The 144,179-nt window shown below is 44.5% G+C and overlaps 3 protein-coding genes across 19 annotated transcripts in view; 1 reads left to right on the top strand and 2 right to left on the bottom strand.

The window, feature by feature from the left end:
- LOC134352587 (uncharacterized) overlaps positions 1 to 23,589 on the bottom strand; it is a 124,802-nt gene extending 101,213 nt beyond the window's left edge. For 4 of the 6 annotated variants that reach the window (XM_063059854.1, XM_063059852.1, XM_063059855.1 and 1 more), the window contains exons 1-5: positions 23,462 to 23,589; positions 21,929 to 22,828; positions 11,730 to 11,973; positions 8,783 to 8,887; positions 1 to 156 (exon numbers count right to left, since the gene is read on the bottom strand). In XM_063059854.1, the coding sequence (XP_062915924.1) occupies positions 1 to 156; positions 8,783 to 8,887; positions 11,730 to 11,973; positions 21,929 to 22,603 (1,180 nt within the window). In that variant the 5' untranslated portion in view covers positions 22,604 to 22,828; positions 23,462 to 23,589. Of the gene's footprint in view, positions 157 to 8,782; positions 8,888 to 11,729; positions 11,974 to 21,928; positions 23,401 to 23,461 lie in introns of those variants that run through there. The other 2 variants (XM_063059857.1, XM_063059853.1) reach the window with 2 other exon arrangements.
- Positions 23,590 to 27,328: 3,739 nt separating this feature from the next.
- On the bottom strand, positions 27,329 to 58,469 carry LOC134352588 (THAP domain-containing protein 5-like). Of its 7 annotated transcripts, none has more exons than XM_063059862.1 (6): positions 58,297 to 58,434; positions 47,138 to 47,330; positions 46,203 to 46,235; positions 41,158 to 41,213; positions 34,757 to 35,851; positions 27,329 to 27,563 (listed from the first exon to the last, which is right to left on the bottom strand). In XM_063059862.1, exons 2-6 carry the CDS (start codon positions 47,208 to 47,210, stop codon positions 27,435 to 27,437), a joined length of 1,386 nt encoding a protein of 461 aa, XP_062915932.1. In that variant the 5' UTR covers positions 47,211 to 47,330; positions 58,297 to 58,434; the 3' UTR covers positions 27,329 to 27,434. The 7 variants fall into 7 exon arrangements, with proteins under 7 accessions (XP_062915932.1, XP_062915933.1, XP_062915934.1 ...); XM_063059863.1 differs by having other exon boundaries at positions 34,757 to 35,848; XM_063059864.1 differs by lacking the exon at positions 46,203 to 46,235.
- A 35,009-nt stretch (positions 58,470 to 93,478) lies between these two features.
- Positions 93,479 to 143,913, top strand: LOC134352586 (galectin-9-like). Of its 6 annotated transcripts, none has more exons than XM_063059848.1 (10): positions 93,479 to 93,806; positions 106,546 to 106,641; positions 112,587 to 112,675; positions 114,457 to 114,649; positions 114,796 to 114,915; positions 115,825 to 115,875; positions 121,163 to 121,195; positions 124,245 to 124,330; positions 124,883 to 125,048; positions 139,126 to 143,913. In XM_063059848.1, exons 4-10 carry the CDS (start codon positions 114,473 to 114,475, stop codon positions 139,270 to 139,272), a joined length of 780 nt encoding a protein of 259 aa, XP_062915918.1. In that variant the 5' UTR covers positions 93,479 to 93,806; positions 106,546 to 106,641; positions 112,587 to 112,675; positions 114,457 to 114,472; the 3' UTR covers positions 139,273 to 143,913. The 6 variants fall into 6 exon arrangements, with proteins under 6 accessions (XP_062915918.1, XP_062915919.1, XP_062915916.1 ...); XM_063059849.1 differs by having other exon boundaries at positions 106,546 to 106,648; XM_063059846.1 differs by having other exon boundaries at positions 93,479 to 93,814.
- The last annotated feature ends 266 nt before the right edge of the window (positions 143,914 to 144,179 follow it).

The raw sequence follows: 144,179 nt of genomic DNA, 5'->3' as shown, positions 1-144,179 counted from the left end.
CTCGAATCGTATGTGTCTCAGATCCAGTAATAGAAGAATAACTCGATTCAACATTCTGCTCGGAACTGGGAACAGAATGCTCATGGGTCAAAGCTGGTCCCAAATGTTTCAAGTTTAACCATTCGGTGGGGTGAAGGCCACTTAGCTTTACGCCAGCTGGAAAAAAAAAGAGCAAACATAAGCACAATTATTTCAAAGATTTGAATTATGGTTATGATTAAAAGACCAGGGATTATTAACATGGAGCATCACTGTGGAAGTACTACACAGTATAAGCAGTGAGCAATATGCACCGACTTTCTGACTCAGGTCACAGCACTAAAGCGAGGAATAAGGAATAACATGAGACAGATTTGCCCACTTTTGAGGCATACTACTGCACACTTTGCCAGAGAGCACAAGTGGTTTAAGCAAATACATAAATTGGGTGGAGTGGTGAAAAGTGCTAAGCTGTTGTTATAAGAACAGTATCATTCTCTAAGTCCCTCATTGTCTCATAACTCACTGTATTTTGTTATATAATCCCAGCCATCGGGCTCTTGAACCAGTGGGGTTAACTTCACTCTTCATCTCATGTTCTCAATAGTTATTGCTTATTTATTTATTATTTCTTTTGTATATGCAGTTTGTTGTCTTTTGCACATTGGTTGTTGGCCCATCCTTTTGGGTCTGGTCAAACATTGATTCTATTGTGTTTCTTTTATTATTGAGTATACCTACAAGAAAATGAATCTCAGGGTTGTATATGGAGACAATAGGCAGGTAGATTGGGAAAATCAGGTTGGTGCAGGATTCCAAGAGAGGGAATTTCAAGAATGTCTACATAATGGCTTTTTAGACTAGCTCGCAGTTGAGCCCACTATGGGATAAGGTGTTCTGGACTGGAGTTGTGCAGTGAAATGGAATTGATAAGAGAGCTTCAGGTTAAAAAAAAAACCTTAATGGAAAGTGATCATATGATCAAATTCACCCTGAAATTTGAGAAGGAGAAGCTCAAGTCAGATGTATCAGTATTACAGTGGAGTAAAATAAATTACAGAGGTATGACACAGGAGATGGCCAGAATGGATTGGAAAAGAACACTGGCAGGGATGACAGCAAAACTGCAATGGCTGCAATTTCTGGAAGCAATTCAGAAAGCACAGGTATTTACATTCCAAAGAGGAAGTAGTATTTTAAAGGCAAGGTGACACAACCATGGCTAACAAGGGAAGTCAAAGCCAACATAAAAGCCAGAGAGAGATGCCATATAATAAGAGCAAAAATTGGTGATAAATTGATTGGGAAATGATGGACAAACTGAATAAGTATTTTGCATCAGTTTTCACTGTGGAAGACACTAGTAGTATGGTCGAAATTCCAGGTGTCGGGGGCATGAAGTGTGTGAAGTTACCATAACTAGGGAGGAGGTTCTTAGGAAACTGAAAGGTCTGAAGGTAGACAAGTCATCTGGACCAGATGGTGTACACGCAGGTTCTGAAAGAGGTGGCTGAAGAGATCATGGAGGCATTAGCCATGATTTTCAAGAATCACTAGATTCAGGAGACCGGAGATTTGCAAATGTCATTCCACTTTTCAAGAAGGGAGGGAGTCAGAAGATAGGAAATTATAGGCCAGTTAGTCTGACCACAGTGGTTGGGAAGATGTTGGAGTCCTTATTTAAGGACGTGGTTTCGGGGTACTTGGGAGGCAAATGATAAAACAGGCCGTATTCAGTGTGGTTTTCTCAAGGAAAATTCTTGCCCGACAAATCTGCTGGAATTCTTTGAAGAAATAGCAAGCAGGATAGACATAGAAGAGTCGGGTGATGTTGTGTACTTGGATTTTCAGAAGGCCCACACACACAGGAGTACTGCGCAGATGCAACAGGAGCATTCCTGCACATGTCCAACAAAGAGTCTCTATAAAAGAGAGTTACCAGCTAGCGAAGCAGTCATCATGGAAGTGGTCATCATTGGAGTAGTCTTGAGTCAGAGTAGTAAGGTTTTGGCTCAAATGGAGCTTCAGCGAGAACAGGCGGAGGTTAGGTAACACACATCAAAGTTGCTGGTGAGCACAGCAGGCCAGGCAGCATCTCTAGGAAGAGGTACAGTCGACGTTTCAGGCCGAGACCCTTCGTCAGGACTAACTGAAGGAAGATGCTGCCTGGCCTGCTGCGCTCACCAGCAACTTTGATGTGTGTTGCTTGAATTTCCAGCATCTGCAAAATTCCTGTTGTTGGAGGTTAGGTAAGTTCTTTCCTTATTTCTTATTCATTTCGAGAGAGAATGGGGGTATGTCTATAGGCACAGTGTTCTGTTCTGATGTGGAATGATGACAGACGTAGGATTTCCAGGAGACTTCCAGCTTCCTCAATGGCCACATTATTCAAGAAAGGGAGTAGGGATAGCCCAGGAAATTTTAAACCAGTGAGTCTTATTTCAGTGGTTGGTAAGTTGATGGAGAAGATCCTGAGGCAGGATTTATGAACATTTGGAGAGGCATAATATGATTAGGAGTAGTCAGCACAGCTTTGTCAAAGGCATGTTGTGCCTTACGAGCCTGATTGAATTTTTTTTTTTGAGGATGTGATTAATCACAGTGACGAAGGTAGAGCCGTAGATGTAGTGTATATGGATTTTAGCAAGGCATTCGATAAGGTATCCCATGCAAGGCTTATTGAGAAAGTAAAGAGGCATGCGATCCAACGGGACATCGCTTTGTGGATATAGAAATGCATACCCACAGAAAGCAAAGAATAGTTGTAGATGGGTTGTATTCTGCATGGAGGCCAGTGACCAGTGGTATGCATCAGGGATGTGTTCTGCGACCCCTACTCTTTGTGATTTTCATAAATGACCTGGATGAGGAAGTGGAGGGATGTGTTAGTAAATTTAATGATGACACAGAGATTGAGGGTGTTGTGGATAGTGTGGATGGCTGTCAGAGGTTACAGCGGAACATTGATAGGATGCAAAACTGGGCTGAGAAGTGGCACGTGGAGTTCAACCCAAATAAGTTTGAGGTGGTTCATTTTGGTAGTTCAAATATGATGACAGAATATAGCATTAATGGTAAGACTCTTGTCAGTGTGGAGGATCAGAGGGATCTTGGGGTCCAAGTCCATGGGACACTCAAAGCTGCTACGGAGGTTGACTCTGTGGTTAAGAAGGCATATGGTGCATTGGCCTTCATTAATCATGGGATTGAGTTTAAGAGCCGAGAGGTAATGTTGCAGCTATATAGGATCCTGGTCAGACCCCACTTGGAGCACTGTGCTCAATTCTGGTCGCCTCACTACAGGAAGGACGTGGAAACCATAGAAAGGGTGCAGAGGAGATTTACAAGTATGTTGCCTGGATTGGGGAGCATGCCTTATGAGGACAGGCTGAATGAACTCGGCCTTTTCTCCTTGGAGTGATGGAGGATGAGAGGTGACCTGATAGAGGTATACAAGATAACGAGAGGCATTGATCATGTGGCTAGTCACAGGCTTTTCCCCTGGGCTGAAATAGCTAGCACGAGAGGGCATAGTTTTAAGGTGCTTGGAAGTAGGTATAGAGGAGATGTCAGGGACAAGTTGTTTTTTAAAAAAAAAACGCACAGTGGTGAATGCATGGTATGGGCTGCCAGCAGCAGAGCCGGAAACAATCGGTTCTTTTAAGCGACTCCTGGATGAATACATGGAGCTTAGAAAAATAGAGGGCTATGGGTAAGCCTAGGTAGTTTTAAGGTAAGGACATGTTTGGCACAGCTTTGTGAGCCAAAGGCCTGTATTATGCTGTAGGTTTTCTATGTTTCTATGTCTATCTGTGCTAGGTGCATCAAGATACAGCTCCTTAGAGACCATGTTAGGGAACCGGAGCTGCAGCTCGATGACCTTTGGCTTGTTAGGGAGAGTGAAGCAGTGATAGACAGGAGCTACAGGGAGGTAGTCACCCCAAGGCTACAGGAGACAGATAAATGGGTGACTGTCAGGTGAGGGAAGGGAGAACTTCAGATAGTGGCAAGCACCACTGTGGCCATCCCCTTCAACAACACCCCATTTTGAGTATAGTTAAGGGGTAAAATGAGCTACCTGGGGGAAGAAACAGCGGCTGTGCGCCTGGCATTGAAACTGCCTGTGGCTCAGAAGGGTAGGGAACTAAACAGGATGGTAGCAGTAATTGGGGACTCTACAGTCAAGGGGACAGACAGGTGATACTATGGATGCAAAATGGCAGGAGATGGGAACGAGTATGATACAGCTGAGGATCAGCCAGGTTTACAAGTAGATGATGGGTGTAACATGAATGTAAGGAAGGACAAGGCAATGATTGGGTACAAATGCAGACAGAGCAAACAGTTAAATTATACCACAAAGGCAAAATTCAAAAGGGCGAAGAATGCAGGACTGAAGGTAATGTATTTAAATGTGCATAGCATTCAGTATAAGGTGGACAAACTCGTGGCACAATTCGAGACTGGTTGATATGACATTGTGAGCATCACCAAGTCTTGAGTCGTGGCTGAAAGAAGTTGAGAGTTGGGAGCTTAACATCAAAAGACGATCCCTTTGTATTGAAGGGACAGGTAGGAAGGCAAAGACGGTGGTGTGGCTCTGTTGGCAGGAGATGGAATCACATCTTTAGAAAGAGGTGACATAGGGTCAGAGAATATTGAATCTTTGTGGGTAGAGTTAAGAAATTGCAAGGGGTTAAAAAAAAACATTATGGGAATCATATATAGGCCTCCAAATAGTCAAGATGTGGGGTTGAGATTGCCGAGGGAACTGGAAAAAGCATGTAATAAGGGTAATTAAACAATTGTAATGGGGGACTTCAATATGCAAGCGGATTAGGAAAATCAGGGTGTTGAGTAATAACCCAGATCTTAGTAGGGAGTTTAATGTAAATGAACCCTTTTAAGGAGGCAGTGATCATAATATGATTGAATTCATACTGCAATTTGGAACGGAGACATTTATCAGTATCGCAATGGAATAAACTGAATTAGAGGCATGAGAGAGGAGCTTACCCAGGTGGATTGGACGAGGATACTGGCAGAGAAAGCAGAGATGACCGAAGTTTCTGGGAACAGTTCACAAGCCACAGGATCAACATTCACCACAGAGGAAGAAGTTCTCAAATGGCAGGGGTAGGCAACTGTGGCTGACAAAGGAAGTTAAGGACTGCATAAAAGCCAAAAAATGGGCATACAAAGCAGCAAAAATGAGTGGGAAGTTGGATGACTGGGAAGCTTTTAAAATCCAACAAAAGGCAACTAAAAAAAGCTATAAGGGGAAAGATAAAATTAGAGGGCAGAGTAACCAATAATATAAAACAGGATACCAAAAGTTTTTTTCAATTATATAAAGGGTAAAAGGGAAGTGAGAGTTGATATTAGACCACTGGAAAATGATACTGGTAAAGCATTAATGGGGGACAAAGATATGGCTTAATGGATACTTTACATCTGTCTTCACTGTGGAAGATACTAGCAGTGTACCAAAGGTCCTTGAGTGTCAGGGAGCAGAAGTGAGAGCCATTGCTATTACAAAGGAAAAGGTGCTTGGCAATCTCAAAGGTCTTAAGGTGGATGAGTCACCTGGGCCAGCTGGACTGCATCAGAGTCCTGAGAGAAATTGCAAAAGAGAAAACGGATGCATTGGTTATGATCTTTCAAGAATCACTTGATTCTGACAAGGTCCCGGAGGACTGGAAGATTGCAAATGTCACTCCAATTTTCAAGAAGGGAGGAAGGCAAAAGAAACAAAATTATAGGCTAGTTAGCCTAACCTCAGTGGAAAGTGTTGCTCGAGTCTATTATTAAGGACGAGGTTTCAAGGTACGAGGAGACTAATGATAAAATAAATCAAAGTCAGTATGGTTTCTGTAAAGGGAAATCTTGCCTGACTAATCTGTTAGAGTTCTTCGAGTAAGTAACAAGCAGGGTGGACAAAGGAGAGGCAGTGGACATCATTTACTTGGATTTTCAGAAGGCGTTTGATCAGGTGCAACACATGAGACTGCTAGACAGATACTGGCATGGATAGAGGAATAGTTGACAGGCAGGAGGCAGCAAGTGGGAATAAAAGGGCCTTTTCTGGTTGGCTGCTTGTGAATAGTGGTGTTCCCTAGAGGGTCAGTATTGCTTGTCAATGATTTAGATCATGTAATTGATGGCTTTGTGGCAAAGTTTGCGGATGACATGAAAATAGATAGGTAGTGCTGAGGAAGTAGTGTGATTGCAGCAGGACTTAAGACAAATTGGAAGAATGGGCAAAAAAGTGACAGACGGAATGGTACTGCATTTTGGTAAAAGGAACAATAGTGCAGATTATTATCTAACTGGGGAGAAGGTTCAAACATCAGAGGTGCAGAGGGACCGAGGATGCCCCGTGCAAGACTCCCAGAAGGTTAATTCACAGGTTGAGTCTGAGGTAAAGGCGGCAAATGCAATGTTGGCATTTATCACAAGGGAAATAGAATATAAATCCAAGGAGATAATGCTGGGGCTTTACAAGACACTGGCCAGGCTGCACTTGGAGTGTTGTCAACAGTTTTGGGCCCCATATCTCAGAAAGGATGTACTGTTATTGGAGAGAGTCCAGAGGAGGTTAACGAGGATGATTCCAGGAATGAAGGGGTTAATATATGAGGAGTGTTTAGCAGCTTTAAGCCTGGACTCACTGGAATTTAGAAGAACTTGGGGGAATCTCAGTGAAACCTTCTGCACATACCAGCTGTGTGGTGAAAAAGGCACAATAGCGCCTCTTTCACCTCAGACAGTTGAAGTAGTTTGGTACGCCCCCCCCCAAATTCTATGAACTTTCTACAGGGGCACTATTGAGAGCACCCTAACTGGCTGCATCACTGCCTGGTATGGGAACTGTACTTCACTCAATCGCAGGACTCTGCAGAGAGTGGTGCGGACAGCCCAGCGCATCTGTAGATGTGAACTTCCCACTATTCAGAACATTTACAAAGACAGGTGTGTAAAAAGGGCCTGAAGGATCACTGGAGTCCCAAGTCACCCCAAACACAAACTGTTCCAGCTGCTACTATCCAGGAAACAGTACCCCAGCATAAAAGCCAGGACCAACAGGCTCTCGGGCAGCTTCTTCCAGCAGGCCATCAGACTGATTAACTCATGCTGACGCACCTGTATTTTTATGTTATATTGACTATCTTGTTGTACATAATATTAGCACATTTGAACATAAAGATTTTTACTTGTGTATATGAAGGATGTAAGTAATAAAGTCAATTCAATATATACACACACACACACTTTGATAATAAATTTACTTTGAAGTATAGAGCCTGATCCTGATTCTTTCAGGTTCTGAATTTTATGCTGAGATGTCACAAATGTGAAATCAGTTCAAAGTTATTTGGGGTTTATGAGACTCCATCATCGGAGTGTCTTGGAACAGCCTCTTAACTCGAGCTGTTACTGAGGCTGTGTTTGTACCTTAGCAACAGACCAGATAATTTTAAACTTACTCTAATTAAATTCTGCGTTCAAAGTAAACTTATCAAACTACATACATGACACCATATACAACCCTGAGATTCATTTTCTTGTGGACATACTCAATAAATCCATAGAAAAATAACGATAAGAGAATCAATGAAAGGCCACGCCAACTGGCCGTTCAACTAGTCTACAAAAGACAAAAAACTGTGCAAATACAAAATAAATAAATATCAGCAGATAAGATGATGAATCCTTGTGAGATGTTAAGAAGTTAGCATCTCATAGGCCTCTTGTGACCCTGGCTATTTTGTAAGGGTCATAAGGGCTAACACTTTGGAAAAAAAAAGCATAGAAGCACAAATATTTTCTTATAAAATAAGCTGAGTGGGTGACATTATCCTTGGTATGCGACCTGTGCTTAACTTCAGTTCTTGCTTCAAGTAACTTGTATCATTGCTTGATTAATTGCTGTAAGAGCCATACCCTGCTTTGTACTCACTAGAGAACCTGCAAGATAAACATTAAAAGGAATGGCTATTTCAAGGATAGGAGGTTTTGAATAAGCCTGTGCCTGTCTGTATCCAGGCATAGTGGCAATTAAAACTGTTACATGAACAATTTATGGCTGATAAGGTTAACAATATTCATCTGTACAGAAACTAAGGGGGTGAACTGTGTACGTGACTGCACGTGTATAAAAAGAGCTGCATTTGCTTCAGAAGCCAGAGACCTCCGAAGCAGCCTCCAAGAGTGTGCTTAAGGAGGGTTCTCTCTGGTAGCTTGCTACTAATAAAGAGTTAAAGTTCCATTCACCTTAGTACGTGGTGTCTTTGCATCGGGTAGATCGAAACAAGGTTATAACACTTGAAAATGAGCCCATAGGTTGTGAGAACAGTTCAGTGATGATGCAAGTGATGTCATCTCCAATTTTCAGATATAACAAGAGCAGCAATGAGGAAATTACAGCTGAAGGAGTACATATATCAAAAGGCTCTTGATTTGGTGTCACATATTAGACTTCTAATCAGCACTGAAGATCATATTCAGAAGGGTCTGTAACAACAGGAAACAACGCCTTCTGCTCCAATTTTCAGTAAAGCATGCCTCGTTTCTCTAGCATCGCATTTCCCCTGCAGCTTTAAATGCCAATCACTCTCTTTACCACACATGCAAATATAAAATGCCGCTCAGCAGCCAGAATCCAGTTAACGTGAAGTTTAAAGTGAATATTCAAGTCTCTCTCTGCATGCCTTTTTGCCCACCTGCAAAAATGAAAAAGGATAAAAGACTAATGGAACTACAAAAGGATTATTGTATGTCAAACAGCAGAAAATGGACTAACATTGCTGTAGCACTGGATGTAGTATTTCGTGCGATCCATTCCATCTCAGCTCTTCCCGTAGTTTCTCTTCAAGCTTTTCAATCTCTCCAGTCTGGTCCTGAGGATCTGTTGGAGAGTTTTTGCAGTTAATCCATCGAGTACTCTTATGTGGATAAAAAATTTCCCAGGAATTACAAGGAAATATTCCTTAATTTACTTTTTCCCAGCCAGCTTTACCCCATGATACAGTAAATGTCCTACCCAGATGCCCCCCTGCTTTGACCACCTCCACTGCCCAACCCACCAGTGCTTCTACTCATTTCCTCCTTACTCTTGTTTGACACTGTCCTACCAAGCAATGCCCTTAACAAGGAGACAACAGTGAAAAGCAGCATTAGGACAGATGTCTTGTACACTGTTCTGTTCTTACTCAATCATTACAACCCAAGGAGTTCAGAGAATTTACTGCTGTCAACTGACTCTGTGGTAACAAATGAAATGGGATTAAATTTCATGGGATGTTCACTAACAGAAAACTTCGTTAGCAACAAAATAACAGCTCCTTATTTCTAGCAGACGAACATATGTGTATAAGAACACAGTACAATAATTACAGATGCACTAGTGCTGGGGCTCTCAACCTTTTATATGTCATGGACCAATAACATTAAGGGATCCATGGTCCCAGGTTGGGAACCCTTTGCTCTAGGCCACATCTGACAGATGCAGCCCTTTTAACAAGATATTCTCGTTGATAAAGTACCCGTAAACGAAGCATTAAGTTGTACAAACTGATTTCTGGCATCAAATTAAATATAAACCCCATTTTATAATTTTAAGCTTACTATATGTGAGCTATTGTTTAGATTCATTATTAATCACATGTACATTGAAACACACAGCGAAATGTGTTGTTTGTATTGACGACACAATCTGACAATGTGCTGGGGGGGGGGGAAAGGCCAAAGAGTTGCCACACATTCTGGCACCAACAATGCATGACCACTATGGTCAGCAGAGCATACAAAGAGAAACAGCAACAAACCAACATCCCATCCAGCACACAGATGATCTTTCAACCCAAAGACAGGCCTCCAACCTCCAGATGGGAACCCAGACTCAGCAACAGTATTAAAATTTTATTATTTTACTTTATTTGGAGATACAGCATGGAATAGGCCCTTCAAGCCATGCCGCCCAGTAACTCTCCTAACAACCACTGACTTAACCCTAACCTAATCTCAGGACAATTTACTATGACCAACAAACCAGTATGTCTTTTGACTGTGGTAGGACACCCACACATTCCATGGAGATGACGTACAACTCCTTACAGAGGACGCCAAGATTGAACTCTCGCACCCCAGGCTGTAATACATCACACTACACTACCATGAAATCTAGGTCTCCAGTCCCTAGACCAGCCAACCCCTGGCCTCCAGCTCCAAGGGCATGCAAACTACGGGGACCACCGGCCCTCGTTCTTGGGGCTCTGTCCTCAGATTGCTGGCTCCTGATCTCAGAGTGCTCCGATCTGAACTCCAACTTCCATGTCCTTCCCTCAACTTCTTTTTTTAAACTGCCCTTAACATCTCACTCCTTAACTTCATACATTGCCCCTAAAAAAACTATCCTTACAAACCTAAAGAACTGTGAGCCACAAACACAATGTACAGACCGATTGAGAAATGTATGATGATGCATTTTGATAAAGGGAACAATAGTGCAGACTATTATCTAAATGGGGAGAAGGTTCAAACATCAGAGGTGCAGAGGGACTTAAGGATCCTTGTGCAAGACTCCCAGAAGGTTAATTCAAAGGTTCAGTCTGTGGTAAAGAAGGCAAATGCAATGTTAGCATTCGTTTCAAGGGGAATAGAGCATAAAAGCAAGGAGATAATGCTGAGGCTTCATAAGACACTAGTAAGGCCACATTGGAGTATTGTCATCAGTTTTGGGCCCTATACCTCAAAAATGTGTTGTCATTGGAGAGAGTCCAGCGGAGGTTCATAAGGATGATTCCAGGAATAAAAGGGTTAACATGAGGAGCGTTTGGTAGCTTTAGGCCTGTACTCACTGGAACTTAAAAGAATGCCGGGGTGGGGGGGGGGTGGAATCTCATTGAAAACTACTGTATGTTGAAAGGACTAGACAGGGTTGATGGAGAGAGCGTTTCCTACAGTGGGGATATCCAGAGCCTCACAACTGAGGGTCAGCCTTTTAGAACAGGAGAAGAAGAAATCTCTTTAGCCAGAGAGTAGTGAATCTGGAATGCTCTGCTACAGACTGCAGCGGAGGCCAAGTCCAAGTGTATACTTAAGGCGGAAGTTGACAGTTTCCTGATCGGTCAGGGCACAAAAGGATGTGGCGAGAAGACAGGTGTATGGGGTTCAGCGGGATCCAGGATCAGCCATGACGGTATGGCAGAGCAGACTTGATGGGCTGAATGGCCCAATTCTGCTCCAATGTCAAATGGACATGGTACATCATAGCTTGGCATCCAATGAAAACCCTAGTAACATTTCATAAAAAAGTAATATTTTTACTTAACTTTGCAAATCACAACTTGAAACTGGAACATTTACAAAATATTACAAAATTTACAAAGAATGGCTTCCACCCAAAGGAAGATGAGTTAAAGAATACTACAGAATTCTGGACTCAATATCTCGTGTTCTACTGGATCTCAGAGAAGTAGTGAAAATGCAGCAAGATCAGATCAGTCTGTTGTACTGGTGCCGCTAATATAATTAGCCTCAGAGCCAATAAATGAGAGGAGCTGAAAAGGTCACTCAAGAAAGGTACAACATGGCATCAAGGACTAGTGAAACCTTGCCCCAATGACGACGAAACTTTAAGAATGAGAAATAAAATTACAATAACCAGATTGGAGAATTAAATCAGCATTCAGGAGCATAACAGGCATGTGTGCATAAGTATTCCATGAATAAAGAAACAAATTACTTACCTTCAAAACTGAATAACTGTTTTATTTGCAAGTCATTTTCTGCACGCATAATTGTTCTCATTTGTTTCAAAGGTTCTTCATTATTTGTAGATTCCTGGATTTTTCCTGCTCCATCCTTTAAGGGAATAATTGCCTTCAGTTTCTGCTGTGACTCTTGATCATTTGTGGTGCCATGTATTTCAACTACATCAAAGAAGGGCTTCTTTTCACATCGCCTCCGAGGTCTTCGGCTATTTGCAACATCCTGTGGACAAGTAAGGGACTGAAGCTCAATGTTTTGTAGGAAGAAACTTCAAACAATTGCACACAAATGTTCAAAGTAAATTTATTATCAAGGTATGTATATGTCACCATATACTACTCTGAGGTTCATTTTCTTGTGCATATTCACAGGATACAATAGAATCAATGAGAAACTAGCTACACATACACACAAAGACTGACAACCAACATGTAAAAGACAAACTCTGCAAATACAAAACTAATTTAAAAAAAGAAATAAGTAAATAATATTGAAAATACAAGTTGTTGAATCCTTGAAAGGGAGTCCTTAGGTTGTGGAATCAGCATTCTGCAACATCCATGTACTTGGTTATCAGCAAAACTTTCCGGACAGGAATTCCCCGATTTTAACCATGGCTTGAAAATTAAAAATTTGGTACTTTCCAAAATAAAACAAAAAAAATCTGTACAAAAGATTACTCTAAAGAAAATTTCCTTTAGGACAGATAAAGGCTTTGTCACAGACCCCATGCAAAACCTCAACAATGACAAATGAACACACACTTCTTTGACTATACCTGTAAAAACGTTATTGCCTTTTCTCTGCCGCATCTGATCCCAGAATGAGGCTATCCTTTCAGGACATCAGAAATGTCCTCATTCTTCAAAGAATGGGGGTTTCCCTTCCTCCACCATTGATGCTACCCTCACCTGCATCTCCTCCATTTCCCAGACATCTGCACTCATCCCATCTTCCTGCCGCCTTAGCAGTGATGAAGTTCCTCTTGTCCTAACCTACCCTCCGCATCCAACATATCCTTCTCCACAGCTTGTCATCTCCAAAGGGATCCTACCACCAAACACCTGTGAATCTTAAGGGGTCATCTACTGCTCCCAATACTGCCAATGCAGCCTCATCATAAAGTGGGGAACCACTTTGTCGAGCAACTCCGCACCACCTGCCAAAAGCCAAATTTCCCACTGGCCAACCATTTCATTCCTACTCTCATTATGATATGTTGGTCCAGAGCCTCCTCGTGCCATGATGAGACCTCTCTCAAGGTGGAGGCGGAACACCTCATATTCCATCTGGGTAACCTCCAACCTGATGGCACAAACATCAATTTCTCCTTCTGGTAAAAAAAAATTCCCTCCAACTTCTCTCTTCTTCTATACCCCAACTCTTACCTCTTCTCTCCTGCCCATCACCTCCCCCTGGTGCCCTTCCATTTCACCCATGGTCCACTCTGCTCTCCTATCAGACTCTTTTTTCTCTAGACCTTTCCCACCTGCCTGGCTTCACTCATCACCTTCCAGCTATCCTCCTCCCCCCCCCCCACCTTTTTATTCACCCCCTTCCTTTCCAGGCCTGAAGAAGGGTCTCAGCCTGAAGCATCAACCATTTATTTCCATAGATGCTGACGACCAGCATTTTGTGTGTGTTGCTCTGGATTTCTACCATCTGCAGAATTTCTTGTGTTAAATGACAAAGCCTGTCTCAAAGCCAATGCTTTCCCCAGCTGACTATTCTTCATCATCCTTCTTGATTAACTTGTAATTCAGTTCTTTTTTTAAACCAAATCTTTCTTCCTTAGTTTCCTCCTTTCCTTTTAAAGGAAAAAAACACAAAGCACAGAAAACCATCTTTTCCTTCAGAACAAATTTATGTCAAACTGTTAATCACTTTCCTCCTAACCTTTCCAATAAAGGAAGTACCTTCCCAACTGGTGTGATAAATACATTACACTGCTCTTAGCCTGGAAGCTTATTTTTGAAGGGAGCCAAGAGGTAGAGAAGATACTCAGGACTTCTGACCAATAATCAGTAACTTCCTGGAAATGCTCTATTGGATATCATGAGATTAGGACTAGCTTCGGGAAATTAGCTACCTTCATCCCATTCTACACCAAATTTATTCTTAATCCAATCTCATAATCAAGTATTACAGCTGTAGCTATTTGAGAACTGCTCCAACATCAAGACTGTTGGAGTAAGTGGTCCTGTAGGAACCTCAATTATTTAGAGTCTGAAGATACAGAAACAGGCCATGGAGCCTCAACTCAGCAACTTTGGCAGTATTCGCTGTGTGTATGTGTGTGTTGGGAGTGGGGAAGTGGAGGATCCATAGGAAACTCCTACATGCAAATTCCACCCAGACAGCACAGATCACAACTGAACACAGATGGAGGCAGCACCTCCACTAATAAGAATGTGTCCCATCAAAATTCCAGCTCCAGAGTTTTTCCCCATTACTCAATTATAAAGTTTAGCTGTTCTGACTGAGTAAACAGATGAGCTAAATCCTCCCTAGAAAGGGTGATAATTAAAGTGAGTCATAAATAAAGTTTTAAGCATTCACATGGCTTTCGTATACCAGCAGAAAATCTGACAAAAATATTTATTCATTTTATACAGTCAGTGATAGAACTACTTCAGGCACAATTTGTGAGATGATTAATTTTAATGGCTGGATTAAATCAGAGCAAACCCCATAGGAAATGTGCTTAGTTTTTTTTAATATACCAAATATTTTATATCTTGGTCTGCATCTAAAACACATCCTAGCTAGCATTATGTAACATTTGGAACAATGTTATGAGACTTCAAAATATATGTTTATTCGGCCTATAGGGTGCCACGTTAGCTAACGGTTAGCACAATGCTATTACAGCTCACAGCATAGGAGTTCAGAGTTCAATTCCAGCATTGTCCGCAAGGAGTTTGTATGTTCTCCCTGGGACTGTGTGGATTTTCTCCAGGTGCTCCAGTTTCCTCCCACAGTCCAAAGGCATACTGGTTAGTAGGTTAATCAGTCACTGTAAGTTATCCTGTGATTAGACCAGGGTTAAATAAGTGGGTTGCTGGGCGACGCGGCTTATTGGGCCAGAAGGGCTTGATCTGCACTCTCTCTAAATTAAATTTTACATCTAAAGATACAAGGAAATCCAGGACATGCACTCTGATATCTGTGAAGATTTCACAATATTGATACTGGGAAGAGTATTAAAGTTATTTGACTCAGGTAAATGATCTAACTGAAAGGCATCATAGTCTTTAACAGATGCATGACCTAATCCTTGGCTAAGAGTACTTACTATAACTACTCAGTCCAACACTCCAAGTATCCTTAACAATGTACTTTTTAACATTGTGCTGAAATCATGGATATTAACAGACTTCCCTTGTCCCAAAGTTGTCACAGGAGGAATAAAAACAAAATGACCTCCCTACAAAGGAAGAGAAATTATTACAGGTGACCAACAGGAGTAAATATCAAGTTATGCAAAAATTGGTAGCGTAAAGGGGTCAATCCAGCCCTCGGGCCTACATGATTGAATAGGTCCCTACATACGATCTAGCTGCCTTGAGATGAAGGCCAACATTCTATGCCACTCTTCTAGAGTAAAAAGTGCTCTTAGGTTTAACTTAAGTGGTTAGCAGAGAGATATTAAAGTTACGAAGGAGTTTAAATACAAGAGCAAGAAATTTAAAATGGAAATGGAGGATTTCAAAACTGGCAAACCATGTAGAACAGTGAGCACTGATGACAGAAGTCAGGGACAATACAAGAATGAATACAGTTTTGGATAAATTTGTAGAAGGGGGAAGTCTAGGATAGCACTGGAACAATGAGGTAGAGAGAGCAATGCAGATTGTTTGAAACAAGGGGACAGATGAGCCTAACATCTGTAAGGGAGATGTTATAGAATCTAAAGTTCTTCTCATTGCCAAACAAGATCCCTGAACTCTGTAGTTCAGTTTAAGACAGTTACCAAGAACTGACTCCCCAAAAGTGGCTGCACAGGTTGATAGTGTGGTTAAGAAGGCATACGGCTGCTTGCCTTTGTTAGTCGAGGCATGATTTCAAAAGTTAGGAAGTTATGTTACAGCTTTCGAAAACTCTAGTTGGTCCACATCTGGAGCATTGCATACAGTACTGGTTACCCCTTTATAGGAAGATATCGAGGCTTTGGAGAGTGCAAAAGTAGTATATCGATTCAAGTGCATGTGATATAATGAAAGAGTGGACAAACCTGTGTTATTTTCTCTGGAGCAGTGGAGGCTGAGCAGATATCCCATAGAGGTTTATAAGATTATGAGAGATATAGATAATGAAGTTTCAAACATCAGAGGTGCAAAGGGACTGAGGAGTCCTCGTGCAAGACTCCCAGAATGTTAATTTACAGGTTGAGTCTGTGGTAAAGAAGGCAAATGCAATGTTGACACTTATTTCAAGCGGAATAGAATATAAAAGCAAAGAGATAATGCTGAGTCTTTACAAGACACTAGTCAGACCATACTTGGGAGTTTAAAAATGCAAACACGAGGAAATCTGCAGATGCTGAAATTTCAAGCAACACACATCAAAGTTGCTGGTGAACGCAGCAGGCCAGGCAGCATCTCTAGGAGGAGGTACAGTTGACGTTTCGGGGGAGACCCTTCGTCAGGACTAACTGAAAGAAGAGCTAGTAAGAGATTTGAAAGTGGGAGGGGGAGATCCAAAATGATAGAAGACAGGAGGGGGAGAGATGGAGACAAGAGCTGGACAGGTGATTGGCAAAAGGGGTATGAGAGGATCATGGGACAGGAGGCCCAGGGAGAAGGAAAAGGGGGAGGGGGGAAAAAAACCAGAGGATGGACAAGGGGTATAGTCAGAGGCACAGAGGAAGAAAAAGGGGAGAAAGAGAGAAAGAATGTGTGTATACAGGTGTCCCCCGCTTTTCGAACGTTCGCTTTATGAAACCTCACTGTTACGAAAGACCTACATTAGTACCCTGTTTTCGCTTTCAGGTGTTTTCACTGTTACGAAGAAAGGCAGCGCGCGATAAAAGGCAAAGCGCACCCCGAGCCGCCGCTCTCCCCTGGATTCGGAACAGCATTGCTTAAACATGTGCATTGAGCAGCTGTTAGGAAGATGAGTTCTAAGGTGTCGGAAAAGCCTGAAACAGCTCGTAAGGGTGTTACACTTAGCGTAAAACTAGACATAATTAAGTGTTTCGATCGTGGTGAATGAAGCAAGGACAAAGTAAGTTTGCTTGTGGAAGCTGACGAAGATGATGTTGAAGAGGTTTTGGCATCCCATGACCAAGAACTGATAGATGAAGAGCTGATGCAATTGGAAGAGGAAAGGATAACAATCGAAACCGAATGCAGTAGTGAAAGTGAAGTCATCCAGGAGCTGAATGTGAAGCAACTACGTGAGATTTTTGCTGCAATGATAAAGTACGACTTTAATTTTGAAAGGGTACGTAGGTTTAGGGGATATTTGCAAGATGGTTTGAATCCTTACAAAGAACTGTGTGATATAAAAATGCTCAAGGCTCAGCAGTCAAGCAAACCTTCCACATCAGCCACAGCAAATGGCGAACCTCGACCTTCAACACCGAGGCAGGCAGTCATAGGAGAAGATGAGCTGCCTGCCCTCATCGACGATGAGATGACACCCCCTTGTCCCATCACCCCAACCCCCGAGCCCCGGACAGATACTGTACCGATTCGCGGAGAATGCAGCGGTAACCAGGAGGCACACAGCACATCCTTAAGAAAAAAGCCGAAATAAACATGCTAATTAATTAGGTGCGGCCTAGCACGTAATTGTCGGCCCAGATCAGTGCCGATACAATCGGCAATCGCCTCTGATCTGCGCCAACATTTACATGCCGGGCAGCACCTAATTAGCATGTTTATTTCAGCTTTTTCCTTAAAGATGTGCTGTGTGCCTCCCGGCTACCCCTGCATGCTTCGCGGCAATGTATCAGTCAGCGGCCTGGAGAGTTGGGGCCACTGCACCACCCAACCTGCGATGACTCAGTCTAACACACCATCATGTGTGTGCTCGATGTCTTCCCAATTCCCGTGATACTACACTGTACAAACATTATTTGTACTTTATATAGGCTGTGTATTTTTACATGTTATTTGGTAGATTTGGCAGCTTCATAGTTTAAAGGTTAGTGGAGAACACGTTTATGCCAACTGCGCTTGCGTGAGATTTTTGCTATGGAGATCTGTGCAGGCCATAGTTGTAGAGAAGTATTTCTACTTTATATAGGCTGTGTATTTATCATATCATTCCTGCTTTTACTATATGTTACTGTTATTTTAGGTTTTGTGTGTTATCTGGCATGATTTGGTAGGTTATTTTTGGGTCAGCGAAAGCTCACATAATTTTCCCATATAAATAAATGGTAATTGCTTCTTCACTTTATGACATTTCGGCTTACGAACCGTTTCAAAGGAACGCTCTACCTTCGGATGGCGGAGGAAACCTGTACAAATAAATAACGGATGGGGTACGAGGGGGTGGTGGGGCATTAATGGAAGTTAGAGAAGTCAGTGTTCATGCTATCAGGTTGGAGGCTACCCAGACAGAATATAAGGTGTTGTTCCTCCAACTTGAATGTGGCTTCATCTTTACAGTAGAGGAGGCCGTGGATAGACATATCAGAATGGGAATGGGATGTGGAATTAAAATGTGTGGCCACTGGGAGATCCTGCTTTCTCTGGCGGACAGAGCGTAGGTGTTCAGTGAAACCATCTCCCAGTCTGCATCAGGTCTCGCCAATATACAGAAGGCCACATCGGGAGCACCGGACGCAGTATATCACACCAGCCGACTCACAGGTGAAGTGTCGCCTCACCTGGAAGGACTGTCTGGGGCCCTGAATGGTGGTAAGGGAGGAAGTGTAAGGGCATGTGTAGCACTTGTTCCGCTTACAAGGATAAGAGCCAGGAAGGAGATCGGTGGGGAGGGATGGGGGGGACGAATGGACAAGGGAGTCGCGTAGGGAGCAATCCCTGCGGAAAGCGGGGGGGGGGGAGGGAAACATGTGCTTAGACCACCCCACCAGCCTCTGGGTCCAACACATAATTCTCCGTAACTTCCGCCACCTCCAACGGGATCCCACCACTAAGCACATCTCCCCCCCCCCCCCCTGCATCTGGTGCTCCCAATGTGGCCTTCTATATATTGGCGAGACCCGACGCAGACTGGGAGACCGTTTCGCTGAACACCTACGCTCTGTCCGCCAGAGAAAGCAGGATCTCCCAGTGGCCACACATTTTAATTCCACGTCCCATTCCCATTCTGATATGTCTATCCACCGCCTCCTCTACTGTAAAGATGAAGCCACACTCAGGTTGGAGGAACAACATCTTATATTCCATCTGGGCAGCCTCCAACCTGATGACATTAACACTGACTTCTCTAACTTCCGTTAATACCCCACCTCCCCCTCGTACCCCATCCGTTATTTATTTATATACATGCATTATTTTTCTTTCTTTCCTTCTTCTCCCTCTGTCCCTCTCACTATCCCTCCTCCTCCTGTCTTCTCCTATCATTTCGGATCTCCCCCTCCCCCTTTCAAATCTCTTACTAGCTCGTCGTTCAGTTAGTCCTGACGAAGGGTCTCGGCCCAAAACGCCGACTGTACCTCTTCCTAGAGATGCTGCCTGACCTGCTGTGTTCACCAGCAACTTTTATGTGCCATACTTGGAGTAGTGTCATCAGTTTTGGGCCCCATATCTCAGAAAAGATGTGTTGTCATTGGAGAGAGTCCAGAGAAGGTTCACAATTGATGATTCTAGGAATGAAAGGGTTAACTAAAGGAATGTTTGGCAGCTTGGGCCTGTACACACTGGAATTTAGAAGGCTGCTGGGGCGGGGGGGAGAAGAGAGGAGATTCTCATTGAAAACTACCAAATGTTGGAAGGACTACATAGGGTGGATGTGGAGAGGATGTTTCCTATGTTGGGGGTAACCAGAACTAGAGGGCACAGCCTCAAAATTGAGGGGGTGGCTCTTTAGAACAGAAGGAAGGAGGGTTTTTATTTTAAAGCCAGAGTAGTAAATCTGTGGAATCAGCCATGATGGATGGCAGAGCAGACGCAGTAGGCTGAATGGCCTAATTCTGCTCCGATATCTCATAGTAGATAGTATCTTTTTCCCCAGGGTTGAAATGTCTACTACCAGAAGGCATGCATTTAAGGTGAGAGGAGGCAAGTTCAAAAGAGATGTGATGGACAGGTTTTGTGTGTTGTTGTTGTGTTTGTTTGTTGTGTGTTTTTTTTACATAGAGTAGGTCTGTGGAAAGCTCTGCCTGGGGTGGTGGTAGAGGCAGATACTTTAGGGATTCTTAAGAGATGTCTAGATAGGCACATGAATGTAAGGAAAAACAGAAAGACATTGTGTACAGTAGGTAGCAGGGATTAGTTCAGTTGACCATCCAATCACCAACTTAACTGGTATGGTACCACATTGTGGGCCAAAGGCCATGTCCCTTTGTTGTACCGTTCTATGTTCTAAGGGGAATGGAATTGACAGCTAGGGGGGAAAAAAATGCAGTGAGGGCCAAGGACAAACAGGCTTAATGTATTCCAAATGCTGAAATGGAAGAATTTCCAGTTTACCCAGCCTAATAGACAGTGGTGGGGCAGAGACCTGATATAGAATAGGAGATTTTCACCAAATGGATAGAAAATATTTGGTCTTCATATATCTTCGCTGTGGGCGAATGAAATGGGAAAAAAATGAATTACAGGGATGTATATGGTGACACACAAGTACTTTGTTAATAAATTTATTTTGAACTTTGAATGCAGAGTTTAATTGGGGTAAATATTACATTATCTGCTTTGTAGCTAAGAATAACAAACACAGCATTACAATGGTCATAGTCATACTTTATTGATCCCGGGGGAAATTGGTGACCTGGCAACTTGGAATTTACCGTCCTGGGTAACAGCACCAGTTAAGAGGCTGTTCCAAGAAACTACCATTGTGCTTCTGGAGTCTCATAAACCCCAAATCACACAAACACTATACTATAGCTTTTCCTTCCTGAAGACAAAGATGGGAATTTATGAAAATCTGGAGGTACCATTACCACCATTTACTATTAAAAAATTACAAAGTTATTTGAATTCCATTTCATCAGCTGCCAACTGTACAATTCTAACTCTTGCCAGCACAAGATTTCAAGCTGCTCACCAAGTAACGTAACCTATTGTTGGAAGTGAATGGAGAAAAATTAAAAATGGTGCCATTGCTTCTATGGGCCTTTGAGGAGACCTGCAGAGCCCCAGAAAGGAGTACAGTAAAAGTACGAGAACCAGAGGTCATGGGTTAAGGGTTAAAGGTGAAATGTTTAAGAGGAACATGAGGAGGAACTTTTTCCACTCAGAGGGCACTGAAGAGGATGGAACCAGCTGCCGGAAGAACTGGTGAATATGGGTTCAATTTCAACATTTAAAGGAAGCTTGACAGGTACATGGATGGGGGGGGGGGCATTGAGGGCTATGGTCCAAGTGTGCTGGATGGAACTAGGCAGAATAATAGTTCGATACCGACTAGAAGGGCCAAAGGGCCTGTTCCTGTGCTGTACTGTTCTATGACTCCAAAGCTCTTAATCCAGCATTGTTGGGACTTGGGAACAAGACTGGCAGGTTTTCAGAATTACTGGATATTAATTCTATTAATTCACCACTTTTAACTCACTTTTCTTAAAAGTACAAATAATGTCTCCAGTAAAGCAAGTGGATTTAAATGGAACACATGAAACAGAGCCCCCCCCCCCACCCCAGGTTTAAAGGGAGTTTGGAAAACAGGACTAGGCAAGCCCAACAGTAGATCCAATTATACACTGACAATTACAAATGACACCATAATACACCAATTTCTTTAAACATTCAGTTACCACTGCATCATCACCATACAAAACAGCCAAAAACACAGAAGTTCTGTGGTGTCTAAATTCTTTAATTTGTGCAATTTCACCTACACCTGTCAGAATTTGCAGTGTAGTTGTCAATTACTGAGGGCAAGTGCCAAGACTTTTAAATATTATTAAAGCTTACAAATGAAAGCCAACTGCTTTCAGATGACTATAAGCTTGACCAAGTTTGTTGGGCTTCCATTAGCAAGGCCACATATTTAACAAAACGTCTCCATCAAAAGTCTACAGCTGATCATTTACCTGTTTGGAGATCTTCATGTCACGAAATGCAGTGCCGTAAGGATTATAGAAGTGTTTTAGCTGCCTGATAAACTTATTCTCATACTTAGTCACAGCAAAAAACTCAGTTTGTTGAAAGACAAACGTGTAGACACGAGGATCATTCAGGTTCAGCTTCTCAATGATTCCATCAGCCACAATAATGTGTAATTGGGGTATATATCGATGCATTGAATGAAGGATTGCACTGCCTTCGGCTGCAGTAGGGCAATTGGTTAATCTGAGTTTGGCAAAAGACAATGGCCTTACCATCCACTCTTTTCCAGAAACACTGCCATTTGGATGGAAATAAAGCCTCCCCATCACATGTGGCGTTGCTTTCCCATTTATCTGCCATTTGCATCCATTGTACCTATAGCGATAGTTGTCCACTGGAGAGATGTCCATTGCCATGATGTAGTTTTTCTCAGGATCCAGCCCAGAGATGGAATATTCACAGTATGGAAACATAAACCTGCCCCTTTTGGACATTCTCATCTCGGTCCCCAAGTTGTAAAATTTGTCCCAGATGCTCCACTTTTTGAGATAGACCTTGACGTTGCCGGACTTGAGGCAGGATGGTGGAGACTTCATCACCTCACTGTCTTCAAGCTGAAGATGACGGGGGGCGACGGCATCAGTTTCTGTTCCGTCCATGGCGGTGAGTGTGTGAGTGTGAGTGTGTGCGCGCGTGTTATTAAACTAGAGAGGTCTGCGCTTGCAATCCGTTGAGTAGCCTGCAGTTCGCAGCGACGCCTCAATCAATGCACGGCCATGGAGCAGAAAGGAGGGCGAGAGCAGCCCGGCAGCTCCTGGCCGCCGTCAGCCATCACCGAGTCGGTGCTTAGGCGTCCTCTCCACACTCGGCTCGGCAAGGACATCCTGGAAGGGAAGCAGCAACAACTCCCATTTATATTAATAAAGCGGCGGAGGAATAAATGGGGGGTTTAATGCGCCGTTTTCGCGGCGGCCAACTTCACATGGACCGATTCTGCAGCGGGATTTTATTTGTGGTGCTTGCCTGATAAAGAGAGAAGGGAGTCGGGATGCGTTCAGGAACGGCTGTCAGGGCAGATCGTTGAAGGCTCGCAGACAATGGGCGCAGCCGGACATGTGATTGCTCTCCATTGTGGGAGGCGGCCGGGCTGGGGCTGGGGCCCTGTTCCTGTTCTCCCCGCCGGACGAGCCAGGCTGGCTCGGGTCCGGTCAAGCCAAGCGCAGCGGCGGTTGTCAGAGGTCCGGCGCCCCTTCTCACCGCTCAGCTCGCCTGTTTCTCTCTCTCAAGTGTCTGGGCAGCCCGTGGGTGGGAGGGAGGGAGCGCGCAGCCGAGGCCAACGCCAACCCCCATGCACAACCGAACAAAAGGCGCCTCGGCCTCAGCCTCAGCCTGGTTTTCTCCGCTAGCGGGTTGGTGTTGGTAGTAGTGGTTACTCCCGCGCCCTCCCCCATCTCCATCCCCATCCCAATCCCACCACTACTTTTTCTCACCGCCGCACACGCCGGCCGATTCGTTACCTCGGACTAGTGGCAGCCTTCAGCGGGCGGCGCTGGCTGTCTGCTTGCCCACCCCCTGGGGGCAGCCGCAGGTGTCCGTTCTCTGGCTGTGGAGGTGCTGGAGCCCGCTGCCAGGCCTCTAAATAACACACGCACCGCCCGCCCGCACCACGTGACTCCCCACCCCCACCCCACGGGCCACGTGGTAGCAAATGGTGGCATCGGTGTTCTGCCCGGCCGAGCTGGCACCGGCCTCCCGCTCGTTCGCCTGACGCCATTTCTAGAGCTGGCCGGGCAGGCATGGCCCCGGGCTGCAACGCCAGCGGGGCTCTGGTGCTATCAACAACCGCTTCCTTAGACAACGAGGTTCCCGCAAGGAATAGTCAACATGTCAGTGTTTTCTTCTCTCTGCTAACGCAGTCGCATGTCCAAATAGTTTTCTCTCTTCCCCCAACCGCCGAACGGAAGCACAGCCAAACTCTATCCATGCAAAGCTGCTAGAAACTTTATCCATGTAACAAAGACTGCCAGCAAACACTTTCGCACCGTGAGAAGATGATGGCCCATACTCAGCCCCCCATTTTCCTGCCTATTAGTTCAGTTCCATACCCCTTCGCTGTAGCACTAGAATAGCAAGAGAGTAAGGATACATTATCTCTTTTTGCAGTTTTCACATAATTGCTATGGCACTGGGTTCAGAGGCTTACTGGGAACAACAATAAAGCAATTTTGAAAATGTTTAACTTTTCCAAAAGGTGAAAATGTGTGTAATTTACTATCTAAACCAGTTTATGCTTCACTTAAAATTAAGTGTAGAGGATATTCAAAAATAGACTGGAATCACTTCTGCATTGATAGCATTCAACTTTGTGTCTCAGAAAAGGGTTACAAGAGGCAATTATAATTATACTTTAACTATAAAACTAATTATCATTGACTTGAAACCCCCCCTTCTCTTTCCACTGCCCCTTTTTAACCTGTCATCTGTCTCCAGTAGTTCAGATTTCCAACATTTTCAATTTTGTTTGAAACATTTCAGTTATGCAACATTTTTATTCTACTGTTGTAATCTGTTAAGATTGCACAATTTCCCAGGGTACCAGCATCGATCAAAATCCCACGTCTTGGAAAAACATTAAAAATTTTGTCACTTTGGCAATTCAGCAATTTTGCTCAATTGGAATTGTAGAATGAAGCAAGCATTTGTCAAAATTCCAGAATACTAATGTAATACAGAAACAAATTCAACAAAGATCAATGTCCTTTAACAGAGCTTAAATATATCTGAAAATATAGATGCAATATTGTTGTGATCCAACACCATTCAGGATGCAGCAAATTACAGATTTTTAAAAATGAGTTTCTGTGCTTTGTAAATCAACAAATTATACAATATTAATGCCCTGGTAGGTGGCAATCCTGCCACAAACTCTGTGCCAGTACTCTCATTAAATCTCCCCCTTTACATATTTTAACTATTTAACACTATAAATTCAAAGAGAATAAGTGGAAACTCAACATAGCATCTTTTTTTTAAAAAAAAAGAATGCAACTTAGCAAAAGAAGCTGAACAAAAATTGACACTTTGTCCAAGCATTCAAGAATTTGACAACCAAACTGTAGGGAGCAAAGCCATCAACAGAAAGATAGAAAAAGCAATACAAAATACATAGCAATATGTTTACTTTTAAAGTACTAGATTACTTTAAATTCTCTATGCTGGCTGAAGAGTGTTTTAGAATATCTGGAAGACTATACAAATATTCTTAACACAGTGTCAGTAGTTCAATAAAGTTCTTTACAACTCAGAATCTTAAGTCCCTTGTTTGGGTTGGAGATCATGTTTACTGAAAACAAACTAATTCCTTATGATGGGTCATTTTCCCCCTTTGAATTTGAAGATAGTGCCCTTGTGGGAAGAGATGAATTATCAAAAAGTTGGATTCAGTTTTTGAATAAAAGAAAGACGTTGGAATCCAAGGATGTCACAATACAAGTTTACACCAATAATTTACAAAGCAGTCATTGCAAAGTGGGAAATGAGGCAGGTAATTCATACGCAGCAAAAAACACACAAAAAGGTGTGAAAATGATCAGTAAAATTTTTAATTAAGTCAAAACTAAACATTGGACAGGACAGCAGCAATAAAACCCCTGCTGCTCTTCAAAGTCATACGGTGGCATTTTTCAACATTCACAATCAGTCAGTCAGCATCCTAGTGCATCAGCGTCTTTGATCTTCAGACTCAGAAGATAATTTGGTCAAGACTTAATGGAAGTATCATTTCTTACTGCACAATTTGGTGAATTCGTTGAATAGCCAAATGCTTAATAAAATACAATGTTTCTAGTTTTCCTTTTACTGGAATGCTTTGCCCAATAGCTTTGAGATATGATTTCCATTATGTTCTCAATTATTTCCTCCGCTACTGTTTCTGATATTGCTTCTGATATTGTGGTTATCTGAACTGTGAAACTGATGATCATATTTCAGCCTGGTAGCTCTATAGTTAAGCTTGTTCCTGCCTTTCTAATGAAAATTAAACTGCAGAATATCATTTAGAATAAATTCCTTTACCCTCTCCCCACCCTATGAATTACTGCAGCAAAATGCCTGAGAAATTTTAACTTTCCTGAGTTAGATAAAAAATCTTGACAGTCTGGACTAAATATAAATGTCTCTCAAATCTGGAATGCCCTTCAGCATTTTACAGTCTATTTAGTTCTTATTTTTAAAAAGTATAATTTGTGTAGTCTAGTTATCTAAAATAATTTGCACATAATGTTCTGTAACCTTAGTCATTTCAGATATTGTCTAGGATGCCAGGAAAAAATCCTCAGCTCTATTTCAAAAAAAAGACGCATTACTTTACCTGCAATAGTGAAACAGCTAACATTACAGCCAAGACACTACCTGCAACAGAACAGCATTGGAATTAAATCTACACTACAATGTTGGAATATCAATATACAGCAGATAGAATGGCGGCCTGAATGCACAGCCTTCTAATCAGGCTGAGAATGCTACCTCTGAGACATAGTCAAAAAAAAGAGCATTGAGAAATCTGTGGAAGAAAAACAACCTTATTTCCAAAAAAGAACACAATTTCCTCTGGCAGCTATATTGCCTACTTCAAACTTTATATACGCTGGGAAATTGTCCCCCATAAGTTCAATATTAGCAGCCATCAGGTTAAAAATACTCTAATGAGAGTGTACAAGAAAGAAATCTAGACCTTTAGCTGCAGAACAAACGAAAACTCAAACCAGCAAAGAAAATAAAACTGCAGAATTTTAAAATAGTATAAACTACCAGTTCAACAAGACATATACACAAAATGTTGGAGGAAGTCAGCAGGCCAGGCAGCATCTATGGAAAAGAGTAAATAGTCACCATCTTGGGCCAACACCCTTCATCAGGACTGTCTGGCTTGCTGAGTTCCTCCAGCATTTTGTGTGTGTGTTGCTTGGATTTCCAGCATCTGCAGATTTTCTCGTTTGTAATTCAACAAGATAAATAGCTTATTATTCATAAGTTTCCAAAGTTAGGTGGTTGGAAAATAATAGCCATTGGAATTGTAAACATGGTTATATTTACCATGTGTGGTGGGCATGTCATATTGGCACTGGTAACATGGCAATACTTGCAAGATGTTCCCACCACAAATTCAGACCGTCTTGCATCAATGATCAACACAACAGATTTCACTGAATGTTTATGTACATGTGCAAAATAAAAAGATAATCTAATCTAATTACAAAAAGGCTGAAGAGAACAATGTCTCACAGGAATCAAAGGTTTCTTCAGCTTATTCAAGCACACCACACTCCATCTAGTTAAGATTATCACTGCAATTGGATTAAGGAAAGCTGATAACAGAGTCATGGTAGAAATAAAACATAATTTAATCTTTTCATTAAAAAATACTTTTATGAACAAACAATAACCGTACAATGAATAATAACCAATTATTCTTAAAGTTGAACATCTCCTTCAAGGGACATGATTAGCATCTTCAATTGGTGACTGTTGAAGTGTGTAAATTAGATTTCCATCATCTTCACAAATGACTGTGAAAGTACCGGAGGGATTCATCGCCTGACCATTTGTCTGTGAGCAAGTCTGAAAATTGCAACAACAAACAACAATTAACCAAAAACTCCACAACTTCCTATGACATTGTACACATTGTCAAATTGTGAAATACAGCTTATAAAATCAGGACTTATTCCCCAAATTTAAAGAGTAAATTTTGTGAAATTCTCCCAGAACTACACAAGTTCCATGCAGTTTGATGAATAGCAGAACAAAGAGCAAAATTCACCAAGTTACTCTTACATGGTACACTAACTGCAGGTTAACAAACCCAACACTTAAAATGATCTTACAATGATGTACCAAAAATCTAGCCACAAACTACCAAAGTGCATGCCCATAATCTCAGTCTTGATTTCTGAAGCAGGGAATGAAGACAAGATACTTCTACTATGTGGGGATTTTAAAAGTCAGAGTGAAAGTATTAAAAATAAATCAAAGTCAGAATTATGTATTCAGCTGTCACTAGTTGCTATTCTGACTCCTTTAACAAAAGTAAGACAGATATATTTGTTCAGTGATTTATAATATTGTAACCTTTTTAAAAAGCTGTATCAGTTTTAATCCCTGACATGCAGACCTTGAGATGATGCAGTGTTAGCAGCCCACAACATTGTGCAGAAACACCCTGAAACAATTCTGTTTCAGTGATGCTGTTTATTATTTCAGAACAGGATTTCATTCTGCTCTGATCCCACTCTATGCTACAAACAAAGGATACACATTTCCCAGCCTATTATTCAATATCCTAACAACTAAGTGCTCCACATAAATTCATAACCTACCTTAAGACACCTACCGCATGACATTTCACGGTAAAGCCTTGATCAAGCTTACAACACACAGGAAATACTGGAGGAACTCAGCAGGTCAGGTTGCATCTATGGAGAGAAATAAACCAACGACATTTCGGACCAAGACTCTTCACTGGGACTGGTAAGAAAGGCGGCAAAAGCCAGAATAAGAAGGTTGGAAAAGGGCGAGTACAGGTGGGCAGGTAATAGATGAGATCAGGTGAGGGAGAAGGTGGGATGATGTGAAAAACTTGAAGTTATAAGTGGAAGCAGTACACAAGGCCCCAAACAGTACTTCCAGGTGAGGTGACACTTCACCTGCAAGTCTGTTGGGGTTATTTATTGTATCTGGTGCAGCGTCCTCGAAATCAGGGTTACTCAACCAAATTGGAAGCCCTGTCTCTCACAACAGCTTGGATCTCCTGGTGGCCACTCATTTCAACTTGAGTTCCCATTCATGGTCTGACATGTCTGTCCTGGGCCTCCACTAATATGTAGACTCTAACCTGATGGCATGAACATTGACTTCTCTAACCTTATCTTTAAACCCCTTCACATACCATTGTTTTTATGTTTTTCCTATTCCCATTCTGACCGCCTTCTCACGCTTCCTCTTCTCCCGGCTTTGTGATCTGCCCATCACCTCTCTCTGTTCCCCACTACCTTCTCTATATTTCATGGTCCACGGTCCTCTCCCATTAGATTCCTTCTTCAGCCTTTTACCTCTCACACCTGTCAGCTTCTAGATTCTCAAATCATTCACCCTCCCCCACTCACCCACCTTCCCCTTCACTGGGTCTCACCAATCACCTGTACTCCTCCCCCTTTCCATCCCTTTTCCTAACTTCTGCCCCCTTCCTTTTCTGTCCTGATAAAGGGTCTCAGCTGAAATGTCAACTGTATTTCCCTCCACAGATGTAGCCTGACCTGCTGAGGTCCTCCAGCATTTTGTGTGCGTGTTGCTCAAGATTTCCAGCATCTCTTGATTGAACAGCATGCGCAGAACTAAAACTGATACAATGACATTGCTCAATTTGTATTGTGGTACTTGCTATCAGAAATAAGTTTTCCTCAACCCCTCAAAATTCTGAGCAAACTTATATTCTCAAAAAAAATTTTCAATTTAAAGTTTCTCTTCTTCGCAAGGTTGTCAAGAATGTTATGTCCTCTGATAACTGGAATCTCTCATATCATTTTGGCACAATTTTAAATTCAAATTCCAGCCTCAATGTTTAATTATGAAATATGGAGCATCACAAACATTTCCCATGAAGTCTCTTCCAATATCTGCAATCTGATTGAGGAGGAACTATTTTAATTATATGCAACAAGAATCTATATTAAGACAGAATATTAAAGTCCCATAGCAAATATCCAAGGCTTCAATGTAACTTTTGAGATCTCTCTATTAGGATGAAAGCAACTATTCTATAAATGTGTCATGATGGGTACAAGCCTTTCCAACATCGAGAACATCTCAGAATCATTATCAGAATCAGATTGTATATCACTGGCATATGTCATGAAATTTGTTGTCCTGTGGCAGCAGTACATTGAAATACATAATAATAAAGAAAATTATATATTATAAGAAATATATAGCTAGTTCTGGTTTATTGGGACATCGGTTAATCAGGACAACCATTTATTTGGGAGAACTCTTAATGAACAAAAACAACTTGAAAACAGTCAGCATTCCTTTCCTTTATTTGGGACACTATACTGCTTAATTGGATAGGAGACTTGCAGAAAAGTTTCTAACTAGCGATAGACTTGTGCACGGTGTGTGTCTGTTAGACACTACACCATGTTTAAAGTGAAGTTTTTAAAATAGTGTCATTTGCATGAGTTTGTGTTCAAACACAGTATTTTTTGTCACTGATAGTTAGTGAGAAATAAGCAGCAAGACAAATGAGAACCATTTTGTTCACTGTGGTTTTAAGCGTTCAGGCTTGGAAATGCCAGAAATGGCCGGGGGTGATAATGAAACAATTTCACTACTTCAAGTTAGGAACTATGAAGAATTAAGGTACTGACAATCATCTTGAAAGTGACAATGAATATGAAGATTTGGAAGATGCAATTGTCAAGAGCATTGTATGAAGGCAGTCCATATCTACACTAGGTGTCTGCGCTGATTCGGCTAACTTACAGTCAAAGAACATGACAGCATATACTGGATGAATTCTTCAATCGAGAACTGTTAGGAACTAATACAGTTTTATAGTACTGTAGCAGTCCTGGTAGTGCTCTAATTTATTCTGCATTTCATTTAAATAAATAATTTATTACTCAGTTTATATTTTTTTTATACCTTTTTAACTATTCCCATGAAAAATCGGCTTATCGGACAGACAGTTAACTGGGCCAAAATGTACTGGTCCTAATTACCCAGAGTCCACTGCATATAAAAAAATAGAATTAAATAAGTAGCGTGAGAGCAAAAGAAAGGGAAAAAGGTAGTGTACATGGGTTCATTGTTCATTAAGAAATCTGATGGCAGAAGGCAAGGAGTTGTTTCTGAAATGTTGGGTGTATGTCTTCCGGCTCCCGTACCTCCTCCTTGATGCTTTTTTGAGGCGTTGCCTTTTGAAGGTGCCCTGGATGCTGGGGAGGCTAGTGCCCATGGTGGAGCTGGCTGAGTTTACAACTTTCTGCAGCTTTTTTCTGGTTGTGTGTAGTGGCCCCTCAATACCAGATGGTGATGCAACCAGTTAGAATGATCTCCACTGTACATCTGTATAAATCTGCAAGTGTCCTTGGTAACATACCAAGTCTCCTCAAGCTCCTAATGGAATGTAGCTGCTGTCGTGTCTTGTTTGTACTGGGCCAGAAAAGATCCTCAGAGATATTGACACCAGGAACTTGAAAATGCTCACTCTTTCCACTGCAGATCTCTCGATGAGGATGTGTATGTTCCCTCAACTTTCCCTTCCTGAAGTTCACAATCCATTCCTGGGTCTTACTGATGTTGAGTGCAAGTTTGTGATCCTGCAAGGTGCAGATGCCTCAAAAAGGCAGCATCCATCATCAAAGACCGCAGCCACTGAGGACATGCCTTCTTCTCATAACTATCAGAGAGGAGGTCGAGGAGCCTGAAGAGACACACTCAACATTCCAGAACAGCTTCTTCCCCTCCATCATCAGATTCCTGAATGGATAATGAACCTGTGAACACTGCCTCACTATTATTTTTCTTTTATTTTAACTCTTTTTGTATTACTTACTTAATTTTTTATATTTTTATTGTAATTTATTGTATTTTATGTATGGCACTGTACTGCTGCTGTAAAACAACAAATTTCACAACAAATATCAATGATAATAACCTGATTCTGATGTTCTTTGAAGTATAATACATTACTCTGAATTATATTATTAAGCAAACTTTTGAAAGAGATTTATATAATCATGGAAGTAATCTTAAAGGGAAATCTAGAAGGAAAACAGAACCAAAAATATTTATTGATGCAATTCTTGAATTTAAGGTTAGGCAGGTAAAGGTGAGGATATTAATCATGAGATGGCATAGATATATAAAAAGCTAGAAGCACTCAATCAGATTCTGCATAAAATAAAAACAGGGTCGTAAAGAGTGGTTTTGCCACATTGGAGATGGGACGTTATGTTGAAGTTGTATAAGACAGTGGTGAGGCCTAACTTTGGTCAGTTTTCGTCACCTAACTACAGGAAATACACAAATAAGGTTGAAAGAGTAGAGAGAAAATTTACAAGGATGTTGCTGGGACTGGAGGACCCGAGTTATAAGGAAACATTGAATAGGTTAGGACTTTATTCCTTAAAACACAGAAGACTGAGTGGAGATTTCATAGGGTATACAAAATTATGAGGGGTATAGATAGGGTAAATGCAAGCAGGATTTTTCCACTGAGGTTGGATGGGACCACAACTAGAGGTCATGGGTTAAGGGTGAAAGGTAAAAAGTTTAAGGGGAACTGAGGGGAAACTTCTTCACTCAGAGAATCTTGAGTATGTGTAACAAGCTGCTAGTGCAAGTGGTGCATGCAAGCCCGATTTCAACAGTTAGGAGCTTAGATAGCGACATGGATGGTAGGGGTCTGGGTGCAGGTCGATGGGACTGGATAGTTTAAATGGTTCATCACATACTAGATGGGCTGAAGGGCATGTGTGTGCTGCACTTTTCTATGACTATGTCTCTAACTTATTTTTCAGTAGTGGAGAAGGTAGGGGTGCGATAGGTAAAACAAAAAAAAAACAGGGAAGTCTCTGGTAGGGTGAACCCAGATGAGCTAATGCAAAAGCAGCTTCCAGGACAAGATAATGCAATTTTGTCTGTGTACAGTGGATATAACAGGAAGATATGTCCTCTGACAACAGTGATAATTCGCTGATAGTATCTCATGTATTGATAACATTTGTGCCTAGCAGGTCAGACTATAAAAGTGGGGAAAAATTGACGACAGGCAGAAATGACCAGTCCTGATATAAACAGAAAGAAAGCCGGAGTAGGCCCTTACTATCTGGATTACAGAGCATGTCTTATGAGGATAGATTGAGCGAGCTAGGGCTTTTCTTTGGAGCGAAGGAGGATGAGAGGTGACTTGATAGAGGTGTACAAGATGGACAGCCAGAGACTTCTCCCCAATACAGAAATGGCTAATGCAAGAGTGTAAGCTTAAGGTGATTGGATGAAAGAATAGGGGGAAATGGCAGAAAGAAGATTTTTAAAAAAACACACATACAGTGGTGCATGCTTGGAATTCCTGCCAGGGGTGGCAGTAGAGGCCAATATTATGTTAGGGGCATTTAAGAAACTCTTAGGTAGGCGTATGGATGATAGAAAAGTGGAAAGGTATGTAGGAGGGAAGGGTTGTATTGATTAGTAGTGTAGCGGTTAGCACTACGCTATTACAGCTCCGAGCGTTCCGGAGTTTAGAATTCAATTCCGGTGCTATCTGTTACATGTTTGTATGTTCTTCCCATGAACCATATGCATTTCCTCCGGATGCTCCAGTTTCCTCCCAAAATACAAAGACATATTGGTTAGCAGGTTGATTGGTCATTGTAAAGTGTTGTGTGATTAGGCTAGTGTTAAATAGGTGCGTTGCTGGACAGTGTAACTCGTTGAGCCAGAAGGGTCTGTTCCATGCTGTGTCTCTTAAATCAAATTAAAACTTAAAGTAGATTAAAATGTCAGTGCAACATCATGGGTTAAAGGGTCTGTACTGTTCTACGTTTCTTTTGCAGTATTTGATGTTGGGTCTGGAAGGCTACAACATGTGGAATTAGATATGAAGTTCTTCAGATACATGCTGGGCTTCTGAGTAATACTGCAACAGGCTACAGTTAGAAAAGGTCAAGTAATGGTTGGCTGCTGAATCAAAGTGGCAGACAAACAGAAGCTCAGTGTCACTCCTGCAGAATATAAACGAACAGTAATGTGATCACCCAATCTGCATTTGGCTTTTCTGATGTAGGGAAGGCTACACCGTGAACACTGAATGCAGTGCTCCTGAATGGAAGAAACGCTGCTTCATCTGGAAAGACTGCTTGTGTCCCCAGATGGAGGAAAAGGAATGAATGAAAGCATAGATATTATATTTATATTATATTTTCCCATGGTTGCAAGGGAAAGTGCCACAAGACAGACAGCATTGAGTGTGGAAGAGCAGGGAGGATGGCTTTTGACAACAGAGGCCTCAGAGTTGCATCCGGGAGCAAGCTACAGAAGTAGGGAGGGAGAGAGGCCATGGAGTGTTTTAAATGCAAAAATGGAATTTAAAATTTGCTTTGTTAGATTTAGAGCAAATAGATGCTGGTGAGAAGAGCTGAAAGGTAAATGAGATTTTGTGTAAGTTACAATAAGGAAGACATACTAACTTTTACAAAGGTAAAGAAGCTAGCCAGGAAAGCAGGTGGTTTAGCCATAGGAGCAAAATTAGGCCCTTTGGCCCACTAAATCTGCTGCGCAATTCCATCATGAGTGAATTATTATCCTGCTCAACCCCATTCTCCTGCCCTCTTCCTGTAACTTTTGATGCCCTGACTAATCAAGAACCTATCAATCTCCACCTTTTGTCTTATCACTATTAGACTTCACAAGTTCGAGAATTTCTATTAACCTTTATGACATTGTATGTTGTTTATTAGGGTAGTGGCTAACATAACACTTTACAGCAAGGGCTTGATTCCCACTGCTTTCTATAAGAAATTTGTACATTCTCCCCTTGACTGTACAGGTTTCCTCCCACATTCCAAAGATGTATAAATTAGGATTAGTGAATTGTGAACATGTTCTGTTGGTGCTGTAAGTGTGGTGACACTTGTGGGCTGCCCCTAGCAAATCACGGACTGCGTTGGTCTTTGATGCAAAACAATGCATTCCACTGTATGTGACAATAAAACTGATAGAATCTCTTGATAAACATAGTTAATTCCACCTACCATCTCCATTATTTTCAATTTCTCCTCTGATATAATATTTTCCTTTCTCAGCTGGTCCACAAGATTTTCCATGGCTTTTAGACGGGCTGAATTCCTCCTCTCTCGTTGCTGTATAACTTTCACTTTTTTCTGCAGCCTAGCAACAATCTCTTCAAGCTGTTCAACGGTGAGGTCATTTTTGTAATATGAATGTTCATCTTGCACTTCCTGTGTATCACGTTGTGTGGTCACAACTGTTTCTACTGCCGCAATAATCGTCTCCGGAGCTATAGCTGAATGGTTTGGGTCAACTGGTAGAGTTGACATAATTGGCATAATGAGTGAAGAGGGCAACGTCAGCACTGTTTCAAAAGCAGACACAGATTTCAGAGGCTCAGTTGCTGCAGTCAGCAAATGTGGTGTCTGAGAAGGTAGGTTTGTGGGTGATAATGCTTGTGAAGTTGACTCTAAAGCTAAAGCATCAACATTCTCAAAAGCAGGCGTTGCAATGGCAGAAAGGACTGGTGTAGGAGGCTCTTGGAAGGATGACAATGTTTCAACATCTTGTTGGTCTTGTGCCGGTAATACAATTTCAATTGATGTAAACGTTGACTTTGGTTCATCACATGGCTGCATTGGTGTAAACTGTAAAGTTTCGACAGATGGCAGCATTGTAGTAGCTCCTACAGCATCAATTGATGCCAACGTTGATGCAAGTTGTACAGTTTCAATAGCTGCCACATTTTCAAATGGTAACACTGCTTGCTCTTCTAGTAAAGTTTGAGATGGTTCCACTTTGGCTATCTGTAGTGAACCAAAGGAATTCACTGCTGTATTTGGTAAAGATGTGGTATTTGTTGTCATTTTTTGGGATATAGAGTCATCACATGGATCAACCTTATCAAATTCAGTTAGTGAATTTGATGTTGTTGCCCCTGTTAAACGAGTTGATTCTGTTGGCATGGTTAGGATGGTAAGAGCGTGTGACTCGGTCAACGCAGGAGACCTATCTGGAACAGCTTCCTCTGGCTGCAAAAGTTCTTCTTTTCTTTGAGCTTCCAACTTCTGTTTTTGACGTTTATTTCCATTTGATCTAGCAATTGCTTTCCTTTTCTGCTGAAAGTTTTTTTTTTGAAGAGTTAGAAACTTTCATTAAAATTTTCCATTTCAAAAGTTTAATTTCAAAGTTACAAACAACACAACCTTCAATGAAATCATGCCAACAGCAGAACCATGACAGTCAATACAACATGCCACAAGCACATGTAGTAATGACTCTTCATTATTGGTCTAATATGATATTCTTCAAAATTGAATGGTTACATGCTTAAAGCTATTTATGACACCTCCCTCTCCCTTCTTGACCCATTTCTGACACTTTCCTCCCCTTTCCCAATCTCTGGACCATCACTGACACGTCCCTCCCCTTTCCCAATCTCTCTGTTTCCATCTCTGGAGACAAACTTTCCAACAACATATTTTATAAACCTACCAATTCCCAATTATCTTGACTTTGCCTCTTCCTACCCTGTCTCCTGTAAAAATGCCATTCCCTCGTCTCCGCCTCATCTGTTCCCAGGATGCAGCATTCCTTTCCTGGATATCAGAGAGGTTCTCCTTCAAAGAACAGGACTTCCTCTTCCTCCACCATTGATGCTGCCCTCACCTGCATCTCTTTCATTCCATCTTCCCACCATCTTAACAGTGTTAAGAGTTCCTATTGTCCTTACCTACCACTCCATGAGTCTCTGCAACTTCCAACACCTCCAAAGGGATTCTACCACTAAACAGATCTTTACTTTCACCTTTCACTGCTTTCTGCAGGGGTTTCTCCCTCTGTGATTCTTGTTCATTTGTCTCTCCCTACTAATCTCCCTCCCAATGCTTATTCCTGCAATTGGCAAAGTGCTACACCTGACCATTCACTTTTTCCCTCACCTCCATTCAGGACTCCAAACAGACCTTCCAGGTGATGCGACACTTCACCTGCGAATATGCTGGGGTTGGCTGTTGTGTCTGGTGCTCCCAATGCGGCCTCCTCTATATTGAGGCCCGTCGTAAATTGGGGGAACCGCTTCGTTGAGCACCTCCGCTCCATCTGCCCAAAGCAGAACTTTCCAGCGTCCAAACATTTTAGTTCAGATTCCCACCCCGTTTTGACATGTTGGTCTTCTTGTGCCCGGAGGCCATCCTCAGGGTGGAGGAGCAACAGCTTATATTCTGTCTGGGTAGCCTCCAACCTGATGGCATGTATATTGATTTCTCCTTCCGGTAAAAATATTTTCCCCTCCTCCTCTTTTTCTATTCTGCATTCTGACTTCTTACCTCTTCTCACCTGTCTACAACTTCCGCCAGGGTACCCTCCTCCTTCCCTTTTTCCTATGGTCCATTCTCCTCTCCTATCAGATTCCTTTCTTCCAGCCCTTTACCTTTCCTACACACCACCTTTGAGCTATCCTCCTTCACCTCCACCCATTTTTAGTGTAGCATCTTCCCCCTTCCTTTCCAGTCCTGAAGAAGAGTGTCAGCCCGAAACATCGACTGTTTATTCATTTCCATTGATGCTGCCAAATCTGCTGAGTTCCTCCCGTAATTTGTGTGTGCTATTTAAAACTATATTTTAAAAGAAAATTATATAAGCTGTCTTCATGCCCTAATTGACATGGGTAAGATGCGGAAAAATATGACACCTTGGACAGAACTTACAAAGTATTATTACCAAATTACATAAAACTTTACAGCACAAGAACAGCTCCTACAGCCCACGATGTCTACAATACCTATCTAAACTAATCCCACCTACCTGCACATGGCCTATATCCTTTTATTCCCTGCCTATTCAAATACATCTTAAATATTACTATTGTACCTGCTTCCACTCCTTCCCCGGCAGAATGTTCACACACCTAGTAAAATAAAACAAATCCCTCAAACCTGCTTTAAACTCTCCCCCCCCCCCTCACTTTATATTCATGTCTTCTGGTAATTGACATTTGCACCTGATTATCTACCCTATATGTACCTCTCAATTTGATTTACTTCTATTTTGTGTTAGGTTATCCAGGTAACAATTAAAGCACTTTACCACTTGACCACATCACTTTAAGGGAGGGAGATGAGAGAATCATTGAATTTCTGTTTATTATCTCGTTTATTTCCCCTACCCCAAAAAAAACTTACTTCACAGCATCTTCTATGACTTCAGAACATAGCTTTACAACTTATTCTTTCCTTTTAAATTGTGGTTACTGTTATATTGTGTATGAAATGGAGGCAAAAAAAAAATCGAGGCTTTCCAATTACAAATTTAATTTGGTGGAAAGTGCTTGTGCTTAGATACGAAAGATTAGAACCAAGTTCAATCACAGTGCCCTTCATGGTGTAATAAATACTACCATCCACTATGTGCCTCACAAATGAAGAATGACTATCCAGGAGAGACCAAAAAATAGAACTCACTCTATTGGAGCTTTCATTCAAACAGCTACAGTATTATAGAATTCTATGACTGAATCATAGCGGAGGCAGAAGCTCTCTGCATATATAGAGACCCTTTCATGTAAAAGTGAAAACAGACCTCTACCAAAGTGATCTAAATTAGTTGCAAATATTAAACACAAAATAATTGATGCACAAGTATTCACCCCCTTTAATATGACAAAATCATCACTGGTGCAGCCAATAGGTTTTACAAGTCATCACATAATTAGTTAAATGGAGATCACCATGTGCAGTCAATGTGTTTCAATTGATTGTAGTGAAAATACAGCTGTATCAGGAAGGTCCAACTGCTGGTGAATCAGTATCCTGGCAAAAACTACACCATGAAGACAAAAGAATACTCCAAGGAACTCCTCAAAAATATTACTGAAAAGCATAAACCAGGAGATGGATGCAAGAAAATTTCCAAGTCACTGAATATCACTTCAGTGAAGTGATATTAAGTGAATCGTCAAATGGAAAGAATATGGCACAGTTGTAAATCTGCATAGAGTAGGCCGTCCTCAAAAACTGAATGATTGTACAAGGGGTCTAGTGAGCCACCAAGAGACCTATGACAACTTTGGAGGAGTTACAAGCTTCAGTGGATGAGATGGGAGAGACTGCACATACAACAACTGTTACCCAGGTGTTTCACCAGTTGCAGCTTTGTGGGAGAGTGGCAAAGAGAAAGCCACTGTTGAAAAAAGAACTCCTATGAAATCTCAGCTAGAGTTTGCCAGAAGGCATAACGGAGACTCTGAAGTCAGCTGGAAGAAGGTTCTATGGTTTGATGAAACCAAAATTGAGTTGCATGGCCATCAAACTAAATGCTATGTTTGGCAAAAGCCAAACACCACACATCATCAAAAACACCCCATCCCTATAATGAAGCATTGTGGTGGCTGCATCATGCTGTGGGGATGTTTCACTGCAGCAGGTCCTAGAAGGCTTGTGAAGGTAGAGGGTAAACGAATGCAGCAAAATACAGGGAACTCCTGGAGGGAAACCTGATACAGTCTGCAAGAGAACTGTGACCTGGAAGAAGATTTGTTTCCCAGCAAGACAATGACCCCAAGCTAAACAATGGCTTAAAAACAAAGTTAATATCCTGGAATGGCCAAGTCAGAGTCCAGACTTCAATCAAATCGAGAATTTGTGGCTGGACTTGAAAAGGGCTGTTCACTCACGATCCCCATGCAATCTAACAGAGTTTGAGCAACACGCACAACACACTGGAGGAACTCGGCAAGTCAGGCAGCATCCGTGGAAACTCGGATCCACGTTTCCACGGATGCTACCTGACCTGCTGAGTTCCTCCAGCATGTTGTGTGTATTGCTTTGACCCCAGTATCTGCAAAGTATTTTGTGTTTAGAGCTTGAGCAGTTTTGTAAAGAAGAAAGGGGAAAAAAAAATGCAGTGTCTAGATGTGCAAAGCCGATAAAGACCTATCCACACAGATTCAAGGCTGTAATTCCTACCAAAGGTGCATCTACTAAATATTGACTTGAAACGGGTAATTATTCACAAACAACAGGAATTCTGCAGATGCTGGAAATTCAAGCAACATACATCAAAGTTGCTGGTGAACGCAGCAGGCCAAGCAGCATCTATAGGAAGAGGCGCAGTCAACGTTTCAGGCCGAGACCCTTAGTCCTGACGAAGGGTCTCGGCCTGAAACGTCAACTGCGCCTCTTCCTATAGATGCTGCTTGGCCTGCTGCGTTCACCAGCAACTTTGATGTATGTTGGTTGAGTAATTATTCAATTACTTTGTGTTTAAAAATTGTAATAATTATAATAAATTTAGACCAATTTGTAGAAATTTGCTTTCACTTTGACACAGGAGTCTTTTCTGTTGATATCAAAAACGCCAAATTAAATCCATTGTGATTCAATGTTGTAAAACATTAAAACATGCAAACTTTTGGGTTGGGGGGGGAAGAGGAGGTGAATACTTTTTATAGGCACTGTACACCTGGTTGGGCACATTTTGCACTAACTACAAGGCTACAGACCACTAACTGGAAGATGGGATTATTTAGTTGATGAGGTGGATATAAAGCACCCATTTGCCTCCTGAAAGTATACTTCTATAATTCTACTCTGCAATGTGTTTTATTTCCTCAGCTTTTCAACTGCAAAATTCAAGCAAATTATCAATTTTTTAAAATTTAAATTTACTAAATTTATTAACAAATTTAAATGTCACCACATACTACCCTGAGATTCATTCTCTTCCATGTATTCACAATTGAACAAAGAAATACAATAAAAATCAGTGAAAAACTACACATGAAGACTGACAATAAATGAGCAAACAGAAGTAAATAAATAATTTTGAGAATGTAAGTTACAATCGTTGAAAGTCCAAAGGTTGTGGTAACTTACAGTGACACTACTGTACAAGACAACTGTTAGCCTGAACACCTTTATTTTTCTAATTATACATGGGATTTGTTTATCCAAACTGGGGGGGGGGGGGGAAATCACATACAAATAACCCTCAGTATTCTGCATCATTATCTGGATTCTGCCCTTAAAGCCACCAGCTGTCTAGGGAGACAAAAGCAGGGCATCCAAACAGAGGTGCCCACAACTCTGCCCAAGAGAGTGAAAGTCAGTGCCTTCAAAAGAAATGTGGAGAAACTATATAATATAAAATTGGAGTTACTGTATTTCAAATACCATTCAAACATAAGAATACCAGCCCTTTATGACCAAAATGAATGGAGGAGAATGTTAGGAGGTTACGTACCCCTGCTTATTCCCCAGCAAGCTTTATTTCATCATTAACAGCTGAGATATGCAATATGACACACTAACTTTGGCATTACAATAAATCAAAAGTGGAACCAGCTCCTTTCAATACACTGCTGAGCTTTAGCTATCAAAAGATTTTTTTTTAAACTAAACATCTGTAAATATTAATTATCACCTACCCAAGAGCTCAGTGAAGGTTGTTGTACTGGGACACAAACCCCTCTTGAAACATCAACTGTTGGCACAGAAAATCCTTTATTATTCAATGTGTTTGATCACAGCTACTTTTCTGACACTTTCAAAACCCCTCACCTTTTAATTTTATAGCTGTGATCACAAAAAATGCTTGATATTGACTCAACTCCGGTACAGTGCGCTAGTTTTCTATTGGATTATTTTCACAAAGCTGAAAATTAAAACTATTGAATGAGGGGTATTCGGCACATATTATAATAATTGATTTACATTTAACTGCTTTCACACCTCTGCCTGTAACTAATTAACCAGTTATAGTCAATAATTAACTAGTACCTGCATAAGTTTCCAATGTACAAATACAAGTTTTGATACCAAGGAACACATTTAGAAAACTGGCATCACTGTCATTATATCAAATCCTGCAAATCCCTCCACAACAGCAGCATTGCAGGCATAACCAGCACCCTCCACAACAGCATTGCAGGTGTACCCAGCGCTCTCCATAACATCATTGTTGGCATACTCAATGCTTCAAGGACTGTAATGTTTTAAAAGGGCAGTTCATCACCACCACCTGCACAAGGACAGTTAATAATGGGTATTTAATTGCTGGCTCAGCCTGCAAAGTCCACTTCCTTTGAATAAATGTTTTAAAAGTCAACACATGGAAGATGTGTATTGGAAATTTGTTGAGATACTATAGATTAAGGAGTTGTCACATTGTATCTGAATATACCAGGGGTGATTGATAAGTTCGTGGCCTAAGGTAGAAGGAGTCAATTTTTTTTTTCAATTTTTGAAAACACTCAGTCCTCCAGCGGTCGTGGAGCATACGGATCCCTTCTTTGTAGAAGTGGTCTACAGCAGGGATGATTGATAAGTTCGTGGCCTAAGGTAGAAGGAGATGAGTTATACCGCTCTCGTTACATGCACGTGCAGTTCAAGTCTGAGTGAAAATGTAGAAAGTTTGAAGTTAATAACTCATCTCCTTCTACCTTAGGCCACGAACTTATGAATCGCCCCTGCTGTGGACCACTTTCTGGAGGTCTAAGACGCCGACTTCTACAAAGAAGGGATCCGTATGCCCCACGACCGCTGGGCTAAGTGTGTAAATGTAGGAAAAATAAATGTGCTAGGTTTTCTAAAATTGACTCCTTCTACCTTAGACCACGAACTTATCAATCACCCCTCGTAATACAACAAGAATGCCACCTTTAGTCAAAGTCATACAGGAAAGAATTGGAGTAAGTTGGATTGGAGTAAGCATCCTAGAGATGCTGCCTGGCCTGCTGCGTTCACCAGCAACTTTGATGTGTGTTGCAGGAAAGAATTGGGCTGTTTGGCCAACCAATGCTCAAAGTAGATTTATTATCGAAGTGCGTATATGTCACCATAAAGTACCATGACATTAATTTTCTTGTAGCCATTCACAGTAGAACAAAGGAATTCAAATGTATCAGTGGAAAAGCTATACAATCAACTAACGTGCAAAAGACAAACCATGCAAAAAAAAACGAGAATGCAAGTTTCCTGTCCATCAAGTACCTATTCCTCATTATATCCATACTAACATCATTTACCAGTAGTTGATCCTTGGCAATTCAAATGCTCTTTTAGATCTTCCGTAAATCTAAAAGAGGTAGAGCAGTGGATGTAGTGTATATGGATTTCAGCAAGGCATTTGATAAGGTACCCCATGCAACGCTTATTGAGAAAGTAAGGAGGCATGGGATCCAAGGGGACCTTGCTTTGTGGATCCAGAAATGACTTGCCCACAGAAGGCAAAGAGTGGTTGTAGACAGGTCATATTCTGCATGGAGGTTGGTGACCAGTGGTGTGCCTCAGGGATCTGTTCTGGAACCCTTTCTCTTCATCATTTTTATAAATAACCTGGATGAGGAACTGGAGGGATGAGTTAGTAAATTTCCTGATGACACAAAGGTTGGGGGTGTTGTGGATAGTGCAGAGGGCTATCAGAGGTTACAGCGGGACATTGATAGGATCCAAAACTGGGCTGAGAAGTGGCACATGGAGTTCAACCCAGATAAGTGTGAGGTGGTTCATTTTGGTAGGGCAAATATGATGGCAGAATATAGTATTAATGGTAAGACTCTTGGCAGTGTGGAGGATCAGAGGGATCTTGGGGTCCAAGTCCATAGGACACTCAAAGCTGCTGCGCAGGTTGACTCTGTGGTTAAGAAGGCATACGGTGCATTAGCCTTCATCAACTGTGGGATGGAGTTTAAGAGCCGAGAGGTAATGTTGCAGCTATATAGGACCATGGTCAGACCCCACTTGGAGTACTGTGCTCAGTTCTGGTCACCTCACTACAGGAAGGATGAGGAAATTATAGAAAGGGTGCAGAGATTTACAAGGATGTTGCCTGGATTGGGGAGCATGCCTTACCAGAATAGGTTCAGTGAACTTGGCCTTTTCTCCTTGGAGCGGCAGAGGATGAGAGGTGACCTGATCGAGGTGTATAAGATGATGACAGGCATTGATTGTGTGGATAGTCAGAGGCTTTTTCCCAGGGCTGAAATGGCTAACACAAGAGGGCACAGTTTTAAGGTGCTTGGAAGTAGGTACAGAGGAGATGTCAGGGGTAAGTTGTTTTCTCATATATAAATGCAGAGTGGTGAGTGCGTGGAATGGGCTGCCGGCAACAGTGGTGGAGGCGGATATGATCGGGTCTTTTAAGAGACTCCGTAAGTATATGGAGCCTAGAAAAATAGAGGGCTATGGGTAACCCTGTGTAATTTCGAAAATAAGTACATGTTCGGCACAGCATTGTGGGCCGAAGGGCCTGTATTGTGCTGTAGGTTTACTATGTTTTAAATGTTGTAAGAGTACTCGCCACCTTCACGTATGCCAGATTCCAATGTTCTCTGGGTGAAAGAGTTATCCTCATCTTTTATTTAAACAGTTTGCCCATTTCTCCAAACTTATGCCCACTAGTTTTAGTTGTCTTTCATTGGGAAAATTTACCCTTGGCTGGTCCCTCCCTCGCTCCAACAAAAACAGAACCCAGCCTATTAAGACTCTCCTCCTAACATCAACATTATGGTGAATCTCTCCAGTGCAATCATCATAAATGTACATGTTACTCACTGCAACTAACCCATGTTTCATTAAGTTGTGTCTTAACCTCCCTGTTCTTGTATTCCACATCCAGATAAGGCACGTATCCTTGTATGCCTTCTTTACCACCTTTATCTATCCATGCTGCCATCTTCAGGGATCCTTGGCACTTGTACAGTTTCCTCTCTTCCCCCTTACTCCTGGGGGGCCCTGTCATTCACTGTGCTTGTCCCACCCTTATTCGTTCACTATTTCACACTCACCAGGATGCCTCTGCTCTGTCCATTTTACCAACTCATCAATATCAACCTCTTCACTGTCAACAGCACCATCAATTTTCTCGAGATAACTTAATTCCTCTGATTAACTTGATCTATAAAATACCCAGCAACAGGCAAAAAGATATTGCCGGTGCCTTCATAGAACAGTATAAGCCCTTCAACGACAATATTATGCCAACTTGTGCTAAGATCAATTTAACACTTCCCTCCCACATAGCCCTCCCTTTTCTACCAGTCATGTGCCTGTTTAAGAGTCTCTTAAATGTCCCTTATGTATCTGCCTCAATCACCACCCCTGGTAGCCCATTGCACACACGATCCACGCTGTGTAAAATATTATCTTTGACATCCCCCTATGTTATCCTCCAATTACCTTAAATTTACGCCCTCAGATATTGGCTCTTTCCGCCCCAGGAAAAAGGCTTCTGGCTATCTACTCGATCTATGTGTCTTATTATCTTGTACACCTCTATCAAGTCACCTCTCATTCTCCCTAGAAAAGCCCTAGCTTGCTCAACTTATCCTTATAAGACCTACTCGTCAATCCAGGCAGCATCCTGGCAAATCTCCTCTTTCTAAAGCTTCCTCATCCTTATGAGGTGACCAAAACTGAGCAAGCACAAAAAAAAAACAAGTGTGGTTTAACCAGAGTTTTACAGAGCTGTAACGTTACCCAGATCAGTTAGCAGTTCCCATCTCTGTCATTAGGAGAATAAAAGTATTTGTTTTCAAAGTATTATCAGGAATGGTACAGAAAGGCACCTTACAATTTGCGGATTTTGTTTTGAAATGGGATTTACATAATCAGTTTAAATTTAATAGCTACACTGTGATAAATCAAATGATACAATTCCAATTGATTGAACCTTATGTAATTCTGTTAGACTATAAATTATTAAACTTTGAAGCAAAAGACACAACTGAACTAGCACACTTTACGATATTGTACTCTTTGCTCTTGCATGTCAGTATTTAAACCCAGTGGGAAATGCCAAATAAAGTGATAGTTTCCTAGCAGTCTAAATTAACTATGACAGTAATAACTGCTGTATATCCAATTTTTACTGACCTATATAGTTTCAGTGTCTCAATATTACCTTGTATTCACATATGATTCAGGAGTGGAGTCAGTCAGTCCCTCTCTAATTTACATGTAGCCTGTTCTTCAGTAAAGGAGCTGTGAATCAGACTGATAAACTGGCTGTTTAACACATTGAGAAACCATTCAACAAACCTACCTCAATCTCAACCTGTTTTCACATTTGAATTCTTGAAAAGTTCTCATTTTTTAAAAAAAAACTTCCATTTCCCTTGATTATTTGAGGTAACAGTTCTCTGTGTTTCTTTCTTCTATTTCTGAATTTGTGCTTTTCACTTGTTTATATGCCTGTCTTATGCTGAAATACTGATCTAAAATCAAATTTAGTTCATTATCAATGATTCTTTCTCATGAGCTCTTTTCAAGAAGTCTTTTTAAACTGCTCCTCACCTCTATGATTCCTTTACTGATTATGGGCAAATCTGTCTGCAATACAGGCTGATATTCTTCTGTAGCATTACAAAGTTTCAACAAATCAACCCAAATTTATACTCTACTGACACTGACCCGTACACTTTGGCCCAGATATTTCGCGGAGTTCAAAGAAATATGATGAGCAATCCCTCACCATTTGATGCAGGGTCCAGCATCTGCAGAATTCCTGTTGTTTGCAACAAGAAGGGAGTTTGGTTAATCTCAACCCTTGAGGATACCATATTATGTGCACAAAATTTCAGTTCTTCATTGTTCCCACTCTTCTTCCAACTCCAAGCTGCCTTATTTCAGAACTTCAGCTTTCCAGATTAAACACAGTTTATAAAGATATACCTTGACTAATCTGGAAGGCTAGCCTCAGAAATATGATAATCACACTTTGCTGCAGACTCGTGTTACATCAAAGTAACTTAACCTGGCCCTTTTTCAGCTCTTTTTTTTGGAATCCATCTGATTATCAAAGGTTATTGATTCTCCAAGAAACATCCTTTATACAAAAGGCTAAAATAATCTCAAAAATGCAATGTTTTTTGATATAATGTCTCAGGTTATAAATTCTTGTACACATTTCAGACTGATTTATTTAGTGGCTATACCTGATTTATTTTTTTTTTAAAAAGACCATAAAATTAATTCTCTGGATTTGGCAATCAATGGAAATGTCAGTTCTTAGATCAGAGGCACCCCATGATGCAGTGAATAATGAACACCTGGGTCTAATACAAAGCTAGTAGGACAATAGTAGTCTTCCTTTCTAATCAATATAGCTGAGGTTATAGAAAGTTTGGCTGGCGGAAAGTTGCCATTTATTTCCAGCAATAAACAAAAGACTTCAAATTGTCAGTGTATGGTGGGATTTGAATTCACATTTTCAGGTTTATTAACCTAGGCCTTAAGCCACCTAGGAATCACTCTGCAGTAACAAATTCACTTAGATAATGAGGTCAAAAGACATTAAGGCTTTAACGTGTCCCTTCTCCTTTGATGCACTACATACGAAGCTAATCAGATCCATTTGCAGTAGTATTCCAGCTTTTGGTGTAGGCAACAAATTGCCAGCAAACATACCGTAGGCTGCTCCGGAAAAGAAAAAATTGTAGGTACAGCATCTGCCTTCAAGTATCGTGTTCCCCACCTCCATTCAAAGCTTTCAGGAGTAAAATGTTCACTGCAGATGTACTGGTACTGCGATGGAACCCATTTCTCCCTTCTCATATTTGAAAGCCACTGTGCGAGTCTTTCTTTGTCATTCGATGGAAACCTCAATCAAAACAAAAATGTTGCTTCTGTGAGAGTCAAAAAAAAATGGGACTCTTCCTGCCAGTGTAAGCAATAGCTTACTCAAACCAATTATCGTTAAAGAAACATTTTCATTAGCTCTTCTGCACTCACTCTCAAGACTTCATTTACACATTTACTGTATATCCTGTAAGGATTTCTCCATGATTCAATCCCATTGTAATGTTCAAAAGTTCAAAGTAAATTTTTTATGAAAGTACATATGTCACCCTATACAACCCTGAGATTCATTTTCTTGTGGACAAACTCAATAAATCCATAATGGGATGATAACCATAATAGAATCAATGAGACACCACACCAACTGGGTGTTCAAAGTACACAAAATACAACAAAATGAAAATACAAAAACAAAAATAATGATAAATATGCAATAAATATCAGGGACGTGAGATGAAGAGACCTTGGAAATGAGTCCATGGGCTGTGGGAACATTTCAGGGAAGGGGCAAGTGAAGTTGAGGAAAGTTATCCCCTTTGGTACAAGAGCCTGATGGTTCTGTTCCTAAACCTGGTGGTACAAGTCCTGAGGCTCCTGTACCTTCCTCCTGATGGCAGCAGTGAGACGACAGCACATCAACCAAGATAAGCTACTAGCCCAAAAACAGACTCAGTACTCACAAACTTTCATTAACTCTCAGAGTTACTGTTTTGTAAAATTGTGAAGGGTTCAGTAAATTGACCAAATTATTTCTTTTGGGTGGGGATTCAGAGACAAAGGGATCATAAATTTAAATTCTTCACACAACAAGCAAGAATTGAGTGCAATTTGATTTTGAAAAGTGATGTCAGATTAACAATTGTTTCTTCGCAGGAAAGAGAAACATCAATTTTAAGGGTAAATTAAATAAATAAATGAGAACATTGTGTAATTATTGAGACAGAAGAGAACAAAGTGCAAACAACAGGAATTCTGCAGATGCTGGAAATTCAAGCAACACACATCAAAGTTGCTGGTGAACGCAGCAGGCCAAGCAGCATCTGTAGGAAGAGGTGCAGTCGACGTTTCAGGCCGAGACCCTTCGTCAGGACTAACTGAAGGAAGAGTGAGTAAGGGATTTGAAAGTTGGAGGGGGAGGGGGAGATCCAAAATGCTAGGAGAAGACAGGAGGGGAAGGGATAGAGCCAAGAGCTGGACAGGTGATAGGCAAAAGGGGATACGAGAGGATCATGGGACAGGAGGTCCGGGAAGAAAGACAAGTGGGGGGGGGGACCCAGAGGATGGGCAAGAGGTATATTCAGAGGGACAGAGGGAGAAAAAGGAGAGTGAGAGAAAGAATGTGTGCATAAAAATAAGTAACAGATGGGGTACGAGGGGGAGGTGGGGCCTAGTGGAAGTTAGAGAACAAAGTGGTTACTTTTAATTTCTTTAACCAAAGGCAGAGCAGACATTAGATGACAAATAGCTTCTAGGTGTCAAATGTTATAATTTTATTAGAACATTGGCATGCAAGTGAAAGGTCTCCAATCAGGTGTCAGCTACACAAATTCTAAGCAACAGGATTGCAGACAAAAAAAATGATGAAATCCAATGCAACATGTCATAAGTATGAGACCAAATGAAAAATACTAAACTTTTACCGGGATTATATAAGTGGCTGGACATACCAACAATACATTAAAGGTTATAGAAACCTTTATTGCACTAAAGGTTATAAGAATGCAGAAACAAGTTACGCAAATAATCAATTATCAGTTTGGCTCCATCCGTTGAATTTTATCCAATTATGGGCACTACTTAAAAATGCAAAGATTTCGAGAAGGATTCAAAAGTGACCAATCCCCAAGAGCTGCTTTAATGACTATCGCCCGGTAGCACTCACTTTTACAGTGATGAAATGCTTTGAGGTTGGTCATGACTAGACTGCACTCCTGCCTCAGCAAGGACCTGGACCCATTGCAATTTGACTATCTCCACAATAGGTCAACAGCAGATGTAATCTCAATGGCTCTTCACATGGCTTTAGACCACCTGGACAACACAAACACCTAGGTCAGGATGCTATTCATTGACTATAGCTCAGCATTTAATACCATCATTCCCACAATCCTGATTGAGAAGTTGTAGAACCTGGGCCTCTGTACCTCCCTCTGCAATTGGACAGTGCAATTTCTCAGGTTTGTGGTTACTGCCACACAGTTAATGGTCTAGCACTGGTCTTGAAGTAACTTTACTAAGAGAACTTGGGAGAAGGACAGAAGTAATTTGAGCAACTACAGTAAATAGCATGAAGTGAAACCTGCTTTAAGTACTAAAGAGATTCACTAGTCATTTTCTTCATGTTTTGCCAGAAACTGGTTAGGAATTTAATCTTTTGTACTGATGCTACCCAAGTATCAGTAATGCGTCACTCCCTGAACTTTCTCAAATATACACATACATAGCATTTAATACCGTCATTCCCACAATCCTGATTGAGAAGCTGCAGAATCTGGGCCTCTGTACCTCTCTCTGCAATTGGATCCTCAACTTCCTAACCGGAAGACCACAATGTACGGATTGGTACCTTCTCACTGACGATCAACACTGGCACACTTCAGGGGTGTGTCCTTAGTCCACTGCTACTACTTACTCTCTATATACACGACTGTGTGGCTAGGCATAGCTCAAATACCATCTATAAATTTGCTGACGATACAACCATTGTTGGTAGAATCTCAGATGGAAACGAGAAGGCGTACAGGAGCGAGATATACCAACTAGTGGAGTGATGTCGCAGCAACAACCTTGCACTCAATGTCAGTAAAACAAAAGAGCTGATTGTGGACTCAAGGAAGGGTAAGTCAAAGGAACACATACCAATCCTTATAGAGGGACCAAAAGTGGAGAGAGTGAGCAGTTTCAAGTTCCTGGGTGTCAAGATCTCTGAGGACCTAACCTGATCCCAACTTATCGATGCAGTTATAAAGAAGGGTACTTCATTCAGAGTCTAAAGAGATTTGGTATGTCAACAAATACACTCAAATTTCGACAGATGTACCGTGGAGGGCATTCTGACGAGCTGCATCACTGTCTGGTATGGCGGGGGGGGGGGGAGTGGAGAAAGACTACTGCATAGGACCGAAAGAAGCTGCAGAGGGTTGCAAATTTAGTCGGCTCCATCTTGGGTACTAGCCTACAAAAAAACCCAGGATATCTTCAGGGAGCGGTGTCTCAGAAAGGCAGCGTCCATTATTAAGGACCTCCAGCACCCAGGACATGCCCTTTCCTTTTCTCACTGTTATCATCAGGTAGGAGATACAGAAGCATGAAGGCACACACTCAGCGATTCAAGAACAGCTTCTTCCCCTCTGCTATCCGATTCCTAAATGTACACTGACATTGGATATTGAACCCTCACTTTTTTAATATATATTATTTCTGTTTTTTGTACAATTTTTAATCTATTCAATATATGTATACTGTAATTGATTTATTTATTTATTATTTTATTGTTTATTTTCTTCTATATTATGTATTGCATTGAACTGCTGCTAAGTTAACAAATTTCACGACACATGCCAGTGATAATAAACCTGATTCTGATTTACTATGATTTCACGAATCAGAGAATTTCCTTTTGAATCCGACTCATTGCATCAATCTCCTTGTCGCCTAGACAGTTCTTTCTCCCCTTGCCTAGCTTCTATCCTATCCACTTCTGTGATAACTCACTTGCCCTCATCATTTCCCTCGCCCCAAACAACTACTTCTCAACATAGATTTTTGCTCTCTCCACACAACCAGGGTAGTCTTTGGCCCTCAGTGAGCAAAAACCCAAGCTGGTCCCCATTCACCACCATCTTTGTCCGGATGAACACACTTTCACATCAAACAACTTCATTATTTTAATGACTTGCTTCAAATATGAAAGCAATCTAGCAAACAATATCAAAGTGGACAGTAAAATCTTTGCTTAAAAAAATAAATGAGAGTGGATATAGGACTACTAGAAAAAGAAGCCAGAGAAATAATAACGGGGCCAAGGAGATGGCAGATGAACTAAATGAGTATTTTACATCATTCTTCACGGTGGAAGACACTAGCAATGTGCCAGATGTTGAAGAGTGTAAGGAAGGGAAGTGAATGCAGTTACTATCACAAGGGAGAAGGTGCTCAAAAGGTTCAAAGATCGAAGGGTACACAAGTCACCCGGACCAGATGAACTGCACCCTAGGGTTCTGAAAGAGGTAGAGATCGTGGAGGCATTAGGAGTGATGTTTCAAAAAAATTATTGGGCTCTGACATGGTGCCAGAGGACTGGAAAATTGTGAATATCTCTTCGCTCTTTAAGAAAGGGGGAAGGAAGCAAAAAGGAAATTATAGACCAGTTAGCCTGACCACAGTGGTTGGGAAGATGTTGGAGTCAATTGTTAAGGATGAGGTTAAACAGTACTTTGAGACACAGAACAAGAAAAGACAAAGTCAACATGGTTTTCTCAAGGGAAAATCCTGCAGACGAACCTTTTGGAATTCTTTGAGGAGATTACGAGTTACATAGATACATTGGATGCAGTGGATGTTATATATTTGGACTTTCAGAAGGCCTTTGACAAGGCTGCTGACTGAGTTGAGAGCCCATGGTATTAAATGAGAGTTACTAGCATGGGTCGAGCATGGCTGATTGGTAGGAGACAGCGAGTGGGAATAAAAGGGTCCTTGTCTGGTTGGCTGCAAGTGAGGAGGGGTTGGTGTTGGGACCACTTCTTTTTATGCTGTATATCAATGATTTAGATAATGGAATAGATGGCTTTGTTACGCAGTTTTCAGAGGATATGAAGATTGACGGAGGAGCAGGTAGTGTTGAGGAAACAGGTAGGCTACAGAAAGACTTGGTTTAGGAGAATGGGCAAGAGAGTGGCAAATGAAATACAATGTTGGAAAATGCACGGTCATGCACTTTGGTAGTAGAAGGAAATGTGCAGACTATTTTCTAAGTGGGGAGAAAATCCAAAAATCTGGAATACAAAGGTACTTGGGAGTCCTTGTGCAGAACTGCCTAAAGGTTAACTTGCAGGTTCAGTCAGTGGTGAGGAAGGCAAATGCAATGGTAGCACTCATTTCAGGAGCTCTAGAATACATGAGCAGGGATGTGATGCTGAGACTTTATAAGGCACAGGTGAGGCCTCACCTTGAGTACTGCTAACAGTTTTGGGCTCCTCATCTACGAGAAGATGTGCTGGCATTGGAGAAGGTCCAGAACCGTTGGTATTTTAAAAATAATTTTTTTTTTAATATATAAATTGGAGCAGGCGGCTGAGAGTGAAGGAATAAGGAATCTCAGAGAGAAGTGTTTTTTTTCCCCTCCACTGCTCAGGGTAAAGAGGCTAGACTGCGCAGGTGCGTGACGTAGAGCGCCAAAGGTTTTAAAAAAAGACCACCATACACAGCGGAGTGAGAGGGAGCAGAGTGGGATGGCTTTGGCTCAACAGGCAGAGGTGAGGGTAGGCTCCAAATTTCAGTCCTGGGTATGACTAAACTGCAACCGGTGATGAGGCTCTAATTGGGGACTTTCAGAGCTTCGGGGAAAGTGGAGTTTCCCCTTAGTCATTCATTGCTCCCAGGGCCACTCTGACCTGGAACGGTAGCACCTGCAGGGACTCCTGCTCAGGATACGAGCGAAGGGTCAATGGCAGATCCGGCAGGTTCAGTAACTAAACTTATGACGGAGAAGGCGGATGAGCTACGACCTGAAATGTCAACCGCTATAGTATAGGTGGATGAACATTTGGGAAGAGAAATGACAATTTCTTTAGTTCGCCCAATGGTAGGCAATAGCAAACCAATGTTGCAAATTGCTAGAAAACCATGGTCAAACTCACAAAATGCATCACACAACAGCGTCAAGAGGATCTTCAAGACAACTCTGAAGATGTTTCGCTCAGTAGGGTTGATTCTGGAAAGCAGGGGATCCCCAACAGTCATCAAGCTACTGCTCATAAAATTAAAGTAGCAAAAAAAAAATAACTGCCACTTGGAATGCCAGAACCCTATATCAAGCAGGACGATTGGACAACGTGATAAATGAAATGGAAAGACTAAAGATTCACATCATGGGAATTAGCAAAGTTCGTTTGGATAGGTGCTAGAACATGTCAGATTAGAAATAAAACACTAGTTTATTCTTGTGGCACATCCCATACTAATGGAGTAGGAATTTTTATGGATGAAAACATGGCAAAAAGTGTTTTAGGACATTGGGCAATATCAGAAAGAGTGCTCCTTGTTAGATTCAGAGGACAACCATTTGATTTAGCAATTATACAGGTATATGCACCAACAACAAATGGAACAAATGAAGATATAAATAAATTCTATGAAGAGCGTGAACAAGCAAAGAATGGATGCGAATCTCAAGATAGTTATTGGCATGGGAGATCTAAATGCGGAAGTAGGACAAAGTGCTGATGGAAATACCATAGGAAAATTTGGACTAGGGGAAAGAAATGAAAGAGGTGAGAAATGGGTAGAATGGTGCAAGATGAATAATCAGGTCATTATGAATATCTACTTTAAAAACCATCCAAGACCCTTGTGGACCTGGAAAAGTCCAGGTGATAACACTAGAAATCAGATTGACTTTATCACTATAAACCAAAGATTTAGAAACTCAGTGACTCAATGCAAAACATATCCAGGTGCAGACTGTAATAGTGACCATAACCCAGTAGTACGTCATGTAAAAGTAAAACTTAAAAAACTAAAGCAGCAAATACCTGAACAATCCCTTAACTACTTGCAATTAATTAAAGAAGAAAACTTAAGACAAAAATTTACAACTGAGGTAAGGAATAGATTTCGAAGTCTAGAAATAGAATCGGTTGATGATAGCAATCACATAGAAATGAAATTTAACTCTCTAAAGGATGCCTTGGTAGAATCAGCTAAGTCAGTGATTCCTAAAAAAGAAAAAAAAGCTCAAAGAATAAATGGATGACAGATGAAATCAAAAATCTAATGGAAGAAAGGAGACGGAAGAAAGCAAATCCTGTAGAATACAAGTCCTTAGATAAAAAAAAAGTTAAAAGCTTATGTCAAAAAGCCAAAGAAGAATAGTAAACCAGGAATGTGAGCAAATAGAAAGAATCTCTATTACTGATCCAAAAAGGTTACATCACCAAATCAAGAATATCACTGGTAAGAAGCTCCTCTGTTCTTCAGGTGGATGTTTGAAAGCAAAGGACAGTACCATTATCATGAAAAAATGATGAGATTATGAACAGATGGACTGAGTATATTCAGGAATTGTTTGAAGACGATTGAGGCGAAAAACCAGAAATTAAGAAAAACGTTGAAGGTCCAGGTATTTTAAAATCTGAAGTTTGTAATGCAAGGGAAGGCAGCAGGTCCTGATGAATTAGTAATAGAACAAATTATTGTCCTTGAAGATTACGGAATTGAGAAAGTTAATGATTTAATCAATGACATTTATCAGCCTGGAATAATACCAGAAGAGATAAAAAAACAAATCAGTATTTATCAACACACATCAAAGTTGCTGGTGAACGCAGCAGGCCAGGCAGCATCTGTAGGAAGAGGTGCAGTCGACGTTTCAGGCCGAGACCCTTCCTACAGATGCTGCCTGGCCTGCTGCATTCATCAGCAACTTTGATATGTGCTGCTTGAATTTCCAGCATCTGCAGAATTCCTGCTTCAGTATTTATCACTCTTCCTAAGAAACCTGGAGCAATAGAATGTGAATTACATAAGACCATAAATTTAATGCATCATATCACCAAGATATTTCTAAGAATTTTGATAATGACAGCTGAAAGTAAGACACAAGCTGAAATAGGCAAAGAACAATGTGGTTTTGTGAAAGACAAAGGTACAAGAAACACAATATTGATGTTAAGGATACTATCAGAACGAGCTATTCAAGTGCAAAAAGATTTGTTTTATCGACTACACAAAAGCATTTGATAAAGTGAAGCACAATAAGTTATTTGAAATATTACAGAAAACTCTAGATCTAGATTTGAAAGACCTCCGCCTAATCAGAAATCTGTACTGGGAACAAACTGCCGCTGTAAGAATGGATGATGCAAAAAATGGGTCTATCAATAGCAAAAAGACAGAATGTATGGTGATATCCAAAAAGGAGAATCCTATCTGCAGGCTGAGAATAAATAGGGAAGACATAAAACAAGGACAGAACTTTTGCTACTTAGGAAGTTGGGTGACATCATATGGCAGGTGCGACTTGGACATCAAAAAAGAATAGGGATGGCAAAAGACACCTTTACGAGAATGAACAGTATACTGACCAATACTAAACTAGGCATGACAACCCACCTCAGAGTACTGAAATGTTATGTTTATCCAGTTATGTCATATGGCTCAAAATGTTGGACAATATCTAGTAACATGAGGAAACGAATTGTAGCAGCAGAGATGTGGTTTTTGAGGAGGATGCAAAGAATATCATGGATGAAACGAATATCTAACGAGGATGTCATGAACAGAACAAAGGCGAAAAGAGAAATAATGTATGAGATCATGAAAAGGCAACGTAACTTCATTGGACATGTGATTAGGAGTGAGGAGTTAGAATGCACAGTAATTGTGGGAAAAATTGAAGGGAAGAAAGCAAGAGGAAGACAAAGATTAATGAAGACGGAGACAGCAGCCAGAGAATTGGAAATGAATACCAATGAGTTGATCCACTTGACCCGAAACAGGAGTGTGTGGGCCATGGCAGTCAAAGCTCAAACTGGGCACGGCACCTGATGATGACGATTGGCCAGAACCACAGCAAATGAGTGACTTCAGTACAGAAAATTAAGCTTTGGACTAACTGACATTAAGATGTCTATGTTCATCTGGTTTCATGATGCTAATGGAAGCAAGGGAGAAGATTGGTGGAGGCCCAAATGGAGAGTTTTGTATCTTCATTAGCCACCGGTGGTGTACCAGAAGATCAGTCAATAGTGAATATTGTTCCTTTGTTTGAAAAGGGATGAGCCTGGAAACTACGTCAGTTATTGGAAAAGATTCCAAGATACAAGATTTGTGTTGATTTGGAAAGGCAGGGAGTGATTAGGAGTCGGCATGGGAGATCATGTCTCACAAATCCAAATGACTAGGAACGTATGATGAGGGCAGAGCAGTAGAGCTGGTTTACGTGGACTTTAGTAGGGTTGGTCCACAAAGTCAAGGCCCAAAGGATACAGGACACACTGGTAAACTGGATCAAAAACTGGGCTGGTGACCGGAGGAAAAGGGTAGTAATGCAAGGCCATATTTTCTGCCTGGAAATCTGTAATAAGTAGAGGACCGCAGGGATTACTGCTGGGACTCCTATTGTTCTAATATAAACTAATTACTTGAATGTGACTGTAGACAGCATGATTATTAAGCTTTACAAACAATACATGCAGCTGGTGGATTCTGACAGTGAAGAGGGCTGAGTAAACATGGAAAGAAACATAAATCAGTTGGAGAGTTTCATGGAGAAATGCAAGATAATACATTTTGGAAGATCAAGTTCTGGTAGAACGTAGAGTAAACGCCAGGGACCTTGGGCACAATGATGGATGGAGAAGCCTTGGGCTGCAAGTCCATAGCTTCTTGAAAGTGGTAACATCAAACGATAAAATAGTGTAAAAGGCATTCAGAACATTTGCCTTCAGATGTCAAGGCAATAAACATAAAATTTGGGATGTCATGCTGCACCTGCACAAAATTAGTGTATTACAGCTAAAGTATTAAGTACACTACAGGAAGGCTGTGTAATCAATAGAGAGAGAAAGGAAAGAGATTCACCAACATATTAATAAACAATTTGCTGGAGAAACTCAGCAGGTTGAGCAGCATCTGTGGGGTGGAGAGTAATTTTTCTCTGGAATGAAGGGCAGTAGTTTAAGGAGAGATACTCAATGAACTGAGGAGAGACTTGCAGGTTTTAAAAAATGAGGGGTATTGATAGGATAGAGAATCAGACTCTTCCTCCCTGGGCAGGGCAGTCTAGAATTAGTGGGAATAAGGTGAAGGCAAGATGGAAGAAATGTAGAAGAGAACTGAGTGGTAATGTTGCGCACACAGAGGAATATAGCAGAATTATAGCAGCTGATATAATTTCTAAGTTTGAAAGGCTTGGAGCAACATGGGCCTTGTGGAGGCAAATATGATTAGCCTGGATGCAGTGGGTCTAGAGATCTGTCAGCACTGCACAAAAAAGTTGTCAAAGTACCCCAGCAGGTCAGGGCGCATCCATGGAGGCAAAGATATGATCAACATATCAGTTGATGACTGGAAGCATTATGGCCACACATCAACCAATGTGTACTCAGCAAGATCCCAGGGCAAAGAAGTTGATATTGGTGGAGGAAGAAGTAGAATACAACAACAATCCAGCATCCATTTGGAATTCCTGATGATCCAGCATCTGACTCTCTGGTCAGCCTGGAAAATGGGGCAGGACTCCACAAAACAAGCAGGGTACTGGTCAACATGGACAAGCTGACCAAACGGCTTGCTTCCGTGCAGCATTAACTTTACTATCGTGTGTCCACAGCAAAGCCCGAGGCCTGACCCGTTGTGGTCGAGACCAAGATTGGTATCCTGAGCAACTAGGGGCAGGGACATCGGCACATTTTGTGGCCAGACAGGGGTCCAGGGTCCTTCAGTATTTCAAACTCCCTTTAAACTTACCGGGTCCTCTGGAACATTTATAACACAACTGTGCAACATACAAGAGTGAAGTAGAAAGCAGGAGAATAGGTTGAGAGGTATATTAAACCTGCCGTGGTGGATGGCCAAGCAAACTCGATGGGCTGAATGGTCTGAATCTAGAATCTAATTGGCCGGTACAAGAGCCGCAGGGTGTCGGGATAGCGGAGTCAGAAGGGCCGAGCGGCCTCCTGCTGCCAGCCAGCTCCCATGGGCCGATCACAGAGCTCTGCCCTCCGCCTAGCACCGGCCCGGGCCCCACCGCCAACACCACTCACTTATAGAAGCTGATCCTCCTGTTGTCGGCCGCCAGCTGCCCCGCGTTCCGCGAGCACTCGGTCACCGCGCAGTTCTTGGGCATCACGGCCGACGCCCGTGCAAACTCAAATTCAAATTTAAACCTAAACCAACGGCCGGTCTCCGGCAACGCACGCACGCCCTCTCCGCCTCACCCCCCTCACACGTGATCCGGACCACACCGCGCGTCACCGCATTCTGATGCCCTTATCAAATATGGCGACACCCAACGTGCCGTATGGCAAGAGTAGAGACCAATTCGCCATATTTACTCCTGGCGCTTTATTGCCACTGTTGGCCAGCTTCATAGTCATAGACAACAGGAATTCTGCAGATGCTGGAAATTCAAGCAACACACATCAAAGTTGCTGGTGAACGCAGCAGGCCAGGCAGCATCTCTAGGGTTTCAGGCCGAGACCCTTCGTCAGGATTAACTGAAGGAAGAGTTAGTAAGAGATTTGAAAGTGGGAGGGGGAGGGGGAGGGGGAGATGCAAAATGATAGGAGAAGACAGGAGGGGGAGGGATGGAGCCAAGAGCTGGACAGGTGATAGGCAAAGGGGATACGAGAGGATCATGGGACAGGTGGTCCGGGGAGAAAGACGGGGGTGGGGTGGGGACGGGACCCAGAGGATGGGCAAGAGGTATAGTCAGAGGGACAGAGGGAGAAAAAGGAGAGTGAGAGAAAGAATGTGTGTATAAAAATAAGTAACAGATGGGGTACGAGGGGGAGGTGGGGCCTTAGCGGAAGTTAGAGAAGTCGATGTTCATGCCATCAGGTTGGAGGCTACCCAGACGGAATATAAGGTGTTGTTCCTCCAACCTGAGTGTGGCTTCATCTTTACAGTAGAGGAGGCCGTGGATAGACATGTCAGAATGGGAATGGGATGTGGAATTAAAATGTGTGGCCACTGGGAGATCCTGCTTTCTCTGGCGGACAGAGCGTAGGTGTTCAGCAAAGCGGTCTCCCAGTCTGCGTCGGGTCATAGTCATAGTCATACTTTATTGATCCCGGGGGAAATTGGTTTTCGTTACAGTTGCACCATAAATAATAAATAGTAATAAAACCATAAATAGTTAAATAGTAATATGTAAATTATGCCAGGAAATAAGTCCAGGACCAGCCTATTGGCTCAGGGTGCCTGACCCTCCAAGGGAGGAGTTGTAAAGTTTGATGGCCACAGGCAGGAATGACTTCCTATGACGCTCTGTGTTGCATCTCGGTGGAATGAGTCTCTGGCTGAATGTACTCCTGTGCCCAACCAGTACATTATGTAGTGGATGGGAGACATTGACCAAGATGGCATGCAACTTAGACAGCATCCTCTTTTCAGACACCACCGTGAGAGAGTCCAGTTCCATCCCCACAACATCACTGGCCTTACGAATGAGTTTGTTGATTCTGTTGGTGTCTGCTACCCTCAGCCTGCTGCCCCAGCACACAACAGCAAACATGATAGCACTGGCCACCACAGACTCGTAGAACATCCTCATCATCGTCCGGCAGATGTTAGAGGACCTCAGTCTCCTCAGGAAATAGAGATGGCTCTGACCCTTCTTGTAGACAGCCTCAGTGTTCTTTAACCAGTCCAGTTTATTGTCAATTCGTACCCAGGTATTTGTAATCCTCCACCATGTCCACACTGACCCCCTGGATGGAAACAGGGGTCACCGGTACCTTAGCTCTCCTCAGGTCTACCACCAACTCCTTAGTTTTTTTCACATTAGGCTGCAGATAATTCTGCTCACACCATGTGACAAAGTTTCCTACAGTAGCCCCGTACTCAGCCTCATCTCCCTTGCTGATGCATCCAACTATGGCAGAGTCATCAGTAAACTTCTGAAGATGACAAGACTCTATGCAGTAGTTGAAGTCCGAGGTGTAAATGGTGAAGAGAAAGGGAGACAAGACAGTCCCCTGTGGAGCCCCAGTGCTGCTGATCACTCTGTCGGACACACAGCGTTGCAAGCACACGTACTGTGGTCTGCCAGTCAGGTAATCAAGAATCCATGACACCAGGAAAGCATCCACCTGCATCGCTGTCAGCTTCTCCCCCAGCAGAGCAGGACGGATGGTGTTGAACGCACTGGAGAAGTCAAAAAACATTACCCTCACAGTGCTCGCTGGCTTGTCCAGGTGGGCGTAGACACGGTTCAGCAGGTAGACAATGGCATCCTCAACTCTTAGTCGGGGCTGGTAGGTGAACTGGAGGGGATCTAAATGCGGCCTAACCATAGGCCGGAGCAGCACCAGAACAAATATCTCTAGGGTCTTCATGATGTGGGAGGTCAATGCCAATGCCACCGGTCTGTAGTCATTGAGGCCGCAGGGGCACGGCGTCTTCGGCACAGGGACGAGGCAGGACGTCTTTCACAGCACAGGAACCCTCCGGAGCCTCAGGCTCAGGTTGAATACATGGCGAAGTACTCCACATAGCTGAGGGGCACAGGCTTTGAGCACCCTGGTACTGACACCATCCGGTCCTGCAGCCTTGCTTGGGTTGAGATGTTTTAGCTGTCTTCTCAACTGTTCGGCTGTGAAGCCCACCGTGGTGGTTTCGTGTGGGAGAGGGGTATAGTCATGACAGCAGGGTGGGGGACTGTGAGGAGGGGTAGGAGGGGAGAGTGGAATATGTGTTGATTGGGGGCCGACAACAGATGACTCGTGGGGGATGGGCAGGGGCCACAATGTCAAATTTGTTAAAGAACATGTTAAGTTCGTTGGCCCTGTCCACACTGCCTTTAGCTCCTCTGTTGCTAGTTTGCTGGAACCCAGTGATGGTCCTCATCCCACTCCAGACCTCTCTCATGCTGTTCTGCTGGAGTTTCCACTCAAGCTTCCTCCTGTACCTGTCTTTAGCCTCCCTGATCCTGGCTTTCAGGTCTCTCTGTATTGCCCTCAGCTGCTCCCTATTTCCATCTCTAAACGCCCTCTTTTTAGCGTTCAGGATGTCTTTAATGTCCTTTGTTACCTATGGCTTGTTATTTGAATAACAAAGGACAGTTCTTGTCGGAACATTGGAGTCCACACAGAAGTTGATGTAATCAGTGATGCACTCTGTGAGCCCATCAATATCCTCTCCATGTGGTATGTTAATAGACAGGGTGATTATAGCACACCAATGCTTCATCAGATGTTGAAGGAATTTAACAAGTATTGGGTGTAGTTTGTATATATATTAAGAGCTTCTATTAAGCATAAGTGTAGAACAGAATCAAATGCTTTTTGGTAGTCAAAATAGCAACATTGAAGATCTTTGCTTTTCCATTCGACTTGATTTGGAGTTACAGAATCTATTATCAGTTGTCCTTTATATCCTTTTTGTTCTTCTGTATTATATTGTGGTTATCTAAGTGAGTGCTGATTTGTTGTGAGATGTATTATGTTGCAATTTTATATATAATTTGTAAACAGGAAATAGGACAATATTTTGATGGGTAATTTGTGATTTCTCCTTTATATCAGAAATGAGTATTTTTTTTACTTTCTGTCAAAAATTTGGGAATTTTTCAGGATTTTGAAGAAAATTGTTGAAAATAGTAGGTATGGATGAAGGCAAGTGAATTTTTCATATCACTGCCAGTACTTTTCCAGATTGGGTATTTTTACAACTGCTTTTGATATATCCATCGTAACTTCAGGAGTTAATTTCTCCAATTGGGTGAGTGCATTCTTTTACCTGCTTGATCCAGCTTGCCGCTGCTTGTTATTATGACGATGACGTTCTCTTTTTCTATTTGCACATTTTGTTGTTGTTTTTTGCTCTTTGGTTGTTTGTCTGTCCTACTGGGTGTGGTCTTTCATTGATTCTATTGTGTTTCTTGTATTTATTGACAAGAAAATTAATCTCAGGATTGTGTACAGTGACTTGCATGTTCTTTGATAATAAATTAACTTTGAACTTCACTTTCAATAATACATCCTTCTTTAATGCTTGATGCATTTGTATCTAAAAATGTAACTATCTCCTTCTCAAACTCAGCAGCTTTTACTGTTTGAGAATTTCATAGCTTCACTAGACACTGAGTGATAAAAAAACACTTTTTCATCTGCATCGTAACTGTCTTGCCCTGTGATTGTGATTTCCCATTCTAGACTATGCATCCTCACCGTATCTCATTTAATCCTGTGCTGTCAGAATTCTGTGTGGTTCAATGAGATTTCCTCTCAATTTTCCTAACAATACAAATGTCAATTTGATCTCATTCAACAGATTTCCCATCCCTGGAATCTGACTAGTGAACCTTTCCTGCAGTCTTCTTATCGAAAGAATGCGCCTTCTGCAATTGTGCTTTCACCGAGGACCCATATCACTGCAACACAAGCAAAATGCTGGAGGTACTCAGTGGGTCAGGCAGCATCTGTGGAAATGAATAAACAGTCAACATTTCAGGCCAAAACTCCTTGTCAGGACTGGAAAGGAAGGTGCAAGATGCCCGAATCAGAAGTTATAAGAAAGGCAAGGAGTACAACGAAAAGGTGATAGGTGAAGCCAGGTGAGTGGGGATGAAGTAAGAAGCTGGGAGGTGATAGGTGGAAAACGTAAAGGGCTGGAGAAGAAGGAATCTGATAGGAGAGGATAGTGGACCGTGGGAGAAAAGGAAGGAGGAGGAGCAACAATGGCATGTGAGAGGCAGGTGAGAAGAGGAGAGGTAAGAAGGGAGACAGAGTGGGGAAATGAAGAAAAGGTAAGGAGGAAGGGAAAAACTACCGGAAGAATTACCATAAAATATAGGAGTAGAATTAGGCTACTTGGCCCATCGAGTCTGCTCCACCATTTATTCATGGCTGATTCTTTTCTTTTTATTCCCTCCTCATCCCCACTCCCCAGCCTTCTCCCCATAACCTTTGATGCCATGCCCAACCAAGAACCTATCAATCTCCACCTTAAGTACACCCAAATGAGGCTGTGCCCTCTTGTCCTAGACTCCCCCATCATGGGAAACATCCTTTCCACATCTACTCTGTCTATGCCCTTCAACATTCGAAAGGTTTCAATGAGATTCCAACCTCATCCTTCTAAATTCCAATGAGTGCAGACCCAGAGCTATCAAACGTTCCCTGTATGATACCCTTTCATTCCCAGAATCAGCTTTGTGAACTGCCTCTGGACCCTCTCCAATGCCAGCACATCTTTTCTAAGATGTGGGGCCCAAAACTGTTCACAATACTCAAGGTGAGGCCTCACCAGTGCCTTATAAAGCCTCAGCATCACATCCCTGCTCTGCTTTTCTAGACCTCTTGAAATGAATGTGATCATGCATTTGTCTTCCCCACCGCTGATTCAACCCACAAGTTAATCTTTAGGGTGTTCTGCTCAAGGATTCCCAAGTCCCTTTGCATCTCAGGTTTTTGAATTTTCTTCCCGTTTATAAAATAGTCTTATTTATTTCTTCTACCAAAGCGCATGACCATTCATTTTTATCTGTCTAAGTCCTTCTGCTGTCTACCTGCCCCTCCACCAATCTTCGTATCATCTACAAACTTAGCAACAAAGCCATTTATTCCATCATCTAAATCATTTTTATACAACATAAAAAGAAGCGGTCCCAACACCGACCCCTATGGAACACCACTAGACACTGGCAACCAACGAGAAAAGGATTCATTTATTCACTCTCGCTGCCTCCTACCAATCAGCCAATGCTCTAACCATGCCAGAAACTTTCCTGGGATACTAAGGGCTCTCAGCTTATTCAGCAGCCTCATGTGTGGCCCATATCATTGTATAAAAATTCCCTTGCTCAAATATTCAAAACCTTTTGTTATAAAGGCCAATGTTCCATTTATCTTATCTGCACATTTCCTTGCTATGACTCATACAAGGGCACAGAATTCACCCTTTAAATTTCTCATTCACTCACCATTTCAAAAATATACACCTCTCTGTTTATATTGTGGGGATGGATTATTAGCTGTAGTCAGATGTATCAGTATTACAGTGGAGTAAAAGGAATTGCAGAGGCATTAGAGAGGAGTTGACCAGAATTGATTGGAAAGGAACACTGGCAGGGATGATGGCAGAGCAGCAATGGTTGGAATTCCTGGAAGCAATTCGGAAGCCACAGGATATATACATCCAAAAGAGGAAGAAGTATTCTGAAGCCAAGATGACACAACCACATTTGGAGCCCTTGTCCATTCATCCGTCCCCATAGATCTCCCTCCTGGCACTTAGCCTTGCAAGTGGAACAAGTTCTAGGCTTGCCCCTACACCTCCTCCCTCATGACCATTCAGGACCCCAAACAGTCCTTCCAGATGAGGCAACACTTCACCTGTGAGTCTTTTGGGGTCACATCGACCGCTTTGCCTTTCACCTACGTTCCGTCCGCCAGGAAAAGTGGGATTTCCCAGTGGCCACCCATTCCTGTTCTGACATGTCAATCCATGGCCTGCATTATTGTTGCAAAGAGGCCACACTCAGGTTGGAGGAACAACACCTTATATTTAGTCTGGGTAGCCTCCAACCTGATGGCATGAACATTGATTTTTCGAACTTTCGTAATGCCCCCCCGCCCTTCACCATTCCCCATCCCCTTTTCCATCTCTCTCCTAATCTGCCTATCTCTGATGCTCCTCCCCCCTTTTCTTTCTTCCAGGGCCTTCTGTCCTCTCCTATCACATTCCCTTTTCTCCAGCCCTGTATCTCTTTCACCAATCAACTTCCTACCTCCTTACTCCCCCCTCCTGGTTTCTCCCTATCACCTTGAGCTTCTCCCTCCCCTCCCCCCACCTTTTGACTCTACTCCTCATCTTTTTCTCTCCAGCCCTACTGAAGGGTTCTGGACTGAAACGTTGACTGTACTCTTTTCCATAGATGCTACCTGGCCTGCTGAGTTCCTCCAGCATTTTGTGTATGTTGCATTCACTATTTCCATGGTTACCCCTTTCGGTATGCTGGAAAGCAGATTATCAGCCCCTGGCTGAAGAGTCATAGATCATTGCAGCACAGAAACCTGTCACTTGGCCCCCTTGTTCATGTCCTTTCAGAGCCAGAGTGTTGAAGTCTCTCTACCGAGATGAAGCATTGATGATATTTACACTTGGGTTCTTGAAGCTATTCCTCCTTAAGGACCATGACATTGGCTTAAGGTTTGGAGGCTTGCATGCCTCAGTGACCCAGAGAATTATGTTGGCTGGATTCAGGGCATTATGCTTTGGTTCTTGGTAAGGTCACCTATGCCAAACAGGTCAAAGGATAGTCAAAGAGTGGACCGCCGATCCTCCAGGTTCAGGGTTTGGCTCACGGCTAACAACCCTGAGCGGTAAAATAAAGTTGTTATGGAAACAGCAATGAAGAATCCTTCTACATGCGATGGTATTCCTAAACCTCCAGCTGGGACTTGTATGATTGACAGTAGTGTAAATCAAGAAGAACATAACAACATAAGAAATAGGAGCAGGAGTAGGCCATCCTGACAGTCGGACAGGACAGGTCTCACAGCTTGTTAAGCAACCTCATGTGTGGCACCTTGTCAAAGTCCTTCTGAAAATCCAAATACACAACACAAAGTGTTTTTACCCCTGTCTTTGTCTATCCTGCTTGTCATTTCTTCAAAGAATTTTTCAGGCACAATTTTCTCTTGAGGAAACCATACTGACTACTACCTATCAACTCCCAACATCTTCACAACCATGAGGTCAGACTAACTAGCATATAGTTTCCTTTCTTCTGCCTCTCTCCCTTATTGAAGCGTGGAGTGACATTTGCAATTTTCCAATCTTCTGGAACCATTCCAGAATCTAGTGATTCTTGAAAGATCATTACTAATGCCTCTATGATCTCTTCAGCCACCTCTTTAAGTACCCTGGGGTGTACACCATCTGGCCCAGCTGACTCGTGTACCTTCAGACCTTTCAGTTTTCCAAGAACCTTCTCTCTTGTTATGGTAATTTCACACACTTCATGACCCCAGACACCTGGAACTTTTACCATTCTGCTAGTGTCTTCCATTGTGAAGTCTGATGCAAAATACTTATTCAGTTCGTCCGCCATTACTACCTCTCCAGCATTATTTTCCAGGAGTCTGATATCGGCTCTTGCCTCTCTTTTACACTTTATGTATCTGAAGAAACTTTTGGTGTCCTCTTTAATATTATTGGCTAGCTTACTTTCATATTCCATTTTAATGACTTTTTTAGTTGTTTTCGTTTGTTTTTTTAAAATTTCCTAATTCTCTAACATCCCACTATTTTTTGCTTTATTATATGCCCTGTCTTGAATGGGCTGCTGGCGACGGTGGTGGTGGTGGCGGAAACCATAGGGTCTTTTAAGAGACTCCTGGATGGCCACATGGAGCTTAGAAAATAGAGGACTGTGGGTAAGCCCAGGTGGTTCTAAGGTAGGGACATGTTCGGCACAGCTTTGTGAGCCGAAGGGCCTGTATTGTGCTGTAGGTTTTCTATGTTTCTCTTTGGCTCTTATGTTGGCTTTGACTTCTCTTATTAGCCACAGTTGTGTCATCTTGCCCTTAGAATACTACTTCCTCTTTGGGATGTATATTTCCTGTGCCTTCCCAATTAACTGTTTATTTTAAGTTTTGCAGTTACTTAACTTAAGAATATAAGGAATAGGAGCAGGAGTAGGCCATCCGGCCCATTGAGCCATCCCTGCTATTCAATAAGATCATGGCTGACTGTCCATAAACTCAGCTCCATCTACCTGCCTTTTCCCCATTACCCTTAATTCCCCTACTATGTAAAAATCTTGTGTAGGTTTTGAAGGAAAAACAGTACACACATGGATTTTTGTTCTGTCTTGTCTGTGTTTTTTGGTTTGGGATTTTTAATTTGCTTTCACTGTAATTGATTTTAGAGAATCCCAAAATTTTACACTGGCCATGTCAAATCCGGATTAATCTCTACTCCGAATATAAGCTGCCCACATTTGAGAGGGAAATGGGTGTTTGGTGAAATTGCTCATTAGTACTGTATACAGTTAATTGGGAATTTGAAATTAACAGTTTTGGAAAGATTGGAATACTAGAAGTTGCTTTATTAACAAGACTCACACACAAAAAATGCTGGTGAAGGCTCTCGGCCCGAAATGTCGACTGTACCTCTTCCTATAGATGCTGCCTGGCCTGCTGTGTTCACCAGTATTTTTTGTGTGTGTTGCTTGAATTTCCAGCACCTGCAGATTTCCTCGCGTTTGCGTTATTAACAAGACTGCTTTCTTTGATAGAACATAAAAAATGTTGCTCAAGACTAGGTCCTTGTATCCCACGATACAAGCTCATTGGTTAAGACTCTGATTGAAGTTATAATTTTTTAAATTTAAATTAGATTCAACTTTACATAAACATAGAACATAGAATAGTACAGCACAGTACAGGCCCTTCGGCCCACAATGTTGTACCGACCCTCAAACTCTGCCTCCCATATAAGCCCCCAACTTAGATTCCTCCATATACCTGTCTAGTAGTCTCTCAAACTTCACTAGTGTATCTGCCTCCACCACTGACTCGGGCAGTGCATTCCATGCACCAACCGCTCTCTGAGTAAAAAACCTTCCTCTAATATCCCCCTTGAACTTCCCACCCCTTACCTTAAAGCCACGTCCTCTTGTATTGAGCAGTGGTGCCCTGGGGAAGAGGCGCTGGCTATCCACTCTATCTATTCCTCTTATTATCTTGTACACCTCTATCATGTCTCCTCTCATCCTCCTTCTCTCCAAAGAGCAAAGCCCTAGCTCCCTTAATCTCTGATCATAATGCATACTTTCTAAACCAGGCAGCATCCTGGTAAATCTCCTCTGTACCCTTTCCAATGCTTCCACATCCTTCCTATAGTGAGGTGACCAGAACTGGACACAATACTCCATGTGTGGCCTAACCAGAGTTTTATAGAGCTGCATCATTACATCACGACTCTTAAACTCTATCCCTCGACTTATGAAAGCTAACACCCCATGAGCTTTCTTAACTACCCTATCTACCTGTGAGGCAACTTTCAGGGATCTGTGGACATGTACCCCGAGATCCCTCTGCTCCTCCACACTACCAAGTATCCTGCCATTTACTTTGTACTCTGCCTTGGAGTTTGTCCTTCCAAAGTGTACCGCCTCACACTTCTCCGGGTTGAACTCCATCTGCCACTTCTCAGCCCACTTCTGCATCCTATCAATGTCTCTCTGCAATCTTTGACAATCCTCTACACTATCTACAACACCACCAATCTTTGTGTCGTCTGCAAACTTGCCAACCCGCCCTTCTACCCCCACATCCAGGTCATTAATAAAAATCACGAAAAGTAGAGGTCCCAGAACAGATACAAAGCCAATGAAATGCATTTAGCATCTGAATAGAAATGCAAAGAATAGTGTTATTTACAAAATAACTGCGAATAAAAAAAGTGGTATAGCACACAAATATAAAAGTACTGAGACAGTACAATACGGGTGCAATACTGCTTAGCGCCGTGATGTGACGTTCAGCAGTGTCACAGCCTCAGGGAAGAAGCTCTTCCTGTGCATGCCGGTGTGGGAGCAGAGGCTCCTGTAGCACCTACGGGATGGGAGGAGAGTAAAAAGTCCATGGTTAGGGTGAGATGCATCCTTGATAATGCTTTTCACCCTGCCCAGGCAGCGTTTATGGTAAATGTTCTCAATTGGGTGCCGATAATCCGCTGAGCAGTTTTCACCACATGCTGGAGTGCTTTGCAATCCGATACAGGACAAAGCCCTGCAGCCAACGACTCATAGGAGAATGAAGTATTTCCTAGGGATGATTGGGTATTGTAGACAGTGGATTTTAGATTATGCAGTTATTGTTAGGGCCATCTAGAATATGTGTCCTCCCTATCAACCAGATCTGTTATGCTGGATGGCGGAAGCTGAGGAGGCATTTGAATGAATAAAAGAGGCAAGATATCAGCCCCAGCTTCAGCCTCCCAGACTATAGTAAGGAGTTCCACATTTTCATTCACCATAAGGGTGGCTTTTCTCAGGCCATGTTGACTTGGGACCATGGGGGAAAGCAAAAGCTGATTGCTTATTTCAGATATTGAACCTGGAGATTAGGTAGTGCTGTAGACATTGAAAAGAAAGAACTGTTTGAAACTTTGATCTGTAATATCATTTCGGGTATTGCTGGTCACTAGCATAGTCATCAAGGTAAAGGAGAAGCTGTGGCAGGTTCATGCTTCTCACTGTAAGAAGGTGCCTAACGACATAAAGAAAATGTAAACCGCTGAGACGATGACTGGATCAGCTTGTGAACCTAACCTGACAGATGTGACAGCCAGGAACATTCAAGCTGCTGGCAGCACGTAGAAAAGCCCCTTTCTCCCCTTTTTGATACACCCAAATGTTATTGGGGGAAGATGGGGAGATAAATTTGGAAACAACGAGTGTTTCAGAGGATGGCATACCCCCATAGGATAATGCTATCTCCAGGGTAAAAAAACTTACTATTTTCCTTGCTGAAGGTAACACTTGTCCAGGGAGACAGTAAGCCAGTTAGGGAGCTGACTAACATGGCATTAGAATTGGAAAAGTTAGCAAATGAAACTGCAGGAGGAGGAGAAGATGGTGTCGCGACGCAGCGCGCGCAGCCTCTCCGGTGAAATGATATCATATTTGTTAAATAGGGTACCGTGCACAATTCTGATTTGACGGAGACAGCCGTGAGAAGCATAGAGGAACATCTGGAGAAACTTCTGAAATGCCCGCCTCGCTGCTGCTGCTACTGTACGATCGAGAATCTCCGGAGGGAAGGCCCCAGATCCTCGGCTTTGCCTGCTGCTGGCGGCTGGGGCTGGGGTTGAAGCGCTCGGCAGAGATGGTGCTTGGTGCTCGGTGTCAGAGGGCTGGACAGAGGCTTGAAGTTTTTGGATGACTCAGAGTCGGACTGTGGTCCGGTATGGCAGGGAGAGTTTTCTTCCTTCTCCCATCTGCGTGAGATGTGGGACCTTCGAGAGACTTTGAAATTTTTTTACTGTGCCCATGGCCTGTTCTTCATCAAGTTATGGTATTGTTGCACTGTTGTAACTATATGTTATAATTATGTGGTTTTTGTCAGTTTTTCAGTCTTGGTCTGTCCTGTGTTTCTGTGATATCACACCAGAGGAATATTGTATCATTTCTTAATGCATGCATTACTAAATGGCAATAAAAGAGGACTGCGTGTCCTCATAATCTAATCTAATCTAATATATTTGTGATCAAACCCAACAAGCAATATCTGAATTGTTGGCAGAACTGGTGGCAGTGCAAATCTGAATGGCATTCGACGTTGTTTTATCCAAGAAAGGTGGCACATATGGCCTGATTGAGCAGGAATATTGCACTAGATGAATCAGAAGAATATAACTCACTTGACAGATCACATCCGAGAAGGACCAGGAAGATAAAGAAAGTAGGAGACCATTTCCACAGTTGCTACCTCCATGAAGTTGGTGGTCATTTAGGATGGTGGACTGCTGCCCTGCATTACGGAGTGAGTATTGGTATTATAATATCGGTAGCCATCCTCTTGCAAGTGTAACACTTGCCTTGCCTAGCGGGTTAATCTAGGGGGTGATAACCCCCTGCCCGGCCAAACTTAAGAAATCTTGCTTGGGTGGATGCTGCGTGATGTGTCCCCTGTTACAAATCAGTACCCCAAAATAACAAACAGTACACAATATGTGATTAAACGATTAAGCTTTATAACTCTTACTTTGACTATATGGTTAGTAGAGAAACAAAATATAAAAGAAAAAGGGCCCAAATCTTATTAAACAGTCTGTGCACAAAGTTGGAGCTCACTTATAGGCAGATCAGTCCCCATTGACCTCCTCTGATCGTCGCTGCCATTCGGACCCTTGCTCCGAGTCCACCCCATCCAGCGGTCTACCAAATCTCTCCATTCGTGTCTTTTCTCTTCATCTCTCTCTCTACCTCTGGCAAAAGTCTGTGAAATCAACTGCTTCCAGAATCTCAGGACAGGGCAACAAAATCCTGATTGGCCAACATGCATCTACACTCCTGTTATCTCCAGCCATAACCCAAATATTGCTGCTACAGAGAAATCATTACTTCAGCAGTGAACATTACGAAAAAACCATTACATTAGCAGTGAAACCTTACAGAGCGTTACATAAGTTTGTGTAATATATCAGGACTAAGAAGGAGAGGATATTGAAAATTGGTATAATGCATTTTGATAAAAGGAACAATAGTGCAGACTATTATCTAAATGGGGAGAAAATTCAAATAACAGAGGTGCAGAGGGACTTGAGAGTCCTTGTGCAAGACTCCTAGAAGATTAATCTACAGGCTAAGTCTGTGGTAAAGAAGGCAAATGTAATGTTGGCATTTATTTCAAGGGGAATAGAATATAAAAGTAAGGAGATAATGCTGAGGTTTTATAAGACATTAGTCAGGCTGCACTTGGAGTATTGTCAAAAGTTTCAGGCCTCGTATCTCAGAAAGATTGTGCTGTCATTGGAGAGAGTCCAGAGGAGGTTCACTAGGATGATTCTGGGAATGAAGGGGTTAACATATGAGAAGCGTTTGGCAACTTTGGGCCTGAACTTAGAAGAACGCTTGGGGATCTCATTGAAACCTACTGAATGTTGAAAGGACTGGGTAGGGTGGATGTGGAGAGCATGTTTCCTCTGGTGGCAGTATTCAGAACTAGATAGCACAGCCTCAAAACTGAGGGGCAACTTTTTAGAACAGAGGTAAGGAAGAATTCTTTTAGCCAGAGAGCAGCGAATCTGTGGAATGCTCTGCCACAGACTGCGGTGGAGGCCAAGTCCGTATTTAAGGTGGAAGTTGATAGTTTCCTGATTGGTCAGGGCGTCAAAGAATATGGCGAGAAATCAGATGTATAGGGTTGTGGGATCTGGGATCAGCCATGATGGAATGGCAGAGCAGTCTTGATGGGCTAAATGGCCTAATTCTGCTCTTATGGACTTTTAAAAGGGGACTTTGCTTGACTAAATCTGAGACTGTGTCATTATATGAAGCTCTGAAATCACTTTGATTACTGCATTCCAAAGCAGAAGATTATGAAATTATGGAGTTGTCAAGTAATGATAAAAAGAAGGTAATGGGAAATGTAAACAACAGGAATTCTGCAGATGCTGGAAATTCAAGCAACACACATCCCCTCCCTCTCCAACTTTCAAATCCCTTACTCACTCTTCCTTCAGTTAGTCCTGACGAAGGGTCTCGGCCTGAAACGTCAACTTCACCTCTTCCTACAGATGCTGCTTGGCCTGCTGCGTTCACCAGCAACTTTGATGTGTGTTGTAATGGGAAATGTATTTGAAGGGTTAAGATTTTTATGTATTTAATCTTGTAATGTGACAAAATGGAACCTATATAATCCCAGAGTACTTTTGTACATGTTGAATATGTATGTGGCAGGAGGTATATGATGTATGTAATGAACTAAATGAGTATTTTGCATCATTCTTCACTGTGAAAGACACTAGCGGTGTGCCTGATGTTATAGTGTGTGAAGGGAGAGAAGTGGGTGCAGTTACTATTACAAGAGAGAAGGTGCTCAAAAAGCTGAAAGACCTAAAAGTACATAAGTTACCTGGACCAGATTAATTGCACCTAGGTTTCTGAAGGAGGTAGCGTTAGAGATTGTGGCGGAAATAGCAATGATGTTTCAAAAACTACTGGACTCTGGCATGGTGCTAGAGGACTGGAAAATTGCAAATGTCTCTCCGCTATTTAAGAAAGTAGGAAAGCATCAGAAAGGAAATTATTGACCAGTTAGGCTGACCTCAGTGGTTAGGAAGATGTAAGAGTCAATTGTTAAGGATGAGGTGATGGAGTACTTGGTGACACAGGACAAGATAGGACAAAGTCAGCATGGTTTCCTCAGGAAAATTCCTGCCTGACGAACCTGCTGGAATTCTTTGAGGAGATTACAAGTAGGATAGACAAAGGGGATGCAGTGGATGTTGTACATTTGGACTTTCAGAAGGCCTTTGACAAGGTGCCACACATAAGCAACACACATCAAAGTTGCTGGTGAATGCAGCAGGCCAGGCAGCATCTCTAGGATGGTACAGTCGACGTTTCAGGCCGAGACCCTTCGGCAGGACTAACTGAAGGAAGAGCTAGTAAGAGATTTGAAAGTGGGAGGGGGAGGGGGAGATCCAAAATGATAGGAGAAGACAGGAGGGGGAGAGATGGAGCCAAGCGCTGGACAAGTGATTGGCAAAGGGAATACGAGAGGATCATGGGACAGAAGGTCCGGGAAGAAAGACGGGGGGTGGAACCCAGAGGATGGGCAAGGGGTATATTCAGAGGAACAGAGGGAGAAAAAGGAGAGTGAGAGAAAGAATGTGTGTATAAAAATAAATAACAGATGGGGTACGAGGGGGAGGTGGGGCATTAGCGGAAGTTAGAGAAGTCAATGTTCATGCCATCAGGTTGGAGGCTACCCAGACGTAATATAAGGTGTTGTTCCTCCAACCTGAGTGTGGCTTCATTTTTACAGTAGAGGAGGCCGTGGATAGACATGTCAGAATGGGAATAGGATGTGGAATTAAAATGTGTGGCCACTGGGAGATCCTGCTTTCTCTGGCGGACAGAGTGTAGGTGTTCAGCAAAGCGGTCTCCCAGTCTGCGTCGGGTCTCGCCAATATATAAAAGGCCACATCGGGAGCACCGGACGCAGTATATCACCCCAGCTGACTCACAGGTGAAGTGTCGCCTGACCTGGAAGGATTGTTTGGGGCCCTGAATGGTGGTAAGGGAGGAAGTGTAAGGGCAGTGTAGCACTTGTTCCGCTTACAAGGATAAGTGCCAGGAGGGAGATCAGTGGGGAGGGATGGGGGGGACGAATAGACAAGGGAGTCGCGTAGGGAGCGATCCCTGCGGAAAGCAGAGGGGGGGGGAGGGAAAGATGTGCTTAGTGGTGGGATCCCGTTGGAGGTGGCGGAAGTTATGGAGAATAATATGTTGGACCCGGAGGCTGGTGGGGTGGTAGGTGAGGACCAGGGGAACCCTATTCCTAGTGGGGTGGCGGGAGGATGGAGTGAGAGCGGCTGCTTACCAAGTTAAGAGCCCATGGTATTACAGGAAAGTTACTGGCATGGTTTGAGCATTGGTTGATAGGTAGGAGGCAGTAAGTGGGAATAAAAGGAGCCTTTTCTGGTTGGCTGCCAGTGACTAGTGGTGTTCTGCAGGGGTCGGTGTTGGGACCACTTCTTTTTATGCTGTATATAAATGATTTAGATGATGGAATAGATGGTTTTGTTGCCAAGTTTGCAGATGATATGAAGATTGGTGGAGGGGCAGGTGGTGTTGGGGAAACAGGCAGGATGAGAAGGACTTGGACAGATTAGGAGAATGGGCAAGAGAGTGGCAAATGAAATACAATGTTAGAAAATGCATGGTAGAAATAAATGTGCAGACTATTTTCTAAACGGGAAGAAAATCTAGGAATCTGAGAAGCAGAGGGACTTGGCAGTCCTTGCGCAGAACACCCTGAAGTTTAACTTGCAGGTTGAGTCGGTGGTGAGGAAGGCAAATGTAATGTTAGCATTCATTTCAAGAGGTCCAGAATACAAGAGCAGGGATGTGATGCTGAGGCTTTATAAGGCACTGGTGAGGCCTCACCTTGAGTATTGTGAACAGTTCTGGGCCCCTCATCTTAGAAAAGATGTGTTGGCATTGGAGAGGGTCCAGAGGAAGTTCACAAGGATGATTCCAGAAATGAAAGGGTTATCATACGAGGAACGTTTGATGGGTCTGGGTCTGTACTCACTGGAATTCAAAAGGATGTGGTGGGGGGTGGTCTCATCAAAGCCTTTTGTATGTTGAAAGGCCTAGACAGAGTAGATGTGGAAAGGATGTTTCCCATGGTGGGAGAGTGAGTCTAGGACAAGAGGGCACAGCCTCAGGATAGAGGGCCGCCCTTTCAAAACAGAGATGTGGAGAAATTTCTTTAGCCAAAGGGTGGTGAATTTGTGGAATTTGTTGCCACATGCAGCTGTGGAGGCCAAGTCATTGGGTGTATTTAAGGGAGAGATTGATAGGTTTTTGACGGGACACGGCATCAAAGGTTACGGGGAGAAGGCCGATAACTGGGGTTGAGGAAGATATTGGAAAAACGGATCAGCCATGTTTGAATGGCGAGGCAAACTCAATAGACCGGATGGCTAATTCTGCTCCTACGTCTTGTGGTCTTATGTTGTGATCATTGTTCATTGTCAAAGTGAGGGGATATTGGTCAATAGCCTGGCCTTGAACAGAATAGCCACTGCAAAGTGGGGAAGCTGACACACCCAGAACAGCCAAAGAAATGTATAAAAATGAACTTTTTAAGCAGCAAAACAGAAGCTGCCTGTCATCCATTGTAAGGAGTGGAGGTGGACTTACCTCGCAAGTAATAAGCATGGTTTTCAACAGATTCACTCTGTATTTTTAGTTCTTTGTTATAAAACCTAGCAAAAGGTACATGAGACATCTTTCCTCCCTCCCCCTCTTTCTGATTTCCACAGGGATTGCTCCCTACACAACTCCTTGTCCATTCGTCCCTCCCCACTGATCTCCCTCCTGACACTTATCCTTGCAAGCGGAACGAGTGCTATACCAGCCCCTACCCCTCCACCCTCATTACCATTCAGGGTCCTAAACAGTCTTTCCAGGTGAGGCGACACTTCACCTGTGAGTCTGTTGGGGTCATATACTGTGCTCAGTCCTCCCAGTGTGGCCTCCTGTATATTGGTGAGACCCGACGTAGATTGGAAGACTGTTTCGCTGAGCACCTACGCCCAGTCTGCCAGAAAAAGCGGGATCTCCCGGTGGTCACCCATTTTAATTCCACTGTCATGATGAGGCCACACTTAAGTTGGAGGAACAACACCTTGTATTCCATTTGGGTAGCCTCCAACCTGATGGCATGAGCATCGATTTCTCAAACTTCTGGTAATGCCCCCAACCCCCTCCTTCCCATCCCCTTTTCCCTCTCTCACCTGATCTCCTTGCCCTCCCATTGCCCCCCTCTGGTGCTCCTCCCTACTTTTCATCCTTCCATGGCCTTCAGTCGCTTTCACCAATCAACTTCCCAGCTCTCTACTTCATCCCTCCCCCTCCAGGTTTCACCCATCACCCTGTGTTGCTCTCACCCCTCCCCCACCTTTTAAATCTACTCCTCAGATTTTTTTTGCCGTATTTCTGCTGTGCATTTCCCTGAGAACATCTGCTCCCAATTTATGTTCCCAGGTTCCTGCCTAATAGCATCATATTTCCCCCTAACCCGATTAAATGTTTTCCCTAATTTTCTGCTCCTATCCCTCTCCATTGTTATGCTGAAGGAGACAGAGTTGTGATCACTACCTCCAAAATGCTCTCCCACCGAGAGATCTGACATCTGACCAGGTTCATTTCCCAATGCCAGATCAAGTACAGCCTCTCTTCCAGTTGGCTTACCTACATATTGTGACAGGAAACCTTCCTGAACACACCTAACAAACTCCACCCCATCTAATCCCCTTGCTCTAAGGAGATGCAAGTCAATATTAGGAATGTTAAAATCACCCAGCACAACAACCCTATTATTATTGCACTGTTCCAGAATCTGCCTCCCTATCTGTTCCTCGACGTCTCTGTTGCTATTGGGTCTATAAAAAACAGCCAGTAGAGTTATTGCCCCTTTCCTGTTTCTATCTTCCACCCACAATGACTCAGTTGACAATCCCTCCAAGACTTCCCTCTTTTCTGCAGCTGTGACACTATCCCTGATCAGCAGTGCCACACCCCCACCTCTTCTGCCTCCCTCCCTGTCCTTTTTGAAACATCTAAAGCCTGGCACTCTCAGCAGCCATTCACGCCCCTGAGCCATCCAAGTTTCTGTAATGGCCACACATCATAGTTCCATGTATTGATCCATACTCGATAAGTCATCCACCTTGCTTATGATACTCCTTGCATTAAAATAGATGCATCTCAAATCATCTGGCTGAGTGCTTCTTTGCTCTATCATCATCTGCCTATCCTTCCTCATAAACTCCCTACAAGCTGTCACTACTTGTGTGCCAACCACCCCATCCTCTGCCTCTTCACTTCGGTTTCCACCCTGCTGCAAATCTAGTTTAAACCCAACAGCATCTGCAAACCTCCCTCCCAGGATATTGGTTTCCCTCCAGCTCAGGTGCAACCTGTCCCACTTGTACAGGTCACCCCTTCCCCAGAAAAGGTTCCAATGATCCAAGAACTAGAAACCCTGCCCCCTGCACCATCTCCTCAGCCACTCACTCATCTGCACTACCTTCCTGTTCTGCCCTTCCCTAGGTTGTGCTACTGGGAGTACCACCTTGGAGGTCCTGCTTTTCAGACTCCTTCCTAACTCCCTAAACTTACTATGCAGGACCTCTACCTCTCTCCTGCCTATGTCATTGGTGCTAACATGTACCATGACCTCTGGCTGCTCACACTCCCCTTCAAGAATATTTTCCAACCGCTCAGAGACATCCTGGACCCTAGCACCCAGGAAGCAACACACTATCCTGGTATCTCTTTTGCTGCCACAGAATTTCCTATCTGCTGCCCCTAATGATTGAGTCCCCTATGACTATTGCTCCACCTGGCTTCACCCTACTCTTCTGAGGCTCAGAGCCGACCCCAGTGTTATTGGTCTGGCTACTGCTGCCTTACCCAGATGGGTCATTCCCCTCAGTAGTATTCAAAGGGGTATACCTGTTGCTGAGGGGAATGGTCACAGGGGGACCCTAGAATGACTTCCCTCTCCCTTTACCTCTCCAGGTGTTCACTCATCTACTCCCCAAATTCTGCACTCTGCATTTAACCACCTGCTCAAAAGTCATATCTATCAACTGCTCTGCCTCCCAGATGATCCCAAGTTCAACCAACTCCAACTCCAGCTCCTTAACGCGGTCTTTCATGAGCTGGAGTTGGCTGCACTTCCCACAGGAGTAGTCATCAGGGAGACTATCAGGTTCTATGAATTCCCACATCCTACAGGAGGAGCATTCCACTGCCATATCTGCCATCCTGCCCGCACTGCACGATGGGCAACCAAGACCAAATCTTCTAACCTCTTCCTTTGGCCTCAGCCTCGTCTCGTCGAAGTCTCTTGAGTCGAAGCCTGATGCCCTTAGACTCACTGCTGGTCTACTCCCAACAATGACGGCCCCGCGTGCCCCTTCTGTACTTTTATCTAATTCTCAGTGCTTTGTTCCTGACGCTGGCATGGACCTCTGGAATGGAATTCTTTCAACTTCACTTGCCCATTCATTGAAATGTTCCCACAACCTCAGGCCTTACTGTCAAGTACTCTTCATCTTATGTTCTCAATATCTATTGCTTATTTATTCATTATTATTGTTGTTATTTCTTTCATTTCCATTGGCACAGTTTGTTGTGTTTTGCACACTGTTTAAACACCCAAGTTGGTGAGGTCTTACACTGATTCTATTATAGCTATTATTCTATTATGGATTTATTGAGTATGACCAAAAGAAAATACCTTTTCAGAATGGCAGGCAGTGACTAGTGGGGTACCGCAAGGCTCAGTGCTGGGACCCCAGTTGTTTACAATATATATTAATGACTTAGATGAGGGAATTAAATGCAGCATCTCCAAGTTTGCGGATGACACGAAGCTGGGCGGCAGTGTTAGCTGTGAGGAGGATGCTAAGAGGATGCAGGGTGACTTGGATAGGTTGGGTGAGTGGGCAAATTCATGGCAGATGCAATTTAATGTGGATAAATGTGAGGTTATCCACTTTGGTGGCAAAAATAGGAGAACAGATTATTATCTGAATGGTGGCCGATTAGGAAAAGGGGAGGTGCAACGAGACCTGGGTGGCATTATACACCAGTCATTGAAAGTGGGCATGCAGGTACAGCAGGCGGTGAAAAAGGCGAATGGTATGCTGGCATTTATAGCGAGAGGATTCGAGTACAGGAGCAGGGAGGTACTACTGCAGTTGTACAAGGCCTTGGTGAGACCACACCTGGAGTATTGTGTGCAGTTTTAGTCCCCTAATCTGAGGAAAGACATCCTTGCCGTAGAGGGAGTACAAAGAAGGTTCACCAGATTAATTCCTGGGATGGCAGGACTTTCATATGATGAAAGACTGGATGAACTAGGCTTGTACTCGTTGGAATTTAGAAGATTGAGGGGGGATCTGATTGAAACGTATAAAATCCTAAAGGGATTGGACAGGCTAGATGCAGAAAGATTGTTCCCGATGTTGGGGAAGTCCAGAACGAGGGGTCACAGTTTGAGGATAGAGAGGAAGCCTTTTAGGACCGAGATTAGGAAAAACTTCTTCACACAGAGAGTGGTGAATCTGTGGAATTCTCTGCCACAGGAAACAGTTGAGGCCAGTTCATTGGCTATATTTAAGAGGGAGTTAGATATGGCCCTTGTGGCTACGGGGGTCAGGGGGTATGGAGGGAAGGCTGGTGCAGGGTTCTGAGTTGGATGATCAGCCATGATCATAATAAATGGTGGTGCAGGCTCGAAGGGCCGAATGGCCTACTCCTGCACCTATTTTCTATGTTTCTATGTTTCTATGTAAAATAAACCCCAGGGTTGTATATGGTCACATATATACTGAGTTGAATTGACTTTATTTCTTACATCCTTCACATACACGAGGAGTAAAAATCTTTATGTCACATTTCTGTTTACGAGAATGTTACCTGGGTTTCATCACCTAAGTTACAGAGAAAGGTTGAACAAGTTGGGTCTTTATTCTTTGGAGTGTAGAAGGTTGAGGGGAGACTTGATAGAGCTATTTAAAATTATGAGGGGGATAGATCGAGTTGACGTGGATAGGCTTTTTCCATTGACAGTGGGGGAGATTGAAACAAAAGGACATGAGTTGAGAGTTAAAGGGCAAAAGTTTAGGGGTAACATGAGGGAGAACTTCTTTACTCAGAGAGTGGTAGCTGTGTGGATCGAGCTCCCAGCAGAAGTGTTTGAGTCAGGTTCGATGTTGTCATTTAAAGTTAAATTGCATAGCTATATGGACAGGAAAGGAATGGAGGGTTATGGGCTGAGTGCAGGTCGGTGGGACTAGGTGAGAGTAAGAGTTCGGCACGGACTAGAAGGGCTGAGATGGCCCGTTTCCGTGCTGTAATTGTTATATGGTTAAATGTACGATGTGCAATTTACAGTAATTTGTAATAAATACTATGTACAACAGGACAATTAATATAGCATAGAAATACAGTTGTGTCAGCATGAATTAGTCAGTCTGATGGCCTGGTGGAAGAAGCTGTTCCAGAGCCTGTTGGTCCTGGCTTTTATGCTGTAGTACCATTTCCCGGATGGCAGCAGCTGGAACAGTTTGTGGTTGGGGTGACTCGGGTCCCCAGTGATCCTTCGGGACCTTTTTATGCACTTGTCTCTGTAAATGTCCTGAATAGTGGGAAGTTCACATCTACAGATGCACTGGGCTGTCCGCACCACTCTCTGCAGAGTCCTGCGATTGAGGGAGGTACAGTTCCCATACCAGGTAGAGATTCAGCCAGTCAGGATGCTCTCCGTTGTGCCCCTGTAGAAAGCCTGTTGGAATTGGGGACTCATGCCAAACTTCTTCAACTGTCTGAGGTGAAAGAGGTGCTGTTGTGCCACGTGAAATCCTCGGTGATGTGTATGCCGAGGAACTTAAAGCTGTTCACCCTCTCAACCCCAGATCCCTTGATGTCAATAGGGGTTAGCCTATCTCCATTCTTCCTGTAATCCACAACCAGCTCCTTTGATTTTGCAACATTGAGGGAGAGGTTGTTTTCTTGATACCACTGTGTCCCAGGATACTGACGGACTTTTACCGCTGTACCATTGAGAGCATACTCACCAACTGCATCTCAGTGTGGTATGGCAATTGTCCTGTATCGGACCGCAAAGCACTCCAGCTGTGGTGAAAACTGCCCAGCCGATTATCGGCACCCAATTGCCCACCATTGAGAACATCTACCATAAACGCTGCCTGGGCAGGGCGAAAAGCATTATCAGGGATGCATCTCACCCTAACCATGGACTTTTTACTCTCCTCCCATCCGGTAGGCGCTACAGGAGCCTCCGCTCCCGCACCAGCAGGCACAGGAAGAGCTTCTTCCCTGAGGCTGTGGACCCTGCTGAACCTCTCATTACAGCGCTAAGCAGTATTGCACCCATATTGTACTGTCTCAGTACTTTCATATTTGTGTGCTGTAGCACAATTTTTATTCACAGTTATTTTGTAAATAACACTATTTTTTACATTTCTGGTCAGATGCTAAATGCATTTCATTGGCTTTGTATCTGTACTCGGCACAGTGACAATAAAGTTGAATCTAATCGAATCTAATCTGTCAACACACACCAAAGTTGCTGGAGAACGCAGCAGGCCAGGCAGCATCTCTAGGAAGAGGTACAGTCGACGTTTCAGGCCGAGACCCTTCGTCAGGACTAACTGAAGGAAGAATTAATAAGAGATTTGAAAGTGGGAGGGGGAGGGGGAGATCCAAAATTGATGGGAGAAGACAGGAGGGGGAGGGATGGAGCCAAGAGCTGGACAGTTGATTGGCAAAAGGGATATGAGAGGATCATGGGACAGGAGGCCCAGGGAGAAAGAAAAGGGGGAGGGGGGAAAAAACCCAGAGGATGGGCAAGGGGTATAGTCAGAGGGACAGAGGGAGAAAAAGGAGAGAGAGAGAAAGAATGTGTGTATATACATAAATAAAGGATGGGGTACGAGGGGGAGGTGGGGCATTAGCGGAAGTTAGAGAAATCAATGTTCATGCCATCAGGTTGGAGGCTACCCAGACGTAATATAAGGTGTTGTTCCTCCAACCTGAGTGTGGCTTCATCTTTACAGTAGAGGAGGCCGTGGATAGACATGTCAGAATGGGAATGGGACATGGAATTAAAATGTGTGGCCACTGGGAGATCCTGCTTTCTCTGGCAGACAGAGCGTAGGTGTTCAGCAAAACGATCTCGCAGTCTGCGTCGGGTCTCGCCAATATATAGAAGGCCACATCGGGAGCACCGGACGCAGTATATCACCCCAGTCGACTCACAGGTGAAGTGTCACCTCACCTGGAAGGGCTGTCTGGAGCCCTGAATGGTGGTAAGGGAGGAAGTGTAAGGACATGTGTAGCATTTGTTCCGCTTACAAGGATAAGTGCCGGGAGGGATGGGGGGTCGAATGGACAAGGGAGTCGTGTAGGGAGCGATCCCTGCGGAAAGCAGAGGTGGGGGGAGGGAAAGATGTGCTTAGTGGTGGGATCCCGTTGGAGGTGGCGGAAGTTACAGAGAATAATATGTTGGACCCGGAGGCTGGTGGGGTGGTAGGTGAGGACCAGGGGAACCCTATTCCTAGTGGGGTGGCGGGAGGTTGGAGTGAGAGCAGATGTGCGTGAAATGGGGAGATGCATTTGAGAGCAGAGTTGATGGTGGAGGAAGCGAAGCCACTTTCTTCAAAAAAGGAGGACATCTCCCTCGTCCTGGAATGAAAAGCCTCATCCTGAGAACAGATACGGCGGAGACGGAGGAATTGCGAGAAGGGGATGGCATTTTTGCAAGAGACAGGGTGAGAAGAGGAATAGTCCAGTTAGCTGTGAGAGTCAGTAGGCTTATAGTAGACATCAGTAGATAAGCTGTCTCCAGAGATAGAGACAGAAAGATCTAGAAAGGGGAGGGAGGTGTCGGAAATGGACCAGGTAAACTTGAGGACGGGGTGAAAGTTGGAGGCAAAGTTAATGAAGTCAACGAGCTCAGCATGCGTGCAGGAAGCAGCACCAATGCAGTCGTCGATGTAGCGAAGGAAAAGTGGGGGACAGATACCAGAATAAGCACGGAACATAGATTGTTCCACAAAGCCAACAAAAAGGCAGGCATAGCTGGGTCCCATACGGGTGCCCATAGCTACACCTTTAGTTTGGAGGAAGTGGGAGGAGCCAAAGGAGAAATTATTAAGAGTAAGGGCTAATTCCGCCAGACGGAGCAGAGCGGTGGTAGAGGGGAACTGATTAGGTCTGGAATCCAAAAAGAAGCGGAGAGCTTTGAGACCTTCCTGATGGGGGATGGAAGTATATAGGGACTGGACATCCATGGTGAAAATAAAGCGGTAGGGGCCAGGGAACTTAAAATCATCGAAAAGTTTAAGAGCGTGAGAAGTGTCAGGAATCTAATCTGTGTCAAGGTGAATACTTATTTTTCTGTACACTGCCTCGTCATTATTTGAGATAAGGCCAATCAGTGTAGTACCTTTAACAGTACTATGCTAATAGATTTACTTTGATTTTGAACTGATTGTATTTTATCTTTCATAGTTCTGATTATTCCACTGACCTTGGGTAGAAACAAATTCTATGCTTTCCTTTTTTAATTAATCTCCCTTTATCAGTTTGTATTGAACTTTGGTTTTATTGTTGGTTTCTCTGTAAATCTCCACCTGCCATGTACCTAAAATAAATACTGTACAATAGACAATAGGTGCAGGAGTAGGCCATTTGGCCCTTCGAGCCAGCACCACCGTTCACTGTGATCATGGCTGATTATCCACAATCAGTACCCTTTTCCTGCCTTCTCCCCATATCTCTTCACTCCGCTATCTTTGAGAGCTCTATCTAACTCTTTCTTGAAAGAATACAGAGAATTTGCCTCCACTGCCTTCTGAGGCAGAGCATTCCACAGAACCACAACACTCTGTGTGAAAAAGTTTTTCCTCAATTCCGTTCTAAATCGTCTACCCCTTATTTTCAAATTGTGGCCTCTGGTTCTGGACTCCCTCAACATCGGGAACATGTTTCCTGCCTCTAGCATGTCCAATCCCTTAATAATCTTATATGTTTCAACTTGATGCTTAATATCACCAAAACCAAGGAGATGATCGTCGATTTCAGACGGTCTCAGTCTGAGCACACACCCTTCAGCATCAGCGGCTCCAGTGGAGAGAGTGGAAAACATCAAGTTCCTTGGGGTGCAGATCTCGGACAATCTCATCTGGTCCAGGAACAGCACTGGGATTGTGAAACGGGCCCAGCAGAGATTGCACTTTCTGAGGAAGCTTAAACAAGCATCACTCCCCACTAACATCTTAACTACATTCTACAGAGGCGTGGTTGAGAGTGTGCTGACCTTTTGCATCACAACCTGGTACTCCAGCTGCAGTGCTGTCGACAAAAAAGCCTTGCAGAGGGTGGTTAGGGGAGCAGAGAAGGTTATTGGGGTCTCCCTACCTTCTGTCCAAGACCTCTTTCAGAGTCGATGCCTCCAGAAGACACGGTACATCATTAAAGACCCCTCACACCCTCTCCATGAACTGTTTGTTCTTCTGCCATCAGGCAAACGTTACAGGAGCATCAAAACTAAAACCACAAGGCTACTAAACAGCTTCCTCCCACAGGCAGTCAGACTGCTAAATAGCTGCTCCACCTGACTCTGCTTTGGACACTTTTAACTTGCACTGGACACTTATAACTTGATTTTAACTGACATGTGGCTGTTGTGTTTTACTATTTATTGTTATGTTTTATTATTTAGTGTTGCGTTTGTTATGTTATGATTGCATTGCCCCTGAGAAACGCTGTCTCATTCTGCCCTGCAGAGCTGATGTATGGTTAGAATGGCAATAAAGTTTTGAATCTTGAATCTTGAATCTTGGGATCCCCTCTCATCCTTCTAAATTCCAGTGTATACAACCCCAGTTGCTCCAATCTTTCAACATAAGACAGTCCCGCCATCCCTGGAATTAACCTCGTGAACCTACGCTGCACTCCTTCAATAACTCCCTCAAGTACGTTCTAAAGAATCTGATAGCATTTTAACTCAATCAGGTTGCTTTCGAGAACTAGAACAGAGAATGCATGAACTCTCCATCAAGTCAAACAGTATCTGTGGTCTAAGAAGATGACTTAATATTTTAGACTGAAGACCCTTCATCAGAACATGGAGAAAGTTAAAATAAACTCAGTGGCCACTTTATTATGTGGAGAACCTCCTGTACCTGACAAAGTGGCCACTGAGTGTATGTTCATGGTCTTCTGCTGCTGTTGGCTGAATACAGGACTGAAGATGTTATATTTGAATGCGCAGAGTGAACAGAATGAAGTCGATGCACTTGTAGCACAGCTACAGATTGGCAAGTACGATGCTGTAGGCATCACTAAATCATGGCTGAAAGATTATAGCTGGGAGCTCAATGTCCAAGGATACCCATTGTATTGAAAGGACAGGTAGGAAGGCAGAGGGAGCAGTGTTGCACTGTTGGTAAAAAAAGAAATAAAATTGTGATTAAGACCATAAGACAAAGGAGTAGAATTAGGCCATCAGGCCCATTCAATCATGGCTAATCCTTTTTTCCCCTCCTCAACCCTATTCCCGGCCTTCCCCGCATAACTTTTGATGCCAAACCCCATCAATTTCTGCCTTTAATACACCCAACAACCTGGCCTCCACAGCTGCCAGTGGTAATAAATGCCACAAATTCACCACTCTCTGGCTGAAGAAATTTGTCCGCATTGCTGTTTTAAGTGGACGCCCCTCTATCCTGAGGCTGTACCCTCTTGTCCTAGACTGTCCCACCATGGTAAACATCCTTTCCACATCTACTCTGTCTAGGTCTTTCAACATTCAGAAAGTTAAAGGTAGATAAGTCACCTGGACCAGATGGTGTACACCCCAGGGTTCTGAAAAAGGTGGCTGAAGAGATTGTGGAGGTGTTGGTAATGTTCTTTCAAGAATAACTAGATTCTGAAATGGTTCCAGAAGAGTGGAAGATTGCAAATGTTACTGCACTCTTCAGGAAGGGAGAAAGGCAGAAGGAAGGGAGAAAGGCAGAAGGAAGAGAGTGATAGATCAGTTAGTCTGTCTTCAGTGGTTGGGAAGATGTTGGTGTCGATTGTTAAGGATGAGGTCTCAGGGTACTTAGAGGCACATGATAAAATAGGGTATACTCAGCATGGTTTCCACAAGGGAAAATCTTGTCTGACAAATCTATTAGAATTCTTTGAAGAAATAACAAGCAGGGTAGACAAATGAGAATCGTTTGATGTTGTATACTTGGATTTTCAGAAAGCCGTGGTCAAGGTGCCACACATGAGGCTGCTTAACAAGCTATGAGCCCATTGTAATACAGGAAAGATCCTAGCATGGATAAAGCAGTGGCTGATTGACAGGAGGCAGAGTGGGAAGAAAGGGAGCCTTTGCTGGTTGACTGGTGGTGTTCCCCAGGGGTTTGTGTTGGCATGTTTCTCCTTACATTATATGTCAATGATTTGGATGATGGAATTTATGGCTTTGTGGCCAAGGTTGCAAACAATATGAAGATAGGTGAAGGGGCAGGTTGTTTTTTTGGAAGTAGAGAGGCTACAGAAGGACTTAGACAGATTAAGAGCAAAGAAGTGGCAGTTGGAATGCATTGTCAGGAAATGTATGGTCATGCACTTTTGTAGAAGAAATGAAAGGGTTAATTATTTTCTAAATGTAAAGAAAATACAAAAGAAATACTGAGGCGCAAAGGGATTTGGGAGTCCTTGTGCAGGATTCCCTGAAGGTTAATTGCAGGTTGAGACCGTGGTTAGGAAGGCAAATGCATTTTTGGCTTTCATTTCAAGAGGACTAGAATATAAAAGCAAGGATGTAATGTTGAGTCTTTATAAAGCACTGGTGAGGCTGCACTTGGAGTATTGTGAGCAGTTTTGGGCTGAAAATAGAGAGGGTTCAAAGGAGGTTCAGGAAAATGATTCCAGGATTGAATGGCTTGCCATATGAAGAAGATTTGATGGCTCTGGGCCTGTATTCACTAGAATTCAGAAGAATGAGGGGTGACCTCATTGAAACCTATCGAATGGTGAAAGGCCACAAGGAGCATTTTAATCATAATTGGTTTTGTGATGGGGTCCTGAATTAGCCCTATGAACTGTGCTTTTGAAAAGAGAGAGAGAGAGATATTTAACACCTACATCTTGTTTTTAAGAGAGGGAGAGAGGGAGAGAGGGAGGAAGACTGCTTTGAGATGGTGTTATGAACCCCTAAGGGTTCATATTTGCTGTGGACTGTCACTTTAAGGCACGAGGAGGAACTGAGACTAACTTTTGGATTTATGCTAGTGGTGTCCCACAAGGATCGGTTCTGGGACCTCTACTTTTCGTGATTTTTATTAATGACCTGGATGTGGGGGTAGAAGGGCGGGTTGGCAGGTTTGCAGACGACACAAAGGTTGGTGGTGTTGTAGATAGTGTAGAGGATTGTCAAAGATTGCAGAGAGATATTGATAGGATGCAGAAGTGGGCTGAGAAGTGGCAGATGGAGTTCAACCCGGAGAAGTGTGAGGTGGTACACTTTGGAAGGACAAACTCCAAGGCAGAGTACAAAGTAAATGGCAGGATACTTGGAAGTGTGGAGGAGCAGAGGGATCTGGGGGTACATCTCCACAGATCCCTGAAAGTTGCCTCACAGGTGGATAGGGTAGTTAAGAAAGCTTATGGGGTGTTAGCTTTCATAAGTCGAGGGATAGAGTTTAAGAGTCGCGATGTAATGATACAGCTCTATAAAACTCTGGTTAGGCCACACTTAGAGTACTGTGTCCAGTTCTGGTTGCCTCACTATGGGAAAGATGTGGAAGCATTGGAAAGAGTACAAAGGAGATTTACCAGGATGCTGCCTGGTTTAGAGAGTATGCATTATGATCAGAGATTAAGGGAGCTAGGGCTTTACTTTTTGGAGAGAAGGAGGATGAGAAGAGACATGATAGAGGTGTACAAGATAATAAGAGGAATAGATAGAGTGGATAGCCAGTGCCTCTTCCCCAGGGCCCCACTGCTCAATACAAGAGGATGTGGCTTTAAGGTAAGGGGTGTGAAGTTCAAGGGGAATATTAGAGGAAGGTTTTTTACTCAGAGAGTGGTTGGTGCGTGGAATGCATTGCCTGAGTCAGTGGTGGAGGCAGATACACTAGTGAAGTTTAAGAGACTACTAGACAGGTATATGGAGGAATTTAAGGTGGGGGGTTATATGGGAGGCAGGGTTTGAGGGTCAGCACAACATTGTGGGCCGAAGGGCCTGTACTGTGCTGTACTATTCTATGTTCTATAGGTTCTTGATTAGTCAGAGATGCAAACGTTCTGGGGAGAAGACAAGAGAATGAGATTGATAGGGATAATAAATCACATTTATTTGTTGATTATGAACACAAGTGGTGCAGTTCACTGTGTGTTTTGATTTCCATGTGATGTATGATTATGAAAAGGAATCTGAAATGGTGGAATAGACTTGGTGGGAAGAATGGCCTAATTTTGCTTGCATGTCCCATGGACTTATGTTTGTTTCATCATCACCATCTTCATTCTCTCCTTTCCCAACTTAAGGAGTTCTGGTATCTTTCATCCTTGAGCTGTCGTGTCAAAGTTCAAAGTACATTCATAGTTAAAGCATGTATATAGTATACAACCGTGAGATTTGTCTCCTAACAGACAGCCACAAAACAAAGAAACCCAAAAGAACCCTTTTAAAATAAAGACTGTCAGACCAAAAGCAAACCATGCAAACAATAAACAGAACCTGATAGGATACGGGACTGACGTGTCGTTCACAAAGCGTTTCCAGAACATGAGAAAACCTGCAGACGCCAGAATCCAAGCAGCACACCCAAAATGCTGGAGGACTCCGCAGGCCAGGCAGCGTCTGTAGAAAAGAGCGAACAGTCGATGTTCATCAGGACTGGGAAAAATGATGCGAAGTCAGAGTAAGAAGGTGGGGGGAGGGGAGGAAGAAGTACAGGGTGGTAGGTGATGGGTGAAGCTGGGAGAGAGGGATGGGGTGAAGTAAAGAGCTGGGAAGTCGATTGGTGAAAGAGATAAAGGGCTGGAGATGGGGGAGTTTGCTGAATCAGTGTTGTGGAGCAGCAAGCTGAAGGGGGCCCTACCATCACTTCCAGCTCCAACACTGTGATGTTTTCAATCGAAATTGCCGTCCAAACATCAGGTTCAGTTGTTTTGATACGCTCTGGGGCCTAGACCCCGTTACCTCAATTTGTACTGTACCTGACTTCTCGGATTCGGTCTGGTGCTTAAATCTTCATCCAAGCATTGTGTTTGGTCGCTATGAAATGCTCCGGGGCCTGGATCTTGGTGCCTTGACTTGACTTGTACCCGACCTTTCTGATTTGGAACAATGCTTGAATCGATCAAACCTCAGGTCTTCCTCGCTCTCTGCGATGGGCCCACTGTTTTGTGTTGTCTCAGTTCTACCACACTGAATTGCCTCCAAATGGAAGGTACAGACTATTGCTTGCAATGGTCATTTGCCAGAAAAAAGAGTGAATAATAGTTTCTAGCTGTTTTCGTTGTTTCATTAGCCGCCAGCCAGAAGTTGCTGAGATCCACCAGCACTATTTTAAGCTGTAATTATGTAACTTAGAGAAGAGTTTCTCAGTCTATCTGAGTTAATGAAAGGTGACTAAACAACCCCTCCCTCATCAGCACCTACCACTCCCCAAATAACACAGAGCTTCTACATGCGAACACCATCTGGGAGAAGTTGTTAAAGGTGCACGTAGGAGTGGAATGTGGTTATAATGTTCAAGAGGAAGCACATCAAGTACTGGGAGCTGCTATTTCCCCGGGAGTACTGGTTGTATGATTTTCGCGAATAAGGTATTAGATTATGAGAACACTCAGTCCTCTTTTATTGTCATTTAGAAATGCACACATGCATTAAGAAATGATACAATGTTTCTCCAGAGTGATATCACAGAAAACAGGACAGACCAAAGACTAACACTGACAGAACCACATAATTACAACATATAGTTACAGCACTGCAAGAAAATACCATAATTTGATGAAGAACAGACCATGGGCACCATAAAAAAAAGTCTCAAAATCCCGAGTCGATCGACTCCCGAGTTCCCGATAGCAGGCGGCAAAAGGGAGAAACTCCCTGCCATACCTCCAGGCACCGTCAACTTGCCGATACCTTGGAAGCAGCCGACCACAACTGACACTGAGTCCAACCATCCGAAAACTCCGAGCTTCCGACCAGCCTCTCCGGTACAGCCTCTCGAGTGCCATCCTCTGCTGAGCGCCTTCGACCTCTCCCCAGTCACTGAAACATGCAAAGCCAAGGATTTCGAGGCCTTCTGCTCCGAAGATTCCGGTTACCACACAGCAGCAGCAGCAGCAAAGCGGGCATTTCAGAAGTTTTCCAGATGTTCCTCTGTACTCTCACGTCTGTCTCCATCAAATCAGAATTGTGCACGGTCCCCTACTTGACAGAAAACAGATATCATCACCGAAGTGGCCGCGCGCGCTGCCATCTTCTCCCTCCTCCTTGGCGCTGGAGAGCGTGATTGTGCGGTTCCTTATTGGCCTAGTAGTGTGAGCGAGGGGAATTCACTTCAGGGTCTAGCGTGGACATGTTTGGAAGCTAAACTTGTGTGTGTCAAAGTAAGCATACAGTGGTAGTACTGTATTCTGAGCATTCTTAGTGAGGGATGCCACCTTCTCGAGGCACCACCTCCTGAAGATCTCCTTGGTGGAGGGTAGGGTTCGAACTGAGGAATTTTTAACACTCTGCAGCCTTTCGTGATTCTCTGCACACAAGCCTCAACAAAAAGCAGTGATGCAGTCGGAATGCTAACCATCGTCTATCTGTCAAATTTCCAAGAGTCTTTGGCGATGTTCCAAACCTCCTCAAACACTTAATATAGTAGAGTGGACAGCATGTCTTCTTCATGGTTGCATGAATGTTTTGAGCCCAGGAGAGACCTTTGAGATATTGATTGTGAGGGTAAAAGGACGCTGATATAGTTATATACAGTAGCCAGGATGTGGGGAACAAATTACAATGGGAGATAGACAAGGCATGCAAGCAGGGCAATGTTATGATGATGATGTTATGTTATGGGATTTCAATATGCATGTAGATTTAGAATAGAGATGAAGAAGAATTTCTTTAGAACAGGGGTCCCCAACCTATTTTGCACTGTGGACTGGTTTAATATTGACAATATTCTTGCGGACTGGCCGACCGGGCCGGGGGGGTGGGGTGGGGTAGGGTTGCCAACAGACAAGAGTAGCAGTCAAATATGTTGTGTTTACCCAGAGAAAGACTACAATGACCATGAAGCTTTGCGCGGGCAGCAGTGCACACGCGTGACCTGCGCATGTGTGTACCTGCCGATTTTTTTTCTACAAATTGTTTTTGGCAATTCTTTTCGGGGGGGTGGGGGTGTTAATCACGACCGGAATATTGGTGATAGGTGGCTAATACACTCAATTTCATTTCTAAAAGGGTTTATCTAATGAATTTCATATTAAACACACAGCGCATATTTTCCTCGCATGAATATAGTGATAAGTCAATTATCAGGGGATAAAAAGCACCACTGTGGAGCCTATGGAAGAGAGAGGTACAACACGCAGTTCTCCTACACGTGTGCGTGGTGGCGAGGCTGACACGGGGCCTCGTTCAGGCGAAGTGGCAAATATGATAAGGGATTTGGAAGAGATAAGGGCAGTCCAATAAGATATAAAACAGCAACTCAGTGATTATAAAGTCAGAGCTCGCCAACGTCAATCAGAAAATAGCGGCGACAGAGACCCGAACTGAGAAGGTGGAAGATCACGTGCAAAAAGTGGAACAGATACTAAGTAAGACGATAAAAATATTAAAACAATGGGAAAGTACATTGCTTGACCAGGAGGGAAGATCGCGACAGGAAAATATCAGGATTTATAATGTTCCCGAAGGAGCGGAGGGATTGTCGATGACGGAGTTTGTAGAAAAGTTGCTGTGGGAAGTGCTGGAGATTCCCCCAACTATGGAGATTGAAATTGAGAGGGTGCATCATTCGCTCATCCCGAGGCCTCCCGGAGACAGAGAAAGTAAGCCGCGCTCAATAGTACTTAGATTCCTTCGATTCAAGAGCAAGGCAGAGATTCTACGAAGGGCCTGGGGTAAGAAGAGGATACTTTGGAGTGGGAAGTTAATATACTTCAATCAAGATTACCCCCGGCGGTCCTACAGAAACGGAAGGAATATTCTGAAGCGAAACGATTATTAAAGCAAGAAAAGAATAAATTGCAAACCCCGTACCCTGCGAAACTGAGGGTATTTTACCAAGAAGGGATACGACTATACCAGACAGTGGAAGAGGCAACTACAGACGTGAAGAACAGAGGACTGTCCATTAGCGTGGTCAAACCAAGGGAAAGTCTGGCTGAGCAGTTATCCTGATCTGCTTGGAAATAGTAAGAGAACCGAGAAAGCAGGGACGGGAGCAGGACAAGAGAAGGATATTAGGAAGAGACTGAGTTCTCCGAGGACAGCCCTCACCTCCTCCAGAAGAGCCATAAGGTTTGGCTAACTTCAAAAGTGCTGATAAACTAAATGGAAGCAAAAATAAACAGTGATATACCTATCTCGATAAATACATATTATAATGTGGATTTTATATTACTCAATTTTTAAAAATTCATTCATTCACTCCTTTTTCCCCACCTTAATGAGAATATATACATGGGAGGAATACACAGAGAAATCATTTCTATGTAATGGACAGAGATTTTTAACTTACTTTTATAGGTACTGCAGCGGGGGCCCTCAACTCACAGGTAGGAGGGGCTATCCCCCACGGTTAGACGTTTCTTCCAGCTCAACCCAGGGTCATCTAGCGACCCCAGCCTTGGAATCACACCTTTGTTACCTTTTTTTTATTACTGTATAACGAAAGAAGGAACACTGTTCAGTTTTGAAATGCTCAAAGAGAAATATTTATTAGAAAAACAAGACTTTTACTGGTATATACAGTCAAACAGTGTGCAGAGGTAAAGAGGGATTTGGACAGCTTCTATCCCACTGTTATCAGAGACATCTTGTACCATAATGATATATTCTTGTTCTCACATTCTACCTGGTCTTGCTCCTTAGATGTCCACCTGCAGTGTTCTCTCTCTATTACTATACACGAAAAATTAAATTTGTGTAACACAAACTGGAAGTTTGAAAGAGAAAATGTTGTCAGTCTGGGATGTGGGAAAGTTCTGAGAAAGTCCAAACAAAGCAGTCCACGGCAATATTTTGAGAACTTAGTGTCAGAACCGGTGTACAGCCTTGAGTGTAGATAGTGGTGAGATAACATTTGTCTGCACCAGCACTGGGATAAATGTTATGATAGACGTGAAGGGATCTTGAAGAGTATAAAAAGAGGCAATATCTTTGCGCAAGGTGGGGATCTTTTGTTAGACTGGGTTGTGACTGGTGCTAAAAGTTGAGGATAAAGACGAGATAGAGAGAGACGACTGATTGGAGTACTGTGCAGATGCAGTAGAAACACTCCCGCGCAGGCCAGCTAAGAGTTTTAAAAGGCAAGAAGCTTTTTCAGCGGGAGTCTTTGATTGGAGTGCTGTGCAGAGGCAGTAGAAGTGTTCCCATGCTAGTCCGGTGAAGAGCTTTACAAACCCAGTCCCCATAAAGGAGCGGTTCCATCTAGTGTAGCGGTCACCATGAGAGTGATCTGAGTCAGAGTGGTAAGGCTTTGTTTCAACACAGCTTCAGCAAGAACAGGCAGAGGCAAGGTAAGTAGGTAAGTTCATTTCTTATTTCATATTTATTTTTTCTTATTTAAGTCTTGAGAGAATAAGGAGTATGTCTACAGGGCCAGTGTTCTGTTCTGAGAGTCAAATATGGGATTTCGGGAGACTACCAGCCCCCCGATGGCCGTATCTACACCAGTTGCATCAAGATGCAGCTGCTCAGAGACCACATTTAGGAACTGGAGTTGCAGCTCGATGGCCTTCAGCTTGTTAGGGAAAGGAAGGAGGTGATAGACAGGAGCTACAGGGAGGTATTCACCCAAGGCTACAGGAGACTGATAATGAGTGACTGTCAGAAGAGGGAAGGGAGAACATCAGATAGTGGAGAGCACCCCTGTGGCCATCCCCCTCAAGAATAAGTTCTCCATTTTGAGTACAATTGGCGGGGGGGGGGGGGGAGCACAGCGTACCTGGGGGAAGCAACAGTGGCCATGCCTCTGGCACTGAGTCTAGCCCTGTGGCTCAGAAGGGCAGGGAACTGAAGGGGATGGCAGTAGTGATGGGATGAGTACAGAGAGGAAATTAAGAACCTGGTGGCATGGTGCGAAGACAATAACCTATCCCTCAATGTCAGCAAGATGAAGGAATTGGTTGTTGACTTCAGAAGGAGTAGCGGCCCACACAACCCCATCTACATCGGTGGTGCACAGGTGGAACAGGTCAAAAGCTCTAAGTTCCTCGGGGTCAATATCACAAAATGACCTGACTTGGTCCAACCAAGCAGAGTCCACTGCCAAGAAGACCCACCAGTGCCTTTACTTCCTGAGAAAGCTAAAGAAATTTGGCCAGTCCCCTAAAACCCTCACTAATTTTTATAGATGCACCGTAGAAAGCATTCTTCTAGGGTGCATCACAACCTGGTATGGAAGTTGTCCTGTCCAAGACCGAAAGAAGCTGCAGAAGATCGTGAACACGGTGCAGCACATCACACAAACCAATCTTCCGTCCTTGGACTCACTTTACACCGCACGCTGTCGGAGCAGTGCTGCCAGGATAATCAAGGACACGACCCACCCAGCCAACACACTTTTCGTCCCTCTTCCCTCTGGGAGAAGGCTCAGGAGCTTGAAGACTCGTACGGCCAGATTTGGGAACAGCTTCTTTCCCCAACTGTGATAAGACTGCTGAACGGATCCTGACCCGGATCTGGGCCGTACCCTCCAAATATCCGGACCTGCCTCTTGGTTTTTTTTGCACTACCTTACTTTCCATTTTTCTATTTTCTATTTATGATTTATAATTTAAATTTTTATTATATTCACTATCAATTTGTACTCCAAGGAGTGCGAAGTGCAGAATCAAATATCGCTGTGATGATTGTACGTTCCAGTAGCAATTGTTTGGTGACAATAAAGTAATAATAATAAATGTCTTATGGTCTAAGGAGGTGGGAGAGAGGGAGGAGGGAGGGAGAGAGAGAGAAATGTAATCCTGATCCACTTCTAATTCATGTTGCTGAACGATACAGCAAGGCAAACTCCTTTTTTCCCTCTATTACTCCTTGGGAGTAATGTCTTGGGAACAAAGGAAAGGATAGCGTTCATCCTTGCAACAAAGGGAATCCCCACACTCCCGTTAGGAAGCCTTTCACGCATGGATGATGCTCACTGCTTGATTGAGCAATCTCTTGGACCTTGGGTGACGAAAGCTAATAGATTAAGTGGGAAGTAAACAACTATCAGCCCTGTACCTGATAACTTCCATGGAACAATAAAAGTTTATGATCATAACGGTAACATACATCAAAGTTGCTGGTGAACGCAGCAGGCCAAGCAGCATCTATAGGAAGAGGCGCAGTCGACGTTTCAGGCCGAGACCCTTCGTCAGGACTAACTGAAGGAAGAGTGAGTAAGGGATTTGAAAGCTGGAGGGGGAGGGGGAGATGCAAAATGATAGGAGAAGACAGGAGGGGGAGGGATAGAGCCGAGAGCTGGACAGGTGATAGGCAAAAGGGGATACGAGAGGATCATGGGACAGGAGGCCAAGGGAGAAAGACGGGGGGGGGGTGACCCAGAGGATGGGCAAGAGGTATATTCAGAGGGACAGAGGGAGAAAAAGGAGAGTGAGAGAAAGAATGTGTGCATAAAAAGGAGTAACAGCTGGGGTACGAGGGGGAGGTGGGGCCTAGCGGACGTTAGAGAAGTCAATGTTCATGCCATCAGGTTGGAGGCTACCCAGACGGAATATAAGGTGTTGTTCCTCCAACCTGAGTGTGGCTTCATCTTTACAGTAGAGGAGGCCGTGGATAGACATGTCAGAATGGGAATGGGATGTGGAATTAAAATGTGTGGCCACTGGGAGATCCTGCTTTCTCTGGCGGACAGAGCGTAGATGTTCAGCAAAGCGGTCTCCCAGTCTGCGTCGGGTCTCACCAATATATAAAAGGCCACATCGGGAGCACCGGACGCAGTATATCACCCCAGTCGACTCACAGGTGAAGTGATGCCTCACCTGGAAGGACTGTTTGGGGCCCTGAATGGTGGTAAGGGAGGAAGTGTAAGGGCATGTGTAGCACTTGTTCCGCTTACACGGATAAGTGCCAGGAGGGAGATCAGTGGGGAGGGATGGGGGGGACGAATGGACAAGGGAGTTGTGTAGGGAGCGATCCCTGCGGAATGCAGAGAGATGGGGGGAGGGAAAGATGTGCTTAGTGGTGGGATCCCGTGGGAGGTGGCGGAAGTTACGGAGAATAATATGTTGGACCCGGAGGCTGGTGGGGTGGTAGGTGAGGACCAGGGGAACCCTATTCCTAGTGGGGTGGTGGGAGGATGGAGTGAGAGCAGATGTACGTGAAATGGAGGAGATGCGTTTAAGAGCAGAGTTGATAGTGGAGGAAGGGAAGCCCCTTTCTTTAAAAAATGAAGACATCTCCCTCGTCCTAGAATGAAAAGCCTCATCCTGAGAGCAGATGCAGCGGAGACGGAGGAATTGCGAGAAGGGGATGGCGTTTTTGCAAGAGACAGGGTGAGAAGAGGAATAGTCCAGATAGCTGTGAGAGTCAGTAGGCTTATAGTAGATATCAGTGGATAAGCTGTCTCCAGAGACAGAGACAGAAAGATCTAGAAAGGGGAGGGAGGTGTCGGAAATAGACCAGGTAAACTTGAGGGCAGGGTGAAAGTTGGAGGCAAAGTTAATAAAGTCAACGAGTTCTGCATGCGTGCAGGAAGCAGCGCCAATGCAGTCGTCGATATAGCGAAGGAAAAGTGGGGGACAGATACCAGAATAGGCACGGAACATAGATTGTTCCACAAACCCAACAAAAAGGCAGGCATAGCTAGGACCCATACGGGTGCCCATAGCTACACCTTTAGTTTGGAGGAAATGGGAGGAGCAAAAGGAGAAATTATTAAGAGTAAGGACTAATTCCGCTGGACGGAGCAGAGTGGTGGTAGAGGGGAACTGATTAGGTCTGGAATCCAAAAAGAAGCGTAGAGCTTTGAGACCTTCCTGATGGGGGATGGAAGTATATAAGGACTGGACATCCATGGTGAAAATAAAGCGGTGGGGGCCAGGGAACTTAAAATCATCGAAAAGTTTAAGAGCGTGAGAAGTGTCACGAACATAGGTCGGAAGGGATTGAACAAGGGGTGATAAAACAGTGTCGAGGTATGCAGAAACGAGTTCGGTGGGGCAGGAGCAAGCTGAGACAATAGGTCGGCCAGGACAGGCAGGTTTGTGGATCTTGGGTAGGAGGTAGAAACGGGAAGTGCGGGGTGTGGGAACTATAAGGTTGGTAGCAGTGGATGGGAGATCCCCTGAGCGGATAAAGTCGTTGATAGTGTGGGAGACAATGGCCTGGTGCTCCTTGGTGGGGTCACGATCGAGGGGTAAATAAGAGGAGGTATCCGCGAGTTGTCGCTGTGCCTCGGCAAGGTAGAGGTCAGTACGCCAGACTACAACAGCACCCCCCTTATCAGCGGGTTTAATAATAATGTTAGGATTAGTGCGGAGGGAGTGGAGAGCAGAGCGTTCCGAAGGAGTGAGGTTGGAATGGGGACAAGGTGCGGTGAAGTTGAGACGGTTGATGTCCCGTCGGCAGTTGGCAATAAAGAGATCCAGAGCAGGCAGAAGACCAGAGCGGGGTGTCCATGAAGAAGAGGAGGGTTGAAGACGGGAGAAGGGGTCATCGGTGGGGGTGGAAGAGTCCTTGCCGAAGAAGTAGGCTCGGAGACGGAGACGGCGGAAGAAAAGTTCCGCATCATGGCGAACACGGAACTCGCTGAGGTGTGGGCGAAGGGGGACAAACGTGAGGCCCTTACTGAGAACAGAGCGTTCTGCCTCCGACAGTTGAAGGTCGGAGGGGATGGTAAAGACCCGGCACGGATGAGAGCTGGGATCAGAGGGGGGAGGGGGGAGGCTGGGGGGTGTCAATGGAGAGGGGAGGGTTGGGGTGAGAGGAAGATGGAGCCTCTGAGGGCCCAGGAGCTGACGGTGGGATCTGAGGAAGACGGGGCTGCGGAGTGGTGGAGGGGGAGACGGGAGTCACAACAGCAGCACATAAAGACCCGGCCTGGAGTTCAAGGCTGGAGTCGCAGTTGGTGGTTGCGTAATCATTTCGAATGTCTCCATGGTCGTTGCTGGAGTCCGGGTTTTGAATATGTCCTGAGGTGTTGGAGCCGCCGAGATCAATGGCAGGCGCCGCAATTGAAAGTTCATGCCTGCTAGCGTCGGGGCCAGCAGGCTCTGCAGTCCGTAGATGTAAGATCTTACGATCTTTGCCTAACATGACAAAGTCAAAAAAACGGCGATTGCAGGCGTGGATCCGACGGAGGATGAAATAGCGGGTAGGACCATTACAGACGGCGAAGAAAGTGTCCCGAAGGTGTGGAAGGGTCTGGGATAGGGACACCAAGTACTTCCTCATGGCGGAGAGCGTCGCCTTCAGAGCTTGACGGGAGAAGCGGCGTGAGGCAGAGTCAATGAAATGTGAGTACCTGGGATCCTCAGAAGGTATAAATTGAGAGGCTTGGAAACGAATACTAAAGCCAACTGGAGTAAGTTGGCGACGGAGGCACGTTCCAAGAAAGGATACATGGCAGTGATAGCGAGTCTGAGTCAAAATGTGGTCGAAAAGTTGAAGAGCCGAAGAAATTACAGATGGGGAGCAGTGAGACATGGTTTCACTGAAATCCCGTCGAAGAGAGGATCTAAACTTCTTCGGTGTAGGCATCACCAGAAGAGGCTTCGCAGTAGTGAATTTAAACGTAAACAACAGGAATTCTGCAGATGCTGGAAATTCAAGCAACATACATCAAAGTTGCTGGTGAACGCAGCAGGCCAAGCAGCATCTATAGGAAGAGGCGCAGTCGACGTTTCAGGCCGAGACCCTTCGTCAGGACTAACTGAAAGAAGAGTGAGTAAGGGATTTGAAAGTTGGAGGGGGAGGGGGAGATCCAAAATGATAGGAGAAGACAGGAGGGGGAGGGATAGAGCCGAGAGCTGGACAGGTGATAGGCAAAAGGGGATACGAGAGGATCATGGGACAGGAGGTCCGGGAAGAAAGACGGGGGGGGGGGTGACCCAGAGGATGGGCAAGAGGTATATTCAGAGGGACAGAGGGAGAAAAAGGAGAGTGAGAGAAAGAATGTGTGCATAAAAAGGAGTAACAGCTGGGGTACGAGGGGGAGGTGGGGCCTAGCGGACGTTAGAGAAGTCAATGTTCATGCCATCAGGTTGGAGGCTACCCAGACGGAATATAAGGTGTTGTTCCTCCAACCTGAGTGTGGCTTCATCTTTACAGTAGAGGAGGCCGTGGATAGACATGTCAGAATGGGAATGGGATGTGGAATTAAAATGTGTGGCCACTGGGAGATCCTGCTTTCTCTGGCGGACAGAGCGTAGATGTTCAGCAAAGCGGTCTCCCAGTCTGCATCGGGTCTCACCAATATATAAAAGGCCACATCGGGAGCACCGGACGCAGTATATCACCCCAGTCGACTCACAGGTGAAGTGATGCCTCACCTGGAAGGACTGTTTGGGGCCCTGAATGGTGGTAAGGGAGGAAGTGTAAGGGCATGTGTAGCACTTGTTCCGCTTACACGGATAAGGGCCAGGCGGGAGATCAGTGGGGTGGGATGGGGGGGACGAATGGACAAGGGAGTTGTGTAGGGAGCGATCCCTGCGGAATGCAGAGAGATGGGGGGAGGGAAAGATGTGCTTAGTGGTGGGATCCCGTGGGAGGTGGCGGAAGTTACGGAGAATAATATGTTGGACCCGGAGGCTGGTGGGGTGGTAGGTGAGGACCAGGGGAACCCTATTCCTAGTGGGGTGGTGGGAGGATGGAGTGAGAGCAGATGTACGTGAAATGGAGGAGATGCGTTTAAGAGCAGAGTTGATAGTGGAGGAAGGGAAGCCCCTTTCTTTAAAAAATGAAGACATCTCCCTCGTCCTAGAATGAAAAGCCTCATCCTGAGAGCAGATGCAGCGGAGACGGAGGAATTGCGAGAAGGGGATGGCGTTTTTGCAAGAGACAGGGTGAGAAGAGGAATAGTCCAGATAGCTGTGAGAGTCAGTAGGCTTATAGTAGATATCAGTGGATAAGCTGTCTCCAGAGACAGAGACAGAAAGATCTAGAAAGGGGAGGGAGGTGTCGGAAATAGACCAGGTAAACTTGAGGGCAGGGTGAAAGTTGGAGGCAAAGTTAATAAAGTCAACGAGTTCTGCATGCGTGCAGGAAGCAGCGCCAATGCAGTCGTCGATATAGCGAAGGAAAAGTGGGGGACAGATACCAGAATAGGCACGGAACATAGATTGTTCCACAAACCCAACAAAAAGGCAGGCATAGCTAGGACCCATACGGGTGCCCATAGCTACACCTTTAGTTTGGAGGAAATGGGAGGAGCAAAAGGAGAAATTATTAAGAGTAAGGACTAATTCCGCTGGACGGAGCAGAGTGGTGGTAGAGGGGAACTGATTAGGTCTGGAATCCAAAAAGAAGCGTAGAGCTTTGAGACCTTCCTGATGGGGGATGGAAGTATATAAGGACTGGACATCCATGGTGAAAATAAAGCGGTGGGGGCCAGGGAACTTAAAATCATCGAAAAGTTTAAGAGCGTGAGAAGTGTCACGAACATAGGTCGGAAGGGATTGAACAAGGGGTGATAAAACAGTGTCGAGGTATGCAGAAACGAGTTCGGTGGGGCAGGAGCAAGCTGAGACAATAGGTCGGCCAGGACAGGCAGGTTTGTGGATCTTGGGTAGGAGGTAGAAACGGGAAGTGCGGGGTGTGGGAACTATAAGGTTGGTAGCAGTGGATGGGAGATCCCCTGAGCGGATAAAGTCGTTGATAGTGTGGGAGACAATGGCCTGGTGCTCCTTGGTGGGGTCACGATCGAGGGGTAAATAAGAGGAGGTATCCGCGAGTTGTCGCTGTGCCTCGGCAAGGTAGAGGTCAGTACGCCAGACTACAACAGCACCCCCCTTATCAGCGGGTTTAATAATAATGTTAGGATTAGTGCGGAGGGAGTGGAGAGCAGAGCGTTCCGAAGGAGTGAGGTTGGAATGGGGACAAGGTGCGGTGAAGTTGAGACGGTTGATGTCCCGTCGGCAGTTGGCAATAAAGAGATCCAGAGCAGGCAGAAGACCAGAGCGGGGTGTCCATGAAGAAGAGGAGGGTTGAAGACGGGAGAAGGGGTCATCGGTGGGGGTGGAAGAGTCCTTGCCGAAGAAGTAGGCTCGGAGACGGAGACGGCGGAAGAAAAGTTCCGCATCATGGCGAACACGGAACTCGCTGAGGTGTGGGCGAAGGGGGACAAACGTGAGGCCCTTACTGAGAACAGAGCGTTCTGCCTCCGACAGTTGAAGGTCGGAGGGGATGGTAAAGACCCGGCACGGATGAGAGCTGGGATCAGAGGGGGGAGGGGGGAGGCTGGGGGGTGTCAATGGAGAGGGGAGGGTTGGGGTGAGAGGAAGATGGAGCCTCTGAGGGCCCAGGAGCTGACGGTGGGATCTGAGGAAGACGGGGCTGCGGAGTGGTGGAGGGGGAGACGGGAGTCACAACAGCAGCACATAAAGACCCGGCCTGGAGTTCAAGGCTGGAGTCGCAGTTGGTGGTTGCGTAATCATTTCGAATGTCTCCATGGTCGTTGCTGGAGTCCGGGTTTTGAATATGTCCTGAGGTGTTGGAGCCGCCGAGATCAATGGCAGGCGCCGCAATTGAAAGTTCATGCCTGCTAGCGTCGGGGCCAGCAGGCTCTGCAGTCCGTAGATGTAAGATCTTACGATCTTTGCCTAACATGACAAAGTCAAAAAAACGGCGATTGCAGGCGTGGATCCGACGGAGGATGAAATAGCGGGTAGGACCATTACAGACGGCGAAGAAAGTGTCCCGAAGGTGTGGAAGGGTCTGGGATAGGGACACCAAGTACTTCCTCATGGCGGAGAGCGTCGCCTTCAGAGCTTGACGGGAGAAGCGGCGTGAGGCAGAGTCAATGAAATGTGAGTACCTGGGATCCTCAGAAGGTATAAATTGAGAGGCTTGGAAACGAATACTAAAGCCAACTGGAGTAAGTTGGCGACGGAGGCACGTTCCAAGAAAGGATACATGGCAGTGATAGCGAGTCTGAGTCAAAATGTGGTCGAAAAGTTGAAGAGCCGAAGAAATTACAGATGGGGAGCAGTGAGACATGGTTTCACTGAAATCCCGTCGAAGAGAGGATCTAAACTTCTTCGGTGTAGGCATCACCAGAAGAGGCTTCGCAGTAGTGAATTTAAACGTAAACAACAGGAATTCTGCAGATGCTGGAAATTCAAGCAACATACATCAAAGTTGCTGGTGAACGCAGCAGGCCAAGCAGCATCTATAGGAAGAGGCGCAGTCGACGTTTCAGGCCGAGACCCTTCGTCAGGACTAACTGAAAGAAGAGTGAGTAAGGGATTTGAAAGTTGGAGGGGGAGGGGGAGATCCAAAATGATAGGAGAAGACAGGAGGGGGAGGGATAGAGCCGAGAGCTGGACAGGTGATAGGCAAAAGGGGATACGAGAGGATCATGGGACAGGAGGTCCGGGAAGAAAGACGGGGGGGGGGGTGACCCAGAGGATGGGCAAGAGGTATATTCAGAGGGACAGAGGGAGAAAAAGGAGAGTGAGAGAAAGAATGTGTGCATAAAAAGGAGTAACAGCTGGGGTACGAGGGGGAGGTGGGGCCTAGCGGACGTTAGAGAAGTCAATGTTCATGCCATCAGGTTGGAGGCTACCCAGACGGACTATCAGGTGTTGTTCCTCCAACCTGAGTGTGGCTTCATCTTTACAGTAGAGGAGGCCGTGGATAGACATGTCAGAATGGGAATGGGATGTGGAATTAAAATGTGTGGCCACTGGGAGATCCTGCTTTCTCTGGCGGACAGAGCGTAGATGTTCAGCAAAGCGGTCTCCCAGTCTGCGTCGGGTCTCACCAATATATAAAAGGCCACATCGGGAGCACCGGACGCAGTATATCACCCCAGTCGACTCACAGGTGAAGTGATGCCTCACCTGGAAGGACTGTTTGGGGCCCTGAATGGTGGTAAGGGAGGAAGTGTAAGGGCATGTGTAGCACTTGTTCCGCTTACACGGATAAGTGCCAGGAGGGAGATCAGTGGGGAGGGATGGGGGGGACGAATGGACAAGGGAGTTGTGTAGGGAGCGATCCCTGCGGAATGCAGAGAGAGGGGGGGAGGGAAAGATGTGCTTAGTGGTGGGATCCCGTTGGAGGTGGCGGAAGTTACGGAGAATAATATGTGTGGACTCCCGTCTCCCCTTCCCCCACCACCACTCCGCAGCCCCGTCTTCCTCAGATCCCACCGTCAGCTCCTGGGCCCTCAGAGGCTCCATCTTCCTCTCACCCCAACCCTCCCCTCTCCACTGACACCCCCAGCCTCCCCCCTCCCCCCTCTGATCCCAGCTCTCATCCGTGCCGGGTCTTTACCATCCCCTCCGACCTTCAACTGTCGGAGGCAGAACGCTCTGTTCTCAGTAAGGGCCTCACGTTTGTCCCCCTTCGCCCACACCTCAGCGAGTTCCGTGTTCGCCACGATGCGGAACTTTTCTTCCGCCGTCTCCGTCTCCGAGCCTACTTCTTCGGCAAGGACTCTTCCACCCCCACCGATGACCCCTTCTCCCGTCTTCAACCCTCCTCTTCTTCATGGACACCCCGCTCTGGTCTTCTGCCTGCTCTGGATCTCTTTATTGCCAACTGCCGACGGGACATCAACCGTCTCGACTTCACCGCACCTTGTACCCATTCCAACCTCACTCCTTCGGAACGCTCTGCTCTCCACTCCCTCCGCACTAATCCTAACCTTATTATTAAACCCGCTGATGAGGGGGGTGCTGTTGTAGTCTGGCGTACTGACCTCTACCTTGCCAAGGCACAGCGACAACTCGCGGATACCTCCTCTTATTTACCCCTCGATCGTGACCCCACCAAGGAGCACCAGGCCATTGTCTCCCACACTATCAACGACTTTATCCGCTCAGGGGATCTCCCATCCACTGCTACCAACCTTATAGTTCCCACACCCCGCACTTCCCGTTTCTACCTCCTACCCAAGATCCACAAACCTGCCTGTCCTGGCCGACCTATTGTCTCAGCTTGCTCCTGCCCCACCGAACTCGTTTCTGCATACCTCGACACTGTTTTATCACCCCTTGTTCAATCCCTTCCGACCTATGTTCGTGACACTTCTCACGCTCTTAAACTTTTCGATGATTTTAAGTTCCCTGGCCCCCACCGCTTTATTTTCACCATGGATGTCCAGTCCTTATATACTTCCATCCCCCATCAGGAAGGTCTCAAAGCTCTACGCTTCTTTTTGGATTCCAGACCTAATCAGTTCCCCTCTACCACCACTCTGCTCCGTCCAGCGGAATTAGTCCTTACTCTTAATAATTTCTCCTTTTGCTCCTCCCATTTCCTCCAAACTAAAGGTGTAGCTATGGGCACCCGTATGGGTCCTAGCTATGCCTGCCTTTTTGTTGGGTTTGTGGAACAATCTATGTTCCGTGCCTATTCTGGTATCTGTCCCCCACTTTTCCTTCGCTATATCGACGACTGCATTGGCGCTGCTTCCTGCACGCATGCAGAACTCGTTGACTTTATTAACTTTGCCTCCAACTTTCACCCTGCCCTCAAGTTTACCTGGTCTATTTCCGACACCTCCCTCCCCTTTCTAGATCTTTCTGTCTCTGTCTCTGGAGACAGCTTATCCACTGATATCTACTATAAGCCTACTGACTCTCACAGCTATCTGGACTATTCCTCTTCTCACCCTGTCTCTTGCAAAAACGCCATCCCCTTCTCGCAATTCCTCCGTCTCCGCTGCATCTGCTCTCAGGATGAGGCTTTTCATTCTAGGACGAGGGAGATGTCTTCATTTTTTAAAGAAAGGGGCTTCCCTTCCTCCACTATCAACTCTGCTCTTAAACGCATCTCCTCCATTTCACGTACATCTGCTCTCACTCCATCCTCCCACCACCCCACTAGGAATAGGGTTCCCCTGGTCCTCACCTACCACCCCACCAGCCTCCGGGTCCAACATATTATTCTCCGTAACTTCCGCCACCTCCCACGGGATCCCACCACTAAGCACATCTTTCCCTCCCCCCATCTCTCTGCATTCCGCAGGGATCGCTCCCTACACAACTCCCTTGTCCATTCGTGCCCCCCATCCCTCCCCACTGATCTCCCTCCTGGCACTTATCCGTGTAAGCGGAACAAGTGCTACACATGCCCTTACACTTCCTCCCTTACCACCATTCAGGGCCCCAAACAGTCCTTCCAGGTGAGGCATCACTTCACCTGTGAGTCGACTGGGGTGATATACTGCGTCCGGTGCTCCCGATGTGGCCTTTTATATATTGGTGAGACCCGACGCAGACTGGGAGACCGCTTTGCTGAACATCTACGCTCTGTCCGCCAGAGAAAGCAGGATCTTCCAGTGGCCACACATTTTAATTCCACATCCCATTCCCATTCTGACATGTCTATCCACGGCCTCCTCTACTGTAAAGATGAAGCCACACTCAGGTTGGAGGAACAACACCTTATATTCCGTCTGGGTAGCCTCCAACCTGATGGCATGAACATTGACTTCTCTAACGTCCGCTAGGCCCCACCTCCCCCTCGTACCCCAGCTGTTACTCCTTTTTATGCACACATTCTTTCTCTCACTCTCCTTTTTCTCCCTCTGTCCCTCTGAATATACCTCTTGCCCATCCTCTGGGTCACCCCCCCCCCGTCTTTCTCCCTTGGCCTCCTGTCCCATGATCCTCTCGTATCCCCTTTTGCCTATCACCTGTCCAGCTCTCGGCTCTATCCCTCCCCCTCCTGTCTTCTCCTATCATTTTGCATCTCCCCCTCCCCCTCCAGCTTTCAAATCCCTTACTCACTCTTCCTTCAGTTAGTCCTGACGAAGGGTCTCGGCCTGAAACGTCGACTGCGCCTCTTCCTATAGATGCTGCTTGGCCTGCTGCGTTCACCAGCAACTTTGATGTTTGTTGCTTGAATTTCCAGCATCTGCAGAATTCCTGTTGTTTATGATCATAACGGTGGCGGTTTTAAAAGCACTGAGGTGGGGTTTGGAACAGACAGGTGAGCGTTACTCTGAAGAACCACAACGGATAGGCTTTCGTCTTTGAGTTGAGGCAGAGGTGATCGTCTCATTCTAATTATTTCTCGGTGTTAGTTTGCTAATCTTTCACATCACTCAATAACTCAGGACATCACTCTGTTTCTGTCCCACAGTGTCCGGAGCAGAGGTAGCCTGACAACCAGCAAGATGATGGAACAACAGATGATCTACAACCCAGTAGGACCCAGAAGACCCGCCCGATTAGACCGGTAGCAGGTCCTCGGCCGCTCGTTCGCTATTTGGTTGTTTTTCCTGACAGTATCCGCTTGTTTCTTTCAGTATTTCTCTTGTTTTGGGGGTGGGGGACAGGAAGCTTGAGACAATGATGAGGGGAGAGGGGAAGGGGTAAGGGGAAGAGCTTTTGGTGAGAGGTTGCAGATAATGGCGGAGAGTGGAGGGCGTGAGGATGTACAGCGAGGGAGGGTGAGAAGGGCTGTGTCCCAATGAGAGGGACTGCAAGAGGGAAAGGGACCGGGAGAGAGGGAGAATGAGGTTTAAGGGTTAGAGGAACCGAAAGAGTGAGAGGTGAGGCAGAGGGATAGAGACAGGGACAGGGTTGTACGGGCTGGGGAGAGTGGAGAAAGTGAGGAAGAGTAAGACAAACTGAGAGAGCAGGAGAGGGATTGGGGGAGAGAAGGCAATGGGGGAGTGAGGGGGAGTGAGGGCAAATGCAAGGAGACAGTACACTGTTAAGGGTAAGGTGCTGCTGAGCAGAGGGATCTTGCGATCAGAATTTGTAGCATAGAAACATAGAAAATAGGTGCAGGAGTAGGCCATTCGGCCCTTCGAGCCTGCACCGCCATTCAGTATGATCATGGCTGATCATCCAACTCAGAACCCTGTACCTGCCTTCTCTCCATACCCCCTGATCCCTTTAGCCACAAGGGCCATATCTAACTCCCTCTTAAATATAGCCAATGAACTGGCCTCAACTGTTTCCTGTGGCAGAGAATTCCACAGATTCACCACTCTCTGTGTGAAGAAGTTTTTCCTAATCTCGGTCCTAAAAGGCTTCCCCCTTATCCTTAAACTGTGACCCCTCGTTCTGGACTTCCCTAACATCGGGAACAATCCTCCTGCATCTAGCCTGTCCAATCCCTTTAGGATTTTATACATTTCAATAAGATCCCCCCTCAATCTTCTAAATTCCAGAGAGTATAAGCCTAGTCGATCCAGTTTTTCATCATATGAAAGTCCTGCCATCCTAGGAATCAATCTGATGAACTTTCTTTGTACTCCCTCTATGGCAAGGATGTCTTTCCTCAGATTAGGGGACCAAAACTGCACACAATACTCCAGGTGTTGTCTCACCAAGGCCTTGTACAACTACAGTAGTACCTCCCTGCTCTTGTACTCGAATCCTCTTGTTATGAATGCCAGCATACCATTCGCCTTTTTCACTGCCTGCTGTACCTGCATGCCCACTTTCAAAGACTGGTGTACAATGACACCCAGGTCTCGTTGCACCTCCCCTTTTCCTAATCGGCCACCATTCAGATAATAATCTGTTTTCCTATTTTTGCCACCAAAGTGGATAACCTCACATTTATCCACATTAAATTGCATCTATCATGAATTTGCCCACTCACCTAACCTATCCAAGTCACCCTGCATCCTCTTAGCATCCTCCTCACAGCTAACACTGCCGCCCAGCTTCATGTCATCCGCAAACTTGGAGATGCTGCATTTAAATCCCTCGTCAAAGTCATTAATATATATTGTAAACAACTGGGGTCCCAGCACTGAGCCTTGCTGTACCCCAGTAGTCACTGCCTGCCATTCTGAAAAGGTCCCATTTATTCCCACTCTTTGCTTCCTGTCTGCCAACCAATTCTCTATCCACATCAATACCTTACCCCCAATACCGTGTGCTTAAGTTTGCACTCTAATCTCCTGTGTGGGACCTTTTTCAAAAGCCTTTTGAAAATCCAAATATACCACATCCACTGGTTCTCCCCTATCCACTCTACTAGTTACATACTCAAAAAATTCTATGCGATTCGTCAGACATGATTTTCCTTTCACAAATCCATGCTGACTTTGTCCGATGATTTCACCGCTTTCCAAATGTGCTGTTATCACATCTTTGATAACTGACTCTAGCATTTTCCCCACCACCGATGTTAGGCTAACCGGTCTATAATTCCCCGGTTTCTCTCTCCCTCCTTTTTTAAAAAGCGGGGTTGCATTAGCCACCCTCCAATCCTCAGGAATTAATCCAGAATCTAAAGAGTTTTGAAAAATTATCAGTAATGCATCCACTATTTCTTGAGCTACTTCCTTAAGCACTCTGGGATGCAGACCATCTGACCCTGGGGATTTATCTGCCTTTAACCCCTTCAATTTACCTAACACCACTTCCCTACTAACATGTATTTCCCTCAGTTCCTCTATCTCACTAGACCCTCAGTCCCCTACTATTTCCGGAAGATTATTTATGTCTTCCTTAGTGAAGACAGAACCAAAGTAGTTATTCAGTTAGTCTGCCATGTCCTTATTCCCCATGATCAATTCACCTGTTTCTGACTGTAAGGGACCTACATTTGTCTCAACCAATCTTTTTCTTTTCACATATCTATAAAAGCTTTTACAGTCAGTTTTTATGTTCCCTGCCAGCTTTCTCTCATAATCTTTTTTCCTTTCCATATTAAGTCCTTTGTCCTCCTCTGCTGGACTCTGAATTTCTCCCAGTCCTCAGGTGAGCCGCTTTTTCTGGCTAATTTGTATGTTTCTTCTTTGGAATTGATACTATCCCTAATTTCCCTTGTTGTAAGCACGTCGTACGTGGCTGCACAGGTTGACAGGGTGGTTAAGAAGGCTTAAGGAACGGCTGCTTTTGTTTGTCGAAGCACGGAGTCCAAAAGTCAGGAGGTTGAATGCAACTTTATCAAACTTGGGTTATGCCACATCTGGAGCATTGGACCATAAGACATAGAAGCAGAATTAGGCCATTCAGCCCATAGTGCCTGCTCCTTCATTCCATCATGGCTGATCCCAGATCCCACTCAACTCCATATACCTGCCTTCTCGCCCTATCCTTTGACATCCTGATTGATCAGGAAACGATCAACTTCTGCCTTAAATACTGTATACCCTCATTGTTGGCCTCCACCGCAGTCTGTGGCAGAGCATTGCACAAATTCACTACTCCCTGGCTAAAAAAATTCCTTCTTACCCCTATTCTAAAGGATCGCCCCTCAATCTTGAGGCTGTGCCCTCTAGTTTTGGATACCTCCACCATAGGAAACATCCTCTCCACATCCACCTTATCTAGTCTTTTCAACAGTCGGTAGGTTTCAATGAAATCCTCCCGCATTCTTCTGTTCCAGTGAGTACAGGCCCAAAGCTGCCAAACGCTCCTCATATGTCAACCCCGTCATTCCTGGAATCATCCTCATGAACCTGCTCTGGACTCTCTCCAATGACAGCACACCCTTTCTGAGTTATGGGACCCAATACTGTTGACAATACTCCAAGTGTAGCCAAGTTTCCATCGAACTCAATATATAAGTTTGCTGATGACACCACAATTGTAGGCCATATCTCGGGTAATGATGAGTTTGAGTACAGAGAGGAAATTAAGAACCTGGTGGCATGGTGCGAAGACAATAACCTATCCCTCAATGTCAGCAAGATGAAGGAATTGGTTGTTGACTTCAGAAGGAGTAGCGGCCCACACAACCCCATCTACATCGGTGGTGCACAGGTGGAACAGGTCAAAAGCTCTAAGTTCCTCGGGGTCAATATCACAAAATGACCTGACTTGGTCCAACCAAGCCGAATCCACTGCCAAGAAGGCCCACCAGTGCCTTTACTTCCTGAGAAAGCTAAAGAAATTTGGCCAGTCCCCTAAAACCCTCACTAATTTTTATAGATGCACCGTAGAAAGCATTCTTCTAGGGTGCATCACAACCTGGTATGGAAGTTGTCCTGTCCAAGACCGAAAGAAGCTGCAGAAGATCGTGAACACGGCGCAGCACATCACACGAACCAATCTTCCGTCCTTGGACTCACTTTACACCGCACGCTGTCGGAGCAGTGCTGCCAGGATAATCAAGGACACGACCCACCCAGCCAACACACTTTTCATCCCTCTCCCCTCCGGGAGAAGGCTCAGGAGCTTGAAGACTCGTACGGCCAGATTTGGGAACAGCTTCTTTCCAACTGTGATAAGACGGCTGAACGGATCCTGACCCGGATCTGGGCCGTATCCTCCAAATATCCTGACCTGCCTCTCAGTTTTTTTTGCACTACCTTACTTTCCCTTTTCTATTTATGATAAATAATTTAAATTTTTAATATTTACTATCGACTTGTACTCCAGGGAGCGCGAAGCGCAAAATCAAATATCACTGTGATGATTGTATGCTCTAGTATCAATTGTTTGGCGACAATAAAGTAAAGTGCAGCCTGACTAGTATCTTAGATTATGAGGACACGCTGTCCTCTTTTATTGTCATTTAGTAATACATGCATTAAGAAATGATACAATGTTTCCTCCAGTATGATATCACAGAAACACAGGACAGACCAAGACTGAAAAACTAACAAAAACCACATAATTATAACATATAGTTACAACAGTGCAACAATAGCATAGCTTGATGAGAACAGGCCATGGGCACAGTAAAAAAGTTCAAAGTCTCTCGAAAGTCCCACATCTCACGCAGACGGGAGAAGGAAGAAAACTCTCCCAGTCATGCCCGACCACAGTCCGACTCTGAGTCGTCCGAAAACTTCGAGCCTCCGATCAGCCCTCTGACACTGAGTACCGAGCACCATCTCCGCCGAACGCTTCAACCCCAGCCTCGGTCGCCAACAACAGGCAAAGCCGGGGATTTTGGGGCCTTCCCTCTGGAGATTCTCGATTGCACAGTAGCAGCGGCAGCGAACCGGGCATTTCAGAAATTTCTGCAGATGTTCCTCTGTGTTTCTCACGTCTGTCTCCATCAAATCAGAATTGTGCACAGCATCCTACTTACAAATACGATATCATTTCACCGGAGAGCTGGGCGCGCTGTGTCGCGTCGCCATCTTCTCCTCCCGCCCAAAAACTCAGCATTATCTCTTTGCTTTTATATTCTGTTCACCTTGAAATGAATGCCTTTGCCTTCTTTACCGCCAATGCAACCCATATATTAACCTTCTGGGAAACTTGCATGAGGACTCCTAAGACCGTCAGCATCTCTGATGTTTGAACCTGCTCTCCATTTAGATAATAGTCTGCACTATTGTTCCTTTTACCAAATTGCATGATCATATATTTCTGAACATAGTGTTTAGGTCGCCCCACTACAGGAAGGATGTTGAGTCTTTGGAGAGACTGTAGAAGAAGTTTACTTCTTCTGGTTTAGAGGGCATGTGCTATGATGAGACTGGATAATCTTGGGTTGTTTCCTCTGGAGCGGTGGAGGCTGAGAGGAGATCTGATAGAGATTTACAAGATTATGAGAGGTGTAGATAGTGGACAGAGAGTATCTGTTTCCCAGGGTTGTAATGTCTAATCCCAGAGAGCATGCATTGAAGGTGAGAGGGGATATGTTCGAGGGGGGTATAAGGGTTAAGTTTTTTACTCAGAGAGTTGTGGATGTCTGAAATGCGCTGCCTGGTATGGCGGTAGAGGCAGATACATCAGGGGCTTTTAAGAGATGTTTAGATAGGCACATGGATGTAAGGAAGATGGAGGGATATGGACATGGTTTAGGTAGGAAGTGATTAGTGTTTGGGTGCTTTAGATTTGCTTTTTAGCTGGTTTGGCACAATATTGTGGGCAGGATGACAAGTTCCTGTGCTGTACTGTTCTAGGTTCAAATATACACAATGACTTGGCCTCCACAGCTGTCCGTGCTAATGAATTCCACAGATTCATCACTCTCTGGTTCATCTCTCTAATTCTTATATTGAATGCTGTTTTTAACTACTTGCTCATGGTAATGAGTAACCAAAGTTTTGAAGTCACAACCAACCTCTTCTCCAGTTGTTTATTGATGATATTTCATTGGCAAAGAGATTGCCATCGGTTGCAAATGTTTTTTGGAGGAACTCTGGAAATGGTATTTTTGAGAAGGAGGATGATGTTCACACGACAACCACAGAATCAAGAGGAAATATGGTGGCCTTTGAGTATTCTAAGCATACTTATTCCTTCTTTCAGACTATCCCCTTCAGAGAAAGTATACCTGGTGGACTTCAAGATGGGAAGCTGATTATAATTCAAGGACAGGTGCCAGATAATGTACAGAGGTAAGATATCCCTAGTTCTTTGACAGTCCAGGTTTAAACGGTTATGAGCTGTTTCACCGTACAAGTTCAGGCCTCCTAATCATCACCAGACAAAGGAATAGAATTTGTCCAATCAGCCTATCGAGTCTGGTCCACCATTTGGTCATTGTTTCTCCATCATTTGGTCTTTATATGTTGGAATATATTAAATTTCTAAAACATATTGTAGACTGATTTGAAATGAATCAATCCATATTTGATTGGAACATTAACTCTAGTTTTCCTCTCCACAGATGCTGAATAATCTGTTGAGTGTTTGCTTATGTTTCAGATCTAAGGAAACTGCGGGCTTTGTTTTGCTTTCCTAAGCTTTCTCCTACAACATCCATTCCAATCCCTGTACTTCCCGATCCACCCAAATTTTTGTTATTAAACAGAACATCAAGTGATTTACTGACCTGAGTACTGAGCCAAGATCAAAACACTGCAGATGCTGGAAACTTGAAATAAATACAGAGAATGCTGGAAACCCCCATCAGGTCAGGCAGCATCTGTGGAGACAGAAACAAAGCTTTCTTAGGAGAGCAGACAGTTCCGTTTTTAAGTTGCAAATATAAGAAAGATATCTACCTAGACACAAAAGCCTGAAAGTATGTACCACTGGTCTCAAGGACAGCTTCAATTTCACTCTTGTATAAGGTGGACTCTTGACCTCACAATCTACCTCATAAAGATCATGCACTTTATTGTTGCTTTGGATTTTCTCTGTAGCTTTTGATCATTTAGTCTGCATCGTTATCGTTTGACCTTGTTCTAGCTCGATGCACTGTGTAGTGATCTGATCTGTATGAATAGTATGCAAGACAAGCTGTTCATTTTATCCCACTACATGGGAGAGTACATTGACTGGCTGCATCACAGCCTGGTATGGAAACGCCAATGCCCTTGAATGGACAATCCTACAAAAAGTAGTGGATACTGCTCAGCCCATCATGGATGAAGACCCCCCCCCCCCACACACACACACATTGAGCATAAAGAGCATTAACACAGGAAAGCAGCATCCATTATCAGGGACCCCCACCGCCCAGGTCATGCTCTCTTCTCACTGCTGCCATCAGGAAGAAGGTACAGCAGCCTCAAACTCACGCCATCAGTTCAGAAACAGATATTATCCTTCAGCCATCAGGCTCTTGAGCCAGAGGGGTAATTTCACTGAGATGTTCTCATAACCAATGGACTTCCTTTCATTTCAAACAAACTCACTTTATGGACCTATGGACTTACTTTCCCATAGACTGTGGAATCCTCCACCATTGTGTGTGTGCTTCACTTTCAAGGACACTTCATCTCATGTTCTCAATACTTATTGCTCGTTTATTTATTATTGTTGTTTCTGGTTTTCTGTGTTTGCACAGTTTCTTGTCTTTTGCACACCGGTTGGACGCCCAGTTGGTGCAGTCCCTCATTGATTTTATTATGGTTATTATTCTATTAAGGATTTTTTGAGTTTGCTTGCAAGGAAGTGAACCTCAGAGTTATATCTGGTGACATATATCTACTTTGATAATAACTTTACTTAGAATTTTGAACTTTGAACAAGTGACAATAATAAGCCAATACCAATAGCGCACATCAACTGTTTTAAGTCCACAGATGCTCCTTTCAAACTACACAACAGCTTTCAGTTAAGACCATGTTTCCAGTGTCTTGTCATGACTGGTTCACTGGGTACTCTGGTGACACAGACTGTTGGAGATCTACAGACAAAGCAGGCTCACTGTCTGAACTTTGTTCTAAAGGTTTGGAGTGGATTTCATGTGCGGCTCCTGCGACATTGCCTTTCACTTCAACGTGCGCTACGATGAATCTGCTGTGATCTGCAATATGGTGGAGCATGATTGCTGGGGATCTGAAGAGAGGAAAGAGCATATTCCCATCAAAGCCGGGACGTTCTTTGAGCTGATCTTTAAAGCACAGTACTATGGTTTCCAGGTATGAGCAATGGCCTCAGTTCCAACTGCAGCATAACCAGTGTTAATGGTCAGCATGGACTCAATGGGCCAAAGGGCCTGTTTTGTTTCCATGCTGTTCAACTCTATGACTTGAGGTATTGTAAATAACCTTCCTATCTTCCACAGGTTTCTACGAATGGACATCACTTGTTGGAATACAGCCTCAGGCTGCCCCTGACCAGAGTGGACACTCTGAAGATTTCGGGAGATGTTCATGTGAACACCATCACTTTTAAGAACCCAAATGTAGGTAGCACACAGCTGCTTGTCAAGCCCAAACCAAGTGTGGAATGCAGAGACCGAGGCAGCTGGGACTACCACTGCTCTTCGGAGCTCTCTCTGCCCATGATGGAGTTTGTTTGCCAATTTTGACAGCCAGCTACTTCACATAACAGAAAGCCAGACCTTCAGGTCTCAATTTAACACAGGACTCTGCCCCATGATGTTCTGCTGTTCAATAATCAATCTAATCCTTCCATTTGACACAGCCAATAACCCTGCATTTGTTTTTTAATCTGTGTACCTGTCTAAGAGTTTCTTAAATGTTTGTACTGTATCGGCCTCGAGCACTGACCTTGCAGCGTGTTCCATACACCCACCACTCTCTGTGTAGGAAAAATACTGTTGTTACTTCAGTAATCCTGAGGTCTGTGCAAAATATCCTCAATGCAAAACTCACAACAACAGCTGTGGAAGTTAATTTGAGTTGACTGTATTATGTAGGTTTAGAACAACGCCCTGTTACCAATAGTTCCCACGAAACTGCTGTCTTGTAAACCAGATTTTTATCACAATATCCTTCAGGGAAAAGATTCTGAAGGAGACTGCAATATCTTTAGGGGTGGGAATAAATACTTTTTCCTAGCAATCCCCCCTCCTGTAAATTAATTTGAAACACCTTGCCCTTCCCCATCCCAATCTTCATCAAACCCTCTGAGATTTCTGCTCTCCTTGTGTGGATGTCTCCAGCCAAACCCCACCAGCTCTTGCTCCTTTCTTTAAAAAGCTGAGATCTTTGACTGGCCCCAACATGCCCCTCATTGTTGATAATTGCTTGTGTGATGGACACCATGTAAAAGCAAGCAGGGCTTGCTGTAGCGATGGTTTTTGCTCCTGGTTGCCATCAGTCTGTCACTGACTCTCTTTCTGTTTTAGGTCACTCCAGCGTATCCTCCTCCTGCTTATACCCCATGTCAGTCTTTTACCGTAAGTTGCATTGTTTTACCTTGTTCTGCAAAATACCTTCTGCCAAGTGTTAGCTGCATGCTTCTTGGTTGTTGACAATAGGTTAGCTCATTTTCCCTGGTGAGATATCTGTTTCTCTTGATGTCCTATCATTATTACTATTCATTGAAATGATGTGGCATCACAGCTCAGTGTTGTAGTGATAACGGAAGAGCCTGGCCAAGGGCACTCCAGCTTTCTGAGCATCAGCATTAAATATCATTGCCAGAAACACAAGAGATTCTGCAGATGCTGGGAATCCAGAGTAACACACACAGAATGTTAGGGGAAGCTCAGCAGGTCAGGCAGTATCTATGGAGAGGAATAACAGTCGACAGTTTGGGCTGAGATGTAGTGGAGATGGAAAAACCGAGTAAAGAAAATGACAAATGACAGGGTGGGAAGATACCTTTGAGAGTCAGTAGACATGTGTGTTAATATTACCAGATGTTGTCAGGGACCAGAGACTTATTTGGACCCCTTGCCTGAATTTAGTGAAGACTTGACAATCCTGAATTGGGATGTGGATTTTGAAACATTGTTATAAGCCTGACCTTACTCCTATGCTGTGGGGCTCTGCTTCCCTCCTTTTTATCTCACCACCTACCTGGGCTCCCACTCAGCCTCTCCCAGTTCTTATCCTCTGCCTTCCCCAGCCCACCTTGCCCAAGGGTGACCTGCAGGCTAGCAGAGGGAAGGAACACCTTAGACCTCCTTTGGTAGAGACATACCTCCACCCAGTCACCCAGGGCTCCCGCTCAGCCTCTCCCATTTACTTTGCCTGCCCCAGCCCACCTGTTTGTGTAGGGGAATTCTGTAGAGTTTTATTTAGAGTCGTAGAACACAGAAACCATCTCTTTCGCACAGGTCCACTTTCAATTCTTAATGTACAGCAGGACCTTGCGATCATTAAAAATAGGTTTAAATAGGACAGTAGCACCCCTTGTAGACCCTGTAGAGGCCACTGCAACCAAACACACTGCCATCTCACTGGAACAGAACCTTTACATTTCTGGCCTCACTTGCACATGGCACTGGTAGCAATCCTGAGATCACAACCCTGGAGGTCCTGCCCTTTAACTTAGTGCCTAACTCCCTGCACTCTCTTTGCAGAACCTTGTCACTCATCCTATCCATGTTATTGGTACCTACATGGACCATGTCCTCTAGCTCTTCACCCTCCCACTTAAGAATGCTGACAACTTGAGTCGAGATGTCCTACACCCTGGCACCAGGGAATCTCGTTTCCGTGCATAGAACCTCGTTTCTATTCCCCTAATGAATGAATCCCCGATCCCCTAACTAACAAATCCCCTATCACCACAGCTTGACTCTTCCCCATTGCCTTCTGCATCACCGCTGTGACCTTCCTCTGCTAGGTCATCGCCTCCAATGGAATCCGAAGAGAAACCCGTGTTGTTGAGGGGTTGGCCACGGGTGTACTCTGAACTAGTCCTTTAACTCCTTTCCCCTTCCTGATTGTCACCCGTTTTCCTACATCTCTAAAGGTCCTGTCTACCATGTCCTCAGCCTCCCAAATGACCTGGAGTTCATCCAGTTCCAGCTCCAACTCCTTACCACAGATTGTTAGAAGCCGCAGATGGATGCACTTCTTGCAGTTGTAGTCATCAGGGACTTGAAGCCTTGAAGAGCTAAAAATCTCCGCTCTGCAGATCTCTGTCCACTCTGACGATGGCCGCTCCTCTTGCCTCTGCCTTACTTTAATTTGTTCTTGCAAATCAATCCCAATTGCCAATTGGATGCCAATCCAAGCTCCAAAGAACTGCAGTGCCTTTAATACTCGAAAAGTAACCTGAGTGAGTTATGTCCTCTCAAGTTTCTGATCTCTCTACTGCCTGTTCTCCTCATCTGTCTAAGTCCTTCTGTAACCTGTCCACCTGCCTCTCCACCTATCTTTGTAACGTCCACAAATCTGGTAGGGAAGGATTGGATGTGATGGTCAGGGTCTGGTCCAGGGTGTTGACTGCGACAATGTTGTACCAAACCAGCTAAAAAACTGATCAACTATATCCAAACATTAATGCCTCTTTCTTACACTATGTCTATATCCCCCAGCTTCCTTATATCCATGTGCCTATCCAAACATCACTCAAAATCCTGTAATGTACTTGCCTTTAGCACCATACCAGGCAGCACATTCCAGGCACCCATAACTCTGAATAAAAACTTACCCCTCACATCCCCTTTGAACCTATCCCCCTCACCTTCAATGCATGCCCTCTGGTCTTAAACACTTCAACCCTGGGAAACAGATACCCTCTGTCCACTCTATCTATGCCTCTCATAATCTTGTAAACCTCTCTGAGATCTCCCCTCAGCCTCCGACACGCCAGAGAAAGCACCCCAAGTTTATCCAGACTCTCGTAATAGCACATGCCCTTTAAACCAGACAGCATCCTGGTAAACCTCTTCTGCACCTTCTCTGAAGCTTCAACATCCTTCCTATAATGGGGTCACCAGAACTGTACACAATATGTTAAAGATGACGCCGGTAACTGGCAACTTTGCGCGTGCTCTCCTGAGCAAACTGCCCTTTCCACTATCCTATACCTGAGAAACCCTTCTAAACCTCCAATCTAGCAAGATCAAGATCAATAACACCCTGGCGAAGCTACTGACCCAGCTGGAGACCACCGCGCCAGATCTGCTTCTTAAACTCCGGACCGCACCTGGACCCGACCAACGAGGCCCACCACGTTCCCGGAGACCCGCGGCCTGCTACCGTGCCGGAGCGCTTGGAGACACGGCCCATTCCGACCAGCACCTCTCCGGAGCAGATGACCACACAGAAGTGACAGCAGAAACCTCAAGGTGCCCCAAACACTTCCCCAGAGTGACCACCGTAAAGCCCCGTTGGTGGCTATCCACAGTTGCCAGAAGTGAGGCCTCCGCCGCCAACCTCAGAAATCCAGCCTGAGGCTCGACTGGAGCGGAGGCCTCCTCGACTGTCACTCGGCTTAAGGACCTGTTTCAGCAAGGAGCCCGGCCATCCGGGATTAAGTGTCGGCTTCGGGGCCTGACCCAATCGACAGCCCCAGCCCCCGGCAGCTGGAAGTGGCAGCGGAGCCTCCACCGTCACTCAGCCTGACCCGGAGTGTCTGACGACGCGACCCGCCGATCAATCCCCGCGGGACGCGTCCACCAACCTCAAAGAGCTGCCAACAACCCACTGCGTCGATGGAGACCTGGAAAGATGCACTATTTACCGAGGAAGCGTGGGAAAAGAGCTGGGCTGCTGGTCAGATTGAAGCTGAGGGGCTTCAGGGTCCCTATGACCACTATCCTACTAGCTAATGTGCAAGCTATAGAGAACAAGGTGGATGATCTTAAAGGGAGACTCACCTACTGCAGAGAGATGCAGAACTGCTGTGTATTCTGTTTCACCGAGACCTGGCTCTCCCCTGCCACCCCCGACTGTGCCATCCGACCGGAGGGATTTTCGATCCATCAGATGGACCACATAGCGTCTTCGGGCAAGACGAGGGAAGGTGGTGTCCACCTACTGATCAACACTGGGTGGTGCTCGGACACAGTGGCACTGACAAGCTCCTGCAGCCCAGACCTGGAACACCTGTCGGTGAAGTGTCGTCCCTACTATCTGCCACGGGAATTCACCTCGGTCATACTGACAGCAGTCTACATTCCCCCCCAGGCGGACATGGAGTGTGCTCTGAACATACTGTATGCCAAAATCAGTGAATTTGAGACCAGGTATCCGGAGGCTTTGGTCATTACAGCTGGGGACTTTATCCAGGCCAACCTCAGAAAGGCGCTGCCAAAGTTATACCAACATGTCTCCTGCCCCACTAGAGGCCTGAATACACTTGACCACTGCTACACAGCAGTCAAGGATGCCTACTGTTCTGTCCCACGACCTCACTTCGGAAAATCGGACCATCGGGCCGTACTCCTCCTCCCAGCTTACAAACAGAAACTGAAGCGGGAGGTCACGGTGTCAAAAGTAGTGTTGCGTTGGACGGAGGAAACGGATGAGGTCCTCCGTGACTGCTTTGAATCGGTGGACTGGTTAATATTCAAGGACTCGGCAGCTAACCTCAATGAGCATCCCTCAGCTGTCACGGACTTTACTTGGAAATGCACGGAGGACTGTGTGTCTCACAAGACCATCCGGGTATTCCCTAACCGGAAACCTTGGATGAATTATGAGGTCAAGTCCCTTTTAAAGGCTAGAGCTGCGGCTTTTAGGTCCACGGATAATTTACATATTACTATTTAACTATTTATGGTGCAACTGTAACGAAAACCAATTTCCCTCGGGATCAATAAAGTGACTATGACTATGACTATGATGACTAAACTACTACCCTTTGTCTTCTATAACATTCTAAGGGGATTGGACAGGCTAGATGCAGGAAGGTTGTTTCTGATGTTGGGGAAGTCCAGAACGAGGGGTCACAGTTCAAGGATAAAGGGGAAGCCTTTTAGGACCGAGATGAGGAAAAACTTCTTCAGACAGAGACTGGTGAATCTGTGGAATTCTCTGCCACAGGAAACAGTTGAGGCCAGTTCATTGGCTATATTTAAGAGGGAGTTAGATATGGCCCTTGTGGCTAAAGGGATCAGGGGGTATGGAGAGAAGGCAGATACAGGGTTCTGAGTTGGATGATCAGCCATGATCATACTGAATGGCGGTGCAGGCTCGAAGGGCCGAATGGCCTACTCCTGCACCTATTTTCTATGCTTCTATGCGCAAGCCAGTTCTGAGTACAAACAGCTAATTTACAATGGATCCCATGCATCTTAATCTTCTGGATTAGCCTCCCGTGAGGGACCTCCTCAAATGCCTTCCTAAAATCCATGTGGACAACATCCACTATCCTACCCTCATCAATCTCTCTTGTCACCTTGTCTTAAAACTCAATCAAGTTGTAAAACATGACCTGCCACACACAAAGCTGGCTCCCTGTCATTAGGCCATGGGTTTCCAAATGTTCGTATACCCTATCCTGAAGAATTTTCTTCAGCAATTTCCATATAACTGACATGACACTCACCTGTCTATAGTTTCTAGGATTCTTCCATTTTCCCTTCTTAAATAAAGGTACAATATTAGCCACATGCCATTCCTCCTGGATCTTGCCTGTGTCTAGAGAGGACACAAACAATCTCTCATGGCAACTCTCTGCTTCCTGGTGATGGTATCTGGATATTGTGGGTTTGTTGGAGTGGTGTGCCAAATATAATCCAGGAAGGAAGTACTAACATTTTTTAAAAAATTCTCTTACAGGGTACATGTCCCCCAGTGACTATACTTAATCCGGTTAGTGTTTATTTAGATTTTGTAAAAGTACTTCTTGTTCTCTTCTGCCATAATTGATGTTGTTTCTTTCTTTCGTCTTGACCTGTCTCCTTTCCTTTAGTTCACATTTTTTCCCACTTCTTACTCCATTCCACACTTCCCACAAACCTTTCCCTAGTTCCCACCCCCTTACCCCTGTTCTCACCCCGCCTTCCCCCTTCCCTAGTTCCCACCCCATTACCCCTGTTCTCACCCCGCCTTCCCCTCTTCCCATCCCGCTTTCCCCTGTTCACAACCCCCTTTCCCCCTTCCCACTCCCCTTTCTCCTCTTTCCCCTCATCCTTTCCCTTCTTCCAATCCCCCTTCCCCTCTTCCCCCTCCCCTTTCCCCTCTTGCCACCCACCTTTTCCCTTTTGCCACTCCTCCACTTCCCCTCTTCCCCCTCGCCCGCTTGCCTGCTGCTCGGAATAATTCGAATGGCTGCCACTCAACTACTGGCACCGGGCAATGATGTGCTTTGTCTAGAAGGAATACAGACAATACAATATGAATCTCCACTCTCACCACCTCCATGGTGAGGGTTGGTGAAGCCTTGGGGAACATGAACAAGATTTGAAAAGCACAACAGGGCTTTGAGGATATGCACATGATTTGGAAAACACGACAGGGCCTTGAGGAACACGACAGGGCCTTGAGGAACACACACGGGGCCTTGAGGAACACGACAGGGCCTTGAGGAACACACACGGGGCCTTGAGGAACACACACGGGGCCTTGAGGAACACGACAGGGCCTTGAGGAACACACACGGGACCTTGAGGAACACACACAGGGCCTTGAGGAACACGACAGGGCCTTGAGGAACACACACAGGGCCTTGAGGAACACGGCAGGGCCTTGAGGAACACGACAGGGCCTTGAGGAACACACACAGGGCCTTGAGGAACACGACAGGGCCTTGAGGAACACACATAGAGTCTTGAGGAACACACACAGGGCCTTGAGGAACACACATAGAGTCTTGAGGAACACGACAGGGCCTTGAGGAACACACACGGGGCCTTGAGGAACATGACAGGGCCTTGAGGAACACACACAGGGCCTTGAGGAACACACACAGGGCCTTGAGGAACACGACAGGGCCTTGAGAAACACACATAGAGTCTTGAGGAACACACACAGGGCCTTGAGGAACACACATAGAGTCTTGAGGAACACAACAGGGCCTTGAGGAACATGACAGGGCCTTGAGGAACACACACAGGGCCTTGAGGAACACACACAGGGCCTTGAGGAACACGACAGGGCCTTGAGGAACACACATAGAGTCTTGAGGAACACACACAGGGCCTTGAGGAACACACATAGAGTCTTGAGGAACACAACAGGGCCTTGAGGAACACACACAGGGCCTTGAGGAACACGACAGGGCCTTGAGGAACATGACAAGGATTGGAACACATGACAAGATCTAGAGGGACACGCACGGGGATTAGAACACACAAAGGGGCCCTGGGGAACACGAACAGGGATTGGAACACACGACAGGGTCTAGATTTGAATTGAATTGAACTGACTTTATTACTTACATCCTTTATATACATGAGGAGTAAAAATCTTTATGTATCTGTCTAAATGTGCAATGTGCAATTTATAGTAATTTATAATAAATACAACAAGATAGTCAATGTAACATAGAAATACAGTTGTGTCAGCATGAATTAATCAGTCTGATGGCCTGGTGGAAGAAGCTGTCCCAAAGCCTATTGGTCCTGGCTTTTATGCTGTAGTATCATTTCCCAGATGGTAGCAGCTGGAACAGTTTGTGGTTGGGGTGACTCAGGTCCCCAGTAATCCTTTGGGCCCTTTTTACACACCTGTCTTTGTAAATGTTCTGAAAGTGGGAAGTTCACATTTACAGATGCGCTGGGCTGTCCGCACCACTCTCTGCAGAGTCCTGCGATTGAGGGAAGAACAGTTCCCATACCAGGCAGTGATGCAGCCTCTCAGGATGCTCTCGATTGTGCACCTGCAGAAAGTTCTAAGAATCTGGGGGCCCACACCAAACTTCTTCAACTGTCTGAGGTGAAAGAGGCATTTTTGAGCCTTTTTCATTACACAGCCGGTATGTGCAGACCGTGCGAGATCCTCAGTGATGATTATGCCGAGGACCTTAAAGCTGTTCACCTCTCAACCCCAGATCCATTGATGAACATGCATGGGGACTGGAATACACGACAAGGCCCTGGGGAACACGCATAGGGATTGGAACACACGAAAGGCTCTAAGATACACAGGGATTGGAACACACAACGGGGACTTGAAGAAGACGCACAAGAATTGGAACACGTGACAAGGCCTATTTCTGTGATGTTTGACTCTAACACAGGAGCTTGTGGACAACCCTACCCCCGTGCATGTTGCTCAATGCTCCCTGCACCAAAACCAGTGGAAGGAAGGGATCACCAAGCCAGATTGTGGAGGTGTGATGAGCTGGTGGTCTGTTAGCCTCTGATGAAGGTAGTGGGTTGGGTCGGTGGTCTCTCATATCCACATTACTGAGCAGTGACAGTCCTGTGTGTAGGTTGACATCTCACTCAGGTATCCATTGGCCAACCTTAGCCTTCAACTATAAGTCTTGTGCCTGCATTTTTAACTTTCCCCATGATCCCATTTCTCCGTATTGTTGTAATCCCCTCCTGCCCTACAAATCTCAGCCATCTAGAATTACACTGGTGAGTCTAGAACTAGAGGTCATGGGTTAAGGCTGACAGGTGAAATGTTTAGGGGAACATGAGGGGATCTTCTTCACTCAGAGGGTGGTGAGGGTCGAGCTGTCAACGCAAGTGGTGAAGGTGGGTTTGGTTTTGACATTTTGAATTTCGGATAAGTACGTGGATGGGAGGGGTGTGGGAAGCTTTGGCCCAGGTACAGGTTGATGGATCGCGGCAGAATAATAATTTGGCATAGAATAGATGAGCTGAAAGGCCTTTTTCTGTGCTGTATGCTGATTGACTCCATCTATACCTTTCAGCTGTCATTGACAACGACACCTCATTTCATTCCTCAGGTCGTTCCGTACCAGGCCTATATCGGAAGCATCCGGCCTCAGCAGCTGATAAAGGTTATTGGGACTGCGAATATTAACTCTCACCGGTATGCATTGTATTGTGTGTTTCTTAATCTCATAAACCTCAGTGAGGTCACACCTCGGCCACCTTCATTCCAGGGAAAACAGGCCCAGCCTCTCCGATCTCTCCCTATAACTAGAATATTCTACTTCAGGCAACGTCCTGAAGAATCTCCTCTGCACCCTCTCCAGTGCAGTCATTCTGTTCCTACATCTTATGGTCGTATGGTCTTTTTGTGGCCCACGTGGGGGCTCAATGTGGGGGATTGAGCCCCTTGATCACACCAGGATATGGAACTTAACCTGGGTAATCTGTGAAGTGGGAGTCCCTTCAGAGCAACGCTTAGAGCCGTTGCCCACAGTGGCAGTGACCCTGATGTTGGCTGTTATCTGTGTGGAGTTTGCATGCTCCTCCTGGTGCACCGGTGTTCTCCCACATCCCAAAGGAGTGCAGGTCGGTAGGTGAATCAGCCACTGCAGATTGGCCCTGGTGTGTGAGTGAGGGGTTGAACGTGGGATAGGTAGTGACTGAGAAAATAAAACTGGAACCATGACCCACATGATTGTCTTTGTTTCAGGTTTACTGTGAATCTGATGGCGAGTTGTTCTGACAACATTGCCCTCCACATCAACCAACGATTCGATCAAGACGCGGTAGTGCGAACCTCCAGGATCGACACGAACTGGGGAGTTGAGGAGAGAGACGTACCATTCCTCCCCTTTGTACCTGGCCAGACGTTTGAGGTAAGCCATCACACCTGGGTGCAGAATGAAGTGGGCAGAGTCTGGCAGCTCGCATTTGCTGCAGATTAGCTGTGGGTGCCAGGGTAGAGTAGTGGGTAGCGTGTTGCTACGACGGCTCGGGGCGTTGAATTTCAGAGTTCAGTTCCGACGTCTTTCGTAAGGAGTTTGTATGTTCCATCCCGCAAACAATGGGTTTCCTCGCACAGTCCAAAGATATAACGATTAATTGATCAATGTAAATTGTCCAGCAATTGGGCTAAACAGGTGGGTTGCTGGACGGTGTGGTTCGTTTGGCTGGAAAGGCCTGTTCTGCACTGTATTTCTAAATAATTCAGGTGACTGCCCTTGATGTAGCTCTTGTTACCCTGATAATGCTACTGTCAACTCATGCCAACCACTTTGCCTGCACTTGGCCACCATCTCTTTCCTATTCAAGTATCTGCCCGAATGCATTTTAAATGTCATAACGGTACCCAGCTCTACAACTTCCGCTGGCAGCTCACTCCCAAATCGAGTTGTTCTTGAACCTGGAGGTGTGGAACTTCAGGCTTCTGTACCTCCTCCTTGATGGTAGCTCCACCCTTCCCCGCCTTGTCTGCATGTTGTAATATATTTTATCTCTGTTTTTCCACCATCTTCCATTCCCTCTGGCAACAAACCCAACAGTATTTTCCTCTGTATGAGTAAGTTGCCCCACAAGTCCTTTGCTGCATCTTTCCCTTCTTGCTTTAAACCTGTGCCCTCTAGTTTTGGACTTCATTACCCTGAAGAAAAGACTTTAGTTATTCACCCTACCTACATTCTCCCCACCGACCCTCTGCCCCACGATTTTATAAATCTCCAAAGGCCTCCAGTGCTCCAGGAAATAAACGTCCCACGCTATCTCGTCTCTCATATCCAAAGCCCTCCTGTCCCAATAACATCCTCACCAGTCTTTTCTCCCTCTCCAGATTTATGGCTTCCTTCCTGTAGCAGGGTGACCACAGAGTAATCCAAATGTGGCCTCAGCAGTGACATATACGAGGGGTAATTAATAAATTCGTGGCCTAAAGTAGAAGGAGTCAATTTTAGAAAACCTAGCACATTTATTTTTCAACATAGTTCCCTTCTCCATTTATACACTTAGTCCAGCGGTCGTGGAGCATACGGATCTTGGACCTCCAGAAAGTGTCCACAGATGGGTGATTGATAAGTTTGTGGCCTAAGTTAGAAAGAGATGAGTTATACAGCTCTCGTTACATGCACATACAGGTCAACTCTTTGACTGATTATGCAGAAAGTTTGAAGTTAATAACTCATCTCCTTCTACCTTAGGCCACAAACATATCAATCACCCCTGATGAGTTATTTCCTAACACTGTATTCCATCTGCCACTTTTTGGGCCATTCTTCCAATTTGTCTAAGTCCTGCTGCAATCACATTGCTTCCTCAGCACTACCTACCCTTCCACCTAACTGTATCATCTGCAAACTTTGCCACTAAGCCATCAATTCCACTATCTAAATCATTTGACAAACAATGTGAAAGGTAGTGGTCCCAATACAGACCCTTGAGGAACACCACTAGTCACTGGCAGCCAACCAGAAAAGGTCCCTCTTATTCCGACTCACTGCCTCCTGCCGGTCAGCCATTCCTCTATCCATGCCAGCATCTTTCCTGTAACGCCATAGGATTTTATCTTATTAAGCAGCCTCGTGTGTAGCACCTTATCAAGCGCCTTCTGAAAATCCAAGTAAATGATATCCACTACCTTTCTTTTCTCCACCCTGCTTGCTACTTCCTCAAAGGACTCTAACAGATTCGTCAGGCAAGATTTCCCTTTACAAGAACCATGCTGACTTTGACTCATTATATCATTAGTCTCCATGTGCCTTGAAACCTCATCCTTAATAATAAATTCCAACACCTCTTCAATCACTGTGGTTAGACTAAATGGCCTATAATTTCCCTTCATTTGCCTTCCTCACTTCTCAAAGAGTGGAGTGACATTTGCAATCTTCCAGTCCACTGAGACCATGCCAGTATCAAGTATTTCTTGAAAGATCATGACCAATGCATCTGTTATCTCTTCAGCAACCTCTCTCAGGACTCCAGATTATAGTCCACCTGGCCCAGGTGACTTATCCACCTTAAGACCTTTGAGTTTGCCGAGCACTTTTTCATTTGTAATAGCAATGGCTCTCACTTCTGCTCTCTGACATTCACGGACCTCTCGCACACTCCTCGTATCTTCCACAGTGAAGACAGATGCTGTGTACATACATCTGTTGATGCTTCTGGACACATCTTCAGTGATGTTCCTGGAATCATCGGGTGTTTTGGGTCTTTCAACATCATACACCCTCCTCCAGGTGACCTAGCCGGGGCTGATCAGACCCCAGCTTGTGTCCAGATGGCTAGCTACTTATGACTCCATGGCTCCCCTCTTTTGAGCCACAGCCATCTTGAGGCCCTCTCTGCCGCATTGGTGGCACTGCGGATGGCTCTCCTCTTCCTCTCTCCCTCGATGCCCAAAATGCTGAAGGCTCTAACTAAAGAACGGGCTACGAATCCCCCTACAACCAACCTCCACTGGGAGACACCTCGCTCTCCATCCAGCCTGCTGACAGTTGCTGACCAGTCCTGCGTACTTGGAGAGCTTCCTTTCAAAGGCCTCTTCCAAGCTATCTTCCCATGGGACTGTCAGCTCCAGCAGCACCACTTGCTTAGTAGACTCAGACACTAGGACAATGTCTGGTCGCAGGGTGGTGGCTGCGATATGGTTGGGGAACTTCAGCTGCCGTTCGAGGTCCACCAACAGCTGCCAGTCCCTTGCAGAGGTCAGAATGCCTGCAGATGTTCTTTTGGCAGGTATTGGCTGCTCCCCAGCTCTGACAAAGGCAATGGTCTGCTTGGAGGGTCGGGACCGCTTCGCCCACTCAACTCCTGCTCTGACGGCTTCAGCGATGGTCTTCAGGACCTGATCATGCCTCCACCTGTACCGTCCCTCATCAAGCGCCCTTGCACAGCTGCTGAGGATGTGCTCCAGGGTTCCTCGCTTGGAGCACAGTGGGCACGCAGATGACTCTGCCTTGCCCCATGTGTGCAGGTTTGATGGGCTTGGAAGCACATCGTACACTGCCTGGATGAGAAATTGGATGCGGTGTGGTTCGGCTTTCCAAAGATCAGCCCAGGTCACTTTCCTCTCAACCACGTTCTCCCATCTTGTCCAAGCTCCCTGTTGCTTCATTCCCACCGCCTTGCAGGCTCATCTCCTCCACTACTGCTCTCACCTCCTCCTGAACTAGACGACGCCTTTCCTTCCCCCTGGTGTCCATTTGGGGAGTTGGAAAGGATCTTAGCCCAGTTAGGCCTCGTATGACCATTCCCACCAGCCTCCTGTGACGCAGCCTCGCCTCTGCCTCCTGAACAGCTTCCTCTGCCCTCCACTTCCTGCCAGTACTTACTTGGATCCCTGCTCTAGCCACCTTCGGGTCACTTGAGTCCCTATACTGTAGCACTTCTCTGGCTCTTGTTAGCTTGAATTCTTCCTCCAAGGATTTGAATGGCAGTTGCAGTTTGTTGTGGTGTCCATAGAGTGCGATGCTGCTCAGGCTGTTTGGCAGCCCCAGCCATCTCCTGGGGTGGTTGCTAACCCTCCTCTCTAAGGTTTCGACTGTCGAGATCGGAACTGCATAGACAAGGAGGGGCCACAGGATTCTGGGAAGAATGCCATGCTGATACACCCAGGCTTTAAACTTCCCAGGGAGGCCAGACTTGTCCACAGATTTCAGCCAGCCATCCAACTCGGTGCAGGTTGCCTGAATGGATGTTGTGTCCCTTAAAGAGCTGTCAAAAACTTTGCCTAAGCTCTTGACTGGCTTTTCTGTGATGGTTGGGATGGCTGTGCCTGTGATGCTGAACCAGAACTTGTTCTCCACCTTCCCTTTCCTCAGCGCCATCGATCTTGATTTGGCAGGTTTGAAACACATCCGGGCCCACTCCACCAGCTTTTCGAGCCCTTGCAGAATCCTCCGGCAGCCTGGGACTGATTCTGTGGTGACTGTGAGGTCATCCATGAATGCCCTAATAGGTGGTTGCCGTTGAGCGGAATTCATTCTGGGCCCTCTGGACTCTGGTTCAGCAGACTTAGTGAGCATGTTCATGGCTAGGGAGAACAGTGTCACTGAGACAGTGTACCCTGTGATGATGCCGACCTCCACCTTGTGCCAGGTTGATGTAATTGCTCTGAAGAGACCCTCATCCTGAAATAATCAGTTGCTGTAATAATCAGCGATAAGGTCTCTGATTCTGCTGGGGACGTGATATTTGGTCAGTGTGAGCTGCACCAGCTTGTGTGGAATGGAGCCATATGCATTTGCCAGGTCGAGCCACAACACTGACAGGTTGCCCTTGTTCTCTCTGGCCTCCCTGATGAGCTGTGTCACCACACCGATGTGCTCCAGACAGCCCGGCATCCCTGAAATGCCACCCTTCTGGACTGATGACTGATGTATCAATATAGGTGTTCTTTGCTAGGTTGGTGCACAGCCGGTTAGAAACTGCACTGAAGAAGATCTTCGCCTCAACACACAGCAGGGAGATGATGCGAAACTGATCTATCTGGGTGGCATTTTCCTCCTTCGGGATCCACATCCCTTCAGCCACTCTCCACTGTGCTGGGATCTTCCCCCTTCTCCAGAAGATTCTCAGGATCTTCCACAGACGCAGCAGGAGTTTGGGGCAGTTCTTGTACACTTTGTATAAGGTGTTGCTTGGTCCTGGAGCCGAGCTTGCCCTTGCTTTGCGGACGACCTCTCTGACTTCCTTTAGTTGCAGCTCTGACATGTCGAACTGCACATCCGGTTCAGGTGGGTCTATTAGGATGTCGCACTCTCCCAACTCCTGCTCTCTTTCAGGATCATTATATATCTTCTTCAGATGTTGGTCTATGTCTTCCTGCGAACAGGCCAGTTTCCCACTGCGCTTCTCCCCCAGCAACTCCTTGGAGAACTTGAAGGGGTTGGCGATAAAGGCAGCATGTCTTCGAGCCCTTTCACGACGCCGCCTCCGATGCCACTCCGCCCGGCAGAGGACCCTGATCTTCTTTCGTAGTATGCACATCAGCTGGGCCAAGCCCATGCGCTCCTCTTCTCCTGCCTCCTTGTATTGGGACTTCAGCACTTTAATCTCCTGCCTGATGTTGTGGATCCTCAATGCTCTTTGGTTCTTCGAGTAAGATGTTTTGGAGCCTTTCTTCTCCTCTTCTCCGAACCGTTCAGCTGCGATACTGACAATGATTGTTGTCATGGCTTGCAGCTTCCTATCAACCCCTCCCTTCACCGTTGCCTCCAGAATTTGGTTAACATCTTCATCAAACTGCTTCCACAGTGAAGTCATGTTAGCTGCAGGCCATTTGATCCACCTCCTGTTAGATTTCATGTTAGAGGGATTAGTTTGCAACACTTGGAGGTTCCGAGCACTATGGGGTGACTCCGGGCCTGGCCCCTCCTTCGTCTCACCAGTTTGGACACCTGTCTGTTGTGCTGCTCCTGCTCCCACCAAACACTTCATCCTCGCTTGGTGGATCTTCAAGCCACGATTGTTCTTGCAGATTTTGCCACATGCACACTGCTTCCTCATCGTCGTTTGTTCATTGTCTGGGTCTGATGTCGTTGTGTCCATCCGACTGGGGTGCTCATCCTGCCCCCCCCTTGGGCACCTCTGGGGGTATCTTTTCCTTTGATTCTGCAAAGTACCCATTAGGTTCATCTGCCATTTCATTGTCCCCCATTATTACTTCACCAGTATCAATTTCCAGTGGTCCAGTAACAACTCTCACCTCCCTTTTAGTCTTTATATAAATGAAAACTTTTGGTTTCCTGCTTTATATTATTGGCTAATCTGCCTTTATATTTCTTCTTTTCCCTTCTTATAGCTTTTTTAGTTGCCTTTTGTTGGATTTTAATAGCTTTCCAATCATCCACCATCCCACTCACTTTTGCTACCTTATATGGCCTTTCCTTGGTGTTTATGCAGTCCTTAATTTCCTTTGTCAGCCACAGTTGCCTGCCTCTGCCATTTGAGAACTTCTTCCTCTGTGGGACATATCTATCCTGTGCCTTGTGAACTATTCCCAGAAACTTCAGCGAACTCTGCTCCACCATCATTCCCGCCAGTATCCTCCTCCAATCCACCTTGGCAAGCTCCTCTCTCATGCCGCTGTAATTCCCTTTATTCCATTGCAATAATAAAGGAACTTGTGAGTTATGCTTCTTCCTCTCAAATTGCAGTATGAATTCAATTATATTGTGATTACTGCCTCCTTAGAGTTCCTTTACATTAAGCTCCCTAATAAGATATGGGTTATTCCACAACACCCAATCTAAGATAGCTTTTCTTCAAATAGGCTGAAGCATAAACTGCTCTAAAAAGCCATCTCATAGGCATTCAACAAATTCACTCTCTAGCGATCTAACACCAACCTGATTTTCCCAATCGCTTTGCATATTGAAGTCCCCATTACAATTGTGTCATTACCCTTTTCCAGCTCCTTTTGTAATCTCAACCCCACATCTTGGCTACTATTTGGAGGCCTATATATGATTCCCATAGTGTTTTTTTCATTCTTGCAATTTCTGAACTCCACCCGCAAAGGTTCAATATTCTCTGATCTTATGTCACCTTTTTCTACAGATGTAATTCCATCTCCTACCAACAGAGCCACACCACCGTCTTTGCCTTCCTACCTGTCCTTTCGATACAAAGTATATCCTAAGCTCCCAACTATAGCCTTCTTTCAGCCATGACTTAGTGATGCCCACAATGTCATACCGACCAATCTCTAATTGCGTCATGAGTTCATCCACCTTATTCCAAATGCTGTGCGCATTTAAATACTAAACCTTCAGTCCTGCATTCTTCATGCTGAATTTTGCCTCTGTAGTACAATTTAACTCTTTGCCTTATCTGCATTTGTACCCAGTTATTGGCTTGTCTTTCCTTACATTCATGTTACACCCATCATCTACTTGTAAACCTGCTGGCTCATCCTCAGCTCTATCATATGTTACGTAACCGGCAACAATGAATACCACTCGAGACAGGTTATATAAAAACAACCAAACATTTATTAAACACGGATAAACGATAAGGAAAAAACAAACGAAAACTTTAACTGGAAGTTAACCCTTATGCAGCTGTTCAACAAATCGTCACTCGGCACTGGTTCTTAAAGTGTTAAATGCAAAAACAGTTCTTACAGTGATAAAGTCAGATATAGTTCTTAAAATGGTAAATTCAAAAGTCCAACAGATTTATACGTTCAATTGGGAGAGACTTCTCTGGAGAAGGATTTCTTCATAGACCCGACTTTCCTGCTGGTTCTGTCCACAGGATTCACGTGGCAGTAAATGCACAGTTTAAAACAACTGACCTTGGTTTCTAGAGAGCAAACCTTTGCACGATCTCTTTACAACAGGAATTCTGTAGATGCTGGAAATTCAAGCAACACACATCAAAGTTGCTGGTGAACGCAGCAGGCCAGGCAGCATTTCTAGGAAGAGGTACAGTCTCTTCCTAGAGATGCTGCCTGGCCTGCTGCGTTCACCAGCAACTTTGATGTGTGTTGCATGAACTCTTTGCTCTTTTTGGCAAGAGTTATCTCAATGCAGGTCGCTACTCCTTCAACGAAGACTCAATAAGGTCGATCCTTTGTTAACTGCCAAACGATGCCGGCTCCTCTCGATCCTTCGGGTCCTGTACTTCGATAAGGTCTTCACTCTCCCTTCTACTGCTGGAATAGGGTAAATCAGCACATCTAGCCAAAAATTTCCAGTCCAATAATATTGTATCTTGCAACAGAACGCACAACCGCTTCAAAAATGAAACTGCGTCACAAAACCAAATACGCAACAGAAACAGTACGTTCTACCTGGAAATCTAAAAACTAAAAACTAACTGCGTCATCTGGGGTCTACCCTTATGTACCCATGGTGCACATGTCATCACGTGACCTGACATCAGCAGGAAAATCGCATCAGGTGACCTCCAAAAGACCATTACATCATTCTCACAAAAAAAACAGATCTCCTTGAGGCACGTAACACATACTAGTTTCCATCTCCCTGCCATGTTAGTTTAAACCACTCCAACCAGCTCTAGTAAATTTGCCCGCAAGAATATTGGTCCCCCTCAGATTCAAGTGTAACCTATCCCTTTTGTACAGGTCCCATTTGTCCTAAAAGAGGTCCCAATTATCCAGAAATCTGAATCCCAGTCCCCTGTTCCAATTCTTCAGCCAAGCATTTATCTGCCACCTCATTCTCTTCCTGTCCTCACTGTCATGTGGCACAGGCAGCAATTCCGAGATTACTCCCTTGAGGTCCTGCTTCTCAGCTTCCTTCCTAACTCACTGTAGAAGAATGAGGGGAGATTTGATAGAGGTATAAAAAATTATGATGGATATAGATAGAGTGAATGCAAGCAGGCTTTTTCCACTGAGGCAAGGGGAGAAAAAGACCAGAGGACATGGGTTAAGGGTGAAAGGGGGAAAGTTTAAAGGGAACATTGGGGGGGGTGGCTTCACACAGAGAGTGGCGGGAGTATGGAATGAGCTGCCAGATGAAGTGGTAAATGCGGGCTCACTTTTAACATTTAAGAAAATCTTGGACAGGTGCATGGATGGGAGGTGTATGGAGGGATATGGTCCGGGTGCAGGTCGGTGGGACTAGGCAGAAAAATGGTTCGGCACAGCAAGAAGGGCCAAAAGGCCTGTTTCTGTGCTGTAATGTTCTATGGTTCTATTCCTTTTTCAGGATCTCCTCCCTTTTTCTTCCTATGTCATTGGTACCAATATGTACCATGACTTCTGGCTGCTCACCCTACCTTTTCAGGGTATACACACTCTAGTCCTGCCAAATCCATGAAATTGGGACGTCTCGCCCACCCAGCCCTGGTTTGTGTGACTGCTGTGTGACTTGCTGCCCTATTACAGCTCATCACAGGAAGTAACAGCTTGCACATGGCATACAATTAAAAGGAGTATATTTATGAATATTAACTTAACTAAAGGGTTAGTAGAGAAAAGAAAAGAAAAAACACAAAAAGGACCCATTATAAATAAAAAGTCAAATGTGCTCAGATCGTCCAAAAGTCATACTCACCGATCCCCAGTAGACACCCACATCTTGCTCTGTCGAATCACGATCCCCTCCAGATCAAATCCTGTGACTGGTTCTCTCTTCATCTCCCACCGACCAAAAGACCAAGACTCCCACCGGTGTCAGGCACAAAAAAAAACCCTGCTCCCCCAGCTTTCTCTCCTGACTGGATGGCCCACATTCCCAAGCACCCCTTATCTCCAACAATAATCCAAACACTGTCAGCAGCGAAACCTTTACCAGGCGTTACACCTGCTCGCACTTAACCTATCTATACCCCTCATAATTCAGTACACCTCTATCAAATCTCCCCCTCATTCTCCTGCACCCCAGGGAATAAAGTACTAACCTATTCACCATAACCCTGTAGTCCAGGTCCTTGAGTCCAGATGAGGAAAAAGTTTAAGGGAAGAAGTTGTTCTTGAACCAGTTGTTGTGGGACTTCAGGCTTCTGTACTTCCTGCCTGATGGTAGCTCCACGCTTCCCTCCCCTCCCCATCTGCATATTCAAAGATATTTTATCTCACTTTTTCCAGCATCTTCCAATGGTATCTTAAATATCCATAGCTATTTTCTAAAACCTAGCACATTTATTTTTCAACATAATGCATTCATACTGGTTTCCATCTCCCTGCCATAATAGTGCAGACTATTATCTAAATGGGGAGAAAGTTCAATCATCAGAGGTGCAATCATGCAAGACTCCCAGAAGGTTAATTTACAGGTTGAGTCTGTGGTAAAGAAGGCAAAATGCGATGTTAGCATTTATTTCAAGGGGAATAGAACATAAAAGCAAGGAGATAATGCTGAAGTTTTATAAGACACTAATCAGGCCACATTTGGAGTATTGTCAACCATTTTAGGCCTCATATCTCAGAAAGGATGTCTTGTCATTGGAGAGAGTCCAGAGGAGGTAGAGAAGGATGATTCTGGGAATGAAGGAGCTAATGTATGAGGAGCATTTGGCAGCTTTGGGCTGAATAAAGGAATAACATCTACAACTGTCCAATCCTCCGGAACTGATGATGCAAAGATCATTGCCAGAGACTCAGCAATCTCCTCCCCCGCCTCCCACAGTAGCCTGGGGTACATCTCATCCGTTCCCAGAGACCTATCCAACTTGATGGTTTCCAAAAGCTCCAGCACATCCTCTTTCTTAATGTCTATATGCTCAAGCTTTTCAATCCACTGTAAGTCATCCCTACAATCGCCAAGATCCTTTTCCATAGTGAATACTGAAGCAAAGTATTCATTAAGTACCTCTGCTATCTCCTCTGGTTCCATACACACTTTTCCACTGTCACATTTGGTTGGTCCTGTTCTCTCATGTCTTATATTCTTGTTCTTCACATACTTGTAGGATGCCTCGAGGTTTTCCTTAATCCTGCTCGCCAAGGCCTTCTCATGGCCCCTTCTGGATCTCCTAATTTCATTCTTAAATGCCTTCCTGCTAGCCTTATAATCTTCTAGATCTCTATCATTGCCTAGTTTTTTGAACCTTTCGTAAGCTTTTCTTTTCTTCTTGACTGGATTTACAACAGCCTTTGTACACCATGGTTCCTGTACCCTACCATCCTTTGCCTGTCTCATTGGAACGTACCTATGCAGAACACCACACAAATATCCCTGAACATTTGTCACATTTCTGCTGTACATTTCCCTGAGAACATCTGTTCCCAATTTATGCTTCCAGGTTCTTGCCTGATAGCGTCATATTTCCCCTTACTCCAATTAAATGCTTTTCTAACTTGTCTGTTCCTATCCCTCTCCAATACTATGGTAAAGGAGATAGAATTGTGATCACAATCTCAAAATTGCTCTCCCACTGAGAGACCTGATACCTGACCAGGTTCATTTCCCAATAGCAGATCAAGTACAGCCTCTTGTAGGCTTATCTAAATATTGTGTCAGGAAACCTTCCTGAACACACCTAACAAACTCCACTCCAGCTAAACCCTTACTCTCGGGACATGCCAATCAATATTTGGGAAATTAAAATCTCCCACCACGACAACTCTGTTACTATGACACCTTTGCAGAATCTGTCTCCCTATCTGCTTGATGTCCCTGTTACTATTGGGTGGTCTATAGAAAACACCCAGGAGAGTTGTTGACCCCCTTCTGTTTCCAACTTCCACCCACAGAGACTCAGTAGACAATCCCTCCATGACCACCTCCTTTTCTGCAGCTGTGACACTCTCTCTAATCAACGGTGCCACACCCCCACCTCTTTTGCCTCCCTCTCTGTCCTTTCTGAAACATCTAAAGCCTGGCACTCTAAGTAGCCATTCCTGCCCCTGAGCCATCCAAGTCTCCGTAACGGCCACCACATCATAATTCCAAGTACTGATCCACACTCTAAGCTCATCTGCTTTGTTCATGATGCTTTTTGCGTTAAGATAGACACATCTCAAACCATCGATCTGAGCGCATCCCTTCTCTATCACCTGCCTATCCTCCCTCTCACACTGTCTCCAAGCTTTCTCTATTTGTGAGCCAACCGCCCCTTCCCCCATCTCTTCAGTTTGGTTCCCACCCCCCAGTGATTCTGAAGTACCATCATTGCAATCTGCAGCCTCTAATTTCCCTTTAAGCACAATTTGTTGTCTTTTGCACATAGAAACATAGAAAATAGGTGCAGGAGTAGGCCATTCGGCCCTTCGAGCCTGCACTGCCATTCAGTATGGCTGATCATCCAACTCAGAACCCTGCACCAGCCTTCCCTCCATACCCCCTGATCCCTTTAGCCACAAGGGCCATATCTAACTCCCTCTTAAATATAGCCAATGAACTGGCCTCAACTATTTCCTGTGGCAGAGAATTCCACAGATTCACCACTCTCTGTGTGAAGAAGATTTTCCTCGGTCCTAAAAGGCTTCCCCTTTATCCTCAAACTGTGATCCCTTGTTCTGGACTTCCCCAACATCGGGAACAATCTTCCTGCATCTAGCCTGTCCAATCCCTTTAGAATTTTATACGTTTCAATAAGATCCCCCCTCAATCTTCTAAATTCCAACGAGTATAAGCCTAGTTGATCCAGTCTTTCATCCTATGAAAGTCCTACCATCCCAGGAATCAATCTGGTGAACCTTCTTTGTACTCCCTCTATGGCAAGAATGTCTTTCCTCAGATTAGGGGACCAAAACTGCACACAATACTCCAGGTGTGGACTCACCAAGGCCTTGTACAACTGCAGTAGTACCTCCCTGCTCCTGTACTCAAATCCTCTTGCTATGAATGCCAGCATACCATTCGCCTTTTTCACCGCCTGCTGTACCTGCATGCCCACTTTCAATGACTGTTGTACAATGACACCCAGGTCTCGTTGCACCTCCCCTTTTCCTAATCGGCCACCATTCAAATAATAATCTGTTTTTCTGTTCTTGCCACCGAAGTGGATAACTTCACATTTATCCACATGAAATTGCATCTGCCATGAATTTGCTCACTCACCTAACCTATCCAAGTCACCCTGCATCCTCTTAGCATCCTCCTCACTGCTAACACTGCCGCCCAGCTTCGTGTCATCCGCAAACTTGGAGATGCTGCATTTAATTCCCTCATCTAAATCATTAATATATATTGTAAACAACTGGGGTCCCAGCACTGAGCCTTGCGGTACCCCACTAGTCACTGCCTGCCATTCTGAAAAGGTCCCGTTTATTCCCACTCTTTGCTTCCTGTTTGCCAACCAATTCTCTATCCACATCAATACCTTACCCCCAATACCGTGTGCTTTAAGTTTGTACACTAATCTCCTGTGTGGGACCTTGTCAAAAGCCTTTTGAAAATCCAAATATATCACATCCACTGGTTCTCCCCTATCCACTCTACTAGTTACATCCTCAAAAAATTCTATGAGATTCGTCAGACATGATTTTCCTTTCACAAATCCATGCTAACTTTGTCCGATGATTTCACCGCTTTCCAAATGTGCTGATAACATCTTTGATAACTGAATCTAGCATTTTCCCCACCAACCGATGTCAGGCTTACCGGTCTATAATTCCCCGGTTTCTCTCTCCCTCCTTTTTTAAAAAGCGGGGTTGCATTAGCCACCCTCCAATCCTCAGGAACTAATCCAGAATCTAAAGAGTTTTGAAAAATTATCAGTAATGCATCCACTATTTCTTGAGCTACTTCCTTAAGCACTCTGGAATGCAGACCATCTGGCCCTGGGGATTTATCTGCCTTTAATCCCTTCAATTTACCTAACACCACTTCCCTACTAACATGTATTTCCCTCAGTTCCTCTATCTCACTAGACTTTCGGTCCCCTACTATTTCCGGAAGATTATTTATGTCCTCCTTAGTGAAGACAGAACCAAAGTAGTTATTAAATTGGTCTGCCATGTCCTTGTTCCCCATAATCAATTTACCTGTTTCTGACTGTGAGGGACCTACATTTGTCTTAACCAATCTTTTTCTTTTCAGATATCTATGAAAGCTTTACAGTCAGTTTTTATGTTCCCTGCCAGCTTTCTCTCATAATCTTTTTTCCCTTTCCTAATTAAGCCCTTTGTCCTCCTCTGCTGGATTCTGAATTTCTCCCAGTCCTCAGGTGAGCCGCTTTTTCTGGCTAATTTGTATGTTTCTTCTTTGGAATTGATACTATCCCTAATTTCCCTTGTCAGCCACGGGTGCACTACCTTCCCTGATTTATTCTTTTGCCAAACTGGGATGAACAATTGTAGTCCATTTGTTTGTCCATTTTTGTATGTGTTTTTTTTTGTTGATTCTATTGTGTTTCTTTGTATTCACAGTGAATGCCCACAAGAAAATGAATGTCAGGGTTGTATGTGGTGATATATATACACATTTTGATAATAAATTTACTTTGAATTTTGAATTAGAATGAAACCAGCAGAATGAAGTGTGTTGCTCTGGATTTCCAGCATCTTGTGATAATTGTTTATCTGCATTTGTGTCTTGCCAGCTTCAGATCCACGTTGAACCAACCTGCTACAAAGTCCTGGTGAATGGAAGGCACCTGTTTAACTACAACCACAGGTTACAGCCCCTGAGCCAGATCGATACACTGGAAGTCTCCGGTGATGTCACCCTTTTTCTTGTGCAGTACTAATGCTTTGAAGTAACTAATATGCTTTATCTAGAAACCAATCAGAGCAGCAGAGTGTTCCTATATTCAAATCAAATCAAATTTAATTATCATTCAACTACGCATGGATACATCAGAATGAGACAGCATTCTTCTGGGGCCAAGCATAATCAAAATAGAGAGAAAATAACACACAGTCACAAAAGAAACATGAGTGACATGTCCCTCAAATTGATGGTATAGTTCCCAACAGTCCAGCCTATCATTCCACTGATTGAACACTGGAGAGCAGCACTAACATTAGAGGCCATCCCTCAACCAAATGCGGATGCCTCGCTATACCACCTCCAGAGTCACCTGGCAGGCAAGCCCATGGCTTCAGGCTTAGTGCTCGCGACAACCGAGCCCATACTGCGGCCTGGCCAGGTCTGCAGCATCTTACAGTAGCAATGACCAACAGGGCTTTGCGATTGCAAGGGAAATATCTAAGACAGTCACTCATGGTTACTCTGCATGCCGCCAACTTCGAGTAGTGGGCAGCAACAGGGTCTGCATCCAGGTCAACTCCTCTGAACCCAATCTGGCTCCTCCAATCTGTCGGATGCCTCCTCCTTCTCTGACCCACCCGCCGACTCCTACAACATTCTGGCCTGCTACTCTGAACCACATGCAGCTCACTTATGGGGTAGGCCTGCTGTATCCATAGTTCTTGAAGTCCTGTATAGTCTTACAGTCATAAAATACACATTTAACAAGGAAAAGCATACCTTTGGTTGGCCTCCGAGAGGCCACTGCACCACCTCGCAGGAAGTTAAAAAACCATGAGACATAGGATCAGAATTAGGCCACTCGGCCCATCGAGTCTGCTCCACCATTCCAACATGGCTGATTTATCATTCCTCTCAACTTATTCTCCTGCCTTCTCCCTGTAATCTTTAACGCTCTTACTAATCAAGAACCTATCAGACTTCACTTTAAATGTACCCAAAGACTTGGTCCATTGGGACCAAAAAGGAAATGTGCCTTTATTGGCAAGGAATGAAAAATGAAAATCTGGGACCCATGCCTTGAAATAATGACTAGTTAAACAGCTGAAGAACCACAGACAGATTTGGTCACCTTACAGGAAATACATGAATTCAAGCATGACATGGCCTCCGTAGCCGTCTGAGGCAATGAAGTTTTTACTCCCTGCTTCTCTCATCTATTACACAAAAGGAGGCCTTCTTGTTAGGTGCAGTGAAGGTCAATCTCTCATTTACATGAATCCATCAACTAATGACATTGATCCCCATTACCATGGTTTTGGCTGTGTTTACAGTGTACTAGTGCAGTTTGGTAGGTAGGGAAATAGGATGAAACTACCCACACATTAATCCTGTGATGAGACAGAGCATGGAGTGGTAGCCTTAGGGTTAGCCATTCCTGAATTTCCCTCTTTCTTTGATAATCTTCCGTCTGAAGATTATCCAACCAAAGTATTTTGGAGAAAAGAGAAGGCTGTGAATTTCCTCATCCTAATCCAGTGAAGATAGAACAGTAGATTAATATAACAAAGATAATCCTCCTGATCACCGGGTATTTTCTGGTTCTTGGGACAAGTTAGACAAATAGTTTTAGCCTTTTGTGCCTTCTCTATCTCCCCGAGACATAGTCTACCAACTTTTTACTCCATTTCATGGGTGTGAGAACTTTTATGGGAAGGAACAATTGTCATTTGCACACCTTCCAAGGTCCACTCGTGACAAAATCATTTTAGTGAGACAGTACACAACCAGATACTGACACAATTGCTGATCCACCCACTCCTTCCCCTCATCCCTTCAGACTTGTCCACACTATATCTGGTCTGTCAAACTAGATGAAGTGCCTCGACCGGAAAATGAGCTAGGTGTTTTCCTCCACAGCTGCTGCCTGACCTGCTGTCTAATAAGAGCATAAGATTTAGGAGCAGAATTAGGCCATTTGGCCCATTGAGTCTGCTCCATCATTTCATCATGGCTGATCCAATTTTCCTCTCAGCCCCAATCTCCTGCCTTCATGTCTTGACCAATCAATAATCTATCAATCTCTGTTTTAAATATACACAAAGACTTGGCCTCCACAGCTGCCTGTGGCAACGAATTCCACAGATTCACCACTCACTGGCTAAGGAAATTCCTCCTCACCCCCGTTCTAAAAGGACACTCCTCTATTTTGAGGCTGTCTTCTGGTCTTAGACTCTCCCACCATACGATACATCCTCTCCACATCCATGCTATCAAGCCTTTCCCCATTCAATAGGTTTCTTCTGAATTCTGGTGAATATAGGCACAAAGCCATCAAAGACACTTCACATGATAAACTATTCAAACCAAGAACTGATTTTGTGAAAGTCCTTTGAACATTCATCAGTTTCAGCACATCCTTTCTAAGGTGCCCAAAATCTGCTCACAATACTTCAAGTGATACCTTACCAGTGCTTTATAAAGTCTCAACGTTACATCCTTGCTTTTATATTCTAGTCCTCTTGAAATGAATGCTAACATCGCATTTGTCTTCTTTGCCACAGACACAAGCTACAAATTAATGTTTAGGGAGTCCTGCACAAGGGCTTCAAGTCCCTTTGCACCTCAGTTTTTTGTATTACCTCTCCATTTAGAAAATAGTCTACCCTTTCATTTCTTCTACCAAAGGGCATGACCATACACTTCTAGACACTATTCCATCTGCCATTTTTGTCCATTCTCCGAATCTGTCTATTTCCTTCTGTAGCCTCTCCACTTCCTCAAAACTACAGGCCCCTCCACCTATTGTCACATCATCTGCAAACGTTGCAAGAAAGCTATTAATTCTATCAACCAAATCATTGACATATAACATAAAAAGAATCAGACCCAACACAGGCTCCTATGGAACATCACTAGCCACTGGCAGCCAACCAGATGTGACTCCCTTTATTCCCACTCTTTGCCTCCTGTCAATCAACCATTGCTTTATCCATGCTAGAATTTTTTCTACAATACCATGGGTTCGTAACTTGTTAAGCGGCCTCATGTATGCGGCCTTGTCAACAGTCTTCTGAAAATCCAACTACACAACATTTGTCTGTCCTGGTTATTATTTCTTCAAAGAATTCCAACAGATTTATTAGGCTAGATTTTCTATTGAGGAAACCATGTTGACTATGGCCTATTTTATAATGTACTCCGAAGTACCCAAAACCAACTCTTTAACAACTCCAACATCTTCTCAATCACTGAAATCAGACTAACTGCCCTGTAACTTCCATTCTTCTGCTCTTCTCCGTTCTTGAAGAGTGGAATGTCACTGGCAATTTTCTTGTCTTCTGGAACCATTCAAGAATCTAGTGTTCTTGAAATATCATTGCTAATACTTCCACAAATTCTTCAGCCACCTCTTTTAAAACCCTGGGGTATACATCATCTGGTCCAGGTGACTTACCCACCTTCAAACCTTTTAGTTTCTCAAAAACCACCTCCCAAGTAATGGTATCTTCACACACTTCTGTCCCCTGACATCTGGAACTTCCACCATACTGCTAGTGTCTTCCATAGTGAAGACAAATTAAAATACTTATTCAGTTTATTTGCCATTTCCTTACCTACACATTTACCTGCCAAATCATCCTACTCTTACCCTAACTGGTGCGTGGCAAAGGCAGCGATCCAGAGATGACTACCTGGAGTCCTGTTTTTCAGCTTTCTACCTAGTTCCCTAAATCCTCTCTTCAGAACCTCCTCACCTTGACTACCTATGTCATTGGTTCCAATACGTACCAAGAGTTCTGTTTGCTCACTCTTTGCTCTTGAGAATACCATAAACTTCATCTGAGACATCCCTGATCCTGGCACCAGGGAGGCAACGTACCATCTAGGTGCCTCTATTGTGCTTACAGAATCTCGTCTCTGTTCCTCTGACTAAGGAATCTCCTATCAACACTGCAGACCTCTTCACCTCTGATCTTCTGAGCCACAGCCCCAGACTCAGTGCCTGAGACCTAGTCACTGTGGCTCCCCCCAGTAGATCGTTCCCCCTCAAGAGTACCTAAGGTTATTACTGGGGGGAACGGCCACAGGTGTACTCTGTACTGGCTGTGTATTCCCCCCCCCCCTCCTGACAGTCAGTCGCCCAGTTACCTGTATTTCATTGAGATTGTTATGTGGTATATATTACCAGGCTACAGTAGTTTGTTTATCGTTCCATTGTCTTCTTACCATGGGTCTTTAGAACACCTGCCTGTACCAAAGCTTAGGGTTTGAAGGGCAAGTCACTCCTGATGCACGGTTGATAATTTCCTTGCAGCTAATAGCTGGCCTGCGCCACATTGGAGTTATGACTTGTCTTTACAGCTGGTCCCCTCGTGCCCTCTAGTGGGGCTGAGCAGAGCTCCAGTTACTTGCTGGGACGGAGGAGGTATTCTGCCAGAGGCTGAGAACATGGATTCAACCTTTCAGTTGATGTTTGTGCTGCCAAGCTAAATCAGAGCAATGAATTTGTCCATAACGTTTCAATGTGAATTGATTACTAAGAAATTTCTGAAAAATAAAATGTTTTATGTCTTTATTGCTGAATGGCTTTTAAACAAATACATGATTGAAAAAAGAAATCCTGCTGTGTTGTATTTGTTTTTGTTTGCCAAGTCAATAAAATCAGCTCAAGTCAGTCAAGAGCAGCAGAGTGTGTTGAAAATCTGTGTTTAGGATGCTGGCCACATAAATCTCTTGGTGTTCATAGGAGATTGGGAGATTGCAGAGTGGCACGTTACCATATTTTACAGTGACAATGCTCACCTGCTGTGGTGATTTCTGGAGGTGACAGCCTGGGGAGGTACTGTCCCATTACAAAACTGAGCTCTCAAAGAAAAGAAGAAATGCCATTCACATCCAGCTGAAGCTATCAAAGTTCAAAGTAAATTTATTATCAGAGTA

The sequence above is a fragment of the Mobula hypostoma genome, chromosome 10, assembly GCF_963921235.1.
Source record: "Mobula hypostoma chromosome 10, sMobHyp1.1, whole genome shotgun sequence".
In the NCBI taxonomy this organism is placed as follows: Eukaryota; Metazoa; Chordata; class Chondrichthyes; order Myliobatiformes; family Myliobatidae; genus Mobula; species Mobula hypostoma.
The sequence above is the reverse complement of the archived record's forward strand: the minus strand, read 5'-3'. Positions and strand labels throughout refer to the sequence as shown.

What these genes read in the sequence shown, in the direction of transcription:
- LOC134352588 (XM_063059859.1), bottom strand. Translation starts at nt 58,379, where the DNA reads ATGCCCAAGAACTGCGCGGTGACCGAGTGCTCGCGGAACGCGGGGCAG. An exon ending in AGGAGGATCAGCTTCTATAA is followed by an intron (nt 47,331 to 58,296) that starts GTGAGTGGTGTT and finishes GTTTTGATTGAG; the next exon opens with GTTTCCATCGAATGACAAAG. An exon ending in CTTTTCCGGAGCAGCCTACG is followed by an intron (nt 35,852 to 47,137) that starts GTATGTTTGCTG and finishes AAAAACTTTCAG; the next exon opens with CAGAAAAGGAAAGCAATTGC.
- LOC134352586 (XM_063059850.1), top strand. Translation starts at nt 114,473, where the DNA reads ATGTGCGGCTCCTGCGACATTGCCTTTCACTTCAACGTGCGCTACGAT. An exon ending in TCACTTTTAAGAACCCAAAT is followed by an intron (nt 114,916 to 115,824) that starts GTAGGTAGCACA and finishes TTTCTGTTTTAG; the next exon opens with GTCACTCCAGCGTATCCTCC. An exon ending in TACCTGGCCAGACGTTTGAG is followed by an intron (nt 125,049 to 139,125) that starts GTAAGCCATCAC and finishes GTGTCTTGCCAG; the next exon opens with CTTCAGATCCACGTTGAACC.